Below are 144,179 nucleotides of genomic sequence, written 5' to 3'. Positions count from 1 at the left end.
TCATTTAACAATTGCTGTATTAAGGCTTTGATCAGGTAGTTCAGCGTTGCCGTTGCATGGGAAACATGCTCACTCATTTTACTACCAAGACGTGCCTAGAAAAGAAAACTTTATAAAAATGTAATTAATTACACACTTTAAAGGTCGCCATTAATAAAAATGAACGTGTAGATTATTAAGCCCGTAGAGAAAATCATTAGTGATACATTCAGGTGTTGTTAAAGCGAAATATTCTAAAATGCAAGTATAATGCATTATGTTTGAAGGGTACAGCAGATTCCTTGTCCCTTGTCATATAGGAAAGACCTTCATAACTTATTGTGGCTACATCACTATTTGAGTTATGAGGTCTTTGACAAAAGTTTCTCCATAAATTTTAGTCTTCATAGTTGCTCATAATGTATCCTTCAGTGCTTCATCAGGATAATCCATTTTATCCAGGGTTATTGTGATGCTACTTTTCTTTCTAGATAGAATTATGGGGTTCGGAAAATTCTTCAGTTCTTGCCATTCCTCTTTTTCCTACTAATCACCATAAAGGTGTCATTTGAAGACATTAATATAGCAAGTAATAGTAAAGACATTATTAATAACCCAACTTGTCCATTAGGAAGGAATTCAGAATCACTGATTATTCACAATTAAAAAACTTTGTTCAAAAGGATCCAGGCAGTTTCCCACTGCCAAGACAACTTTAGCAGATCAGAAAAGGAGTACTTGTGGCACCTTAGAGACTAACCAATTTATCTGAGCATAAGCTTTTGTGAGCTACAGCTCACTTCATCGGATGCATACTGTGGAAACTGCAGAAGACATTATATACACAGAGACCATGAAACAATACCTCCTCCCATCCCACTCTCCTGCTAGTAATAGCTTATCTAAAGTGATCACTCTCCTTACAATGTGTATGATAATCAAGTTGGGCCATTTCCAGCACAAATCCAGGTTTTCTCACCCCCACCTCCCCAAACACACACACAAACCCACTATCCTGCTCGTAATAGCTTATCTAAAGTGACCACTCTCCCTACAATGTGCATGATAATCAAGGTGGGCCATTTCCAGCACAAATCCAGATTTTCTCACACACACCCCATGCACACACACAAACTCATGCACATTGTAGGGAGAGTGGTCCCTTTGGATGAGCTATTACCAGCGGGAGAGTGAGTTTGTGTGTGTATGGGGATAGGGAGGTGAGAAAACCTGGATTTGTGCTGGAAATGGCCCACCTTGATTATCATGCACATTGTAGGGAGAGTGGTCACTTTGGATAAGCTATTACCAGCAGGAGAGTGAGTTTGTGTGTGTGGGTTTTGGAGGTGGGGGGTGGGAGGTGAGAAAACCTGGATTTGTGCTGGAAATGGCCCACCTTGATTATTATACACATTGTAAAGAGAGTGGTCACTTTGGATGGGCTATTACCAGCAGGAGAGTGAGTTTGTGTGTGGGGGACGGAGGGTGAGAAAACCTGGATTTGTGCTGGAAATGGCCCAACTTGATTATCATACACATTGTAAGGCGAGTGATCACTTTAGATAAGCTATTACCAGCAGGAGAGTGGGATGGGAGGAGGTATTGTTTCATGGTCTCTGTGTGTATAATGTCTTCTGCAGTTTCCACAGTATGCATCCGATGAAGTGAGCTGTAGCTCACGAAAACTTATGCTCAAATAAATTGGTTAGTCTCTAAGGTGCCACAAGTACTCCTTTTCTTTTTGCGAATACAGACTAACACGGCTGTTACTCTGAAACCTGTCATTTAGCAGATCACTCCACCCAGTTTAGACCACCCATCCAATCTTGACTTTCTTCCCTTATTTGATTCTGTTCTGGAAATAATTTGTTGGATGTCTATTGTTGTTTTCATTTTGGCTGATTCAGGGTCAGATTCTGACATGTTTACCCATATTGGCTGGTTCCTTACTCCATGAGCAGTCCCAGAGAAGTCAAAACGTGAGGCCCGGCATGTGCAGTAAAGATTTCCAAACAAATATAAAATACAGAATTCAGCTATAATAGGTCTGGTTCTCATTTACATAACTCTGGCAGCATACAGGGCCCTAAAATTGGGCAAAAAAATACATTTATATGTGGTCATTAGGGTCCCTTCCCACTGCCAGAGTTGTGTAAAGGGGCCTTTATGTAAGTAAGAATCAACCCCAAAGTATTTTGGGATTATATTTTTTTTTAATCTTTCAACTGTTGCTTTGTACAGATGTAAAAAGAACACTTTGTATCTTCATATTTCTTACACTCATCATTCCAAAAATACTGAGACACTCACAAAGGCCAACAAAATAAATCTGGAGTTTGCAGGCCGAGCCAAAAAAGGAGCCAAAATGAAAACAAAAGTTAGGGTTTTTTAAAAACAAAAAGTCAAAGATAGGGACTTGAAACACCGTTCCTTTCTTATTTTATATCCAGAACTCCAAGAAATTAAGATAGGGAATGTTAAATACCAGGGGAACAGGTTTCACTCAGGGGTGATTTGTAAGTTTACAGACTTGGTGAAAACCCAGCTTGTAATGGGAATGTGTCATCAGTTCTAACTATAGAGTGGCTATGGCCCTGTAATACGAAATGAAAATTATTAAATGAATTTCACAAGTGCAATCCCATGTGATTTATAGAAGTATCTATGTATGAGGACATCTGGTCACCTGTTTTGGATAGGATGTTCTGTGAAGGCAAAATTTTTAAATGCCTTTTTGATTTAGATCTCCTCTAATAGGTCAGGGTTGGAGCTGTGAGACAAGCAGATATGGAGAACCGAACACAATATGGAGTCGCTCTGTTGTGCCTGAAAGGAGAAAATAGCAGAGAAACCATAAAATCTTTACTTGATTAAGGCCCAAAGCCTGGGCAGCAGCACCCAGCCTGAGTTTCACTCTGTGCAGTTTGCTACACTGAGAGAAGGAAATAATTCGCCAAACTTCCTCTTACCAGAAGGTCCTCTGGCCCCATCCTTGTCTCCACATCTTTCTTACATGCCTGTGTGCCAAGGTTCTGAAGGACTCCTGCCCACCCAAAATCATGCTGTTCCTTCTGCCAAATAAGCCTGCAATCATAGAGGTTGGGGCAGGATTTACCCCATAAGGAGAAGTTTCTTTTCTGAATCACGGCTAACTTTGTGACTTTGTCTTTACCCATAACTATTTTACATTTGGGGACAATGTATACCTTCAAATCAGCGGCACTGCTATGGGTACCCGCATGACCCCACAGTATGCCAACATTTTTATGGCTGACTTAGAACAACGCTTCCTCAGCTGTCGTCCCCTAACGCCCCTACTCTACTTGCGCTATATTGATGACATCCTCATCATCTGGACCCATGGAAAAGAAGCCCTTGAGGAATTCCACCATGATTTCAACAATTTCCATCCCACCATCAACCTCAGCCTGGACCAGTCCACACAAGAGATCCACTTCCTGGACACTACAGTGCTAATAAACGATGGTCACATAAACACCACCCTATACCGGAAACCTACTGACCGCTATTCCTACCTACATGCCTCCAGCTTTCATCCAGACCACAACACATGATCCATTGTCTACAGCCAAGCTCTGTGATACAACCGCATTTGCTCCAACCCCTCAGACAGAGACAAACACCTACAAGATCTCTATCAAGCATTCTTACAACTACAATACCCACCTGCAGAAGTGAAGAAACAGATTGATAGGGCCAGAAGAGTTCCCAGAAGTCACCTACTATGGGACAGGCCTAACAAAGAAAATAACAGAACGCCACTAGCCGTCACCTTCAGCCCCCAACCAAAACCCCTCCAATGCATTATTAAGGATCTACAACCTATCCTGAAGGATGACCCAACACTCTCACAAATCTTAGGAGACAGGTCAGTCCTTGCCTACAGACAGCCCCCCAACCTGAAGCAAATACTCACCAACAACCACATACCACACAACAGAACCACTAACCCAGGAACCTATCCTTGCAACAAAGCCCGTTACCAACTGTGCCCACATATCTATTCAGGGGACACCATCACAGGGCCTAATAATATCAGCCACACTATCAGAGGCTCGTTCACCTGCACATCTACCAATGTGATATATGCCATCATGTTCCAGCAATGCCCCTCTGCCATGTACATTGGTCAAACTGGACAGTCTCTACGTAAAAGAATAAATGGACACAAATCCATTTGGACACAAATGGACACAAGAATTATAACATTCATAAACCAGTCGGAGAACACTTCAATCTCTCTTGTCATGCGATTACAGACATGAAAGTTGTGATATTACAACAGAAAAACTTCTAAACCAGACTCCAGGGAGAGACTGTTGAATTGGAATTCATTTGCAAATTGGATACAATTAACTTAGGCTTGAATAGAGACTGGGAGTGGCTAAGTCATTATGCAAGGTAACCTATTTCCCCTTGTTTTTTCCTACCCCTTCCCCGTTCCTTAGACGTTCTTGTTAAACCCTGGATTTGTGCTGTAAATGGCCCACCTTGATTATCATACACATTGTAAGGAGAGTGATCACTTTAGATAAGCTGTTACCAGCAGGAGAGTGGGGTGGGGGGAGAGAAAACCTTTTGTAGTAGTAAACACCCATTTTTTCATGGTTTGTATGTATAAAAGCATCTTCTGTATTTTCCACAGTATGCATCCGATGAAGTGAGCTGTAGCTCACAAAAGCTTATGCTCAATTAAATTGGTTAGTCTCTAAGGTGCCACAAGTACTCCTTTTCTTCTCTTTATGAAGTTAGAGTTCAGGTCTGTGATGTGTCCAAACTCTTCCACTCCTGCTGAATAGCTGAAGCCAGTCAGCATCTCACAGGATTGGGTGCTTACTCCATGCTTCCATGTGACCAGACTTGTCTCTTTTTCGGTGCGGGCAGAGATGCATTGGAAACAAAGATGCACTCTTACTTGCTGCCTCAGTTGCAGTGGCAACTGTGGACTGCTGCCAGGGTGAAAAATTGCTGTGGTGCAGCTCTGCACTGACCAGGCTCCCTCTCTCCCTCATATACCACTTTAGCCCCATCCTTGGCTTATATTAAAATGCTCCATCCCCCGGACCCAGTGCTCCTGCAAAGCTGGTACAGAGCTGATGGAGATGGCTCTGCATCAAGCAAAAAGAGTCCTTGTGCCCTCCCCTTGTGGGAGGTTTACATCTGCTTTCCAGCCCCTTTGCACCAGCCTAGGTTGAATGATATACAGAGCCCATGTTTTCCATTCAGACACTGAAGTAGACTACATAGTTCCCTGGACTTAAGTCATTATAATGGAAGTGAGTAGCTGGGTTGGTTAGCATGATGGTGTTTTGTGTTTGTGTGTGTGATCAGCAAAGCTGAAGGCAAAACTTTGATTCTTATTCCCACTATACAGTGCAAAATTCCTTCTGACATTTTTTCTAAGGGTTTTGAGGAAATGGATTTGCTCTAAAGGTCTCACAGCAGCGAATGAAAAATAGACGCTGCCTCCCACCATGAAAAGAGCATGGAAGTTTGTCTCTTAATACAGATGATTTTGATCCTCATGGACAGATACTCAAGGGGGGAAAAAAAGTTGAAATGTCTTGGAGGAAATCCAAATGGCAGTCTGGTATTGAGGAGAATGACAAATACGCACACCTAGAACAAAATATTCAGACATAGTTATAAAAACCTGATAGCTTTATGTGTGCATGCAAATCAAGAACATCCAAATGGCAGAAGAGACTTATAGTATTGCATGGAGACTTTACTATCCTTTTTTTCATAGGGCCTATTTCTATTTTTCTCTCTCTTTGTTCTTTTACCCATATGATTTTTGTTTTGTTTGCCCAATTCTTATTGTGATTACATTTTAAGTGCTGGGGTTTGAATAGCAAATGGAATGTCATTAATGCTTATTGCCAGTTTTTAGCCTCTGAGACCAGCATGTACACTCTTTCTGGGATAAAGTTCATTATCCACTATGGACCTGATCCTGTACTACTGAAGTGAAGGGAACATTACTATTCACCTCAATGGCAGTAGGATCAAGCTCTATTTGAACAGTTACACATAAAAGATGTTCACTTCCCAAACAGAGTGACAAGTCATTGATTTTTTCTGTATTTAAGACTGTCTCTCTTGTAAAGGATGCATATAAAACATTTATCAGTTAAGTATAAAATGCTACAAATACTCAAATCAAGTTTTAGTTGTGGACTACAGGGATCAGGTATATTTATGATGTGATCAAATCCCATCACATTTTAATCAGAAGTCCAAATCAAGTCCACACTGAAAATTATTACCATCTGGCAGATGCTGGGTGTCCTACATTAAATAAATGAATGGGTCTCAGCCCCATACCTAGTAGACAAGTGTCCATAACCCCAAAGTAACCATTAAAATGCACAACCTTATTGGGAGCGTCTGACTAGAGGCCAAGTACTGAATAGGCTAAGGAGACTTGAACCCTATGGCACCATGAGGTGGTTCTAAAGGCTCAGCACCATTAAGATATAGGCGTATTCGAGGGGAAGCCTGTACTGCTGTGGGACTATTTCTGCCCCTGGGACTTCAATTCTCTGGATGGCCAATTCAACAGATTTCTCAAGAACCAATATAATTTATATATATATATAGCCATTTCACAAATAACTTGGTAAAAGATGTATCTAGCTTATCAAACAAATCTGTAAGGCAGGGATCAGCAACCTTTGCGGCACGCCAGGGTAAGGCCCTTGGTGGGCTGGGTCAGTTTGTTTACCTGACGCGTCTGCAGGTTCGGACAACCGCAGCTCCCACTGGCCATGGAACCTCAGACCGTGGCCAGTGGGAGCTGCGATCAGCTGAACCTGCAGACGTGGCAGGTAAACAAACCGGCCCAGCCTGCCAGGGGGCTTACCCTGGCAGGCCGCAGGCCAAAGGTTGCCAATCCCTGATGTAAGGTCTGCACATAAGGATGCTGTTTAATGTCAATAGCAGATTTTCCATTGATTTCAATCAGTCCAGAATTCGTCTCCCAATAGCACCGAGCTCTTATACTATCAATAGATCTCAAAGTGCTTTATGAAGGAGGAAAGTATCATTATCCTCATTTCACACATGGGAGAATGGTGACACAGAGAGGTTGAAGTGACTTGCCCAGAAACTTCCCCAAAATAGCAGCAGAGCTGGAAATAGGACTTCCTCCACCTTCTTAGATTCCAATCTAGTGTTTTATCCATTAGGTAACACTGTCTCTTTTACTACTGTAACTGTAGAAGGGAAGCAGAGACCATTCTAGCATATTGCCAGGCTTGGATCATAACCCCGACAGGGCGGGGGCAACACTGGGAAGAAGGGTCCTACCACTTAGAGTCTGAGAGCATGTGGCCACCACCAGAGCAAGTGTCCAACCCACAGCATCCCTGCAGCACAGCTAGGGCTGGAGAAGAAGGCCTGGGACTTACAAGGAACAGACTGTGAACTGCCCTGACATTCCGAGACAGTATTTGTGATGATCCCTGCCATAGGGCAGGCTGATGTGTTTCCTTTAACCTTTCTCATTTTCCCTTATTCTTTTTAAATTTAATTGTTGATTAAATAACTTGCATTTGCTTTAACTTGTATGTAATGGTCAGTGGGTCAGAGAAGTGCCCAGTGCTGACAGAGTACCCTGGAGTGGGGACACCCTGGCCCCTGCCCTAGGTGACCACAGCAGGGTTGGGGGTTGAGTCCCCCAGGAATTCTGGGCCCAGCCTTGTTGGGGTTATAAGGACTCTGCCAGACAGGAGAGTGGAAGGGGAGTCCTCAAGGGCAGGGAGGCCACTGGGTAAAGGAAGTGGGAGCGAGGACTCAGATCCTTTTGTTAGCCCACTTCACCGGGGTAGTGCAGAAGCCCGGAAAGTTCCCCACAAGAGCGAGACTATTCCCCCGCTTACATAAGGATCTTATCCAAGGCACACTAAAGTTGATAGGCCCATTTTGACTTCAGTGGTTTCTGAGCTAGCCTCCAAGATAGCAACTGTAGCAGATTCATATATATCCTCCCTGGGTCAAGCACAGAGAGGGATGCTCAGCACACAATGAACAAAGGTTATGTTTGCACTGTGGAACCCCTATCCTTGGAGTTCATGTGGCAGGAGAAGCACTAGTTGCATAGATAGGTGAGCAGCCACTAGAAAGAAAAAAAAAAACACTTGTTTGGGATTCTATGCTTTGTACATGAGGAGGGGGAGAGACTGTTAAGTGAAGGGCCACAATGCTAATCTTTGAACTCAGTCCTCCAAAGTAATGAGTACCTTTTGGTGGCTAGTGAGCACTGTCAATGTTCCGTTTGAAATGGAAGGACTATTAACCCATCTCAGAAGGGTTCATGCAGGACCCAGACCTTTTGTGATCATGAATAGAACTCCAGTATCCCTACTTCTCCTCTGTTTCCTAATATGTTTATCAATTTCCTAAAAGGCCTACTTCCCCTTGTAAAGAGCACATCCCATGCTCCCTGATGAATCACTTCATGTATCCTTGTAAATGTCCCTCTGTCACTGTCTTCCAGGTGTAAGTGTTCACTTGAGTCAATATATCTGACAACATTAATTGAAACAAATCTACAAACATGGAACAGCTGCAGGTTTTTGAAAAATGCTTTATGGACACAGACCCATCATCGCCCCTCTTGCAGTCAAATTTTCACCTGCACACACAAACACACTCATCAAACACAACTCTGTAGCCATTCTCTGCAGCATTTATTCTATGTTAAACCGCCTGTCAAAACAGCCATCTAATTAGTTTAAGCTGTCTGGCTTCGTGAAACCATTTTACTGTTCTCTGTTGTCTTTGCAACAAAATTAATAGTTTGACTAACTTCTAAGGGAGATGGATTTTTGCACGTCTGAAAGTCAAATTAAAGCCAAACAGGATAAAAAAAAAAGAATTCTCCATGTCTGAAATGTTGAAAGCAGCACTTCATTTATTATAAAATATATATATATATATATATTTTAGTGCCAAGGTACAAATTATGTAAAGGAGTAAAACTGCAGCTTTGGGGAAGCCAGGATTTTAATGTGTTGCACATACAACCCCTGCATCTGGTAGAACAGGTGAAAGATAATGAGCTGATCAGAAGGCTTGAACTGCCTACTGCACAGCCTAGTTACTAACCAAGGCTCTGAAAGCTCATAGAATCATAGAAATGTAAGACTGCAAGGGACCATGAGAAATCATCTAGTCTATCCACCTGTGCTGAGGCAAAACCAAATACACCTAGACCATCCCTGACAGGTATTTGTCTAACTTGTTCTTAAAAACCTCCAGTGATGGAGATTCCACAACCTCCCTTCATAACATATTCCAGCACTTAACTATTCTAATTGTTAAAAAAAAAAAATCTTAACATCTAACCTAAATCCCCCTTTCTGCAGATTAAACTGATTACTTCTTGTCCTAACTTCTGTAGACATGGAGAACAATTGATCATAATCCTCTTTATAACAGCCGTTAAAATATTTGAAGACTGTTATCAGGTCCCCCTGTCAGTCTTTTTTCCTCAAGACTAAACATGCCTAGTAGTTTTTAAACTTTTCCTCACAGATCATTTTCCTAAACTTTTTGTTGCTCTCCTCTGAACTCTTTCCAATTCATCTATGTCACTTAAAAATGAAGCATCCCAAACTGGACACAATACTCCAGCTCTGAGCAGAGCAGAACCATTACCTCCCATGTCTTACACATGACATTCCTGTTAATATACCCAAGAATGATATTAGCTCTGTTTTGCAACTGAATAACATTGTTGGGTCATATTCAATTTGTGATCCATTAAAATCTCCAGAACCTTTTCTGAAGAACTACTTCCTAGCCATTTATTCCCCATTTTTTGTTTTTGGATGCGATTTTTCTTTCCCATGTGTAGTACTTGCACCTGTCTTAATTGCATTTTGTTTTGCTGATTTCAGACCAATTATCCAATATATCAAGATCATTTCAAATTCTATTCCTGTCCTCCAAAGCTCTTGTAACCTCTCCCAGCTTGGTGTCATCCATAATTTTTATAAGCATACTCTCCACTCTATTATCCAAGTCATTAATGAAATTATTGAATAGAACCAGACCTAGGAGAGACCTCTGAGGGACCCCACTAGATACATCCTCCTAGTTTAACAGTGAATACCAACTACTCTTTGAATACCATCAGTCTTATAAACTATGCAACCATCTTATAGTAATGTCCTCTAGACCACAAGATGTAGAGTTTTGGCACCTCATTATGATCCCACTTACACCAGGGTAAATCAGAGGTCCAAATCTTGATGCCCTCAAGGTAATTTTGCATTCATCTTTTGGCTTAATATTCCCTTCAGCCAGCTTATCCTGTCACAAAGAATTCTTTGATGGAGTAAGACCACCACAGTGACCTCTCTGCCAACCCTGCAGCCTCCATCATAACGGGGATGTCTGGAGAAAAGGGATCAAGGTCAGAATCGGGCTACATTCTGGCAATTCCTGAGGAACATGTGCAAAGCACTTTGCTAGATAAGCTAATTTTGGTAGCAGTAGAAATTGTAGGGTTCCAAAGATTATTGACTTTATTCTGGTCTGCCTGAAACCTGCACTATGCCAATGAGTTTCTGAACTAGAGTCAGATGAGGGAAGGAAGTTTTCAGTGATTATTATGATGCTTAATATTGATGTTATTATATAACAGTTTTATTACAATAGTGCCTGAGGATTCAGTCAAGATCTAGGCTCCATTGTGCCAGGCTCTATAAAAATATAAACAATGACTTGGTCCTGCTCTGAGCAGCTTTCATCTAACAAGACAAGTGTGTGAATGTGAGGGAGAGAGATTTTATTGATTTATTGTTGTTTTGTAGTAACATACAAATAAGTATTGATTATCCCCAACTGCCGCTCAGGAAGGTCATTAAACATTGACTAATTTGTTTTAAGTGTAATACTACCCTTCTTGCATAATGGTCCATGGGATCTTTAGTGATCATAGGTGGTCAGAAACTTGATTTTGTGTTTCATCTGAATGATGGCACCTCCAATAACAGAGAGGTGGGGCACTGGTTTAGTCCTTCCTCAGGAGAATGGTGCTACCTATTAAATCACCCACCTCATTATTAATAATCACCTTATTATTCCAACATTACACTGAGTTTTCCTTGATGACACTTTGATGGGTTTGGTCACAGAGACCCCCTTGGGCCTATCACCTGACATGCTGGAATTAAATCAAATCCCGTTTTCCACTGCCAGCTTGGGACTCCAGAAACCTGCCTTGTTGAGCCAGACACGCTTGCCTACTGCAACACAGACTCGGGTCTGGTCCATGCCCCCAAAGCTGAAGACTTTAACCAAAAACTGCTCAGCAAGTCACTTATTTCCAGCACCCAGACATCCAGTTCCCAATGGGATCCAAACCCCAAATAAATCAGTTTTACTCTGTATAAAGTTTATACAGGATAAACTCATAAATTGTTCACCCTCTATAACGCGGATACAGAGATATGCACAGCTGTTTGCTGCCCCAGATATTAATCACTTACTCTGGGTTAATTAAGAAACAAAAGTGATTTTATTAGGTGTAAAAAGTAGGATTTAAGTGGTTTCAAGTAATAACAGCAGAACAAAGTAAGTTACCAAGCAAAATAAAAAAAAAACACGCAAGTCTAAGCGTAATACATTTAAGAAGCTGAATACAGGTAACCCTCGCCCGCAGAGATGTTCCAATTCTCTTCTTTCACAGACTAGACTCCTTCTTAGACTGGGCCCAATCCTTTCCCCGGTACTGTTCTTATTAGTTCCAACAAGCATCTTAGGTGAAAAGCAGGGGATTTCACATGACTGGGCCCCCCTTTGTTCTGTTCCACCCCCTTTTATATCTTTGGCATAAGGCGGGAATCTTTTGTCTCTCTGGGTCCCCACTCTCTGGGTGCTAAATGGAAAAGCACCAGATTTAAGATGAATTTCAATACCATGTAACCTGGTCACATGTCCTGTGAGACCTCATTCTTCATTACCCATTACAGAGGAAGGCTTGAAGGTAAACAGAGCCATTTACAGCCAATTGTCCTAGTCAATGGGTGCCATCAAGATTCTAAACCACCATCAATGTCCCACATCTTGCATAATTACAATAGGATCTCAGAGTTAACTTCATATTTCTCGTTTTAGATACAAGAATGATACATACATAGAAATAGGATGAACACATTCAGTAGATTATAAGCTTTGTAATGATACCTTACAGAGACCTTTTGTATAAAGCATATTCCAGTTACATTATATTCACATTCCAAGCATATATTCATAAAGCATATGGAGTGCAATGTCACAGAGATCTCCTCTTCGCTAGGCTTCATCCTGCTTAATTTATGAGAGTTGGTGTGATCCTAGCCCGAGATGGAGTTGCAGACTGTCATTTGATTTCCCCTGCATAGATATGAGTTTTAGAATGCTGTATGCCCTCTCCTGTTGTCCCAAGCAGACACCGGTACGGGCCTTAACCTTACCCCACAGTCAACAAAAAAATCCTACATAAGATGAGATGATGACTCAAGATCTTCTTCTGACTGTTTTCTTACATTTGATGCTGCTAACGTTTTAATTTTCCACTGACTTGTGGTGTGATTTTTCATGCATTTTCATCATCAAAAGTTGAATAGATGTGCTCTGAAACCTGTCAAAAATCCCAAAGATTTAAAAGGAGTTAATTGGATGCAGGGGCTTCTCTCCACTTGTACCTACTTGGCTACAAATCCAGAGATCTCTCTCTCTCTCTCCTTCTCTCACACACATGCACATGCGTGCACACACACAGAGTCTTCCCACTCAAAATACCAAATAATTATATAACACACAAAGCACTCTGACAGATATGATATTAAATGAGCTATTATTATTGCCATGCAGAAGTTTTGACAACAAAATGTATGTTAAACATCTGTACAGTACTTAATTCATTTGCTAATCATCCTTTTTTAAAACATTGCAAGAGAGAAAGAGAGAGGGATAGAGGTTTCAGACATTTATCTGATAATAAACTCTTTGATTCTAAGAGCACATGACATATAGTTCTGTAATTTAGCAAGTGCAACACAGAAAAAAACCCACATCTCTGTGTGTGTGTGTGTATGAGTCTGTGTGTGTGTGTGAGAGAGAGAGTAAGAGAGAGACAGAGTGCTTATGAATTGGTTGGTTGATCTGCAAATCCTTTTCTCTGACTGTCTATCACATTTCATCAATCTCATTTTCACTTTATAGCTTCACAGGAAAAGAATGTTCAGTTCTTGAAAATCACTTGGCACAATGCTGTATTGATGCTGGTAACTGCTGGTAGATGAAAGGTTTGCCTGAGCATTGAGTCCATAAGAAACTTTTGTGAGTGAACATCCTGAGTTGCTCTACTTTAAAATTACTGATGACAAAGGGCCAAATGCTGACATCCCGGCCTTAGAATCATAGAATAACAGGATTGGAAGGGACCTGAGGAGGTCATCTAGTCCAACTCCCTGCTCAAAACAGAACCAATCCCCAGATAAATCATCCCAGTCAGGGCTTTGTCAAGCCTGACCTTAAAAACCTCAAAGGAAGGAGATTCCACCACCTCCCTAGGTAATCCATTCCAGTGCTTCACCACTCTCCTAGAGAAAAAGTTTTTCCTAATATCCGACCTAAACCTTCCCCACTACAACTTGAAACCATTGCTTCTTGTTTTGTCATCTGCCACCACTGAGAACAGTCTAGATCCATCCTCTTTGGAACCCCCTTTCAGGTAGTTGAAAGCAGCTACCAAATCCCCCCTCATTCTTCTCTTCTGCAGACTAAACAATCCCAGTTCCCTCAGCCTCTCTTCATAAGTCATGTGTTACAGTCCCCTAATCATGTTTGTTGCCCTCCGCTGGACGCTTTCCAATTTTTCCACATCCTTCTTATAGTGTGAGGCCCAAACTGGACACAATACTCCAGATGAGGCCTCACCAATGTCAAATAAAGGGGAACAATCACGTCCCTCTATCTGCTGGCAATGCCCCTACTTATACAGCCCAAAATGTCGTTAGCCTTCTTGGCAACAAGGGCACACTGTTGACTCATATCCAGCTTCTCATCCACTATAACCCCTATGTCCTTTTCTGCAGAACTGCTGCCTTGCCATTCAGTCTCTAGTCTGTAGCGGTGCATGGGATTCTTCCGTCCTAAGTGCAGGATTTCATCCGTGCAAACTTCTACTGGTGATGTGCTACTAAGGCTTGGCTATGCTAGCAGATTAAGCTGCTCTGAATGTAAACCCTGCTTTCTGCCAATACATTATGTCCTCATTAGGGATTTGAACCACTGTAACCACATCAACATTGTTACACTGATGCAAATTTCCTTAATTATATAAGGCCTGAAAGTTTAACACATTTAGTCTAGGGGTAAAAGTGACTGGTGTTCTATCCATAAAATAATTTAAAGTATTTTGGAAAGGGAGATAAAAGCATGGCACCTATAAATTGTATAGACCTTGGGCTTGGGTAAGTCAATTGAAACCTTCTGGAGGAAACAAATAATAAAATATATGGGGGAAGCCATTCTCATTTTATTACATATAATTTGCAATTTATGTTAGTAGGAGTTAGTATGTGCATGAATGGAGATGTATAGACCATAATAGCAATAAATAGCACTTATATAGCTTCTCACAGCCAATGCTCTCCAAGCGCTTTACAAATACTTACTAGCTAAAATTTGCAATCCCAATGGGATGCCAGTGCAGTATTGCCTACCTATTTTACAGGAAATGGAGGTGCAAAAAAGTTAGTGACTTGTTCAAGAAAACAGTGGGAGAATGAGGAGTCTGGTCTCTTAGGTCCAGATCCTTAAAGGTACTTAGATGTTGCTCTGCTAAGCATTGGAATGCCTAGCTCCTAAGTGACCTGCCACTTAGTGGTGTCCTCAGCCCCCAAGCTAGGTACCTAAGCTCCCCATACACAGCATAGGGTGACTTAGGCACCTAAGAAAGGGATCCTCACAAGCCAGCAGGCTGAGCAGGAACCTAAGGTACCACATAAACTAGCCAGGAGTGTAATGCAGAGGAGAGGGTCCAGGAGAGGAATGGGGCTTTGTTGCCTAAATGACTAACCAGGTACACCTGACTGACAAGCCAAAGTTAGGAGCCTCCCTCTTTGGGGATCCTCAGCCACAAACCTCCTGCTGGAGTTAGGCACCTGAGTCCAGTCAGCTCCTTAGGGAGCCCATGTGTTGGCATCTGAAACTATCATTCTGTGTGTGTGTGTGTGTCTCCTGCTCACACTTGATACCTCTATCGTGCTCTCGTTGAATGTCTTTTGTGTGAATACTGTTCTGCCCCCTACCAACAGGTGGCCTGGCTCCAGCCATCCTGCTCTAACTGGGTGTAAATGGTATCAGGTCTTAGGCATGCTCAAAGAATGCTAACAGGATTTGGCCTAGGCAGGCCATTTGTCCAAGTTTAAGACCGTCTTGCTTTTCTAAGGTTTTCCCCCGTCCAGTACTGAGACCAAACTGGATTTGGTTTTGTCTAGTATTGAACGGGAGATGCCATTTTGTATTGTGCACTAACTTACCCCCACTGGCGTGATCTCACACAGTGCATGCAAGGTCATGTTGGCTGGGAGGGCCCACGCATTTCAAGAAGTATTGAAAGGTCTGGTATTCTGGGGATTCATGAGTGGCCTCCCTAATCGGGTCCCCAGATGAGATAGGCATTCCCCTCCCTGGTTTGAGAATCCTGCTTTGGGGCCTCTGGGTATTCAGCTTGAGCAAGGGCTCTAAGCTGCTCATTAGCGATGGGGCAGTGTCCGGGCTTAGGTGGCTTTGAGGATGCTGATCAGCAGGATGTGCTTATTGGTTTAGGTAGCAGCAGAGTGGTGGTTTTGAAAATGTCACTGAAGCATAAATGCTGGACTTAGTGCCTAAAGAGGTAGATAGGTGCCTAAATACCTTTGAGGATGTCGGCCTCAGTTCCCTGCTGGCAATAAGGCATGCCACAATATGTTTTGAAGAACAAGGAATGTTTCTGCAATATCAGTGTTGTATATGTTCCTTACACAAGCTGCAGAAGCAGGAGATGATTCCTGCCATCTTCCTCCCACGCTGCATACCCATGCAAGGAATAGATACAAGCTGGATCCAAGTAAATACAGTGTTTGGAGTAATAGACATAGAAGGTCTGACTGCACACTCAAAAGAATAACAATTGTTATATTAAGAAGCTTAGTTCAACTACAAAAAGAAATGTCCTCGCTTATTCCAGAGCTGCACCAACCCAACATTGCCAGTAGGAAACCCTCATCTAAGTAGAGATATACATGATGGAGGTGTTACATCATCTAAAAACTTCTCATAGGTTGAACATACACTGTAGGCATGACACTGCTTCCTCAATCACATGTGAGTGCTGCTCTGTATCTTTTGGGGAGGTGGAGTGGCTGCTCAGTATTTTTGGGGTGGTATAGATGCCACAGTAAAGAAACTTAAGGATACTCTAATAACATATCTTTCCTGTGTAACTGAAAGAACAAATATTATCTCCCACTATTTGTGTAGTAATGACACCAAGGTAGAACATTGTTTATTGAATAATCAGTACCTTGTCCTGAAATATGCTGGGTTTTCCTTGAGGGTCTTTGATTCAAATACCATTGAGGTCTCCCCTGCTTAATTGGGGAGATCTGACAAAATGACAGTCTAAGGTGGCACAGCTAGAAGCCAAAATTAGTTAGTTTTTTTGGGGGTGGGGTTAAGATTATATATTTTGGGGACTGAATTCTTGAGTGATTTTAGTTTTCAAATACTATCTGATTAACCTATAGACTCCCAATGCCCACTTTCAGTTATCCGTGAGGTGTTGTTAACTAGGATTGTTTACAGAGTTCAGTACACTGTGAAGCTTGCATTAAGTACCACCCCATCACGCCGATGTTCTCAGCCACACCAGGATGGACCGAATGGGCATACCACTCCATTGACACAGGTAATGCTCGCTCAATTAGAGCCCAAACTTACCGGGTGTCTCCTCAAACCAAAACTGCTATAGAACGGAAGATCCAGGATATGCTACAGATGGTGTATGGGCATCTCCAGTGGTTCTAGTTCCCAAACCAGATAGGGGAAATACACTTTTGTATGGACTACCATAAGCTAAATGCTGTGACTCCCCCAGCCAACTATCCAATGCCATGCACAGATGAGCTATTGGAGAAACTGGGACGTGCCCAGTTCATCTCTACTTAGACTTAACCAAGGGGTACTGGCAAGTACTGCTGGATGAATCTGCCAAGGAAAGGTCAGCCTTCACCACACGTTGGGCTGTATGAATTTAATGTGCTCCCTTTCAGGCTGCGAAATGCACCTGTCATCTTCCAAAAACTTGTAGATGGTCTCCTAGTGGGATTGGGAGAATCTGCAGTCACCTACCTTGATGTTGTGGCCATCTTTTCTGATTCATGGGCAGAACACCTGGAGCATCTACAAAAAGTCTTTGAGTGCATAAGGGAGGCAGGAGTAACTGTTAAGACTAAAAAGTGTCAAACAGGCCTAAACAGAGTGACTTATCTTGGACACCGGCTGCATCAAGGAACTATCAACCCCCTACAGGCCAAAGTGGATGCTATCCAAAAGTGACCTGTCCCAAAGTCAAAAAAACAGGTCCAATCCTTCTTAGGGTTGGCCAGGTATTACAGGTGATTTGTACCACAATACAGCCAAATCGCCGCCCCACTGACAGAACTAACCAAACAGAAACAGCCAAATGCAGTTCAGTGGACTGAAGAGTGTCAGAAGGCCTTTAACCAGCTTAAAGCGACACTCATGTCTGACCCTGTGCTAAGGGCCCCAGACTTTGACAATCCATTCCTAGTAACCACAGATGCATCCGAGCATGGTGTGGGAGCAGTTTTAATGCAAGAAGGACTGGATCAAGAATTCCATCCTGTTGTGTTTCTCAGCAAGAAACTGTATGAGAGAGAAAACCACTGGTCAACACTGGCTGACACCTGACCAAAAGGACCAATAAGGGGACAAGATACTTTCAAATCTGGAGTGGGGCGAGAGAGGGAAGGTTTTGGTCTGTCTGTTCTGTGTGCTTGCTAGACACAGATCAAGGAAGCAAGCAATCCAACTCCATTAGAAGGGAGAATTTGTGCCTTGGATTAGGTAACACCGCCACCACCAAGTGATTTAGACAAACTCAGGGAAAGGACCACTTGGAGTTCCTACTCCCCAGTAATATCCCCCCAAGCTCCCACACCCCCTTTCTTGGGGAGGCTTGAGAATAAACAAGATGAGCACAGACCAACCTTGGGTTTTTTTAGGACACACACAAAAAACCCCAATCAGATTCTAAAAGAAACAGAACTTTATTAGAAAGAAAAAACGTAAAAGAAGCACCTCTGTAAAATTAAAAGGGAAGATAATCTTACAGGGCAATCAGATTCAAAAACACAGAGGATTTCCTTCTGTGCCAAACTTTAAAGTTACAAAAAAGAAAACCAGGAATACACCTTCCTCTCAGCACAGAGTAAAATCACAAGCCAAAACAAAAATAAGCTAACGCATTCCCTTGCTAGTACTTACTAATTTTAATGGAGTTGGATTGATTGCTTCCTTGATCTGTGTCCAGCAAACACACAGGACAGACAGACCAAAACCTTCCCCACCCCCACCCCCCCACAGATTTGAAAGTATCTTGTCCCCTTATTGGTCCTTTTGGTCAGGTGCCAGCCAGCTTACCTGAGCGTCTTAACCCTTTACAGGTAAAAGGATTTTGTGCCTCTGGCCAGGAGGGATTTTATAGTACTGTATACAGGAAGGTTATAACCCTTCCCTTTATATTTATGACAGCTGTATTTTGTAAAAGTCAGAGTTTATGTGAGGTAGATCTTCAGGAAAGGGGGTCTGTAAAATTTGTCAGCATTGTCACTATGTGTGCACACAGGCACTGATTTTGTAAGTCAGCAGTTCTCAAACTGTGGGTCGGGACCCCAAAGTAGGTCACAACCCCCTTTTAAAGGGGTCAGCAGGGCTAGCTTAGACTTGCTGGGGCTTGGGGCTGAAGCCTGAGCCGCACTTCCTGGGGCCAAAGCCGAAGCCCGAGGGATTCAGTCCTGTGTGACGGGGCTCAGGATACAGGACCCCTGACTGTGGCTGAAGCCCTTGGGCTCCGGCTTTGACCCCTACATTGCCCAGGGCAGTGGGGCTCAGGCTTTGGCTCCCCCACCCAAGGCAGTGGAAATCAGGCAGACTCAGGCTTTGGTCCCCCCACTCCTGTGGTCATGTAGTAATTTTTGTTGTCAGAAGGGGGTCACGGTGCAATGAAGTGTGAGAACCCAGGCTGTAAGTCCTTGTGAGGTGCTCAGCAGGGAGCACAAGGCTATTGCGCTCTGACACAAGTGTGAGTAGGAGCTATGTGCGAGTACAAGTAAGGCTAAGCACTAGGTTTGATCCTCCACAAAGCAGTGGTATGTCTCAAGCCCGCTGTGAACACATTTTCAAGAGACCAGGAGAAAAATGGGGCAGAGTGAATGGTGACTGTGTGTATCTGAAGAGACATGGGCTATAGTCATACTAATAAGGTGCTTTGCTCCTTAAGATGTATTCCTGTTACTGGACAGGAGTAACCTGGCATCAACACAGCAGTGCTTTTACTAATGCATGAGCAGTTTCTGTTTCACTTTGCACCCTGTTCACTACTTTTGACTGCATTTATACAGGTAACACTCTGCACCAGTGCTGGGCAGGACCATTCTCAGAGTGTTCAAATGACCTTGTAGTCCTAGAATGCTGCAGCTGGTGACCCAATAATGTTCCTTGCCTGGAATAAAATGTGAGCATCTCACTTTGTGTCTATGTGAGCCCTACTTCCTGCAACCAATTGAAGAGCCCTTGCAAGCCAGGGATAATAACATGGTGTGACATTTCAGGAAACTTTGCTGTGCTGGCTTGTACCCTGAGTGGTCCGAGACCAGACTTTCTGTCATTTGTGCATTCTGAGTCACTTTTGTCTGCCTTTGAAACCAGTGTCCATAAAATGAAAGATTAATGAGATCATCTGTAGCCATCCTTCATGCGAATAACATTCATCCCCTCATCACTCTGCCTCTGCAGCCATGACATTTAGCCTGCTTCACACAATGCTGTCAGATATTACAAATCGTGCAGGGTCATTTCCTCTAGCATCCCGCTTCTAAAACAAAAAAATAAGAAGAGTGAGATTTTGCATCAACAGGGATTTCTGAAAATTCATTCCCCTGAACAAGGTGCTCAGCCCAAATGCTCACAGGGATGAGTTTTGAAAGACAGACCAATCACTCTGCTATGGCTCTGCCTCTTTGAAAGAGTTATTTTTTCCTTGCCTGGTAACATACCTTTTTAAACTACCTTTGACTAGCCACCTCACTATGACAAAGTAATCAGTTTAAGCAGACTAGTTTTGCAGGATTATTTACTGATTCTTTCTACTCCCCACTCTGTTTTTGCTGGAAATTGATACTCAACATAACTTCTAAAGCTGGCATTAAGCAAGGTTTTGTAGCAAGAAGGAAAGAAAGAAAGAAGAGGAATTGGCTACTGTAAATAAGTGCATACATAGTGCATTCTTTAATGTACAGTAACTGCTGACTCCTACCACCCCATCAAACTCCTGTGCAAAGTGATTTATACCAAAGGTAGAGTTGCATTTGGCTCTGTGTCCACATAGGCCATTTACTTTGGATAAGGAAGAAACTACAGATCAGCAGCTCAACTCCTTTTTTTTTTTTTTTTTTTTTTTGAATTAGCCATTTAACTAAAGACTTGCTGGCAATTGACCATTTTTCAGTTGCTTATTGAAAATCCATTAGTATTTTGATCTTCAAAGAACCCCCCAAAAAAGGTGAAATTAATTAAGTGGTGCAAGGAGGCCACAGTGCAGACAAAAGTCCTCCTTTGGGGAATCTGATGCCAGAGGCTCTGTGTGGTGACTGCAGAGCTGGTTTAATTCCCCTCCCCCCAGTTTCGTTGTGGGAAGCCCCAGGCTAAGGAACATTTGAAGATGTGGCATAGGTGTTCAGCAGGTGAATTAGAGAATGCAGCTGAGGTGTTCTTAGACCCTGGTGATTCTGTGCTCCTACAAATCCCGTAAGGATCCACTGCAACAGAAGCACAATTTAGGGTCACCCTTAGGGCTGCTCTAATCTACACTAGGGCTGAGCTGCCCAAAACAACTCCAGAATAGAGGTGGCACAAGCTGCCTCACCTCAGTCCCTTGATATAGCCCTCATCAATATAGCATCAATTTTCCACCCAGTCCTGCATCAGAGTAACTCATAATTAATGTATTTTGTCCTAACAACAGCCCACTGAGTCAGGGAAATACAACCCCCATTTTACAGATGAGGCACAGAGTAGACTAAATGATTTTCCCAAGATCTCACAAGATGTCTGTTGCTGAGGTGGAAATTAAATGCAGGTGTTTTGAATCTAAGTCCAGTGCCCTAACCACTAGCCTGCCCTTCCTTCTTTACATGAAGATTTTCTAACAGGAAAAAAAGAACTAGACAGTGGAGCATTTGCCCATATTCTTTGCAGAACACAGGGACTAAATATTCAGCCAATTTGGCAGTTCTGTAGCTCGGCCTCTGTTTTCGTTCTTTCTCATTTATGTTCCTTTGCTCCATATTGCTCATTGTGCATTTGTAATAGCATCCGATATAAAACCCTTAAGAGTCTCATTTGAAGGAAGCAGTTTGACATGCTAAATTAAATGAAGCACTGTAGACAGCCATTCTGGGCACAAGAGATAAATAAGCGAAGCAACAAAACAACCCGCCCAAAAACAAACAAAAACCCTAAAGCCAAGTGTATCGGATTTGAAATCTTATTTCTCCCTCTCTGTGTATGTATTTAACGGACAATAAAGCAAATGTAAAGGAGTCACATGGGGAGCAGTGAAAAAATAAGCTGCAAATTTGAAAGTCAGAGGCTGAATGTTGGAGTAGGTGGAATGCAATGATAAATCAATGGGTGGGGACTGTGTCATCATTAGGGATTCTCATATTTCTTTCATTTCAATCCCAGTTATAAAGTCCAGTGAAATGGATCTTGGTAATTGCAACGGTGATTGCTGAGTGGAGTTGGGGAAAATGAATATTGTTATTACTGCTGTGTGAACTGTCGCTTGCTCTCTCTCTTTCTTGCTCACCCATTGAATCCACTGATAGGAGGCAGGGAAAGCTTTTCTCAGCTAGCATGTGATTTATTTATTTATTTTAACTAGCACTGGCATTTCCCTGGCCTTTGAGCACAGGGCATTTTCTCCTTAAAGTGATACCATCCGCGGATGACAAAACTGGAACTGCAAAACTGGCTCCCTGAACAAAACAAAACAAAACAAACACCCTAACCACAAACTTAGAGTGGGAAAGGAAATGTCTTGAGAGGAAAGCGGTAAGACTAGGTGGCTTGGGGAACTGTATATTGGATTGTGTAGGATATGGCTAATATCCCTTTAAATAGCTTGTGAGCTCTTTCGTGGTCCTCACTGCCTTCTATGTTTCAGAAGCCATCAGAATCCCACTAGCACATTGGTGTATTATATGTGCTTATGCCTTAAAAGTTATGAAAGTTATGAAAATAGTTATTTGGGCCCCACTGTGCCCATGGAGGGGTTTTTTTTTTTCATAGTGTTTGTGTGAAGAGCAACAGACATAGCAACAATGCAATACAGAATCTGTTATCTGTAAGTCACTAGTTCAAACCCAGCCCAGGTTGCTAGGAATGGAAAGTCATTTCCATTTGATGTCTCTGTTAGTTTTTGGTTGTTTCAGTATGCTTAATAGACAGGTAATCACACTGGAAACCACCGCACATTTGACACCCTTATTGGCAGGGTCAGAAGAAAGGCCAAATATTAAGGGTTGATTGTGCCACCATTATTCATGCTATGCAGCATATTACTTGGCGAGTAGTCTATGGTACTATATGTACAGTAAGGTATACACTGGAAAAGTAGAAAGATAGAAGTTTGTCCTGCTGCTTCCCATGCTAGAATAATTGTGCTTCCAAAACAATGTATAGCCATTAACAGATTTCGTTTCACAGCCCTTGTAAAGTAGGCATCATCACCCTCATTTTACAGATCAGGAAACTGAAGCAGAGACTGTGGTACAAGTCACTGTAGATCTATCACATAACAGGGGGTCAGTATCCACTAACGCCAGACCTTACTGTTACAGAGAAAGATTAAGGACACCTAGAAAGTCTATAACATAATCAGGACATTATCCCAGTGCTCCTGACTCTGGGACCTGTGTCTTCCCCACAAGTCCTCCCCAAGGTAATGGAAAAATGTAAGACTTAATTCTCAAGGGCTGTCAATATGTCATCTTTATTTTGTTCAACATCTTCATTAATGATCTGGATGATGGGATGGATTGCACCCTCAGCAAGTTTGCAGATGACAATAAACTGGGGGAAGAGGTAGATATGCTGGAGGGTAGGGATGGGGTCCAGAGTGACCTAGATAAATTGGAGGTTTGGGCCAAAATATATCTGATGAGCCTCAACAAGGACAAGTGCAGAGTCCTGCACTTAGAATGGAAGAATCCCATGCAGTGCTATAGGCTGGGAACCGACTTGCTAAGCACTTCTGCAGAAAAGGGCACTGGGGATTACAGTGGACAAGAAGCTGGATATGAGTCAACAGTGTGCCCTTGTTACCAAGAAGGCTAACGGCATATTGGGCTGCATTAGTAGGAGCATTGCCAGCAGATCTAGGGAAGTGATTATTCCCCTCTATTCGGCACTGGTGAGGCCACATCTGGAGTATTGCGTCCAGTTTTGGTCCCCCCACTACAGAAAGGATGTGGACAAATTGGAGAGAGTCCAGAGGAGGGCAACAAAAATTATTAGGGGACTGGAGCACATGACTTATGAGGAAAGGCTGAGGAAACTGGGCTTATTTAGTCTGCAGAAGAGAAGAGTGAGGGGGGATTTGACAGCACCTTCAACTACCTGAAGGGGGTTTCTAAAGAGGATGGAGCTAGTCTATTCTCAGTGGTGGCAGATGACAGAACAAGAAGCAATGGTTTCAAGTTGTAGTGGGGGAGGTCTAGGTTGGATATTAGGAAAAAACTTTTTCACTAGGAGAGTGGTGAAGCACTGGAATGGGTTATCTAGGGAGGTGGTCGAATCTCCAACCTTAGATCTTTTTAAGGCCTGGCTTGACAAAGCCCTGGCTGGGATGATTTAGTTGGGGTTGGTCCTGCTTTGAGCAGGGGATTGACTAGATGACCTCCTGAGGTTGCTTCCAACCCTAATCTTTTATGATTCTGTGAACTTTCACCAACACTGATAGCTTTTAAAAATGGGCAGAGTTTAGTGGGTGAGCACAGGTTTAGATTAGAAAACAATTAGGAAAACCTATGAGAATTAGCTTTTCTGACATTTGTGAACTGGAGTAATTTCTGAACCCAGCAGTATTTATGGAATTAGAAATAACATCTGCTGAAAAACAAACAAACAAACAAAACCAACACTCAACATTCTTCCCAACCATTAAAAAGAGCTTCCAAGCTGTCAGCTGTTGAACTAGACTGGATAGTTTTTAGCCTTGGGGGATGTTAGTTTTGACCTTTCCAACCCTTTGATTTAATAATTTTGCGGTGTAATTGAATTCTGATATTCAGGTACCTAGGGAGGGTAGACTGATTCTGGGTTGGTATTTCTTAGGCTGAGCAGATGGTGAATACTGTGCCTGGGATGAAGTGGTTGATATTTTATGTTAGTTATGTTTTTACTGTGTGTTGCAATTAAATAAATGGAGGAAAAATGCATGCCCTATTTTTTTAAAGAAGAACATTCTTCACCTGTTTGTGAGAGATAAGCTATAATGTATTTTTAATGTATACTTTTTGTCTCTGCTCAGCAATAAAGTTGGTTTACAAATGATATCTCAGCCATAAGGTAAGCAAAGATAATAGATCTGATTTGTAGGTAGACTATGGACCCATGGATTGAATCTATTTCCTTCTTCCTTCTTTTATTTGCCTAAAGCTTCTGTTCTGTGTGTTTGGGGTTTATTCCAGAAATGAGTCTTAAAGACTCCTCTTCATATTGTGCATTTCTCTTATTATTAACAAGGTGTAATTCAGACATCTGTTAAAAAGTCCCTTAATATAGTCTTAACAAGGACAAATCTAATACAGCTCTAGCCAATTATTGCCTTAATTTTACAAGCTGGAATTTGAGCCACCTGTCTTAAATAGAAACATGTTATTAATGGAAATATCAAGCAGTTTAAAACCAGCTCCTGAAATTCAGCCAAGGACCAAGAGAGGAGCACATTTTTGTATATAAATAAATGTCAAGTGTCTCTTTTATATCATCCTTCTTGCATCACTTGCATGGAGAGAAATAGCTCTGTTTCTGTTCAGGTTTCTTTCTAAAGACAGGAGAATAAAATTAAACTGGTGAACATAAAGTCTGATTTGTCTGAACCTAAAATGCCAGGCCTTCCATGATTTTCTTGTTGAAATTCTGGCTCCACTGAAGTCCATAGCAAAACTTTTATTGACTTCAGTTGGTCCAGAATATGACCCCATGTTTCTACAATATCAAACTTTATTACAAGAATACAGAGTTTAGGTTACTTTTATCCCCTCTGTCTTTAATGCAAAATAAAACTGCTCACTCTCTCTACTTCTTGGGCTTGAAATTCTGCCAGCAGTTTATACTGAGGGCACAAGCTATGATTTGTGTTCCTTACCCACATATAAACCAAGGATCCCAAAGGCTGGGATTTATTTTCAGAGCATCAGATCTCGAATGCTGAAATACAAACTACCCCTTTCTCCCAGACCACTATCAGAATCATCAGGCAGTCTTTCTTAATCACATGCAGGAGGGATGGGATCTGGTTTTTATGCCTTGCCCTATAGAAGAAGGTTTAAACTTGCATTTTTATGTTCCAGATGATTGAGTGAAATAAACACCAGAGCTGGTCTCTAAAGGAAACATCATCCATGCTCACAGGCTTTGAAATTTCACTGATTCTGCTGTTGGAAAAGCCGTAACTAAACCACCGGTCTTCACCTTGCATGTCCACTGGTAATGATGCTACGGTGAAGCCAGGTTATGCTAACTCATTAGAGTTAACCCAAAAGGTTTTGGGGGAGATTGTCAAAGGCACAAAGGGTAATTAGGCATCCAATTCTCATTTGTGCCCTTGAAAAACTCTGTCTTAATTCACAATTATACTGACCCTAGTGTAGCTTTTCTGTGGATTTTCTCACAGAAAATGATGCTGAAGAAACTTTGTTGATGACTCAGCAGGTGGTGCTTTCTGGGTCACTTGTAATTAAAACTCCATTATTTGTTAAGGGGCTGTGTGTTGTTAGAAGTCCTATCTTTAGTATGACACATAAAACTGTAGTTCTGGTACTTATGGTAATTACTTATGGTAATTTAAGATTCCATGATGATTTTGTTGTTGCTGTTTGTGATTTTTTGCAAATGTCTAGAGTTTCCTGGCAAAATTTCCATGTTATGAAATTCCATTTTGCTCAGCTAAATTCCCTTTGCAGCTCAGTTCAGCTTTCCTGAAAAGCCCGGTGCTGATTTCATATATACTGATGTTATAATGGTGTGACTAGACCTGGCTGAAAATTTTCTGATGGAGTAGTTTTTCACTGGAAAATGTCAGTTCAGCAAAATCAAAATGTTTTACAGGGGTGTATTGATTCGGTCAAAATTGTCAACAGGAAATTTGGAACATTTTGTTTGGAAAAGGATGGAAAGTTTCATTTTTGACTTTGTCATTTCAATGTTCTATTTTAGTCAAAACAAAACTTTCCCACCATACTGAAACATTTCAATAAGGTCTGATGACATTTTTCAGAATATTTTGTTTCATGAAAAATTCCAAGATTCCTATGTTTTGTTCTGATTCAGAACAAAATAACATTTTGAAATCTCATAATTTCCTGCAGGATGAGAATTTCAGTTTTTGACCAGCTCTAGATGTTACCCTCTTGATTTCAGTGGAGTTATTCCTGATTTATAGTATGCCAGAGAAATCAGTATTAGATCCTGCTCTGGAAGAATGCTGGGATTTCAATGTAGCCAAAATTTATGATTTTATCATGAATCTCATGACACTTGGTATTTTTGTTAAAGCGTCAGCTCTTGGATCAAACAATTGTGTGAGAATCTCAACTTTCATTTAAATGATTTCAGAGAAAAGCACAACATTATGACCTGAGTGTACATAAAATGTTCAAAAACCAAAGGCAAATAAAAAAATACAACATATATATAAAAAAATCTCATGATTTTAATTGATTTAATTGTTATAGGAAGCCTGATTCATGTTTTTTTGAACATCTGGACTGTTGTTTTATTGCAATCTGTTTGCCCAACCACACATCAGGACCTGGCTGTCTCCTGGTCCTCCTCAGAGCTATGCCAAAGAGCAATTATGCTTCCCTGGGGCTTCGGTGCAGTTTTAAAAAATGCTTTGTAATCATTTGCCTGTGAGAGTTTTACTCTAAGTTTCAGGTTTAAATTACCTCAAAGGTTCATAGGAAAACTGAGTTTGAACTATTGAAAATTGCATGAATTTGGGTCAGAAAAAAATGCAAAATTGTTAAGGTTTTTTTGGTTTTTCATTTGAATTCTCCAGTTGTGAGTCCCCTCAAACTATGGGCTAGTTTGGATCCACATTTAAATCTGAATTAGTTTGTGCCCATTTCTTTTGTCTAATTTGTCAAGCATAAACTAGACTGTTTCTTTTAAAAAAAACTTAGTGACATTCACTGCTGTGCATAGGGCTAACACAAGAGCTATATGTCACTTAAATCCCACTTAACCCCCTTAAAACAAGAATGAGTTGAGACTTGAGTGCTGCACAGGCTTTTGCACTGAATGAATTTCACCCTCAGTTACTACTTTCCTGATTTTTTCTTTAATAATCTGTAACAATTCCTGAGTGAACACTTTGACTTGAGAAGTATAAGCACGATCAGTGATAAAGACAACTGGATTAAACTGGCAGGTTTTCCCATTATGCTTAGAAAATTTGGCAAATTGGAGAATTGCTCTGAAATCACCAAGATGAAATTCAGTAAAGACAAGTGAAAAGTACTACACTTAGGAAGAAAAAATCAGCTCCAAAATGGAGAATAACTTGTTAGGCAGTAGTATTGCTGAAAATGGGGGGAGAGGTTATAATGGAGCACAAACTGAATATGAGGCAGCCGTGCAATATATTTGTGGAAAAAGCTCAATATCATCCTGGGGTGTATTAACAAGAGTGTAATAATTAAGATATGGGAGGTAACTGGCACTGGTGAGGCCTCAGCTGGAGTACTGTGTCCAGTTCTGGACAGCACACTTTAGAGAAAGATGTCGACAATTTGGAGCGAGTCTGTTGGACCGCAACAAAAATAATCAAAGGTCTAGAAAACCTGACCTGTGAGGAAAGGTTAAAAAAAACTAGGCATGTTTTGTCTTGAGAAAAGAAGACTGTGGTGTGCGTGGTGGGGGGGGAGGACCTGATCAGAGTCTTTAGATATATTAGGGTCTGTTATAAAGAGGACAATGATCTACTGTTGTCTGTGTCCATTGAAGGTAGGACAAGAAGTCACAGGCTTAATCTGTAGAAAGGGAGATTTAGGTTAGATACTGGGAAAAACTTCTAACAATAAGGATAGTTAAGAACTGGAATACGCTGTCAAGGGAGATTGTGGAATTCCCATCACTGGAGGTTTTGAAGAACAGGCAGAGGTGAAAGTAAGCTGGTCCGGTCCAGTGTACCAGCAAGAGCCAGTACGCCGTGCCAGACCGGACCGGCTTCCCCGGGCTGGTGCTTTAAAGGGCCGCCCGAGCTCAGCTGCCGGAGCCCCTGGGGTAGTGGCGGCAAGGCTCCAGCAGCGCTTTAAACGGCCCAGGGCTCCGCTGCAGTAGCGGCTGCTGGAGTCCGGAGCCCTTTAAATCGCCCCTGAGCCCCGGGGCTCCCAACCGCCTCTGCAGCTGGTAGTTTTGGGGGTGATTTAAAGGCACCAGGGCTCCTAGCCACAGCCAGAGCCCTGGGGCCTTAAATCTTGATTTAAAGGACCCAGCCTCGCCTCTTCTGGTTGAGGCCACACACCCCTGCTCAGGACTCTGGAGTACTGGTAAGTCCTTTAAGTTATTTTCACCCCTGAGAACAGATTAGACAAACACCTGTCAGGGATGGTCTAGGTATATCTGTCTCTGTACAGATGGCTGGACCAGATGTCCTTTTGAGGTTCCTTCCAGATACAAAAATTATGATTCTCTGATTATTTTTTCCTCCTCTGTTTTTTCTCCATCCTTCTGAATTTACCATTTTTTGTTGTTGGAATGGATAGCTGGGAGCTTGCACACTTCAGGGTTTCATCATGCCATGGTGTATTCTGGGATGGAATTCTGGTACTTGGTCAACAAAAGACGTTAAGAAATGTGAAGTCCTTTAGAAGAAAACAGATGATCTAATATGGTAAATGAAGCTGTGTAGTGTATTATTATTGTAACTAGACTGCATTCTTCTGCTAGATAAAAACAGAATATTCCAAGTTTTTTAAAAAAATATTTTTTGGTATCATAAAGTCACATTCAAGGATAAAAGGGGGGAAAAAAGCATAAGGAGGCCACCCAGCTGATCAGTGATCAGAAGCAAAACCCAGAGCATATTAATGAGTTTGTTTTTGCTCTGCTAAATTCTGTTTGGTAAACAAGTTCAAATAATTTCACTTAATGATATAATGAAGGAGAGAAACACCCACTCTTATAGAAAAAGCCCACAAAATTTGACAGACAATCCTTTTAAAATTCAGCTTGTGGAATTTTATAGCAGAGATATAATTATGTAGCACATTCTATCAGTTGGTTTGGAAATTCTACAGGAAGGATCTCATTCTTTATTAAATTCTATAGGCTGCGTAGAGTGATTTCTATAGACGCCTATTTGTTTCATCATTATTAACTTCATTAGGATTTTTTTTTCATTAGGGCAGAAAATCTTTAGTTTTTAATGAGGTTAATAATAGACTTGAGGTTCCTTTATTTTGAATCTGTGGGTTTTTCATCCTTGCACATTACTTTAATATGTGAAATGTGTATTCTTTGTTGTTCATCACCTGATAATACTTAATTAGATCAAAACAAAAGACCTTTAACCTACTGTGAATTTACAAATACACTGTGTGTCTATGAGATAGAAAAAACAAAAGAACAGTTCATTATGATATGCCTATGAAAACTGAAAAAGAGAGAGAGATTTCAAAGCCTCAAACTTACAGTCTTTGAGAATGTCCTTGATTTAAAGACTGGGAACTAGACCTGTTTTATCAAAGAAACTAAGAATTTTGTTTAATTAATAAAATTGGTCAGTGCATCCTATAAAGCTTTTGTGAGAAAGTGAAGATGCACTGATGACCTTATATAAACATAATATAACTTCCTATTATATATATACTTCTTACTGCATTCAGCCTGCAACTGGCCAGATAGTTCCTATGCCTTTGTGAAGGAGTGGGGAGTTGGCATATAAAATGTAACAGTAGGAGGCAACATCTCTGTTAAAATCAGAAAAAGTAAAGAAGGCAGTGGCCTAGAGAGTCTATCTATGTATCTATTCTCTTAGGAATAAGCAATGATTTACCACACTTTTGTTACTTACAGGTGACTATCTCAATATTAATCTTAATCTAAAATACCTACAACCTCAGAATAGCAATGATTTAGTTATTTATTTTTAATTAAGCGAAGAAAATTCCAGCCAAAATGTGCCTGGGAATAACACATCGGCAAAATCTTATGAGAAATTTTTCCTTGATGGAGCAGAAAAGTATCATAGAGCAGAAGACACCACTTCTAAAAGGGAAATTCAACAACTTGTAGCAGCTCAGTGAGAAAAGAGGAGACTAATGGGAAAAAGCTGTTTCCTGCCCCGCCTGAGATAGCAGAATCTCTAACGCCAAGCTTTAATAGTCTGGGATCTAATGACACTAGTACAACAAAGGCTTAGGTCCGCTAGGAACTTTTCTTTTAAAAGGGTTTATATGGAGTTCCTCAATCACATATCTTCACTTGGAGCTAGATACCAGTGCAAAATAGAAATAATCCATTTGACCATTTCTAAAATTGGTAGAAAAGTTTCTTTCACCCTGTTTAGGCCACTTTGTATGTGTTCAACTGTGGTATCATTTGGGGGTTTTTAAGCAGGCCGTCGTTTGTTTGTTTGATTTCTAACAGCAAAATTATTACAGTTGAACTGTATTTGGTGAGCATGCCCAGTGACTTTTTCTTTTGCATAAAATTTTTAATACACATACATGATCTTTACTGATATTGTGACATCATAACTCCATTCCATGAGAGGGAACACTAGGGGTATCATGGCTGAGGTCCTTTTGGAGCCTATCTGTTGGATCAAAGAAATTTACTTTGTTAAATCAGTAGCCAAGTCTTAATTACACCAGCATGTATCTGGGTGAATCCCATGGATTTCAGTTGAGTTCATCTACGTTTATGCTGGTGTAGTAATAATAATAATAATAATGCCTAGTTCTTATATGCCACTTACATATCAGCTCAAAAGTACTTTATACAGGGAAGTCAATACTGTTATCTCCATTTTACAGAGGGGGAAACTGAGGCACAAGAAGGGGAGGTGATTTGCCCTGGTCACTCAGCAGGCTGGTGACATAACCAGGAGCAGAACCCTGGTCTCTTGAGTCCCAGTCCAGTGCTATATTCACTAGGAAACACTGCTCATCAGAACCTACTCCAGCCCCTAAATATGGATTTACAGAAGAGCTCATAACTGATCTAACTGTATAAGTACTGCATCCTTCAAATTACAAGAAAAACATCCAGAGGATCAGAATGTCTCCAAAATGGTGTTGTAATCAGGTGATCAAGATAAGCTTTTGTCTAAAGTTGAATTTCTCAGTTAGGGCTCAATCCGAACCCCATTGAAGTAAATACAAAAACTGCCATTGACCCCAATGTTTTTGGAGCAGGCCCTTACACAATATTCCTTTTGCTCTTTTAAACTCTCATGTGAATTATGTATTTGATGGTACTATTAAAAAATGAAATCTCAAACACCACAGATACATTCCAATAATCTTGAAGGATCTCGATTTGCCTTAAAAAAAAAAAAAAGCAAGAATAGTCAAAGCAAGGTTCAAATCCTCTTGTTTGCTTTAAATGCTGTTGCTTTCGTGAATTTAAGTTAGGCCCTTAACAGAATTTGAACAACACAATTTGTGGTTAATGAATAAAAAGTGGAATATATGGAGCCAGATTCCCAAACCAGTTTATAGAGTTCCCTGTGCACCATTCAGATTGTGCAAACGGGACAACATTTCACTGCAAAGACCCAGCAGAAGATGCTCAAACTGTAGGAGAACTGCCTGCTGGTGCATCAGTGCCATCTCCAAGACTGGGTGTAGGAAGCAGGAAGAAGGGTATCAAATGGGGTGTGTTAGGGCATGTCTGTGGTGGGGAGAGCGTTTGACACAGCTCCACTTCACTACTCTAATCCTCCACAGAACCCTATATCTGTGGTGTAATGTAGGCAAGTTGTGTCGAGCCTGGGAAAGCCCTTAGATTCAGGCAACCAGAACTGGCTTTCACATTCCCCCCGCACCCTTCCTGTCTTGAGCGGAGCTCCGGCATATGGCAAAAAGGGTCCAGTACAGTCTTCCTATATGAGCTGCTTCCACAACAAGAGCAAAACTGAAATAATAATAATAACCCAGCAAGATTAAAGAAAGTTTGGACAAGGACGAAGAGAAAATCAGCATGTTTGATACATTTTACTGAAGTGTATGAATGATAGAACCAAGTATATTGCGCTACTTAAATAATTAGGGTATATATCCCATGAATAAAATTGCAAGGGTCACTATAGTCGTTAGATAATGTAATTGGCTAGCAAAGTAGCAAATTCTGACATAAAGGAAATTCAGTTATTTCTGCTATATAAACCAAATGTAAGAGCAAAGCAATATTATAATGTATATTGCTCATAACTTTTTTATCTCTTATGGTCATTTCAATCACATTCTTGCAGCATTTGTCAAAAGTCAGATCCATCCGTGTGCACTTAAGGACAATGCAGTTAAGGACCACATCTGACAATACATTTCTGTGCAATTTCAAATTAAGTTAGGCCTTTGAAACCCACAGATCCATTGCATCCCCCGATCAAACTCCTTTTTGTGGATTATTGGAGCATGCAACAATTTTTCTCCGAAAGACAAATATCCATCGTAAAGGAAGAACAATTCCTGCTATATGGATTATCTATGTAATTGTTTGTTTATTTTTACCTGCATGAGCCTAGTTTTCCAAATTTGCTATAAACGGATTCAAAATATTACCAGGAAGAGGACACTTATATTGTCTGAAGAAAATGAAAAATGTACTTTCAATGAAGACAAATAAAAACTAGACACTTGTCAAATATAAGTATTAAGTATTAGACCATTTCTTTGATTCCATACAGATACCACAGCAATGGGTTTGATGGAAACATCTAGATAGGGACAGAGGTGGTTATTTGTATTATTTCATTAGTGAACAAGTATATTGCTCTAGTATCTGGAAAACAAGGACAAAGGAGCTCACTAAAGATTTCTGAGGTTAATATGCATGTTGTGTGCTGGAGAGTTTATACTTCTTCAATTAATACATATGGTATATCCAGCAGCATATACACATTACTACATACAGAAAACCTGCATTAAAAAAAACCAGTACTTAGGTTGCAAAGTTAATCACTCAAAAGGGATGAAATGAAATGAAATTTACTCTTGCCTTGCAACTTTAATTATTCCCTGTTGTTCCTCCAACCTGAGCACTGAATGAGGCAAGGCTCCTGTGGAAAAAAAAATAGTAGATGATCATGTAATTAATGGAAGTTTCAGAATGCCTATGCACAAGGGGGATGAACTGAGGTTTCTTGGCAAATAATAAATCCTAACTTTCAAATGCTTGATTTTACAATTTTCATGTTCTTTTAATGCATTTCCTAGTTTTATTTTTAAGGGGAAAATAATTTATATTACATGCAACTGTACCAATCTCTCCATAATGCATCAACAGCAAAATCTGCAGCCTGAACTTTTATCATGGCAACAGACATTATTTTACCCCTTCAACTACAAGGCTAATCTCATTAACTGGCAGCAGGAGAAAGCTGTTCTGCCAGAGGGAGGATGGATTACAGGTCCAAGAGGGTGGTTGGCAGTGCGGGCACAGATTGGCTCTCTTCTTCCCCACCAGGAGTTGGGAGAGCTCCAGCACCATGTGGTACCCAAAGAGGGAAGGGATGGGTTGCTGGAAGGATTTGAAGGGGATGTGTCTAACCTATTTCTTGCCCCAGGCAGTGCCCCCAGAGTGGTGCATAAGTCACTGAAGGTATGTGCTGAGTCAATGAAGCCTGGCTATCACCCTACCCCACTATGACCCTAGTATACCTGTTCTGGCAGCTCCTGTCCCCAGTATAGTGTGTGCTGCTACTTTGGCATCAACATGGGCTTGGCCTTAGATTGTTTGTGTTCAGTTATTATTTTGGCATGCGGACAACATATTCCTGCTGAACAAATGTAAGTGAAGGGAGATGGGCACATCTAACAGCTTATATATCAGCAAAAGGTGAAGGGAATTTCATGGGACAAAGAAAAGCCACTTCTGTAACCTGAGGCTTATCCCCTTGTGGCACATCAGAGCAGTACTGCAAACAAGGGAGAAGTGAAGATGTCTGAAATAAAAGGTTGGGAAAATTCTTCATAAATGGAAATTGTTAGGCAACTTTAAGACATGATCACTACCTGTTCCCCATAGAATAATGCACAGTATGTTTATCCATGTTACTCTATCTCTGTTCAATGTTATTTCAACCATTATGCAAATAAATTGAGGAGGAGATGGGATTCATGAACAGAAGAGGGACTTATTTGGACCAACTGAACTACAGTAGGTAAGTGAGCTGAAGAGCTGGAGCATGAGTGAGAGGTGACTTAATTCAGGTATCACAGTACCATTAATTAACAAGAAGCTCTTTGTAAGCAGTAACATAAGGAGAAGAAAGAGCTGGAAGAAAAGAGAAGGATAAGAGAAAAAATGTGTGAAAAGGAAGGAGGGAAGAGTTATGTGGGAAGGGGAAAATGGGGTTTAAGAGCTACCTTTGATGTCACAATTATCCTCTGAATTTCCCCAGTACAAGCTTTGTGTTTATAGTTGACAGGTTGTGCATTACCACTGCTGAAAACAAACATCTTTCCAAACTTGAAAAAAAAAAGAGTAATTTTTAGAAAACACTGTTATAATGTGCTAAATCTAAATGGTGCATAAATCATGAGCATAGATTCTGTAGAGGGGTAAATCTCACCCTATAGGTATATGTAGTGTGAACTAGCACATATATTTAATATGTGGGCAAAAGACCAATGATGGAGTGGAGGCCATATAGCAAATTACTACTACAGTACAGCCAAACATTTAGTCTGTCAGAACCCAGCTTTCTTTCTTTCTTTCTTTCTTTCTTTCTTTCTTTCTTTCTTTCTTTCTTTCTTTCTTTCTTTCTTTCTTTCTTTCTTTCTTTCTTTCTTTCTTTCTTTTCTTTTTCAATAAATTTGTCTCTTAATAGCTAAATCAATTAGAGATCTGTTTTCTAAGCCTATCATACTGAAGGAGCTTGATAATGAGTGAGAATGCAACTGTCATGCATCCTACTTCACCAATGTCTAACTTATAAAAAGGTTAAATTTACAACATCCATGTGGTATAATAGAAGTAATAAGACTGCAAGAGAAAATAGTGAGATGATCAGTGTCATAGTTTGGATATTAAAAATGCCTTGACTTCACCTCTGAACTGAGGTCACAGTAGCAGACCATTACTCTGTGACAATTGTTTGATTTCATTGAGAGTGTCTAGTTTAGCTTAAGTATCAGAGGAGTAGCCGTGTTAGTCTGTATCCACAAAAACAACGAGGAATCCAGTGGCACCTTAAAGACTAACAGATTTATTTGGGCCTAAGCTTTCGTGGGTAAAAAAACCACAAAAGCTTATGCCCAAATTGTTTTTTTACCCACGAAAGCTTATATTCAAATAAATCTGTTAGTCTTTAAGGTGCCACCAGACTTCTCATTGTTTTTTTTTAGTTTAACTTAGCTGATGCTGGCTCTGGGTGTTGGGCTTTACTTGCTTCCAGGGTGCTTATTCCTTGCCTTGTGACTGTAATGGGTATTAAACGTTTATTTAATAATGTTGCCAAAAACAGCTTTAAAATCAAACCACAGAGCGGTGGAGACAAGAAATCTTAGCAGGTATATATTTAGGGCCTGATCCAAAGCCCATTGAAGTCAATGGGAGTCTTTCTATTACTTCAAGAGGCCTTACAGCAGACCTCTGATTTGTAACATTGTATATGGTATCTACTGTGATTTGCAACTACTTAATTAGATATGGAGAGAGAGAAGGTGGGGGAGGTAATATCGTTTATTGGACTAAATTATGTTGGTGAGAGAGACAAGCTTTCAACCTATACAGAGCTCTTTCTCGGATCTGGGAAAGGAACTCATGTTGTTACAGCTAAATACAAGGTTGAACAGATAGTTTAGCATAAGTAGTTAGCACATATTATAAGGAACCATTCAGGGTGTTATGGCTTATTAACACCTCTGATTACTAAGATTTTATCAATAAAAGTAGACTGGGACACTAAAAATTTCACCTGAATTCTATCAGATTAACAAATCTATTCTTTTCTGCTACCATTTTCCAGGCCTGATTCTAATCTCAGTTACAGTGGTGTAAATCAGGAATAACTGCAGTTAAGTCAATGCAGTTTTATCCCTGAAATCTACTGTAAAATCAGACTGACACCTCCACTCCCTTTGGTATTTTCCTTTTTGTTGCACTGAAATTGTCTTCATTTTTCATGTATTTTCCTTTGTCAAATATTTATTTAAAGGAATATTGTCAAGGCAGAAAATGAATACATGCCCCCCCTTTACTAATGACAGCTGAAATTATTCCAGCTAGAAGAATTGTGCAATCTGGAAGACTTTTCACCATTTATAATGTCCATTTATTATGGCACTTCACTCTTTTTGAATAATTCAGCTTGATTTACAGACACAATTTTTTGTTCTTGAGCAACAATGCAGCATGGCTGTGTCTGGAATTTTTTCACTCCAGGAAAATATTTGAATATTCAAGACACTCCCCTCCACCAAAAAAACCCAACAAAAAACAAAATGAAACAAACAAACCTTTGCCCCACCCCTCCTTGCCCTGCTTCTATAAGGCCGGATTGTCTCTTTGACACATCTCTTGTAAACAGAAGGATTTAGGCATACCACCCCAGTGAGGAGCAGCGGGAAGCATTGTGCCTCAGAGACTGCCAACACAGAGTTCCCATTTTTCACTGAGATGGTAATTTCCTACATCCTTTTACTGTGTGCAGTTTGTTGCTCCTCCCTCCCCCGCCACATACACATCTACGAGCCCCATTGGTTGGCAAATAGGGGCTGGAGATATGGCTCCACCTATTCTCCCTCTCTTTGACACCCCATTTGTTTGAGGGAATGTATGGTGCAGTTGTTGTTCTCCAGTGCTGGAAGCCATGATGTAGGCCATCCTAATACTCCTCAGTAAAGGGAAAGGAATCATTTATCCCCCTCGTTTCCTTGTGCACTTGTGCTAGAACTATTAACATCCTCACCCATAGAAGTACAGGCCATGACTCTGCAAGCCCTCAGTCACCCACAGCAATGATTTACTGTAAACATTTGTACTCTTATGAAGTGTTAACAAATGTAGAACTGAAATTGGGTAGAAAAGGGCTTTCTTGCCATTGTGGTCGTCTTGAATAAATCTTTAATTGGGGAATTCATAGGAAATATATTTCTGACCATTCCTATTTCCTTAACAGGTGCTGGTTTAAATTGGCTCTCCTGACTCCATTTTCTTTATATTGTTTTCAATGCTAATTGATAAAGGATACAGACATAACAAAACAAAAAATAAGAATGAAGTACCAGAAATACAAATCTGTCAAGGAAGCGAGTAGACAAATTATAAAATAACTTCTCCTTCAGAGGGCTCCTGGATGGTCATGTAAAAATGCATGCAGAGTAACTTCCAGATGCACATCATTACCCACCTGGCAGATGATAAGGTACCATGGGTCTGATGCTATCCTCTTTGCTCAGGCATAAATACCATTGCCTTCAGGACTGGGCCTACATATGAAAGGAGGTGAACAGACCCCCCCCCCCACACACACACACAAGTGTGCCTAGATGCAATACTTATAAAATGAAAGTAGTTGGAATGCGTGTTCAGTCACATTCTTTCAATATCCAATGCTTCAGTGCTTCTGTGGGATTTCTTTAAATGCCCAAAGTACTCAGTAGATACTATTAGATTCACTCAGTGTGTCCTCCAGATTTCCATTTCTTTTCTCTTTTCTTGCCAGTCCAGATAAGTGTAAATTGAATATGCATTGTACATCCTAGTCCTATGAGTACCTATGGTGGGAATGGTGAGCTCCTATGAATGGGATAGGTAGGTAATATCTTCTAATGTTTTTAGAGAAGTAATATAAACCTGTCATGAGGAACAGTACAATACAGTCCTATTTACAGTCAAGTGTAATATCAGGTGTGATACTTGTCAGAAAAGTAGCTGTTTTAAAATGGCACATAGTTACTCTACATGGACTTGCTCCTGAAATCCTTACTCTACACAAGCCACTCTTAAATCTAACTAAAATACATGGGACTGCCTATATTAACATATGTTGCAGTATTGGACACTATGTCACCTCATGTTTGTTTTTTCCAATTCTTAACCGCAGTGGCAGTCAAAAACCCTAACCAAATGATAGGAACAATTAGGAAAGGGATAGATAATAAGACAGATAATATATAATGACACTATATAAATCCATGGTACGCCCAACCCTTGAATACTGAGTGCAGTTCTAGACTCCATCTCAAAAAAATATATTAGAATTGGAAAAACTACAGAAAATGGCAAGAAAAATGATCACGGGTATGGAATAGGTTCTGTATGAGGAGAGATTAAGAAGATCAGGACATTTCATCTTGGAAAAGAGAAGACTAAGAGGGGATAAGACAGAGGTCTATAAAATCATGAATTGTGTGGTGAAAGTGAATAAGGAATAAGAAAAGGAGTACTTGTGGCACCTTAGAGACTAACAAATTTAATCTGATGAAGTGAGCAGTAGCTTACAAAAGTTTATGCTCAAATAAATTTGTTAGTCTCTAAGGTGCCACAAGTACTCCTTTTCTTTTTGCAGATACAGACTAACACGGCTGCTATTCTGAAACCTGAATAAGGAATGTTATTTACTCCTTCACATAACACAAGAACCAGGGGTGACCCAATGAAATAAATGGACAGCAGGTTTAAAACAAATGAAAGGAAGTACTTTTTCACACAATGCACAGTCAATCTGTGGAACTCATAGCCAGGGGACGATGTAAAGGCCAAAACTGTAACCAGATTCAAAAAAAGAACTATATAAATTCATGGAGGATACGTCCAGCCATGGCTATTAGCCAAGATGGGCAGGGATGCAACCCCTTGTTCTGAGTGTCTCTAGCCTCTGATCACCAGAAGCTGGGAGTGGATGATAGGGAATGGACCACTCAATGATTGCCTGTTCACTCTGAAGCACCTGTGATTGATCACAGTTGGAAGACAGGATACTGGGCTGGATGGACCATTAATCTGATCCAGTATGTCCATTCTTATGTAACTTTATTTTAATGGAGAAAAAATTCCTCTCGTCAGTATCGCAAAGCAGAGAGAACTGTATGCTATATCATTCCTTGCATCACAAAACATTTGCCAGGTGATTCCAGAGTTTTTATTGTTAACAAATGAAACTGTGGATATATGAATCAGTTTATGATGATGAGACAAGGTCGAGCTTATAGCACTGCCACTGAGAATGGAATCCTGGTTTGACTTAAAAGCAATTTAGATATGTTGAAGGAGCAATAGAAAGAATAATATTGGAATGAAGAGGTTTCATTTTACTGTCTCTTTTTTAACCACACACTTTTTTTTTCTTAATTTTTTTCAAGTGTTTGAGAAAGTACTTTGCATTTTCGGAGACTATTTTATCATTTCATTTCCATGGTTGTAGTCAAGCAAATAATCACTTATATCTTATAGGAACGCAATTCATTTTAATTGTCCCTATGAAAACTTCATGAACCAGAGTTCACAGTTTGGAATGTCCTATATGTACCATAAGTGGATCTGATCTGAACACCGCAGAAACTGGGATGGGGGTGGGGAGGAGGGAGATTTGAATCAAACCAGACCTATCTCTAATATATATATACATTTCCACAGTACGTATCTGTATATTTCATCCATGTGGCATGATTTGTATATTCATTCAATAAAAATGCACTATGAACTCTGCCCATGATAACTGTATTTCATCTTCATAGGAAAATATAACTGTCATTTTTCACTGAGATCTCATCATTCACAGCACACAAATCATAACACTGTTTCTTTGGAGACATTCACCTGGTCCCATTTCACAGTGACACCTCATGTGACCATTGGCTCATTATCTAGTGATGTGGACTTACTTACATTGTACAAGAAATATGCCTTTTTGAGGGAATCATTGTGGCAAATGTCCCCTACCAACCAGATTTGTATCTAATTTAGCACCCGGGCTGGTATCTATCATTGAGAAGTCTAACACAAGCACCGAGATTGTCAGCGTTGTAGACGCATAAGACACTTGGGTTGAAACTTCATCTAGATTCTGTACTGTGTTCATTCTTCAAGACACTCCACACTTATGGAATAGAAAACAGGGTGTTGAGCCCGATTTTTGTTTTCACTGGTTATAGCAAACATTTCAATCACAATGTTCACAACAACTTGTGAAAATAAAATGAGTATATCAGTTCTTTAGTGTATGAATTCTTTCTCTACAGAGTGAGAAAAATAATTTATACCTTGATGCACATTGTCAAATCCTATACTCCTTCTTCAGGGTGAGAAGCCCTAAAGTAATATATAAGACTTGTATAAGTCAAACAGCATGTGGCCTGTATGATATGCACATCAAACGTCTAACATTTATCTGAGTTGTGTTCAGAAAACATGGGTGGATCCGTGCAACTAGGGAATACTTGGGCAAGTTATGAAGATACAAGCATACACTGTGTGCTTGTGTGTGTTCATAAAACTGCATCTTCTGTGCACTCATTGACTGTTTCCACTCACACATGCCCCCATTTTATGTGTGCAGCTTTAAATTTGAAAACGTGGATCAAGCTATTTGTTTTTTTCTGTACAAATTTTTAGTGTTGCATTTAATTCTTCCTGAAACCCAAGGAAGATAACCAAAATTACAAGGCGGCATATTGACAAAGTGTTCTGTCTAGCTCAAAAGCTTGTCTCTTTCACCGACAGATGTTGGTCCAATTAAAAGATATTACATCACCCACATTGTCTCTTTATAATGCAGTATATGGTCATATTGCCTTATTTAGTAATCTTATTTATTTTCATATGGGAATTCACTGTCCTGTGTTATGCAGGTCGTCAGACTAGGTTATTTTAATAATCCCTTCAGACCTCAAAATCTATGAGTGAGATCAATGGGGCCAGGATTATACCTTATGAGTATATATATATATTTCACTAATGGAAACTTTTTTAATGTGTGTGTGTGTGCGAGAGAGAGAGAGAGACTATATATATATATGCGTGTGTACGGTGTATAATGGAGCCATCAACAGTGACTCCATATTTAAGATCTTATTGAGAGTTGCACATCCATCCATGTTTCATACCTGGTTGAACACAGACTCCAAATCTCACAGAATAATTCTTCCTAGGACAACTGAACTTTTATATACTTTTTAAAGGAACACATTCACTAATTTTTGCTGAGGAAACATTGAGAAGTGTTCCCTGTATTAAAATTTGCTCTGTTTTCTTGTTTCTTTGGGTTCCTCTTGTTAGGCAACCACAGTTGTCATAAACTAGAAACACTACACACAGGCAAATATACATATCACATTCTGATAACATGTCAGATACCAGCCACTTTTGAAATATTCAAACTGAACATTTAAAGGATTGTTTCCCTTATTCAGATTAACAGTTTTTGGCTACACAAAGATTAGCTCATGAAAGTAACAGTGCCCATCCATCAACTACTTCCATTCTGACAGACAACAAAAATAAACTTTGAAAATGTTTCTATTTTATTTCTGGGTTTTTTTTCATAAACCTCTATCCTGCTGTCTATCCCATCTCTCTGTATTCTCATCTACCCCTGGTGAGACAGGTTGCTTAGAAAAGAGAATAGGAGTTGCTTCTGTAGGAGACAGACTGGGGAATCCTGGTGGGTGAGCAGCAATGTGTGTGTTAAGTCACACACATCCTTATACCGTGACTTGAACTTTGCAGGGCTTACAGAGAAAAAAAGAACTCATCAGTGAAGTGCAAAACTCTTGAAAAGAAACTTTTTTCTCAACATAAAAAATGACACAATTATAGGTTTGATATCGCAGGCCCTTCCAGGGCCAGAAGTGAGTGCTGTGTATATCATTGGAAGTTGGGAATCTTCTCAAATGTATAAATTTCCTTTCTGCAGTGTAGTTGTAGCTGTGTCAGTCCTAGGACATTAAAGAGACAAGGTGCGAGAAGTAATATATTTTACTGGACCACCTTCGGTTGTGAAAGAGACAAGCTTCTGAGCCACACAGAGCTCTTTTTCAGGTCTGGGAAAGGTAATCCCAGCATGACATGCTAAACAATCTGTTTCACCTTGCATTTTGTTAAGTAGTTAGCACATATTGTAAAGGACCATTCTAAACTCAGGCAGAAAAATGATAAAAAGACAAAAACACCCTATCACCTCTGGGTGAACACTTTTCACAAAGCAATCACTCTACATGTGACAATCTCAGTCCATATCCTCGAAGGAAAGGTATATAACACTTTCAAAAGACGAGGCTGGGCTTCAAAAAACGAGCTTAAATACTTTACTTTGCTAGACATTAAAAATCATGAACTTAACAGAGACACTGGATTTATGGCTTATTACAACAATCTGTAACCCACTAACCCCCTCTTTTTGTCCTATGATTGCACAGGTGTTAATGGGTCACTCCACCTTAAATGGTCCCTTACAATATGTGCTAACCACTCATCCTAAACAAACTATTCCACCTTGCATTTTGCTGTGACACTGGGAGTACATTTCCCAAACCTGAAGAAGAGCTCTGTGTGGCTCGAAAGTTTGTCTCCCTCAACAACAGAAGTTGGTCCAATAAAAGGCATTACCTCACCCACCTTGTCTCTCTAAACCTCCTGTATACACATATACTAGGTACTAGGTGTAGAAAAGCTGCCAACTATCCTATAGCTGAATCCTGTTCTTCTTGGGTCTCAACCAGAACTGAATTTTCTGGGAGAAACTGGAGGAGGAGGAATATTTCATTCCTGGAAAATAGATTAATGGGTAAAAGGGCAGGTTAGGCATTTCTCCTGTGGCTCTACAATTTCTCACATGGATTGGATATTACCTCTGCATACATACTTAGCATTTATGTATATACACATACTCTCTCTCACACACACACTATATGCAAACATTGTTACATTCTTGTCTTCTTGAACAGTGATTTCGTAAATACATATCAAGATGAGAATGTGTCTATAGCTAAAATAATCTTTCAGAAAATGACGCAAACAAGTAGTTCTCATTATAGGGGCAAAACTGCTTTGAATACAAAGAGATAAAACAAACAAGTCAGTTGGTTAGAATTTAAAGAGAGAGCAGAGTACAGCAAAACACTTTTTAAAAAATAAGCAAAAATGAAAATTTGGAATCCTGACCATATTTTTTTTACTCCATTCCCTTTTGGATGAAGTTTTGGACAAGATGAGATGTCTGAATTTTAATGCAGGTACTCATATAAACACAGCAGGGTTTTGTGGTGGTTTTTCTTTCCAATAAGTCTTTACCGATTAAGCCAACAAGATACTATATAATGTAGAATGGAGTTTTGACATGGCAGGTCTCAAAGATGGATAATGCAGGCTTCAAACCACTTGTACTCTCTTGTTATAGATAAAATATACCAAACACAAAGAACGAAATTTGCATATGTCTCAATTAATAACAATGTTTTATGATTATTTTTCAATTAATATATTTGGTGCCACTATATCTGGGACTCAGTATTCATGACAATTTGTTCCATGCCTTGTGTGTATTCAAGAGGATCAGAATTTAACTCTAATGGGTTGTGTTTCTTCAGAGTCCCCAATATAGTCAATGTTTGCTGCATCCCGTTTGTGCTAGACTGCTGGGTGTGCTACTAGAAAGAACTGTCTTATTGAAGAGAAAATACAGTACCATGCTTGTGCAAAAACTTCACAAATAAATCTTTTACAAGCATCCCCTAGTGTCTTCTGTGGTCCAAACTGACCTCTCCTGTAGATCTTAGGGAAGGATGTCAGCTTCAGCTTCCTAGAATTATCCTTTGTGTAAAAAGGAGAGCATCAGACAGGATTTGATGAAGTTTAGAGCTAGCTACTTTTGGTTTTGGCACTAATTTCTGTTTTGTTTTTTCATGCAGCTGGAAAGATAAGTCATGAGTAAAACCATTATTCTTATATTCTAAAGTAAAACTTTAATGTCCCTGTTATAAGTTAGAGCAAAGAAATGCTATAAACTAAGGACTCAATGAAAATTAACCACTTCACTGTCAAAAGCTGAGACTGAAACTGCTATTTAGTGTCACTAAAAAAGTGTCTTACTTAGTTCCCTGAAGACTACACCAATTATACATTAAGAATTGGATTTCTTTGCTTGCAATTTTAGGCAGGATTCTTTCCTCAGACGGAGGATTTTTCTCACTCTGATAAAGATATAAAATGATTGAAAAAAAAAAAGAAAAGAAAAAGTGAGCTGGTCCAGTAGCAAATGGAACTGTAGCATTAGCTACTTCATTGTCATATTTGATATCAGGTTCATTTTATGTATTTATTGTCCCATGAAGAAAACTCCTAATGTATTTTCAGCCAGGGGAAGCGAGGAATACAGAACATAAATATTCTTACAAAGGAGTCCATGGACAGCCTCTTCAATGCAAACCATACAGTTTAAAGATGTGTGACCTCCAGCTGTTTGTTTCTGCTTTTAAACTACATGCTGTGAATGTTTGTCACATTGACAGAGTATATGAAAATTGAGACTAGTCTGTAAAGAAAAAAGTCTTTGGAAAACCAATGCAGTGACTACAAATAACAGCTGTTGTGATGTTTTCATGATATTTAATTTACATCATTTCATTTCAACCCTTTTTTTATTCCCCACAGTGATCTGTTCTATATATTCACATGAGGTGAATGGGTCTATTATAAAAAAATGGATCAGATTTTCATTCATGCGCAAGTCCAACTCCTGAGCACATAGACCCTAATAAATGTGTACAACCCAGATCTATGGAAATCAGGATTAGCAAATGCACATTTCAGAGGTTCTGCTTGGGTTTTGTGTGTACACATTTGAAACTTTTCTCCATGGTGTATGCTAGCTAATGTAAGTATGCAGATCTTACGCTAATTGAGGCAGATCCCATAATCTGCAGCATTAATGAAGCCTGTTTGGAATATACTGTGTACAAGATGAAAGCTTGTGATATTATTTTAATATTAAATGTCCAATCACAAAAAATATCTTTGTCAACATTTATTTTTAGCTGAGAGGTTCCCAATCTTTTCAGGCATTTTACCAGACTCAGACTTCAGCTAGTGCCTATCACCTGCTTAGAATCATAGAATCGAAGGGAACACAAGGGTCATCTAGTCTAACCCCCTGCCAAGATGCAGGATTTGTGGTGTCTAAACCATCCAAGACAGATGGTGATCCAGCCTCTTTTGAAAACCTCCACCAAATGAAGCTTTGTCAACTATGTACTAAAATGGAGTTTGAGCTGTTTGTATAACTGTGGAACCGAATTGGAAACAATCCAAACTTTGTTGTGTGTTGGAGAGTGCTCAAATGGAGGAGAGGTGGGTAACAGTTAGAGGTAACAAAAATACTTCCAAAACATATATCTAAACATTTGTTTAGCTAGTACTCCCAGTTCTTTCAATTTGTTTTTCAGGGAAATCTGGTACAGATTTTTTTTTTCAACATAACGTTCATGTAAAATGAGTCCAATGAACACTCCATGCCAATATGTTTGCACAAGGGTTCACTACCCGAAGCCCAAACTCTGTCATTTTTAAAATTTCTTGGATTTCCCTCCTGCTGTTTATAAAAGTTCCCATCATCAGACAGGGAGCAGAATTAATGACATGTGATTTAGCAGGCCCAGTCACGCACCATGAATAATCCAAGAGGTAGTCAAACTGAACAGTTTGTGAACAACCCCTAGTCTGGATCACATTCACATGAGTATTCATCAAACAATTTTTAAATAGCAAGCACAATCATATCAATCAATCTGTGCATAGATAATTCACAATGGGAAATAAAGGGCTAAACTCACTGAAGAAGTAATTTGGTGTGAATAATTCACCTAGCTCTAGTAACTATGATATACTAAGCTGTATGATATACTACAGTACAGCTGATTATAATTACAGAAGAGAAAAGTATTTACGGCATCAGACATCGAAGCATGAAGTACCAGTACTGGTATACATACCAATGATTGGGAACCATTATTAAATATGTGAGATGGCTTTTTCAAACCAAACATATAACTAGCTAGTTCAGTGAAATTAAAAACTACATCCATGCCCAGAATGAATTCACTAACTCTACTTAATCTAAAATAAACGTTCATGTATACCGCATGCCACAGGTGTGTGCACATGCACATGTCCTACTGCTCGTCGTGTGGGGCCTTGGCAGCTAAAACATATTAAACAAAACAAACAAAAAAATACAGCCTGCTCTCAGTTATCTTGAGTAAATAGGTCACATACTAGGAAAAAACACTTTGCATAGACTTTTCTAGCTAAAATTACACAATTTGAGATCATATGGCAGCCTTTTATTCAGCAAAATTTCAGTGACTTTACTATTACAGTAGCCACACAGGTTGCCTAAAATACCGGTTATAGCCTGACAAAATAGCAAATATACAGAATATAGAATGGAATTCCAAAATGGGATTATAAAAGGTGTCGGCGGGGAGGGCGTAGTTCCTCAGATAATGATTGTACTCTGCCATCTACAACTAAAGATCAGATTAATCTCTTCAGTGCAGAAGAGAAATGTTTTTATGGCATTTTAGAAGTTGCACGCTTAAAGACTGCTGGGATTCAGGGATGGGCATGGTGAAATTCATGGAGGAAGGGACCACAGCTCTCTCTCCCAACATAAGAAGCCACCAATGATCATATAATCCTAAATTTTTCAGAGTGATTTTGTTAAATCTCTAATTAATGAGCCATTTTTAGTGGAATACCAACTTTTGCTGGACCTTTCTGTGCTCTCTGTGGCAAGCATGCATGCATGCATTCCCTTCTCCCTTGGAAAACATTTAGAAAACAAGCCCTGTGAGCTTTTTGTATGAGGGGCTTACGGATATTTGTGTGGCCTTCTTCCTCTTTGTTGTGAACGTGTGTGTGTTCCCTACGCTCAGGAGACAGAGTGAGCCAAAGTGTTAAAAAATAGAATTAAAAAAAAATCAAATCCATCACTGAGCTGGCAAGAGAACCAGAGCTTTTGGCAAGCACAGGAGTCAGGAGTTGCTGGAACGTTATGTAACTTTCAGAGAAACATCATGATTTTAGTAGAAGCACGATGTTCCATATAGCATGTGTCAAGCTCAGGGATGCAGAATTGATTCCAACTGAAGAGCTGAGGGCAAAAGTGAGCAAAATCTAGGCCCAAATGCTACTTTTAAAGCACAGATCATTGTTGAAAAAGTGGCCAACAGACTAAGGATTGAAGAAGGGAGAGTAAAAGGGGTAGCGTGGACTAGTATCCATGCAAATCCCTCAACTCACCAAATGTTTAGTTAGTGCCTATCTTCATTCACTTAAAACAACAGGACTTTGATGTGATTATTTCACTGAAGTTAATTCAGTTCATAGTAGGTCTGAGAGCCTTTCAAAAAACAAACACACAAACAAACAAACAAAAGCTTTCTCGCTTGCCAGGTGGTTTCTTCCTAGTTCTCTGTACTGAACTTTATTCAAGCCACTAAATCACTCAGGGCCTAATCCAAAATCCACAGAAGCCAGTGGAAGACTTTCTATGGATCTCCTTGGATTTTTGCATGAGGTTTTCAGTGATTTGGAAGGGTATATTGCCACTAAGTCATGGCAAATACCATAGGATTTGGACTTTTCATGTCAATAGGAGTTGACGGCACTTAGCAAGTCATAGGTGCAGGCCTTATCTGAACATGCTAGTTCTGCGAAAGTTGCTCTCTCAGAAGGTGATGTGATATGATGAGAGCCACCTGATAGCTAGTGAGCACCCTCATTTCCCATTGAAATTGGTTAGAAAATGTGTAAAACTTCTTAATTTTAATGAAAAATTGGGAAAAAAATTCTCATGAAAATGTATCTGATATTTTGGGACCATTTTCTGACTAGCTCTTATGAATAGAAATACAGGGAACTCTGAATCTTGCAGAAAGTGTTTGATACTTTGTTTCCATCCATATTAAAAAAAAAAATACACCACTGAAACAGCCTCTCTGGTAGCACTTCAGAACTCCCACTTCTAGGTGGAACCAGGAAATACAGAGGCAGGTGAAAGTGACAGATAAGGAACAGAGTTACTCCAACTTGTTTGAACCCCAGAAGAAGTTCATTATGAGTTTGGGTGAGAGGGTTGTACTCATTTTATTAGAACTGGCTTTGCCCATCCCTAGTGACCCTGTTTTAATGAACACTTATGTCCTGTACCAGGGGACTACCTAGGGACCTACATCCTTCAGACAACTTCGACAGCAAAGTGGTTAATGTTTGAAGAATGAGTTTTTCTATCCTTTGCCATGGCATTGGGTTCTTATTGTACAACCCTGTACAGTACTTCAGCAATATTTTTTAAAGATTTAAAAAGCAAAGAGTTACAAAACTATTTGCAATTAACTTGAAATAGAAAAGATAGCACTTTTTTTTAAATCCCATTATATAGTACACCGTATAAATTACAGAGTATTCAAATGCACAAATGCATCTGTGTAACATTTATCAAATGTAATTTGTTGTGTGTGGATTTTTTTTTCTCCAGAGTTTTTGCTCATAGTTCTATGCATCTCGCTTTCCCCTCACTATCACGTATGACAGTGGTCCAGATCTGAGACACTGCTGTTGCAGTACCGCATGCTGTTGGGGATGTGGCAGTCTGTGTAGTTAATTCCCCCGTTTGGGGTATAAATGGGCTGCAGTCTGAAATCTCCTTTAAGGAGCTGATCATTATTTAAGGAGACAATCTGGAAGCTGGTTTCCGTCATCTCCAGGATGGAGTTGTCCTTCTTGGTCCCCGCCTCGCAATAGTCATCTTTCCGCCGGCCCCGGTTGTATTTCCACTTCTGGGAGGTGTAGCGCCCCTTTTTATGCATGTGCCAGCAAAAGATGCTGAGCAGGACCACGAGCACAAATATCACTGCACCCCCAATCAAGCCTGCCAGCAAAAAGGGGGAGCCCATATTCTGAGAAGTCGTCTGCTCATGGCTGGAGGCTGTGTTGCTGCCATTGTTTAAGTGGGAAGCCTTGGTTGTGGCTTCTGAACAGACAGTGTCTTCTCCAGCTCGGTAATTATTAAAAGCATCCAGTGGAACCAAACAAATCCGATAAGTGGATTTGGGTTCGAGATTCACCAAGCTTACATGTTGTTTCTCACCACTTACTATCCGTTCTTGAACAATGCCCCCTACCAGGCTGTGGCCCATTTTAACCCATGTGAGTTTGTACGCCATCACAGTAAAAAGGGACAGCCAGTTGACCTGGATGCAAGTGTCATTCACAAAATGGATGGAGAGTTGGATCCGTTCGGAAATGGGAGGGGTCACCATTTCTCCACCCTCCCTGTCAGGCACAGTGGGGAGTGTGGATGTGGTGGGCGGGAGAGGACTGTATTTATCACTTGGAGTTGGAACTGATGAAGTGGGAACCAGTGTAGTTGGCAAGGTGGCAGCAGGGGCTGGGGTGATAAGTGGCAGACCAGGAGTGGTGGTGGGGCATGACAACATATTCATGTTGAGCTCCCTGACAGCCATACCTCGGACCTGTTCTGGTCCCTGGCACATAAAACCCCGGACATTGATGGATGAGGGAATAAATTTGAGCCATTCAGTGACCCATTTAATACTGCAGTCACATAACCAGGGATTATTCCGCGCAGTGAGCTGCTTCAGGTTGTGGAGGTTATCAAAGACCCCTTTCACCAGCATCCGGAGCTGATTGTTGGAAATATCGAGCCGCTCCAGCTTGTGGAGGTTTGAAAAGGCTGAAAGTGGTATGTGGGTTATCTGGTTGTCCTGCAGATAGAGCCTCAGCAGATGTGTACCTGGAAGATCAGGGGGAGGATAGGATAGTGAATTCCGTACTATTGAGAATTCCTTGAGCTTGGTCAGATGGCTGAAGGTACCCTCAGCTATACCTTTATTTGTAAGGAGATTGCCATCCACAATAAGACGTTCCAAGCTCGTGAGATTCTGGAAGGCCATGTCTGAAATTATGGCAATTCGGTTTTCATCAACTCGTAATTCTTGTAAGTCCACTGGAAGGCCAACAGGTACACTGCTCAAGTGATTCTTAGACAAGAACAGAAGCTTGAGGCTGACAGCTTCCCGAAATGCTCCATCCTCAACCCCTACAGTAGAGATGGAGTTGTCATCTAGGTGCAGCTCTTCCAGCTTCAGTAGCTGGGCCAGGGCAGCCCGAGAAATGGTTTGAATGTTGTTTTCCTGCAGGTGGAGAACCCTGACATTCTTGGGCAGGTTCATGGGAAACTCATCCAATTGGTTACCATACAGGTAGACCGTGTGCACAGACTGGACATTGTGCAGCTCTGCAGGGAAGCCAGCATTATTAATTTGGTTATTGTGGAGGTAGAGTACGGTTACACCCTCCGGTATCCCAAGAGGCACTGAGGTCAAGCTTCGCTCATTACAGTAGACAAAGTTTCGGTCACAGCGGCACACATTTGGACAGGCCAAAGTTTTGGAGACCTGCATGCAGAGCCCCAGGAAAATTATTAGCCAGGATTTCAGGAAAGCAGCCCAATCTTTGGACCACATTCTCGTCCACGGGCCCATTTTGAACTTAAAGAAATGGAATACCAAAGAAAAAGAAATTAAAACAATGATAAAGAACAGGTAGTGAAAACTCAGGTTACTGGAATTGCCTTGTATTTGTGTCCAGTGATCAGGTCAGAGGTAAAGTCTTGGAGGCTAACTGTGAAATAATCCTTTTATGATTGGCCTGCCTTCTGCTCTTCATAGGAAAGCCACAGTCTTATTAGCCAGGGTTACACACTTTGCTGCCTTCCTCCATGTGTACTGAAAGAAGCAGTAGCTGTGTCTTTCAAGGTAGGCAACCGTCAATTTAAAGCTACCAAAAGTCGTCAGGAGAAAGGTTGACTGGACCGTAGTTCCTTTCTCTGAAGCAAGGTAGTGGTGCACTCAGCTTTCTTCAGCCTCCAAGGTCTTCATTTCAGCTTGATGATGGATATGAAAAGCCTGTTAAAGAAAAACAAGAGAGGAAATTAAATAACATGATATGTTTAGTAGAGAAGAACATCAATGGAAGAATATTCTGTTCACACAACATATAACTCTTTGGAGTTTTGGAAATAGCTATGCTATTAAACAGTGAGTTAATATTACTTCAGAAATATTCTAATAATATATTAGATCCAAACTCCTTTGCAGTGATGGAAGCTCAATGAAAATTAACCACTTCACTGTCAAAAGCTGAGATTGAAAGTGCTAGTTAGCGTCACTAATAAAGCACATTATTCAGTCCCCTGAAGGCTACACGAAAAACACATTAAGAATTGGATTTCTTTGCTTGCAATATTAGGAGCGATTCTTTCCCCAGATGGATGAATTTTCTCACTCTGATAAAGACATAAAATGATTGGGGGGAAAAGTGAGCTGATCCAGTAGCAAATGGAACTGTGGCATTAGCTACTTTCTTATCATATTTGATATCGGATTTGTTTTATCCATTTATTGTCCCACAAGGAAAACTCCTAATCTATTTTCAGCCAGGGGGAACAGGGGAGTACAGAACATAAATATTCTTACAAAGGAGTCCATGGATGGCCTTCTAAATACAAGCCATACAGCTTAAAGATGTGTAACCACCAGGTGTTCGTTTTAAGCTACATGCTGCGAATGTTTGTTACGTTGACAGAGTATATGAAAATTGGGACTAGTTTGTAAAGAAAAAAGTCTTTGGAAAACCAATGCAGTGAGTACAAATCATAGATGTTGTGATTTTTCATATTTAATTTACATCATTTCATTTCAACCCTTTTTATTCCCCGCAGTGATCTGTTCTATATATTCACATGAGGTGAATGGGTTTATTGTAAAAAATGGTTCAGACATTCATTTGTGCACAAGTCCAACTCCTGAGCGCACAGACCCTAATGAATATGTACAATCCATGATTTCAGTGAGGTTTGGATCAGTTCCTTATGTTTGCATATAACATTCTCATATTAAAACTCATACATTTTAATTTAAAAAGGCTTAAGTATTTTCTCGTTTTGAAAAAAAAGAAAAAGAAATTGACTCTGCCCCTGTGAGTCAATAAGAGTTATGTCATTGACATCAATGGGAAGAGGATCAAGCCCTAATTAATGAATCACACTGTATACTTTTTCTTTTCATTTAATCTCCTTTTCTGATCTGTTCTGTTCAGATCTCTCCATGTTCCCATGTATTTCCTTCTCTGCCCCAGTACACTCTAAGGGCTTGGCTACACTTGCAAGTTAGAGTGCATTAAATCAGCCCCAGGTGCCCTAACTCTTGAGGTGTCCACACTGGTAAGGCTGGTAGAGCGTTTGAACTCTGCAGCTGGAGCGCTCCTGTTAATCCACCTCCATGAGAAGCATAAAGATTGCTGCACCCCGGCTGAAGCACCTGGGTGTCAGTGTGGTTGACATGTTGCATTACTGCGCTGTGATTGGCCTCTGGAAATGTCCCATAATCCCCTGAAGTCAAGTGGCTACTCTTCTCATTGTTTTGAACTCGGTTGCAGGCATGCACATATCCCCCTTCAAAGCTCCATTTCTGACAGCCGGCATGCTTATCTGCTCCAGGACAAAGCAAACCATTACTGTGGAATGCTGCTGCTGTGAGTGTGTTTGAGAGAGAGAGAGGCAGGGGAGCGGAGGACGGTCTGCTGCTGTCTGAACTTACAAGACAGCATGCTGATACACTCTCTGTCCCCCAAAACACACTGTCTCTCCCCCCACATGCACACAACACGCTCCCTGTCACACTCCCTCCTGCATTTGAACAGCACGCTGCAGCCACTTGTACACTGGGATAGCTACCGCAATGCACTGCTGTTTGTGGCATGTTGCAAGAGCTGCTAACGTGGCCACACCAGTGCACTTGCAGCTGACAGTGTAAACACACGGCAGCGTTTTCCCTGCTGAGGTCTCTGAAGGCTGGTTTAACTCCCAGCGCTCTACATCTGCAAGTGTAGCCAAGCCCTAAGTATCTACCACTTCACCTTAATGGATTATCAGCAGATCATCTGAGTATTTTTACTAAACCTATCAGCAGCGAAATAGTTAATAATGCTGGCACTCACACTGACATCATTAGACTTAAGAACTAATATTCCATTGAGAGGAACAAGGTAGTTTACACAAGTCAAAGTTATTATTTTATGATATCAGCACAGATTCAGAAATGCAACACTGTAGCAGTTCATATTTGGAGGGTTTTCTTTGCAACCATGAAAGTTAGACACTTATTTTATTTAAAATGAAGCTTAGATTCTGCTACATAGGTCTATGACAGTGGGTGGATTCTGCAGAAAATTCCTTTGCACTAGAATACATGAGATTTTGAACATATGTTTTTCTCCCTGGCTTGTGCCTCTTAATTTCTCTCTCCTTATGGTATTATTTATTGTTCAACTTTATAACTGAATTTTTTAACTCTGTAAAGCAATTTGAGCAGGGGATTGGACTAGATGACCTCCTGAGGTCTTTTCCAACCCTAATATCTATGATTCTATGATTTGGAATACAGTAGCTATGAAAGATACTTCATGAGTAGGGTCCTTCATTTTCAGTTTTTATTTTATTTAATTTTTCCTGGGAATTTATCAGTGTTTATTACGACAAAAACAGGTGAAAATCAGTGCAAAAAACTATTAATAATTGTTCTGGGTAAATATCAGGGTTTATTTTGGTGGATGGAAAGACGGGAAAAAGTATTTAGTAGATTAACACTTTGAATTCCGATGATCAATGTAATTTGCTGCAGAACAAAAACAGAACTCAAAACACTAGGCCACCTCTGAGTTTAAGAAAACAATATAGCTCTAATCCCCAAATAAAACTTTTCATTTGAATAAACAGTTTATTGTTGTCGACTTAGAACTATTAGCCTATAAATATTTAATAATTGGTCCACACCATTAGCAGCACATTCACTCAACTTCAGCCTTTTCTCCTGTTTTTGTCTTTTTAAAACTTTCATGTACTTCCTTGTGTTCTGAATCGTATTCTGATACAGACTTTTGTTTTCTTCCCATTTTAGTGTGTCAGATCTTTAAACTGTTATCTGTTAACAGCTTGAAATGTGTATGTGATGGGAGTGAGATTCATCAGTACATTCAGATGCTCACACACTTCGAAGCTTGTGTGCGTGCCTGTTTGTTTATTGTGTGTATCTTCTAAACTAACACATAGCCTTACTTCAACAGGCAGCTTTGCATATACACACAGACTAATGTATTATTGTAATACATATATCTCATGAAAAATGTATTGTATTTTCCTAATAAAACAAGTACATTTTATATATTTGAATTATACAAAAGTAGGGTGAAAATCAGATAAAAATGAATAATACTTTTTGTAAAACCCAGTAATTTTTCAGAAAAAATCTGTGTAAACTGAAAACAAAGGAGCTTATACATAAGGTAGTGTTGCCTTGTTAAAGCTACCCTGTCCCTAATACTTAAGCCTCAGTACAGATGTCTTAAATAATTGCATTACCCTACCACACCTTGCTTAATGCAATCTGAAATTCATGAGCCAAATACTGAGGTGCTGATCATCCATTGATCTCAGCTGAAATTGCGGGTACTCAGTTCTTTTCAGGATTTGGACCAAAAGACAACTGTTGAAAGAATAGGAGTACTTGTGGCACCTTAGAGACTAAGGGCTATCACCAGCAGGAGAGTGAATTTGTGGGGGGGGGTGGAGGGTGAGAAAACCTGGATTTATGCTGGAAATGGCCCAACCTGATGATCACTTTAGATAAGCTATTACCAGCAGGACAGTGGGGTGGGAGGAGGTATTGTTTCATATTCTCTGTGTGTATATAAAGTCTGCTGCAGTTTCCACGGTATGCATCCGATGAAGTGAGCTGTAGCTCACGAAAGCTCATGCTCAAATAAATTGGTTAGTCTCTAAGGTGCCACAAGTACTCCTTTTCTTTTTGCGAATACAGACTAACACGGCTGTTACTCTGAAACCTGTTGAAAGAATGTCTCTTCAAAAAGAAATATGAGTAATTACAACAGGCACTCAGTATGGTATTGAGGGGGACAGGAAAACCTAGCTGAATAAGGATATCCTCTTTAAAAACTCTTGTCTCTTTTCAAATAGCATAGTGGCATTCATCTCTAAATGTAGTGCAAGAACTTTAATTCAGGAGCAAACAGCATCTTAAAGCTTATACCTGTACTACTGCCATAGAATGCACAGTGTGTCCCAAATGCTGCCCTTGGGAACGCTACGGTTTGGGAGTTTAGTAACTGTGTTTCGGAGCCGAGATATTATAGCCTTACAACAGGAAACTTTGTACTTGAAGATTATTGTGGTTATTTGGAAGGCTCATCAGGTGTCAGCCCCTAGGCTAAAACAGTTAGAGCTAAAAAGCAAGCACCAGAATAGTCTCCTAGCTTCTTATTATGCATCCAAATGATAAATTTACCACATACCTTTACTGTATGCCATGCTCCTATAGAAACAGAAAGATTAGCTAACCTGCTGCTCAAGGCTTTGCTTTCTTGCAGGCCTATTTCCGTCAAGAGCGGTTGCTTTTCAATTATGTAAGATGACGTGATGCTGTAGAGAAACTCTAACAGGATTACATTCTAACATGAGTCTGAGTGTGACAGTTTATCCTCCTTTAATATGGCCAGGCTCCCATCTAGATCATGCTGTCCTAATCAGTCAGGACAATTTCTACATAAAATGATGAAGGGCTCACAGAGTCTTTTTCGAGATGCTTGGGACCACACAGCGTGACAGTGGCTCCCACAAGCCTATTCTGTGATTGGAAGTAGCCTGTGTGTGTCAGCAGAGTCTAAAGGAGAAATCACAGGGTACTGTGGTTTTTCCTCCACTTGCTAAAGAAATTGGGTTTAATTCAGCCCTGGAATATGTTGGAGAACCCACCTGTAGAGGGATTGACAGTCAATCGTACTGTCTGCCTTCACAAGAAGCCCACAGGGGGTCACAGTCACACTGAAAGTAAGTGTAACTGGTATATAGGCCTTGTATTGGCCCCAAGCAATGGGATGAATTTCACCCTCACAGAGGAAGCACACAAAAAAAGATATTATAATTCCTACCTATTAAAGAAAAGCAACACACGCAATGCTGCTCATTAGGTAATACACTTAGAAGACCTTCGATTGACCAGTCATTTAAGAATACCAGCACTGGCTGTGCTCACAAGAAGCTGGTGCTTTGGGGTTTATCTCTTGTTGTGGTTATACAGGTTTTGCCTTCATAAATCTTTGAAAAGTTTCCTGCAACATGTTTTCTCCCCTTTTAACTGCTGTGGAAATGACTCTGTTTTATTAAATCCAGGATACTAAACTCCAGCCAGTGGTGGTTAATAAACTGAGACTATAAAACTCATAGTACAGAAAATAGGCATTGTCACTCAGTCAGTAACCACGGCTGATTGTATTAAGCAACAGCACAAGGACAAATCTAATCAGACATTTATGACTTCAGTGTTGACTGTGGTGTGACAGACGAAAAGAATAGGAGAAAAGGTGCAAATGAAAGTGTTTAATGGAATTCTAAGGGAAATAGTTTATCCCATTATCATGCTGCAATTGTTATTATTAGTGTTAGATATGTATTTTACAGTAGAACTCAGAGGCCTCAATCCAAATGGAAGCTCCTTTATGGTAGGAACTGTACTATAGGTCTCTACCCCAAATTGCTGAAAATGTAAGTTGAGGCTTTCAGTTAAAGAATAGGCAGTCTGCTTGGTTAAACAAAATAACACTGCAGGGGTTACAGTCATAGTTCAATCCAGGCCTAAGCAAACTCCAAGGAATTGGAAAAGCTGAAGCAGTTGATCTGTGGCTAATTTTCAACACTGAAGGCAGGTAGAATACTAACAAATACTCACACGTTCTCCCATTGCTGTGCTGTACTCAGGAAGGCAACTATTGTTTCCTCATTCAGATCTGTCCATCCCAAAGACCTTCTTTCATGAGGTGTACAAGAAACTAGCTTACCATCTGCTAGTAAACTTCTCATTTGTGGAGGTCAAATGTTGGGAGGGAGGAAAATCGAGGCACTCTGCATGGCCAAAGCTCAGCACTTTATTTTAGCCAGTTTCATTATTTGGGGGCAAATGATTCATGAATTACAAATGCTTGTGGTTGGAAAAACTCAGACACTGGATCTGAAGCTGAGATTTGCTGCTGGAGGGAACTGTGGAGAAAGGGTAGGGAGAGGGGATCTAGGGTGTTTAGGTTAAAATAGAACCATCAATAACTAAATAAATACATGTGCCTGTCATCATCCTAATCACTGCTGTATACCTCCACAACCTTTATCTTTCACGGCAGGGACTGTTTCTTCTACTCTGGAAAGGGTCCAGCACGTTTCAGACCCTAGTGCAGTAGAAATAATAAACACTCAGAAGATACAAAGGGTCAAATAATAGGGATGAATGAACTGGTTTGGAATAAATAAGAACACACATACACACACTTTATGCACCCATGTTTGAAAATTGCAGCTTAAGGGCCTGATCCTGCAACCACTGAAGTCAATAGCAAAGCTGCCATTCGCTTCTTGGGGGGAGCGCACCTTAAACATCCTCAAAGCTACCTTATTGTCCTCCTTCATTTCCAGACAAGATGGCTACAGGTTAATAGTTAGGCACCTTTTGTGCAGAGATCAAAGCTTGTCATCCTGCCCAATATTATCTTATTGTTTCCTTCTGCTCCCCCATCTATCTGCATCCACCTGTTATCTTATACTTCGCTTGTCTTATACTTCACTTGTAAGCTCTTTGTGGCAAGGACTGTTTCTTTGTTCTGCATTTATACAGTGCCTAGCACAATAGGGTCCAGGTCCATGACTAGGGCTCCTAGGTGCCATCACAGTACTATAACTGCTACTACTCTTTCAGTGGTACAGAATCAGGCCCCCAAATGACTTATCCACTCCCCCCAAAAATCTATATGAGAACTTAGAAATCCTGACTCCTTGTCCAATATTCCAATCACCCAGCACCAATTTGCCTGGAGATGCTTACATTTTTCTAAACCTATCCTGACTGTCTCTGTACCTTGCACATTATAGGTGACAATGCCAGCAGCAACCAAAAAGTTCAATGATAAATCCACCCTCGTTTAGAATTATTACAAGTGAATCAATCCTATTCAGCATAAATCTATTCTGAATACATCTATTGTATCCTAGAGTAGAATAAGGTCATAATCAAGTCATGATCTCACCTCAAACCTTTATCATGTACAGTATGTTCAGACTATTATGTACAGAACTGAATAACAGCAAGAAGAAAAAAACCTAATTACATTCCTTTGGAGCCTAGAATAGTCTCTGTTACAGTAACTTGGACCTGTTTTTATATCATCTGATAACAAAAGATAATTATGGAATAATACATGCTACAGCCCTCTGTCTATATAAATCCTGTATATGCTCATTCTCAATGCACATCTACAAATGAATGGACATTATGTTCTCCTAAATTGATTAAGAGCCTAAGAAGACGATTTATTGCACGTCTTTCCATATGAGTTATTTGGTTTTGAAACTGGAATTGGAAAATTCATGGCATAAGATCTATGCATCAAAGGAGTTGATTAGAATATAAATGGACACATTATCAAAGAACCAGCGTGCCTTTGTAATAAGCCTTATCACATGTATCCATGGATAGTCTCTCTCTCTCTCTCTCTCTCTCTCTCTCTAAATGTAGAGGAGAGGAGGAGAAAGGCAGGAGTGGAAAGATGTTCCATCCTTGATCTCCCCTTATCCTAAAGGAGACAACCCTTGTCATGACCATCTTCTGGGGAAAGGAAAACATAAGGTATCTCCTTGCAGCTGCTGTAGAGCAGACACAGTGAAGTCAATGGAGGCAGATTTTCTGTAAGCAAGGTATCAGTCCCATAGCAATACTGAGGCTGTTATCAAAATGACTCAGCAGAGATAAGTAGATATTTCTACCCCCAAATCTCCGTCTTTTCACACCTGTTTAATTGCTGAGGACATTTCTTATTCAACTTATTCATAAATGATCTGGAGAAAGGGATAAACAGTGAGGTGACAAAGTTTGAAGATGATACTAAACTGCTCAAGATAGTTAAGACCAAAGCAGATTGTGAAGAACTTCAAAAAGATCTCACAAAACTAACTGATGGGCAACAAAATGGCAAATGAAATTTAATGTGGATAAATGTAAAGTAATGCACATTGAAAAAAATATACATTTTTTCTGTACAACTATACATACAAGATGATGGGGGCTAATTTAGCTACAACTTATCAGGAGAAAGATCTTGGAGTCATCGTGGATAGTTCTCTGAAGACGTCCACACAGTGTGCAGCAGCAATCAAAAAAGCAAACAGGATGTTAGGAATCATTAAAAAAGGGATAGAGAATAAGATGAAGAATATCTTATTGCCGTTATATAAATCCATGGTACACCCACATCTTGAATACTGCATACAGATATGGTCCCCTCATCTCAAAAAAGATATACTGGCATTAGAAAAAGATCAGAAAAGGGCAACTAAAATGATTAGGGATTTGGAACGGGTCCCATATGAGGAGAGATTAAAGAGGCTAGGACTTTTCAGCTTGGAAAAGAGGAGACTAAGGGGGGATATGATAGAGGTATATAAAATCATGAGTGGTGTGGAGAAAGTGAATAAGGAAAAGTTATTTACTTGCTCCCATAATAAAACGACTAGGGGCCACGAAATGAAATTAATGAGTAGCAGGTTTAAAACAAATAAAAGGAAGTTCTTCTTCACTCACCGCACAGTCAACCTGTGGAACTCCTTGCCTGAGGAGGTTGTGAAGGCTAGGACTATAACAGGGTTTAAAAGAGAACTGGATAAATTCATGGAGGTTAAGTCCATTAATGGCTATTAGCCAAGATGGGTAAGGAATGGTGTCCCTAGCCTCTGTTTGTCAGAGGGTAGAGATGGATGGCAGGAGAGAGATCACTTTGTCATTACCTGTTAGGTTCACTCCCTCTGGGGCACCTGGCATCGGCCACTGTCGGTAGACAGGATACTGGGCTGGATGGACCCTTGGTCTGACCCAGTATGGCCATTCTTATGTTCTTATGTTTATGTTCTGCTTTTGCTTGCCAACCAGCACTGGCAATTTTTCTCATAAACACTGATGCAGCACCTGGCTGGAGGAAATTTAAATGGATTTGGGCTGGCATTGTTGTGGAAACGTCAGCATATTCTTGGAGACAATTTAAGAAATGGTGCTAATGATAAAATATATTTAAGGAGACTTCAGACAGAGCATCTTTCTACTCCTTTTATCTCTATCAAACTATAGCCATACAATTTTTTTTAAAAGAGAAATTTCTTATAAAGACACAAGCTTCAGGAAATCCCTTCATTAAAAACAAAACAAAGCATGATGTTATCATTGACAAAAGCTTTATCTTTTGAAATTCAGGCCATGTTCAGATTCCCTAAAATTGCCAAACGACAGCAACCCACTATCTTTGTAGCTGCCACTAGGGGGACCTATTACAGCAGCAAACTTTTTTTTACTCCACCAAAACAAAATAAAACAAAACACATCCTAAAATACTTTGGGAAAAGGGGAGGCTATACAGGAAGGATGGGCTCCACCTAAACCAAAATTGAATCAGTTTGCTGGCTCTTAAAATTAAAAAGGTCATAGAACAGTTTTCAAACTAAGGGCTGGGGGAAGCCAACAGGTGCGGAGGAGCAGGTAGAGACATCCCTTATGGGAGGATCTATTAATGGAGATTCTCTATGTTCTAGTAAGGCGGAGAGGAATCATTAAGAAAGAGATAGATAATAAGACAGAAAATATCATGTTGCTGCTATATAAATCCATGGCACGCCCACATCTTTAATAAGGCATGCAGATATGGTCACCCCATCTCAAAAAGTTATATTAGAATTGGAAAAGGTTCAGAAAGGGGCAACAAAAATGATTAGGGATCTGGAAAGGCTTTCCTATGAGGAGAGATTAATAAAACTGCATCTTTTCAGCTTGGAAAAGAGACGATTAAGGGGGGATATGATAGAAGTCTATAAAATCATGACTGGTGTGGAGAAAGTAAATAAGGAATTGTTATTTACTCCTTCTCATAACTCAAAAACTAGGGGTCACTAAATGAAATTAATAGGCAGCAGGTTTAAAACAAACAAAAGTAAGTATTTCTTCACACAATGCACAGTCAACCTGTGGAACTCCTTGCCAGAGGATGTTGGGAAGGCCAAGATTATAACAGGGTTCAAAAAAGAACTAGATAAATTCATGGATGATAAGTCCATCCATGGCTATTAGCCAGGATGGGCAGGGATGGTGTCCCTAGCCTCCGTGTGCCAGAAGTGGGAATGGGCAACAAGGGGTGGATCACTTGATGATTACCTATTCTGTTCATTCCCTCTGGAACATCTGGCATTGGCCACTGTCGGAAGACAGGATACTGGGCTAGATGGACCTTTGGTCTGACCCAGTATGGCCGTTCTTATGCACATCTATGGATATTTTACTTCCCCCTCTCTCTTGTTTCTCCCCTCCAACCGCCTACTTACTGATTGATCGCAAAAAATATCTTGGAATGTTAGCTTTGAGAAATTGCTCTCAACCAAGTTATCTGGTGTAAGCTACATGATGGACTATTAGAGCTACTCAGAAAAAAAATGTTGAAACAGTTTTCCATTGGAAAAAGCTGTTTCAATAAAACCTTTCTTCATAAAATGGTATTGATTTCAATGAACATTAGTTTTGAAAAAAAAACAAAAAATGGAAAACAAGTGCCCAAAATGTCAAAATATCTTGTTTTAATTTTTCATTTTGAAATAACTTTATTTTGAAATGTATTTTATTTGATTTTTTTTTTAAAATAAAGAGATTGCAATTGAAGAATTGTGAGGGGAAAGGGGGCTTGATTTATTTTTTTTACTTCTATTTAGCAAAAAGTTTTGATTGAGGGAGTATTTTTTCTTTGAAATCTCAAAAATTTTCATGAGATAGAAAATCCATTTTCTGACCAGCTCTATAGACAACCCATTTAATCAATAAAAATGAATCTTTCTACTGTTATTATATAATAAATATATTTTGCTTTTATTTATTTATGCTGTCCCATCCTCCATGTCAATGAGGGCATTTTCTGCATAAAAAAAAATTATATTTCCACTGTGTAGTTTGTGTGTCTGTCTCTCTGTGTGTTTGGGGTTGTGTGTATGGGGGAGAGGGGGAAGTAGGAAGATGCTGGATTTGGGGGCCTTGTGCAAGTGGTTTGCATTCCTAATGGAGCCCAGATACATCAGGATTTTCATTTCCCTGGTAGAAAATGATGGCAAGCCAACAGAGAGGAGACCAGTGAATCCATAGCTATGTGGTTCCATTGGTCATTACACCTCACAGAGCAGGATGAAGCAGAAGCAGGAGCAGAAGCTGTGCTATAAAGGGTTAAGATAAAACAGGAAGTTCAAAGTTGACAAAAATACTGTAGACTCTATGCAGTGCCACTCTTTCTATTGACTCTCTCTCTCTCACACACAAACACAAACACACAAACACACACTTTGAATTTCAAAAATAGGAGTCCACTGCACAAGCCTCTGAACACCTTTACATAGTAAAAAAAATCATTAAATATCAAAGACACAACATATGGCCTACCATAAGCACCATTAATGGACATTGACCTATTGTCCATCCCAATTTATCTTTTAAATCTCCTTCAGATCTTACCCACTCTCAGATAAATGACTGGATACACAAACAAACCTTACACCATGCTTTAAAGATTTACAGTTTGAGGCCCTAGAAGAGCCAGAAGGGGAGTGAGTTCTAAATCTGAAAATACTGTACCCAGAAGTTCCTGCCTGTAGTATCCAGAGTTCAAATCTAGGGACCGTCAACAGGAGCTACCTCAGCTGATCTCAATTGTCAGAGCAGAGAGAGATCCAGTGAGGCCACAGATAATAATATATCACGTTTTAAATTAAAACCACTTATAAGCACATATGAAGTCAATGTAGCATACCAAGCACAGGCAGACCAAATAGGCTGCCACGTTTTGCACTAGCAGAAATTTCTGCATGGTATTCAGTGACAGCCCCAAGTCTGTGATGACCCAAGCACCATTGTATAAGGAAATATCTATATTTTCACTATAAAACTGCTGAGTGCTGCGCCCTTTGCCAGTCTTACTCCAGATGGTCACTTCCATGCTATTTTCACTCCAGCATGCAGAGAGGAACTCCATGACTGATATTAAATGGAGATCCACATCTCATAGGATAATGCTACTCAACAGACCAGTTGGTGTCTCTATTAACCTTTCCCCAAGGCCAAGTTTGTCAGACTCTTCATCACTTTAACCCTTTACAGCTTCAAACTTTGTAAATGTGTGTGTGTTGAGCAGATTAAGTTGGTGATTTATTATACAAATCTTTCACTCAGAAGATTTGATTTCTTATCTGGATTCCAAAATAGATTAAATGGGTTTGATAGGTCTCACCTTAGCTTCTTGCCTGATACTTTCCACCCAGTTGAAACTGAAAATTAGACTATCAAGAGGGTATGATGATGGATCTCTGGAATGAGAGTGTGTGGAAGTGGGAGTTGGAGAAAAAATGAAGCTGTCGTGCAGAACTGGTTGAATATTTTCAGTGAAATGTATGTTCATTGAAATATGCTGTTACATCAAACTGAAATGTTTCACAAAGACATATCTACTTTATCAAAATTTTGAGTGGAAAGTTTTCTCAGATCCAAGACTCCCTGGTCACTTCTGACCAGAAAGAGAGAGAAATCAAAAAACCTGTCCTTTTTTATTTGAAAATGGGTATTTTGACACAATTCCATTTCATGGAAACATTCAAAAGGTTTTGTTTACATTCCAATGTGGAACAACAACAATTTAGAAACTCAAAAGTTGTTGCAAAATGTAGTTGTCATCTTCTAGCCAGCTCTATTTGCATGGCAAGAGAGTAAAAGTGAGTCCTTTTGTTTGCTTTCTTGATCCTTCTCCAGAGAGCTTAGATCTTTCTATGACAAAAACTTGGCATGTCTGTTTGGTAAAACGAATAACACCAAATTAATTAAAAGAATCCCCCTCTCTGAACACAAACACTCTGTACTGAATTTAGCATAATGAATTTTGTACTGAGAAAAAAGAAGACAACCTGCTGTTTCTTTGCAAGCAAATTGGTCTCTACCTATAAATTATTCTACACAGTGAAGCAAACAATTTGCTTTTATCTAGAGATATGTGGGAAGCCTGGCAAAAAAAAATCTGTGGATAATTTGAAAAAGCTACTTTTAGTGACCTAAACGACGAAACATTGCTTCTGTGGAGGCAACATCTTGACACATTTTAAAAGTGTTGCATGGTGTGTTACATCATTGATGAGATTCTGCACTGTATCACATTAACCTAGGTGAGGGTATCGTTCAGTCAGGGTCTGTGGAAAATATACCAGAAACCTACTGACCGCTATACTTATCTACGTGCCTCCAGGTTCCATCCAGGACACACCACATGATCCATTGTCTACAGCCAAGCTCTAAGATACAACCTCATTTGCTCCAATCCCTCAGAGACAAACACCTACAAGATTTCTATCAAGCATTCTTAAAACTACGATACCCACCTGCTGAAGTGAGCTAAAAGAGTACCCAGAAGTCACCTACTACAGGACAGGCCCCAAAAAGAAAATAACAGAACGCCACTAGCTGTCACCTTCAGCCCCCAACTAAAACCTCTCCAGTGCATCATCAAAGATCTACAACCTATCCTAAAAAATGATCCCTAACTCTCACAGATCTTGGGAGACAGACCTGTCCTCACTTACAGACAGCCCCCCAACCTGAAGCAAATACTCTCCAGCAACCACACACCACTAAACAAAAACCCTAACCCAGGAACCTATCCTTGCAACAAAGCCCAATGCCAACTCTGTCCACATATCTATTCAAGGGTCACCATCATAGGACCGGTTTCAGAGTAGCAGCTGTGTTAGTCTGTATTCACAAAAAGAAAAGGAGTACTTGTGGCACCTTAGAGACTAACAAATTTATTTGAGCATAAGCTTTTGTGAGCTACAGCTTACTTCATCGGATCCACTGAATTTATCCGATGAAGTGAGCTATAGCTCACGAAAGCTTATGCTCAAATAAATTGGTTAGTCTCTAAGGTGCCACAAATACTCCTTTTCTTTTTGCATCATAGGACCTAATCACATCAGCCACATCATCAGGGGCTCGTTCACCTGCACATCACCAATGTGATATATGCCATCATGTGCCAGCAATGCCCCTCTGTCATGTACATTGGCCAAACCGGACAGTCTCTACGCAAAAGAATAAATGGACACAAATTTGACATCAGGAATCATAACGTTCAAAAACCGGTAGGAGAACACTTCAACCTCTCTGGCCACTCAGTAAAAGACTTAAGGGTGGCAATTTTGCAACAGAAAAGCTTCAGAAACAGACTCCAACGAGAAACTGCTGAGCTTGAATTAAGATGCAAACTAGTTACCATTAACTTGGGTTTGAATAGAGACTGGGAGTGACCGGGTCATTACACATATTGAATCTATTTTCCTATGTTAAGTATCCTCACACCTTCTTGTCAACTGTCTAAATGGGCCATCTTGATTATCACTACAAAAGTTTTTTTTTTCTCCTGATGCTAATAGCTCATCTTAATTAATTAGCCTCTTACAGTTTGTATGGCAACTTTCACCTTCTCTGTATGTATATATATATATCTTCTTACCATATGTTCCATTCTATGCATCCAATCAAGTGGGCTGTAACCCATGAAAGCTTATGCTCTAACAAATTTGGTAGTCTCTAAGGTGCCACAAGTCCTCCTGTTCTTTTTGTGGAAAATGAGTGTGGCTGCCTCTTTCTTATCTTCCTTATGACATGGGGCAAAGGGTGTACTCCAACCACACTCCAACCTGTGGGACAGTGTTTCTCCACTGCCATTATCTGAATTCTCCCTGACACAGTTTAGGAAGGCAGCAAGCCGGTCCCTGGTATCAGAAAGGTTGAGAAACACTGGACTAGGACACCTTGATATAAATAAGCTCCACAGCTACACATATCTCATACCATCCCAGTCAAATGGAGCCCATCACTTCCCCCTTCCATGTTGCTTGGCACACAGCTCCTTCCCAGCTTTCAGCACCACTCCATAAGCACTGCTGAGGAATTATTAAGAAAAAATAATATTTCCTGCACCCTAACGGAGAGGAGCCCATCACTGATGCTCTAAACATTTATGGGCCTACTGAAGAGAAGGTGTTCCCCAGGTAAAGCCTGAATCCTCCTGTACATTACACTGCCTCTGGAACAGGCAAAGGTGACGTTCTTGAAAGAAAGAAATTGAGGGTTTTTTTTAAAATGATTATAATTAGATAATCTGTTTAGCAGAAAAGGGAAAGTATTAAAAAGGTGGATGAAGAATGTACAAAAAGTCTTTGCAACCCCAGCTAGCCTCTGAGTAACTGAATTATTCATGAGCTGTACAGTAGCTCTGCACCAACTGTGGCTAGAAATGGTTTGGTTTTGTAATGTTTTCCTAGAGACTCTACAAAAATTCTTCACACCCACATGGTGAAAAGTGCAATTCTTCCACTGTCCCAATACCAAGCACAATGGAGTCCTGCTCCATGACTGCGGCTTCTAGGTGCTATCACAACACAAGTCAGAAATAACAAACCTCGTTTCCAAGCCCATTTTACAGACTGACTGTTACCTCACACATTCGGTGGCATTCTCATAAAACCTTCTGTTTGTGGACTCTCCTACCAGCGATGACATTCTCTAGAATATTTGTGGTAAGGAAACACCAAAGAGACAGCTGAAGTGAATCACTTTAGAAATTTCGATGAATAGTCACCATTTTAAAGAGGATTCTTGTAGCTCTACTGATAACTTTTTATGTGTTTTTTTTTTAAATGATACAGTTAATTTTGTTGGTATAGTAATTTCCCTCCTTGTTTTTTATCTGTGCTTAAAACACTTGTTGGGTATTCAGATAAGGATCTTTACAAATCTGGCCCCGTTTGACTTGCCCAACATCACAAAGAAAATCTCTGGCAGGACTAGGAACTGAACCAAGTTCTCCTAACTGCCATTGATTTGTATGGATGTTAGGTGCCTAATACCTTCACAGATCTGGTCTTTAATCTTACTGTGCCTCAGTTCTCCATTGGTCAAATTACACTTCATTTCCCCCAACGTTTGCTCTGCATTGTCTATTTTACTGGTAAGGTCTTTGGGCAGAAACTGTCTCGCTTTCTGTGTGCACATACAGTGCTTAGCACCATGGGGCCCTGATCTCAGCTACAAGTACAATTAATAGCAGTACACATAATAAAGTTGAAGAAGAAGAAAGTACAAGAAGGCCAGTACAAGTTTATTCTCTACAGTACATTCTTCATTGCTTTGCCAAATCTAGTTTCTAATTTTGTAAACAGTACAGTAAAATGAGTTTCTGGCCATGAGTAGAGAAGAGAGGATATAGTAACAGCAACAGGTAAATATCTAGCCTGTGGGTATGTCTATGCTGCCATTGGGGTTGTGATTGCAGCACATGTAGACATCCCCAAGCTAGCTCTAATTTAGCTCGCTCAGGTACCATTAGCATTGAAGCTGTGGCAGTAGAGTTTTCAGCATGGGCTAGCTGCCTGAGTACACATCCAGGGTTCTGGGCAGCTGTGTACAGCTGCAGTAGCTTTAGTGCTATTGGTACTCAAGCTATCTAGATTAAATCTAGTGCAGTGTCTGCACATGCTGCGATCCCCACCACACGCCCCAATTGCAGTGTAGACATATTCTGTAAGGCTGCCGGCTGCATTCAGCGATAGAAAGGTCTCTGCTGTCCATGCATGTTTACACATACGCATCTAGCACCAAAATTAGCCCTTGCTATTCAATTCTAGACTTTTAAACTATCCTTATGTTTGCCCAATAACAATTCTGAAACTGCTTGCTAAAAAGCCTTGCTAGGCTCATCTCAACTCACGGTCTTCTCACTGAATGAAGCCTGACAGAGACAGAAGGAAGCAGAAAGGAATTCAGCTTTGTTTTTCAGCTTCTCTCCCCACCCTAGGAAGCTGTGTTTGGTTGCATTAGTGAGATCCAAATTGCCGATGGTCCCACAAATGGCACCGTACAGCAGCAGAGTGGGACTGCTCTGCAGCTAGTCCTGAACAATGGAGGCCTGTATACCATTTACACTCTCTTAGTGGCTTTTATGTGAGAGTTAAATGGTGCCTAGGGCTTATGTTGGCCTTCTGCTCAAGAGTCAATTGCAGTCTGAATATGCCAAAGCATTCCAGGCAAATGGACTGGTTGCAAAAGTTCTGCCCTATGTTATTTAAAATAATGGTGATTATTTTAGGGCATCATAATAATAATTAATATTTTGTGCAGCACTGGACATCCATGGAGCTCCAAGCACTTAATAAAGGTGGGTAGACACCACACCATAAAACCTGATCACGTCAAGTAGGGAGACATTTGTACCGTATAGAAGAAAATGGGAGGTGGTGAGTTTAAAGAGATCCCTCTGGCCTCAGAATAGTATTTGCTGTGAATATCATACATGTCTTCCTGCCTGTCTGCAAAACACCCAGCATCCTGCGGCCATTATATTAATCATTAATAAAAAGGTCACAAGTTCTGGTTGCTCCTGTGGACCTCTTGGATCTGTCAAATGGGGATGGTAATCTCATGAGAAGAAGCTTTAGTGAGAGATTTCTTACACTTCCTTCTTGTGGTTGGACCGGAAAAGAGATATAGTCCCTAGCACTGGGAACCCCACGTTGTTGAAAGTTTGGATCTGGATCCAGTTCTACATCCAAATGGTGTAGCTTACAGTCAGTCATAGGACTTGATTCTGAACTTACACTGGTGTAAATCAGGAACAACTCCATGGTAGCTAGTGGAAGTATCCTGATGTAAAACCAATAGACCAGACTCAGGTCCATGATATTTTACCACTTCTACTTCTGACCCTGCCCAGTTCTGGTCTCTGCCCAGTCTCTATACCCCACTCCAGCAGCATATAGAGGCTTTAAACAAGCCATAGGGGGCGAAGGCAGAATTTCCCCAGCACAGGAACAGCATAGGGCTAATGTAAGCAATCCTATGCTGACCCTCCCCTTGCAAGCCCTGGGGTAGAAGCATGATAAATTGTGCATGGGAGGGAGCGTGCACACTGGAGGTGGAAGGGAGTGGAGATTCTTGGCTGCATTACAATCCATAGGCAGCCTGGGAAAGGCAGCTGTAAGTTAGAACTGCCATTCATGCTGCTGTAGATTATACCAGGGACTGTTTTGTTCCCAACAGCAGCCTGGAATCCCTGCAAAGCTAATGTGGTATAAAGCCACTTTTACTCCTCCCCTCTCTCTGGGCTACTCCTCCTTTGCTGTGTCTCTTAGATCAGTGGTTCTCAAAGCCGGTCTGCTGGTTGTTCAGGGAAAACCCCTGGCGGGCTGGACGGGTTTGTTTACCTGCCGCGTCCGCACGTTCGGCTGATTGCGGCTCCCACTGGCTGCAGTTCGCTGCTCCAGGCCAATGGGGGTTACAGGAAGCGGCGCGGGCCAAGGGACGTGCTGGCTGCCCTTCCTGCAGCCCCCATTGGCCTGGAGTGGCGAACCACAGCCCGTGGGAGCCGCGATCAGCCAAAGGTCGTGGCAGGTAAACAAACCCGTCCGGCCCGCCAGGGGTCGGCAGTCCGGCTTTGAGAACCACTGTCTTAGATGACACAGCCTGGAGGGTGACCTTATCTGGAATATTGTGTGCAGTTCTGGTATCCACGTTTAAAAAAGATGAATTCAAACTGGAACAGGTGCAGAGAAGGGCTACTAGGCTGATTGGAGAATCTACCTTATGTGTGGAGACTTAGGGAGCTTGGCTGGGTTAGCCTAACAAAACAAAGGCTGAGGGGAGGTATGATTGCTCTCTATAAATACATCAGAGGGATAAAATATTTTAAACACCAGGGAGGGGAAGGAGTTATTTAAGTTAAGAGCCAACGTTGGCACAGGAACACATGGATATACACGGGTCATCAATAAGTTTAGGTATGAAATTAGACAAAGCTTTCTAGCCATCAGGGAAGGGAAATTTTGGAACAGCCTGTCAAGGGGAGTAGTGGGGTAAAAAACCTAACTTGTTTCAAGACCAAGCTTGAAAAATTCATGGAGGGGAGATTGAGATTGCCTGCACTGGCACCCATCCATGATGGCTATTAGCAAATATCTCCAATGACTAGAGATGGGACACTAGATGGGGAGGGCTCTTAGTTACTACAGGGAATTCCTTCCGAGGTGTCTCACTGGTGGGTCTCGACACATGCTTAGGGTTTAACTGATTGCCGTGTTTTGGGTTGGGAGGGAATTTCCCCCCAGATCAGATTGACAGAGACTCTGGGAAGGTTTTGCCTTCCTCTGCTGGTGTGGGGCCTGGGTCATGTGCAGGTTTGAACTAAACTAAATGGTGGAGTCTCTGTAGCTTGAAGTCTTTAAATCAAAATTTGAGGACTTCAGTAACTCAGCCAGAGGTTTAGGGTCTATTACTGTAGTGGGAGGGTGAGGTTCTGTGGCCTGTGATGTGCAAGAGATCAGACTAGATGATCATGATTGTCCCTTCTAACCTTAAACCTACGAGTACAGAAACGAAAAATACAAGGCGAAAAGTTATCTGAATGTACATTCTCTCTCTCTCTCTCTCTCTCTCTCTCCCACCTCTCCCCCCCCCCACACTTACTTCAGTTTGGATTTGGTACAAATATGAGTCAGAAGTTCCATTTCCGTTTTATCTGGACTCATTTGTATCTGCATTCAGCTCAGAGGGTAGTAGTAAAATAACAAAGGACAAAAAGTAAATCATTGCAAGCATTCAACACAGTAATAAATTCCCTGGCTCCAAAGAATTTGAATCAGCGCTATCCGGTGCAATTGGGTTTGTTTACTGTATAGTATTATCATAAAAATCCTTTCCTTGCTTGCTGAATCAAAATGAACTGTATTTCCTAATTCTATGCTTCCTGAGAGATACTGCTCTATCCAAACACAAGCTAAAACTAACCCACCCTTGCAGCAATTATCTTCAAGGTTTTCAAGCCTCTGGGGAGATGTTGCCCTCCTATTTGCCATTGAAGCAGAAAAACACCTTGTATCCAAGAGGAAAAAACTCTGTCTTCATATTCAATGCAAATATTTTAAACATTTTTTAAAACAATCCATTTTACTCAAATCCTCTACTGAGAGATTATAGTAGGGAGGAATCAAACAGTTTTTTTCCATAGATGTAGGTGCATACAGAAAAATATTTTCAGTGAATAATCACCGTATTTTAATGAATTCCTTTGGCTGTGCTAATCCCCTTTTTAGAATCCCTTTCCATGAACATTGGAGTGATAGAGTTATGCTGCTATGAGAAAGCTAATTTTAGAGTGGCTTGTGCATGTATCCATAGAAAGTGAATTCTAAATTTGCAAGGCACAAATTTTCTCATGAGATGTTCATGTGTAATGCTGCTATTTTGACTAACACCAAAGACTGAACATGGGGCCCTCCAGAGCTAATATGGTTAAGTTCTATCACTTGAGTTAACGAAGCAGGCTGTGTAGTTAGGGGCTGTAATAGACACACCTCCTCTGTGGATTGGGCACCGTGGTGGAAACATAACACCCATTGACCAGAAGGTTACACTTCTTCCAGTGAAGGACAAGATACAACAGCATGTGGCTTATCTGATGAATCACAGCTAACTGGCACAGCTTGAATTCTGAATATAGAAGGTCTCAGGTAACTGCTAATGAACATAGACACAAAATTAACCCAAACATTATTCAAATGAAGAATAAATCTGAGGTGCGGGTGGGAGGTTACCTTTAGGGGAGAGTTTATTGCTTCTGAGGCCATGTGTTTCTGAAGAAAAAAATAAATAAAATAAAATGGTGAAGCAAAGATCTTACAGATGCTTACTAGTGCTACTTTGAGTTCTGATTCCATAAATAGCTACTTCTCAGTTTAGCTCTGGTGGATTAGAAACCTTGTAGAATGAAGCATTGACCACAGGAGGAACTGAAACTTTATCATCATGGTCTGGAGTCATGTCTTCAATGACCCTTTTAGTATGGGATCTGAACTCTCTTGAAGTTAAGAAGGCTTTCAATTTGGGGGTTGGGTTTGAACACATGTATAATTTTCAGTCTCTCAAATCTTTGCTAAAGCAGTATTAAACTCTTCCTCCACCCCCCAATTCAGTTTCCGATATGGAAGGGAGCCCTTTTCTTTCAGTTTCCTTCTCAAACTTTGGAGAGAGGAATCACTGGCTCCGTCACCAAATGCAGTTTCTGCCTCTGAATGGGTTAACTTATGTGTTTCATTTTTCAACTGGGCTAAAGTTCTTAAAGGATGGAACCTTTTGTAAGAACAACTACTTGCTCATTTTCCCTAAGCTTAGGTTTCTTAAAGAAGCCTCATTTCTTACTAAAGTGTGGAGTCTGCAACTGTTTTCCTGGCACATGGCTTGTTGTGCAGAGAAAGGCTAGAGAAAAGGTTAATTCTCTCTAACTTTGATTATTTTGCCAGACCAACATTCAGAGGAATTGGAATGAGGAGGAACGCCCCCTCCCCCCCCCCCCCCAAAAAAAGAAAAAAACAGACCGGAAGCGGTCCTGCTCCCACTGATCCAATATTCAATTACATGTAATTACGTCTAGTCATACCCTGTGGACCACTCTAATAATTCTTCTCCTTCCTGGGTGACTAAACCCTTCAAATATGAATACACCTCTGTCATTTTTTTATCCAAGCTATACCTACTTCATTCTTTTAAATCTCTCCTCCCAGCTCAATCTCACCACCCCCTTAAATCATTTTTGTTGCTCTTTTTTGAATTACTTCCAATTAATCACTATATTTCTGCTATTGAGGTCTCCAGAATGAATATAGTATTCTAGACATGGTCTCTTGACACCTCTGGCTCTGCCAATCAATAAATGGAGAGCAAAAAGGCTTGTGAGCGACCTCCCTACACACACACACACACACACAAAGTCTGGGCTCAGAAATGTGAATTTCCCTCTCTTCCACTTCAAATTCCTTTCAGTAAGAACAAACCCAGCCTTTGCTTCAATGACTGCAACACACTTCAAAGATGATCTCATTGATAATGGTAACCAAACCACAGTGCCTTATAAACTGCCTTATCACTAAAGAATAAGTGCATTTGGGGACATGATGGTCAAGGGTAATTGGGAATAAGTCATTGTCTTTCCCCTGTAGATCTCCTTTTAAAATCTAGTCTGGGTCAGTAGTGTCCAACCAGAATTCATTAGAAATGGTGATTTGAGGCTAGTGGTTTCAGTGCATTTATTAGTAAAAGTACAGCATGGAGGTAGGATGGTCTAGTGGGTAGGGCACTGGCCTGAAAAAAAAATGGGTTCCATTTTTGCTATTGCCTTGTTGGGTAACCATGGGTGAGTCTCTGTGCCTCAGTTTCCCCACTTGCAAAATAGGGCTAATAATATTGATCTTTCTAAAGACTGCTGAGATCTATTGATAAGGAGCACTATATAAAGGGTAGTGTTGTTATTCACAAGGAGACTGAGAGTCAGAAGATCAGACTTCTCTTGCTGAATCTACCACAGACTGTGTGATACTGAGCAAGTAACTTTGGGGCAGATTGTGGTTGTCCCCCTGTGCAGATACACAAAGGGGGTGGGGAAGGCAGGAGGAGCTCTTCCCCTTAACACTCCTCAGAGATAAAACACAATTTCAGCCTCCACATTCTAATGATTGCAATTATGGCTTTCCTCTTACAGCTCCTGGGATAGAAGTCACCATCTACTGGGCTTAAACAGTGGAAGGAGGTGACTGGATTCAAAGAAAAGCAAATCCTGCTAAGAGGCAGTGCAAGGAGCACATTACCCCTGAACATCAGGGAGCTCCAAGTGGCATTTTGTTAAGTATTCATTTCACTTTCTGAGGGACAGTTAAGTGGATAGAGACCTGAGTTCTGTTTATATTGTAACTGGCTCTTCAGGCAGGGCAGTAAGACAGTCTCTTCCTGTGTTATGCACAGTGTGGTCCAGTCTTAGCTGGAGCCTCTAGCTATTGGGGGAGGAGAGAGAGCTCAGGGGTTTGAGCATTGGCCTGCTAAACCCAGGGTTATGAGTTCAATCCTTGAGGGGGCCATTTAGGGATCTGGGGCAAAAAATGGGGATTGGTCCTGCTTTGAGCAGGGGGTTAGACTAGATGACCTCCTGAGGTCCCTTCCAACCCTGATATTCTATGATTGTAATACAAATAGTAAATAATAGGGTTCACATTTTAAAGCTTTTGTTTGCAACCATATGGGCTAGAAAGTTATATTTTAGTTAAAAACATAGAAAGCTGAAATTCTCCCTGTATCACATGATTCCAGGAACTGGAGCTTTAATAAAAGTGCCAAATATTACAAGATTCACAATAAAATCATGAAGATTGGCAACACTGCAAGGAAGAAATTGTAATCAGCCATAAAACCAGTGACGTTTCTTAAGCTCAATGTGAACATTAAGTAAATGTGACTGATCAATCCAATTATCCCACTTGGCTCCTCACTGGAATATTTATGAAAACTCTATCCCCCCGAGCATAATAGAAGGTAAAATGAAGCCAAGCACCTAAAAACATCCCCTATTAAACTACATGGGCAGCCTGTCCCAGATATTTCACTACAAGGGTGACGAAAACAAACAAGATAAAGTATCCTTTGCTGGCTAGTGTTCAACAAGGCAAAGCCTGCATTGAAAAGGACCATGCTTATGTTAGTATCACCATCCAAATGGAGCTCATGTGTTTTCGGGTGAATTTCTTCATGTTTCTCTCTCTTCTTGGGATTGAATTATAAAAACTGGGAGCCTAAGTTGAACCCTCCCAAAACTGGCATATGCACCCCACTGCACAGGCATTCACAGGAAATGGTTTGAGATTTAACATAAAGTTGTCAGATTTACTTAAGTAAATGCCCAGCTGTATGTACAAATTCAGGATTCATGGGCTCAGTATTTGGAGCTGCAACACTGAGATACTTCTACTGGGTTTATAACTAGATGGCTGTCACCAGAGGACTGACTAATTCCTTTAGTGGTTGGGAGCCATTAAAGGGTGCTACATTAGTTCGTAGATGATGGGTGATAATTTTTTCCTGCAGTGAATGCCAACTGGCCCTTCCATTCTCCTGCTGGGGACAAAGCCCCGTGCTTCAGTGGGATTTTTGTCCTAAGACTTAACTGTTCCTCACAAAACCATGGTGTGATGTTATTAACTTCATTTTGCAGCCAGAGAAGCCGATTGCATGGTTGCAGACAGGGAGTGTGATTGTGGGTCCCACTACAACCGCCACACCTTGCTGTGGCAACATATAGGGGCTGTAAAAACCCCCAGAGCCTACCATGGAGAACAGTCAGACAGTCTTGGCTACACTACAAGCCCTTCTTCTGTAAACCCCGGGATATAGGCTGTACTGCTTGTGGGGCCACGGGTTATAGGGGGTGAGGCAGCAGTGACACATTCTACAGCTGTTCTGAGTAGGGTTGCCCGTAGGCTGCTTAAGTTGGACTGTCTCCGGGTCTCTTTCACTCCTGGAGCGGCCCATAATCAGGAGGGCTCAAAAAGTGGCTTAAAGCCACCTTTCCCCACATAAGGTTTGTGCTGTGCTTCTCAGAGGCACAGCCCAAAATCGACCTGAGATTATTAAAGGGGCTTGCTCAAGGTCACAGAATGAGTCACTAGCAGAACTGGCGGGGGCTGAGGGGGGGAGGATGGCTGGACTAGAGGAGAACTAGGATTAAAAGTCACAAGTTCCCATCTTCTAGCCCCATGTTAAATCAACTAAACCACATTTCCTCTCTACTTAGTCATTACCCTTTGAAAACTTGGTTCTTAATGGACTGAGCTGTGAATGCTCCAGCTTTGCTGCTTTTCTTCCTTCAGTCTCTAGTACCAACCTCAGACAGAGTCATTTAATGCAAGTGTAGGGCAGAGGCTTGGAGTTGCAGTGGGGAATTCAACTTAATGAAAGCACTTGCAGAAATTCTTCTGGTTATAGAAAGCACAAAAATGGACAGTATGACTTACAAGGTTAGAGTGAAACGAGTGCACAACTTCCTCTGAGTTGTGGTTAAGATAGCCTGGAAATTACTGTATGGTGTGATGGAACAATGCATGCACACACACCTCCGAGAGTCAGTGTCTAACTACTTCTTTGTTTTAAGTACCTGTTTTTGGAGTTATCACAATGCTTTCACCTTGTTCTATCTGACAGTGTGAGCCAAAAACACACTGAAATGTTGAAAATTTGCACCTGTCACTTCTCTGACATACAGGAAGAATCTGTATTTGTTGGATTTTGAATGGAATTGTGAAACCAAAGCCAAACAGAGAACTTCCTCATACTATGGTAAAATGGGCAGAGGTTGGAAAGCTTAGCTCTTGGATATTGAGGTCACATGGATTATATCAGAGGTCTAGATGCTCAAAGATATTTATGCACCTCATGCCCATTGAAACCAATGGGAGTTAGGGACCTAAATGTTTGAGGTTCTGAGGCAAAGTTCCTAATCTTCCTACTGCAGTCAGACTTCAGTGCAGCCAGAAACTGAAGATGCTATAACATGTAGCAGTAGATTCAACATGCAGACATTGTATTATAGTAACAACATGCCTTGTGCGCAGAGTAAGTAATGCCAGGATGTCAGAACATGCGTTTAGTTCAGATGTCCAGGTAACTTTCCAAATCTTGCTCCAATCTCTTGAAAAAAAAAATGGCTGGAAACATTGTGTCAAGAACAAATTTTGTTTTAAGATCTCTAGAAATTCCTGATTCTAGTATGGCCAGAAATATCAAAACAAAAGTCTTCCTTACCATCAGACGTGAACAAATAAACTGTAACAGCTTACTGACAAATTGCCCTTCTTTTTCTGTTCATGGAATGCTCATGATTCAACATATGATCTTCTGAAAAGTATTAATCATTTAAAGTTATTCCATTACATCTTCTGTGAATTACTTATTACTAAACATCTGATTGTGCTAAATGGTGTTGCTTAGTTGTGATTGGTCATAGTAGTCATGTGGAAGAGTTCTGTTCACACTCCAACAGCTTTTGCAAAACTCAGTCACACAAATATACGTAGAGATCAAGAAGAAAAGAGGTGTGAGTACATCCAAAGTGACTTTGTGAGAAAATTCATACAAATATTCATAGCAATTTCTTGGCAGTTTACATACACTTATGGCCACAGGGCCAAATACCCAGTTGGCATAGGTGGTACAATTAATTGTGCACTGATTAACACAAGCCTAGAACTTGACCCACAATGTTTTGGGATTTTCATTTATAATTGTGTCCAGACTCAGGAAATAAAGAGGTAGATCAAAATGGAGAACAGACATCCCTATACTTTTTAGAACCTTCCAAAAAGTTCATTTCAGGCTCAATTCTAAAACCGTCTAACATGCATGGTGAAGGATTTGTTATTCTTTCTGAAGCTGTTGGCACAATTCTGGTTGTGAGGTATGAGGCTGAAAACTAAGTAACAAATTCTTATCTCAGTTACAGTGGTATATGGTAACTTTTGAGTAATTTAGATTAGAATCTAGTCCTAAATCCTTCCAGAATCTAAGTGTTGTTATTAGAGCATAAAGCAAATGCCTATTGATTTGTTGTTCATCATAGGTATTTAATTGTTTAGCTTTCAAAAGATATTAGGTTTTCTTACATTATTTATTTCATGTTGTTTTTACTTGTACTGGGCTTTGAAGAAATTTCGGCCACATCCCAAGTGCCTCAGAAGATGAGTGGAGTGGGTTGGAAGAGGAGCTTTACAAATAAAAGTATTATTGTGTGCCGATATAAGTCAGCAGTCATGGATTCCTTCCCCTGTGGCCAGGTTTGAAGCTCCCATAGCTTTGGGTCCTATGCTGCTCCCACTGAATCAATGGAAAAAAATCCAATCAATTTCAGCTGGAGCTGAGTGCCCCCTGTTTTATTTTTGAAATACCTTGTTGAGTGTTTCCCTTACAAATCGGCCTCTGTGTATTGCACAGGCTATCACCTAAGGCCTGTTCTTGAAAGAATCTTTATGCACATAAGTAGACCCACTGAAGACACTGAGACTATTTGTATCAGTAAGGATTGCTCACGTTAGTCAGGACTGCAGCATTGGATCCCAGGTTCCCACTCATCTTGTTACATTCCGTTAACTGCATGGGAGGCCAGTCACATCACTTGATTTCCCCAGTCCACTTTATAATTCAAAGTATATAACCCAGCAGCCTATGCAATAAATATATTGTGAACAGTGGCAGTTCTTGAAAACACAGTTAATAAGTTGTGTCACCCCCATAAAATGACAAGGAAATACAACTATAACAGAGCACTTTTGATACATTAGAAAGCAAACAAAAAGGCAATTTCCTCCAACTTTCTGGGACTGATCTGAATTATGTTAGGCATAATAGGTTTAAGAACAATATTTTGAAGAAAACATCTAAAACTTTGGTTCCATAAAGTCAGTTGATTCTGGCAGGCAATTACTGCTGCATCAAGGGATTCTTAAAGACTTGAATAATAAAACAAAGTAATGGGCTCCGTCAGTTACTCAGAATACTTAAGTGTTTAATTCACTGTTCGAAATGAAAATTTACCCTGAAGTTTCAGCGAGTGATGCAGTACACCATCACACACTGTATAAAATCTAACAGCCATGGTTTGATGTAGTTTGAAGTGAGGATAAAACAGGGCTGCATGTTAAAGTGACTTTCTCAGTGTTCGTGAGCCCAAATTTTAACCTGCTGGTGGCTTTTTATTCTTTCTTTTTTTTTGTCCTTGAATCTTTTTTCAAAGTCAATGTCTTTTTTTTTTTAATGTGCAGTCAGTTCCATTTTCTAAACAAAGAACTTGAATGTTCTTTTCCTCTCTGAAAAATAAATCAATAATAGCAAAGCAGCCAGGAAAACCCCAATCGTCACAGAAATAAATGATTATCTGAATAATCCCTTGTCCCCAACCCATGATCCTGTGTCCCCTAAATGAAGAGGAGCAGTTTTTTCCATGTTCCCATCTGTTCCTTTCCTCACTGTTCTCATCCCCTTTTCCCTCTTCTCTTCCTCAACAAAAAATCCAAATACAGTCCATATAAATACTCTCACTTATTTCAGTGGGAGCTGGTCATTGCTCTCTCCCTCCCTGTGACTGGTACAAATCAAAGTGGTACCCTGTTTCTCAGAGAGAAATAATCACTCTGTGTGGCTGGCAATTAAATATTTCTTTGATGCACAATGTTTCAAAACAGCACTTGTACATCTTTTCCTTCTTTTGAACATTAAAGAGACTGAGAGACTCTATTAGCTTTAACTAAGCTCCCCTTAGTCTTGTGAACTGTTTTCTTTAGCATATAGATATTTCTCCAAGATGGCAGGATAAAGGCATAGAAAATATCCCCCATCTCCCTAAAACTGATCCTCTGTACTAAATAAATGGCTGTAAGGACAACCTGACTCTCCCCCTCTCAGATAATAACAATACTTAGCACTTACAGTAATTGTACAGGGCTTTCTGTCTTTCAAGCACTTTATAACTAATGAAGCTATAGTCCAATAGGAAAACAAGAAAGAGAGAATTAAGACAACAATAAAAATTAGAAAACCTATCCAAACCCAGATGTGCAGGTAAGCCAGTTCATTCAATTCAGACTAACTTCAAACTACTCTGAACCATAATATCCAACAGACACCCACCTGCTGGGAGCTGAATGTGCGTGGAATCTCTTGACCTTCTACTGATTTTAATCAAATGCTTGTTTAAAATGTTACTTTTTAAATGTTCTAATGTCTGTTTCTCAGCATCCCAGACAGTAGAGTAAAATAAGTGGAAGATAGTGATGTTGAGATTTAGGCAACATCAGTCATTGATAATATGTTGGTAAAAGGGTATAAGAGGAGAGTCGTGGAGCTAAGGAATGAAAGATCCTCACAAGACTCAAAACAAAAGGAAAAAATATACTATTAAAACAGCCCATATAGTAAAAGATTAAATGCATTCAAATAGACTTCCCTTCATGACAAAGATTAATAGACCACCACAGAAATATAAAAACCAGAGAAAAGGAAATGTACTTAGAAAAAGAAATGTATCATAGAAAGGAAGAGAGAAGACAAGTGTAGGAAGGCTTCATGGAAGACATGAGTTTCAAAGATGATAGATCAGATTCAGTGCTTAGGCCTGGTCTACATTGGTGGGGAGGGGGGGTGATCGATTTAAGTTACTCAACTTCAGCTACGTGAATAACTTACTGTGATGTCTTCACTGTGGTTAGTCAATGGCTGATGCTCTCCCGTCCACTCCGCCTGTGCCTCTTGCCCTGGTGGAGTATCGGAGTTGACAGGAGAGTGCTCAGCGGTCGATTTATCGCATCCAGACTAGACATGATAAATCGACCCCCGCTGGATTGATCGCTGCCCGTCGATGGAGCAGGTAATGTAGACAAGCCCTTAGTCTCCACTGGGAGTACTAGGAGTGCACAAAGGAGTTGGATGCAGCTTCCTGATTCTCAGGATGGCACTATGGATGCCCCAACACCTTTTCTTTAAGGCAGCAATAGGTCAAGCATAGTTTAGAGGAACCTCAGGGCTGCTGTAAACTCAGCCAGCTGGTAACAGCCTTCAAGTGGCCATCTACCATCTGAGACTAGTTGGAACACTCTGGCCCAGCTGCCCTCAGTGATCCTCAGCATGCCCCACTATTCGGTGGTGGTAGAGAAATTAGTAGTTGGGAAGATCCAACCCTTTTAAACTCATTTGTGCCACCAGAGTAAGGCTGGATTGTAAAAGAGGACCTGACCTTATACCTATATTATACCTAGTATATTACATACAAAAAGCTATGTTAAAATAACTTTATTTAGGTTGTAATGTCAAGCACTCAAAAGTTGGGAAATGAACAATTTATGGTTGGTTGCTCATTCAATCTTGTGTGTCAAACCTGTGCACTGAACAAGGATGGTCAGGAGGATCCCTGACATGGCTTTTTCTCTTCCTCACCCCAGATGGTGGTGAGCTTATGCCCCATGTGGAGCTCCCAGATGGGAGGATGGGCTGCTGGGACCCTGGACTTTATGTGGGGAGCCTAGCTCAGCTCTCTGTCCCCAACTTTGGAGTTGGGAGAGCTCTTGCCCCATTTGGTGTCCCCAGGGAAAAGGAAGGGAAGGATGGGAAGTTGGGGCCATATGCTAGGTCTGGGGAGGGGAAGTTGTGAGCAAGGGAGCCCAACTTGTTTCTTTCTCTTCCCCTTCCCTCAAAGTCAGAGTTCATGCTCCATCTGGTACCTGCTGGGTAGGAGAGGACACTGGGGGTACATGCCACATCTGGAGGAAGGAGGAGGCGAGCTTGTGGGTGCAGGAAGCCTGGCTCTCCCAACTCCTCTTAAAACTGTTGCTCTGGAAGCTCACAGCTGTTCTCAGTGCAGTATCTGCTGCTGCTGCCACCTTGGCTTTGGTGGCACCATTAGCCTGGCCTTGGCCCTGGAGTGTTCACTGATTTGGGTACTCTGTCAATTTTTCCCCTTGGGAACACAAGCGAGAGAAGGGAAATGATCATTTTGAACACTTTATAACTCAACTACACGTGAAAGGAATTTCATGGGACACAGAAAAGGCACTTGGCTACCCCCCTGCAAAATACCAAGTCTTTCTGAAAAAAAATGAAGAGAGAGCTTCCGAAAGAAAAGATCACAAGAATTGTTTATAATGGAAATTGTTCGGCAACTTATATATAGGGCTTAGGACAACCAGCTCCCCATGTAATCACTGTATTGTTACCAAGAGCAGAATTCTGGAGATGGAAAAGCAAATCCTTAGTTCTGTTTAACAATAGAGGCAAGTAATATTGTGCATGTGTCCCAGAGGAAAGTGTCTGAAGATTTTAATAAAGTTCCTAGTTTTCAGTCGTATAATTATAACAATGCTAATGCTTTAGCACTTTCTAAATGCCAAATCATTATTTCTGCCATTTAGAAGTTGTGGCTGTGTTAGGAAAATAAGACGTTTCTGATCTCCAGAATGAAAGTCAAAATTAATGAAAGTTAGAGCTACAGGAATCAGACCTTGAGTGAGGTCATAAGGTTTTTCAGGCTCTGAGCTGTTCAACAAAATATATATTATAACAATACTTAGATTATGTAGCATGTTATATCACAAAGCATGTTATTGTTAACTAGGCATCACAGCTTCTGTAAGATGGGTAAGTGTTATCATTGCCTTTTGGAGATAATTAGGCAAATTGAGACAGAAATTTTCAGAGGTGCTGAGCACTCATAGCTTCCAGTAACTTCTGCTGGAATTCTGGGTGCTTAGTACTACAGCTGGTCAGAAATTTGCCCATTGGAAAATGCTGGTTTGACAAAACTGAAATGTTTGGGGGGAATGTATTGATTTTGTCAGAAAATATAGGAAATTATCATAATGTAGTAATAGCAATAATTGTTTTCCTCTTGATTCATTCTTAGATTCCTTTTATAAATGTCTAGAATGGAGCTTTTGATCTGATAAGAACATAGGATGCAGCTGTGGTATTAGAATAATAAAATTGTGAGGGATTAGCTGACTAAAGGTCTTGAAAATGGTCCCTTTAACATTTGTTTTATTAGTTCCAATCCAGTTCAGATTAACACTAACCATCCTAATGTCATTACAATCTGATGGCAATTCATTGCCCTGTATGAAATGAGTAGGTGAATCTCAGGACAGCTCTTTTTGGATAGGTGCGCAAAGCACAAAATCAGAGTCCCCATTTGCAATAACTGGTTCCTTGTGAGGCCAAAAATTTAATAGGCATGAAGACTGAATTACCCACTCATTCCTAAAAATGGTTGCTCTGGGTCAAGGTTGAGGCACATGGTGGATGTGGATGTGATGGGTTTACACCTCTTCTATGGATAAATAGAGGTTTTCAATTTTTCTGGGCAGTCATTCTGGCTCCTTTTACTAGCACTGGAATCACTAAACATTGCAAAGGAGTAAATAAAATATATCTTTCTTATTCAGGAAAGTGACAAGGGGGTAAATACAAACTACAGTGCAAGCACTTCAATAAACTTTCTTCTTCTGTACTAAAATGTGAATCTATTTACTAGTCTTTATTTTTTTTCTTAATAAGGTTTCCAAAAAATCTGTGTCATGATTCTTCATGAGAAAACCATAAAATCATGGGGTAAGATTTCTTTATGTTGCACAGGGATTTAGCTTCTATTAGAAATAATGGAAGCCATGTGGCTAAAACCTTACTCCCTATATAATTTAGGTAAGAACTGTGAAGATGGTGCCAACCAGTAACAACACACCAGAAGCAATATAGTTACCAGAATTGTGATCAAGAGAGTGCCAGTGAAAATCCACTGGAGCAGTTTGCTGTTTGCAAAGGAAGAACATTCTTCTGAGACTCCAAAGCACATGATTTCCCCCTGCCTCCCACCGATACACACACACACACACACACACACACAAAAAGCAAAGCTTGTATAAAAGAGGGATTCTAGTAGTGACACATACTGGGACCTTAGCAGCTGCAGAAGGCTGGCAGCCTGGCAAGCCCCTCCTCCCCTCCCCACAAAGTAGTTGCAGAGCCCTTCTGTGATAGTCCTCAATGAAAGACCTTCTGGTATTTTCCTGGGCTGAACTGAGGTGATAACCTTACATCTGCACCCTGTGTTACATCAATGCATAACTGCCTAGCTGGAATGCAATGTATCTGTCCCTGTTTGAGCAAATGAAATATTAAATACACACACACACACACACAATTACTCTTGTATCAGGAATCAGGGTTTTTTTCTGGCAAACAACATGAAAAAATATGGTGAAACAGACAAGATCTAATTACTGCTGACTGTACATCAAATACTGTTCTACTCTGCAATAGCCATTTGATATTTTTACATTTCCTTTATTCCTGTTATCACCAGATGAATTCCTTTCTCCACAGTAAATGGGCTTTGAAAGAAAATGAGATAAATTCAGGGAAGTATTTAAGTGAGTCTTAGGTAGTCTAAGCTGATATATTTTACATCAACTTTTACCTCCCCATCTTCAGTCCAATATCTTGAAGGTATGTCAACTTAGACTCCCTACATACCATAAGAATTTTAGGGAGACTAAACCAGGGATCAATTCAGTGGTGCAAGTAGGGTGGTCTGCTCTGGGACATGACAGCAGTAAGCTATTTATAGCTGGTACTGCATACCGGAGAGCCACAGAGGAGCAGACCATGGGGCTGCTGGGCGCCCCACACTGGCAGCTCCTCCAGGGCGGCTGTATGCCCCCCCCCCCGACTTTCCACGCAGCTGCATGCCTGCGTCTCCTGTCCGGGGTCTGTACAGCAGCCACGCCAGAGGACAGGGCAGGGGGCAGGACAGCCAAGCCAGAGGAGCTGCTGGCATGGGGCTGCCCAGCAGCCCCACATTCTGCTCCTTTTGTCGCTGTAGTTCCGGAGAGCCCTGCGGTTGAGAAGTCTTCGGCGCAGTGGGAGGAGGACAGAGGCTCCCCGCCAGGTAATGTGGGATGTATCATGGGGGCGGGAATGGGAGAGTGCAGGGCCCGGGCTGGGGTGGGGTGGGGTCATGTGAGGGGTCACGTGAGGAAGTCTGTTAGCTCCCTCCCTGTTAGCTGCTGCAGCGTGCCGGTAAGAAATGAATTATACTTGCATCACTGGATCAATTTGGCCCAAACTGAGTACAATGGAAATCTATATGGGAAAGGTGGGGTGGATAATCTAATTTATATCAGTTTACACGTAATCACCTTTGAATTTAGCTAAAGCCAAACTAAATCTAAAGGAGTCTAAGATGGCATAATTTACAGGAATACAAGAGGTATAACAGGAAAAACAACTGTGTGGAGGGTATAGGTAGGTGTAGGTTAAAGCAGTCCAACTACACACTTTGTGATGCAGTATTCCCAACCTTTTATATACCTGTGACAGAATGTAAGGGTCCTGCCATGTCCCTGGCAAATGAGGCATGAATAGAACTCAGGTTCAAACAGGTGCTCCAAGGAAGGGGCATCAAAGCAGCTTGTACAGGAGAAGGAAGGGGGAGCCTGTTTGGGAGAATGGTATTCTCTGAGCCTAGAGCTGTGAGCCTATGCTGAAAAATCCAGAGATGGGGAATACTTTTGTGCTGCATTTTGAGATTTGTTATCTGATTTTCTGTGACCAATAGATGAGTTGTCACTGGAAAACAGAGGCCCTGAGTGGCTTATCCTGTTTTGTTTTCTTTTTCTTCTTCTTTTTTTCTTACTTCACTAGCTGGTAGTACCATTCTATATTTATTCAAACTCATCTTCCACTCGTCATTGAGCCATAAGTTTACCCCAACTTCTGTAATCAGGCTCAGTTACCTCCAGCTGGCTCCTCTCATAAACCATCATTCTGGCTCCACTCTAACCCTCTTCACACATATGTACAGGTAGCTATTTTATTTTATGACTCAAGCGTCGGTAGAGTTGTTTGAGCCTGGGTGGTGGTGGATGACATTATAAGAACATTAGATAGGTAGAAAAAACTGGGGTCTGAGGACACCATTGAAAAGAGCATTGCAGTAGTCAAGGTGGGAGAGGTTTGCCCTGGAACAGTTGAACAGTACATTAACTGGTACTCCCTGCTCTGTATCAGTTGGTGCTTGTAAGTTCAGCTGTTTTTGAAGGCAACACTGATCTTCGGCTGTGTAACTGGCAGGTAGTGAAGAAGGAACTGATTTTTAAATACATGGTGTCTGATTCTCCTTTCACTTACCTCAGCGTAGATAAAGCATAATTACACTAATATGCTCAGTGTGAGCGGACAATCAGACAATCTCAGGCATTTCACTGTAGTATTGAAATCTATGCATTTATTCTATTGTTGATTTGAACCAGTCCGCTCCTCCCCTCTTAAAGTCTTTTGCACTCACCTTTAACATAGACACAAACTTAGCCAGGGCTCCAACACAAAATGGGTTAAGGACATAATGCTTATACTACAGCACATCCATCAGCAATCTATGAAGGTATGGTGGGTTTTAGTGCCAGAAGCTATGGTACAGGAGAGGCTGTTGTTACAACAGCATGATTCTGTATGAAAGCCTGTTCTTGAGCCTTTGCTAATGCACAAACACAATGTGCCCAGACAGAAAAGGAGTGCTTTTCAACTGTTATGTGGTGGCTATTAATGTAGATACTGTACTATCATACAATAAATATGCTGCTACTGTTAACCATCACCCTTAATTTCAGTGGAAATAAGAATATTTTGTGATACTATTGTTTCTATGAGGCTAAATCCCGCAATCCTTCCTCAGGCAAAACCCTCCTTGAACTAAATCATTAGGAGTTTCCCTGAGAAAAAGAATAGCAAGCCCTTGTGAATACCCTGGGGCAAAATCTATGTAGCATCATACCTCACACAGTATCATTAGGCTCAGGGAGGTAGCATGGGGTGTGATTTAACACAGACCATTGCTCACTTTTGTGTGATTGTGCTCTCAGACTAGTTTTATGTTCTTGTAACTCCTTTGACATCACTGAAGTTACTACTGATTTACATCATTGTAAGGGAGAGCAGAATCCAGCACACATGTTCGGTAGTGGAAAGATGAAGATGAGCACTTTTACTAGTGGGTTTATCATCACCACTGACAACATAGAGTGGGTGGACATAGGATTTGGCATTTCTCTAGCCCTCCACCCCCAGCACTCTCTTCTCTTCCTCCCACCTAGGTCTGCAATCCACGCATCAGTGTCAATTCTTCGCCCCAAAAGTTCTCTCTATTTCTGCCCAGTTGTTTGCAAATGTGAGAAAGTATCAGGTGAAAAGAAGCTCTTCAAGTGATGAAGAGGGATTTGAGACTGGCTTTTACCAGGTGTGTGCCCTTCTGCACATAGTGCTATTATGTTTGGTGACCTCCGACATAGTCTTTACCAAAGGAATTTCCAGGTTACTCTTGTGCATAAGTCAGTGATACTGAACTTGTTGCTCTACTAAAAGAAACTCCTTAGGGCCCTGTGGATAGCTTTATTATTATTTGAAGTAGTTGAAGTAGGAGTACAATAGCATGTACAATGTTCTGGGGGCTGTCTATACCTTAAGGGAGAGACAGTCTCCAGTCATAAGAGTTTACAATCTAGGTCTCGTGAAACCCAATGCTTTCAGTAGGGCTCCCTTTGTTTTGCCTAAAACACATGAACCAGCTCTGAGTACATGTGATGAACAGGATCATTATCCTCTTTATTCCATACCTTAAAACCAAAAAGGAAGGGTCATGAGAGGAAGAGAGGAAAAACCAACATCGCCTCCCTGCCTGTGTCAGAGCTGGAACCAAGAACTGAGGAAAGAGTAGATAGTGTTGAATGGATTCTCAGCAGAAAATAACCAACTAATCATAGAGACATGTCTTGCTGTGTAGTCATCAGTGTCATCAGTGCCTGAATTTTAATCCTGGGTCTGACACTGAATTATTCAGCCTGGAAATAAGGTGCAATTTTTAACAGTGAGCGTAATTAACCATTGGAACATTTTATCGAGGATTGTGATGGATTCTCCATCACTGGTGATTTTAAAATCAAGATTGAAAGTTTGTCTAAAAAGGTGTTTTTCTAGTTCAAACAGGAATTAATCCAGGGAAATCCTCTGGCCTGTGTTATACAGAAGGCCAGACTAGATTATAACAATGGTTCCTTCTGGCCTTTTAATCTATGAATCTATGCATCTATGAAGTGACTTGGCAGGAGGTCACACAAACCTTTCTGTTCTTTAGTTTCCCCATAGGTAAATCAGGAATAGTGGTAATTACCCACTCACAATGGTATTGTGAGTTTCAATGTGTTCGTGTTTGTCAAGTTTTGAGTATGAAAAACATTAAGAACAGTATCACCTTATAAGTGATGTAGCAGCATCATAATCCTAACATAATCCCACTCTGAGACTGTGTCTGTCAGAGACTCAGTAGGATGTAATGCCTGTCACTTATTTAAATATTTACTAGTTATAAGAATAGCTGGTAACACTACAGTGCCTTTTTGCTACTGCATACCACTATAAAATATCCTGATGTTACCTGTGAACCAGTGACTAATGCCATAGTGTTAAAAATGACTATCATTTTGCTACTATTGATTCATAATTGATTAAAACAGGTGAAAAGGAAGGACCGCTATAATATTGGCTCAAGTTTGGTCAAAATCCAAACATGAAGGAACTAGTTTGTATAGCATTATAGATGTATAAACATCTCTGCAAGAGATAACTGCATGTAATACAAAGCAGCAGCTCAAATAAAGGAGCTTTAATCAATGCTAAACCTGATAAGTAGGCACTGGAAAAGGCTACATGGTATTAGACTGAATGAGAGGATTAGTGCTAAAAATATATGAAAAAGAAGCTAATATAAAGTTTTAAATAATGCAGTTGCCAAGTTTCAGCACCTGGATACAAAAATCTATTCTTTAATATCAGAGATATATGGAGTAATGCTGGAATATAGGAACAAAAATTGTAGCATGTTGGTTCAGAAAAGAGGTCTATCTAGTTCAGTATCCTGTCACTGCATTGTGGAAGGTGCAAGAAACCTCTAATGGAATACCACGTATATAAGCTATCCGTAGGGGAAATTTCATCTTAATTCCTGAGCAGTTAGTTATTCATAAGGCTATATATATACACATACTAAACATATATGTCTTTGTAGTACTGTTTGTTTACCTTAATGAGTTTGGGAGAAATACCTTTGCATTTTTTATCTTACCTACGTAACTGTGGAAAATCTCATTATCCACATAAATGCCTTGTCCTTTTTTTTAATCATAAGCTCTTGGCTTCAATACTATCTTGTGCCAGTAAGTGCCATAGTTTAATTCCCCATTGTGTAAAAGGTATTTTAGGTATTTTCAAAATGTGCTGCCTTTTGGTTTCATTTGATTGTTTTTTTGTTCTTGTATAATGAAAAAGGTAAATTGAAATATTCAGTTTATACTCTCTGGACCATTCATTATATTATATATTTCTGTTATATCTCCTCTCTTTAAACTCCTTTCTAAAACTAAATAGGCCTAACCTTTTAAATTTCTCCTCATATCTAAACTCAATGTGGATGCTTGAAATATAAACCAAGCCTTATTTGATCCATAGGTTTCCTTATAAAAATGAGATTAATAGAAACTTTATCTTTTTGCTACTGAGTTAAATTTTGTGTGAACTTGTAGAAATGTATATCTATAAATGACAATTGATAATACACTTACAGCATCTTTAATACAAGGATCTCAAAGCTTCTTACAAACATGAATCAATTAGGCCCCACAATGCCACTCTGTTGTAGGCTGGTGTTATTAACCATAATTCACAGAAGGGTAAAGAGAGATAGCAAAAGGTTAAATGTCTTGTCCAAGTAAACTCAATGAGTCAGTGCCACAGGGAGGAATAAAAACCAAGGGTGAAATCCTGGCCACTGAAAGTAAATGGCAAAACTCCCATTGACTTCAGCGGAGCCAGGATTTCACCTGAGTAATCCCAATCCTGTCCCTGGTGTAATCACGAGAGCACAATCTGTTTAAGTGAATATAAGTTTAAATGTCTATCCCTTCCACCCTCCCCCATTGTATTTTCAATATGATTTCACAGAAGTGCTCATCACACACTATTACAACTATATGAACTTTAGGCTAGTAGCTTGGTCAAAATATGCCAGCACTATAATCCATTAAATAATTCCATTGTAATATCAGTTTACTAAAGGGAATGAAAATGACAGTATAGAAACAAAATAAAACCAAGTAAACTATAAATAAAATCTGAGGAGAAAGCCAGACCTCATTACAGCTATTTGAACCAAAGAGCATGATGATAGTGTACACAATTGCTGTACCTCACTAAGCAGTGTTTTGACAGGTTTTGTTTGCGTTGTAAAAGATTTAAACTAATATAATCTGTCCTATATTCTGGCAAATTTTAAAATAAACAAACAAACAAATATGGTGTGAAGGTATTTCATTTCTGTTCCATCACCAGAAACTCAAATCTACCAGGAGATCTATATCTTCCTTCTTCAAGTAGCAACAAAGTTATCTAGGTTCTCCTTTATCATAACTTTTTCACTTGAGTTTTTCTTCTTTTTTTAAAAACTTACTCATTTTAGAACAAATACCATTCACAAGCTCCAAACGTCTCAGCCCTCCCCCCCCCCCCCAATGTTTTAGAACATATATAAATCACTGACTGCTCCACCTGGATGCTGGCTCCTTGATGCCCTTAAGACTTTTATGATAGTACTAATGATATTCTTCTAATCATATGCCTTTGCTTTTATAGCATTTCCACTGAGTTGCTTTTCTTTCCTCCAAATACCCTACAAGTATTTCAAACAACAATAGTGATTTTTTTTATTTAACACATATATTTTTAAACCAAAAATGCAAGAGTTGGTAACACTGACAGGTATATTTCCGCGGTACATTTTTGATACTGCCACTGACATTAAATCTAACTAAGGTGCTTACATTACTAAGATAATGTTATTGCTATTAATAGTCTTGAAGAACTGCTGCATTTGGAGCCACTGCATAAAGTCATGGATGGCTGTAGAACATTAAAAAGAACAGGAAACTCCACACATGACTTTGTACTACTGTACATTTACCTTCAAAGGGCCAGAAATGAATTTGACAGGAAGAGTACTTGTGAGAAATATAATACTATATAAATGACACTACGGAGCAAGCTAAGTTTATGACTATATAAATATTGATGTTATTAATGCCATCTAGAGTATGCAAGTACAAAATATACCACCACATATTGTATGTAGTGTAGCAGTTTATGTCAGTGAGGCATTACTTCTGTTGCAATAAGATCTGTTTTAAAATGATTTATTGCATTTAAACTCCATGAGAGAAAAAGAGAGGGAGAGAGGTGTATATGGGGGTATGTGTGCAGAACTTGATAACAAAAAAGACCATCACATTTCCCCTTAAGTTTATTGCTACACAATTCTGCATGGCAATCTAATAATGGTGGATTTGGCATATCTACAACAGAAGCACAATCATCTCTTTACTTACATATACCTGGCCTCATTAAAGTGAATGGGAGCTTGGGTGCTCATAAATGGTGGGTTGTTTGGACCCCATGGATATTGGATCTGGAATATATACATAACAGATCATATCAGCTGGAGTTTGGAGAAGAACTCTGTCAAAGGACAATGATCTCCTTGGCTCCATTATTCTCTCAATTACTCATACATAGCTCTCATTGGAGACAAAGACACTGAAGGTCGGGCATGGCTTTTTGAAGCAGGAGATCTGAATCCTGTGAAAACCATCTATCCTACAGACTTCATTACCGCTACGCCAAATGACCAACATAGATTTAATCATTTTTATCATAAAATCATAGAAATTAGACTTTGTATGCCAACTACATCAACCTCTGCCATTCCAGGCTTGTTTCCAACACTGTTTGCCAGTGCTTTGCCATGTCTAAATCTAATTGTGTCCAGCAATAGGGCTTTCACAAGTTCCCTTTAGAGACTGTTCCACAGATCTCACCATTAAGAAAATTATCCTGATATTCAGCTTAGTTGAAAACAGTTACAAAGGAAGGAAATCAGAGATACTGTAGTGAAAAAAAGTCCAGATTTTCAAAGCTGCTGAATACTCAGCAGCTCCCTTTCATTTCAATGTGATCTTCTGGAGACCTAACGCTTTTGAAAATTAGGTTATATAGGGTCCCAATTATTTCAAGGGGATGACTTACATGCTTAATCAGGGCTTATCTATGGTGAAACATGTGCTTAGGAGCCTACTTTTAGGCACCCATTTGTGAAACTCTTGGCCAACATCTGTTAAGTTCCAAATTATTGTTACTTATGGTATGTTGACGGTTGCTGAGAAAAACCCGGCATTGACACTCTGAAAAATGTACAATAACGTTGTACACCAGTCAAGATTACATCTACCTTTTATACCTTTTTTTCATTCTGACTTTGGGGTATCTTCTCGTCTCAGCATGTATATATGTGCCATTAATGTAATGGTTATCAAGGAGTGAATAACGTATACCTTGTTAGATGGCTGGTGGAACTTTGCAGTGGACTTACAATCTTACTGATACAAAGCAGCCAGATGAATACTCTTTTGCATATGAGAAAAAAAATGTAAAGAACTCAATGTCTTAACCTTTATAATAAATTACTAATAAAAGAAAGAGTTCAAATATTTCTGCTGCTTGGATTTTATACTTTTAGTGCATTTCATGAATGATGTGGAAGGTGACAAGGTTACAATTAAAACTGGGAGAATAATATAGTAATAGGGGTTTTACAATTTTCACAGTGGAGAAGCCAAAGTAAAAGTGCCTCTCATTTTATAATTCCCTATAGAAGTCATAGTCAGCCATCCCACACACAGGATAAGAACTCAAGGTGTGAAATCCTGGCCCCATTGCACCATTGAAGTCCATGTGAGTTGGTCCATTGACCTTATTGGATATGTTTACACAGCCCACAGCAGTGAGCCTCCCAATCAGAGCCAATAAATTCGGGCTTTGCAGAGCTCACTCTAGCACACTAAAAATAGTTGTGTAGATAGTCCTTTGAAGTAGCAGCTTGGGCTAGAGCTGGGCTCTGAAGCCTAGGAAGGGAAATTGGTTTCAGAGCCTGAGCTGGAACTTAAAGCACTGTCTACACTACTTTTAGAATATTATCATGAGCCCTGCTAGCTCAAGCCTGTTGACCTGGGCTAGGAGGCTTACTTTTGTGGGCTGTGTAGACATACCCATTGGGGCCATTATTTCACTCAGGGCCTTTGACTCCAGAAACACAGATTATTGTCACTTGTGTTAAATAATGAATTTAAAGTTCACACTTAGATATTATAGTTCTGGTGGTCAGATATGTGCCCAGACAGACAGACACTAATTATTGAAAAAGATTGAATGTTATATATGATTATAATGCATAATTAGTGCGGTGCAGGAACTGGAAATTCCATTTCACAGAAAATTCCCCAATTTCAGAAAAAAAATTCATTCCAAATCAGAAGAAAAATAAATAATTTTGAAATCAAAATATTTCAATTGTCTTTTGACTTAAAAAGAAAAAGGAAAGAAATATTAAATGAAAAGTAATTTCACAATGAAAAATCAAAATGTTCCATTCTGAAATTGTCCTTATTGAAGCACTTTTAAAAAAAATTGTTTCAAAATAAAATTTCAACAAAAGTGATACATTCCTATGGGAAGTTTTGATTTTGACAAAATGGCATTTTCCCACAGAAAAATGTTCTTTCACAAAATTTTCAGCCAGCTGTACTCATTATGCTAAAACCATAGGTCAAATTGATGACCTTATGGTAAATCTAAAGGTTTGTCTACACTGGCACGCTAAATCAGTGCCACTGCAATCGGTCGTATCAGTGTTGATTTAGCGAGTGTGGTGAAGACACAATAAGTCGATGGCAGAGCACTCTCCTGTCAACTTCAGTACTCCACCTTTCCAAGAGGCGGAAGCTAAATCAGCAGGAGAGTATTTCCTTAAGCAGCAGCGTAGACCAGGCCTAAAAGAATTACCTAACTAGTGTTATATGCTTTTTTCTTCTACCCCGAATAATCTAGGAGGATTTTGCAGCTGACTAGTCATACATTCATAGTGCCAGATTCTGCACTGGTGTGAATCAACATAGCTCCAGAAAGCCAACAGACGTATGCCAATATACACCAGCTAAGAATCTGACTTAACATGTGTAAATTACACAGTCCATATGCTAATATCAGATTAGTTGGAAATGGGTATTGGAACATCCACTTCTCCTGAGTGTACTCAGGCATACTCTAATTATTTGATTTACCAAGAGATAAATCAGTAGCTGGCTGCTATATTTTTATGCCACTCATGAAATTACTGACTCAGTAAGGCAATGGCAGATACTGCAGTGCAATCTCTCAGGTCTTACTTTTAGAGATAGAATATCCAGCACTGATATAACTACTCAACAGGATGCACCAGGGCATTGGGTCTGAGGTGCATCAGCTGGCAAAAGCCCTCAGAGAAATACTTCAATATTCATTTGGGAAATTATCTGTGGCCCTTCTCTTGTCCGGTGACCTGGTTTCATGCTGAAAGCTTTAGGCTAGGGAAAGAGTAACAATGTAATTTTGCTTCAAACGAACAAAAAACAAAGCTCTTGTAGGAACATAGAAAGGCTTATCCTTTGAAAATATATTGCAATGCCTCCCATGTTTCTGGAAGGAAAACATTTTGGTAGTCTATATTTTACCACTGTTTCATTTAATAATGCAGATCAACATTCATCCAGGGAGATCTTTCTGTGCTTTAATTCACATTGTATGTCTGCCAACTTACTTTCTCTTCTTATGACTCCTATTGTTTGCCAGTTATTTTGTGGTCCATGCCAGTAATGCCACTACAATTAAAGAGCGAACTGGCATTTTCATGAGAAACCTGGATTTTTAGCAGGGGGGATGAAGTGGTTTCTCCCCATTTCAAACAGGCTTAGATTTAAAATTTAGCATATCTGAATGAATGCTTTTCAGTGAGATCTAAGAGAGAACCTGGCATCATTATGTGTAATGTTACCTTTTGTACATGATAAAGACAATTGCAAATAATGTGCGGTGGCTGCAATTTAAAATACATCAAAAAGGCCAGATCCTGTGAGCTGCTTAACATGTTCAAAACCGATTGACTTTAACTGGAGTTAAAGGTGCTCAGCATCCTGCATGACTGGGGCTCAGTTGTGGACAAAGGATTGTTTCTTCTGGTGGCTCTGAAAAATGAGTGTAGGTGCACCATTCTCAAGGCTTATGGGAAATAAATTCAGTCTCTGGTGTAAGCAAAATCAGCTCAGGCTTATGGACAATAAATTCAGTCCCTGGCATAAGCAAACTAAGTTTGGATTAAATTCTCACATACAGTATTCTACGTACACTGCAATCAATGGAATTACTCTAATATAACTGCGAACAGAATCTGGCCTTGAGAAAACAGCAGTGACAACTTTAGGTACACTGAAACTCATTCTAGCTCCACTAATTATTTTATGCTGATAAAGTGCTCTCACAATGCAAAATGCTACGTAAGTGTTAAGGTTTATTATTATTATTCCTCTTTTAAGGTCTCCCCAGGTCTTTGCTGTGGCTGCTGGTCCGTTACACAAAGTCCTGCTCCCATATGCCACCAGCCCTCTTTTTGCTTGTGCACTGCAAACTCCAGGGCAGTGAAGCAGCAGTTTCCCAGACATAGACCCTTCCCGAGGAAGAGTAATTCTGTTAAGTTACCAGCTGTGAATGGTGCCTGGAAGACATCTATGTATAACACTTCCCTGGATTTCAATGAGAATTCTGTACAGAGAGGGCATGCAGTATCTGCTTTCATTGTATAATAGGAACGACACCCATTCATATTTTCTGAGTCTTTACAATTTTCATCCTCTATCTCAAACCACAGAGGGCCCATAGTCTATGTGCTGAGATATTTAGGTCCTGTACACAGTTTAATGTGTTTGTGAAGGCCTTTCTTGGCCTCGTTTGTGTCTCAGCTTTAGCATGATTTTAAATTAGTTTTGTTGAACTGAATATTCTGGGCTAGATCGTTTCTTTAAGGCGCAGCCTTGTGCTCGCTACTGGTGATGCTGAACGACTTTGCCCCAAGGGAAGCTCCTGAAAGTATTATGTGACAGGGCAGAACTGAGCACCCTGGTTAACTCAGGTTTGTTCATCTTGCTCCTTTGTTTTCCTGGCCTGCTCTGTGACCCACTGCAGCAGAGGGGAAGGGGATGGGACACAGGGATATATCCTTGCTTCCTCTCAGCCCCCATTGCAGTGCATGGAGGGAGCAGTTCATCTTTTCTTCCCAGAGCACAGAGACTCCTGTTGCTCAGGCAAGGGATGGACCCATGTGCACCCATGTAAGATCCCAATTATAATATTGTCCATTGTTAGCAAATGTGCCTTTGGCTACACCCCTTCATTTTAAAATACTGGTCACTCTGCCACTGAATTTTAAAAGTTACCACTGAATAAGCAAATAGAAAGAAAATTATGTGTAGGTCCTATATATAAATAAAGCTTGCAAATGACTGATGCATTGCATGATCACACGGCATCTGCAAGCCCATTGATTAGTTTAATATATGGAGCATATAAGCATCTCTCCTGTCACCTCTCTTTATGCCCCACAGTATTTCCATTGGCACCTGCTATTCCAGTTCAGGGCTTTCCCATAGCTCTGCTACTGCACTGCAGTCCTAGTCTCCAGTAGTGCTGAATCTTTCCTGGAGTCAGACTGCTAATTTTTCTGTATTATACAATATTTTTCTGATATAGATACATATCCACCATCAACACGGATGAGATCCCTAAGCTCCTTTTTATCTATTCTTTAAGCAAAGATTTGAAACTAGGGGCCAGAGTCTTCCCTCAATTATAGCTGTGTAAATTTTGAAGTAATTGCACAGGCTTTGATGAAGTTAATCTAGATTTGCATCATTGTAAATAAGAGAAGATTTTAAGTATTGTTAGCAAAACTCTGGTTTTCACTCCTCTACCTTCATGTCTGCACTTATTGGCCTTTTGCCTTTATCAGGACCTGAAGTCTCATAGGATTTAAATTATATTGAGAGAATAATTTTCAGCTGTGTCAGGTAAGTATTACGAGATAATGAGAAAAGTGATTAATACGCACCATTGCATTCTCTGTGTTGCAGCAAATATAAATATAAAAAAAAAATTTAAAAAATGCACTTGTACACACATACTCGCAAAAACTCACACTCTGAGGCAAAGCATGTTGGTGGAAATAGCCTGCAAAGCAAGGAATTAACTGCATGCAAAACAATTAATTAGATTTTTAGAGATAAGAAAAAAAGATTTTCCTCTTGCCAGATCAACCCAGAGCTTTTCTTAACAGCGTACATTAAACCAGTTTTGTCCATATATCTATAAGTGATCCTGGATATTCTTTCCTGGTTCAGTTCTCACACATGAGAAATGGTGGGATAGACAAAATCACAAGTCCATGTAAGCAGATCTCTTGTATGTTGTCAAGAAGACCAGTATATTTATGGCTATGAATGCAATGATTTTGATAGTCAGGAGGTGCTGTGAATTTGGGAGGGTGGGGGAAGATAAAAATACTGTTCATTCTAGTTTTAAAAGATTAACAGTAGGAATTTGGAGCACTAATAATTACAGCTGTAATTTGATGTCTAACTAATCAGTCTATTATTAGGTCACTAGGTGTCTGAATATTATCCATTGCTCCCACAAATAATTGTCGGCAATAAAAATACTAATAGATTTATTTCGGCACAAGGTTTCATGGGTAAAAAGCCCGCACTTCCTCAGATGCCACAAAAGCTTATGCCCCAATAAATCTGTTAGTCTTTAAGGTGCCACTGGACTCCTCGTTATTTTTGTGGATACAGACTAACACGGCTACCCGTCTTATACTTGTCAGTACTAACTTGCAAGTGCAGGGAAGGGATTCTTGACCTTAAAACTCTGCCTATGTCCATAGGTTTCCCATTGCATATATAGATGACACTCGGGATGAAAAAAATATTCTTTCAGCACATAAAAAATACTCCAGTATTCTACTCTTTTGGTCCATGCACTTCAATTTTACAAAGTGGCATCAGGATACTACAGTAATGAGTATGATATAAGAAGCTAATAGAATAGAATAGAATAGAGCAGGATTTGCCTAATTTAGCTACAATGATTTTAGCCCTGACTAAGAAAATAGTAGTTTTTATACAATCAATATTGAATCAAAATGTCCTAATCTTCACTCTCCTAGGTTATCTACACCTTGGATATCATTTGAGTCTGTGATGGCAATGGCCAACCAGTTTTTACCTACTAAGCCCTCTCCCCAGTTACCAGTTAGCAAACCACCCATGCTTTGCTTCCCACTGCTGTTTCACAGCTATGATACAAAGTCTTGCCCTAAATTCTAAAGTTAAACATTCTCTCACAAAGTAGCAGAGTTGCTTTTGTGTGTTATTGACAGATGGATTATCTTTAGCATCATAACAGCAAGTTGCTCACATGATTAATATCTCACTTAGACAACTCTATATCAGAATACAGACACTTCCAGTTTTAATTGAACTAAAAGGAAGTAGCAAATGAGTAGAGGACATCTGCTATCTTCCTCTCCCCGCCGCTCCCAATAGTGTTCCTATGGCAAGACAAAGTATTTAATTCACTAAAACCGATCAGTTACAATTTAATACAAGTGCCAAATGTCTAGAGCTGCATCGATAAAATCATTATGTCTGCAGTCTTCTGACACAAGGAGATGAAGGTTAGGCCAGTAAATTTTTCAAAGGCTTATTATATGCCCATGCTGATCAAACACACATGAGAAGCAAGACTCAATAGATGTAGCAACTAAAGGAGAGCCTAAAAATGTCACAGAAAATCCATGAATTGCAAAGGATCTAGCAATTGTTATACAACTGATATAAGAAACATGAATTAAAAGATACAAAGATTCCTCAGTAAATTAAATTACTAAATTTCTACATTTCTTTCTGAAGTCTGCAAGCTACCCAGAGAAAACTATTAGGACAATGTTAAAATTGATCTTAAATGATCTCCAGGTGAAAAGTCCCAGCATCTACTTGAGTCCATGGCCTTTAAAAGAGGAAAAGGGTTTGTCTTCACAAAACAGACAAATAACCACTGTGTTTAGAGTGAAAGAATGATGCTATATTCACAGCCCTGAAGCCTAAAGTCCTCTGTTTATTTAAAGGACAAAAAGGGCAGAAATACTTGCAGTGGAAGCTTCCAGAATACATCTCCTCTCCAATGCAAATACACCTCACTAAGGACGAAGGAAGGATGGTCTTGTGGATGAAACATTGGAACTGAACACAAAGTTCAGTTATGATACTTTTCTTGAACTAAAGAAAAACATACTGACAGAAAATATATAGAAAATTTATATTGTTCTATTTTTTATTCATGCCTGGTTTTATGGAACACAGAAGAGAAGACTTCTGAAAATCTGCCAGAATGCAGGTTTCTTACAAACACATGAAAAGATTTAAAAAAAAAAACTATTCTAGGTGCATTTTAGTGTTTTGAAAATGGGAGACACATAATAATGAATCAGGCATAGTATGGCCAGGTACACAAGTTTCCTGAGGCACTGCCAATGCAGCTCAGTCACACACCTGTCTTGAAACCGTTCAATGGTTCTAATTTGTGAAGTGCTTTTCCCATGTAGGAAAATATCCACTACAGGCTTAGCTGAGATGAGCCAAACTCTTTTCATTTGTAATTTAAATCATCCTGGAACATGGATCTCATAGTATGAAGGGCTAGTGTATTAACCCACACAGTGACACCTTTCCATTGGCCTTTTCCCCCTACCTCTTTTAGGGCTGTAGTAACTGGATCCTGGTCACACTCTACAAGATTGCCTGGCACCAAGTACACATGCATATTGTCCCAGATACTACTGACAGTCCCTGGAGAACACACAAATCGTATAAGTGACAAAGCCTCATACGCACAACAGGTACATCCATCAATAGGATATCCTTACTCCTGAAGGGTCGGTTCCCTTCTCCTTATGAACCCATAACTGGCATTGACATAAGAGGGAATTTGTACTGCATAAAGAAAGAGATCCCTACACACAATGTAGATTTAATCCATTGTATGCACTACTTTTCATCACTTCACTGTGTTCAGAATGCAATGTCAGGTTCTACCTCACCTTCAACTGAGAGGGCGGAAAGAGAGATCTCATAACATCCTTATAGATTTTGATCAACATTTGACCTACCAGGGGTTTAATCAACAGGACAGCACGAAACAGGAAATAACATGACAATGCTATATGTTTAAGTGCATGATGATAACTTCTTTTAGCAATTTACTTATAAAGAAGAAGCAGTAACTACAAATTTTAGCATTGTTTTCATCCTTTGCGGCCCCAGTGTATTATCTCCAGCTTTCTTCTGATTTAAATGGAATTCTTTTCAATGTCAAATGAGAGGCTTAATGACACTAGAAATCTACCTGGCTCCAGGAAAGTAGGTGACATATATCAAAATCATCAAAAGTCTGAAATCAATTGACAAGAAATGTTGTTAGGTTATAAATTATGTATTTTAAATAACATATTTATTTAATTAGTATGAGTCATATCATGCCCCTTTGATCCACATATGTGGGGTGGACTTTCTGTACACAGATCTCCCATGTTTTCAAGAAAAGGTAGGGATCAGCTATATCTCTGCCATTATCCCCCCTACGTCCCAGATACTACAGAGACCTTTCAAGGAAGTATGCCTAGGAAGGGAGAATGAGGAGGTAGAATAGGGTTAGGGATGGGGACACAGAATAACCCACCAACCTGGTAAGGAGTCACATCTGAAGTTAATAGAACCTGATACTATGTGCTCATTCCTCAAGAGAATGATTTGGGGGAATCTCACAGACTTTTCCTCCTCTCTTGACTCCAACCTTTTTTCTTTTACTTTTTTTTTTGGGGAGGGGTGGGGCGAATGGATTATTAGTAACAGCTTACATTATTAAAACTGTGGACATTATGAAACTCAGATGTACTTGTTGCTTTGAACGCTGATTGTTTACCTCTTCATTTCACTGGGCTTGGCCAGTCATTACAGATTACTCACTTTCATCCTGTTTTCCCTGGTCATTTTCTAGCCACTTTCCCCTGCTGGCTCTCATCCTATACAGGTACAATGCTGCAGTGTTTGAGTTACAAACACAACATGGGCAATATTTAAATCCAAATAAAAAGATTGTTTAATTGGAATTTAAAATAAAAAATGAAATATTTATTTTTATCTTAGCTTTTGTAAAAAACTTGGCTTTACAAAACCTAATTGAGGGTTCTAATTTGCCTAAAGAACTGGCAGCTTTATTCACCAGATCCTTTCTGGCTGGATGTCTATACACAACTAACTAAATACTTCCAAAGTCCTGTCTCAGACTGTGTTGTGTAGAATAAGAGAGAGTCATACTATCTAAATATGAACATGCAACAATAAATTAACCCCAGTTAGTGCAAAGGAACATAAATTCCACCCCTTTAATGGTAAGGGCTGCTAAGCCTATCATTTGTTTCCTTCCATGGCACAATAGCTCTTCTTTCTGCCTGCCATGAGATGGGTTCACAAAGGTAATCTCTTGCCAATCATGGTCATCATTCAACCCAAACCAATACATAGATTATACTTACACAACTCCTTAAAATCCCTGACTGTTTTCTCACCAGATATAACACAAAGCAGCCTATGAACTCAGACCGATATTTTTGAAATTCGGTTATGTTTGTTTTCTTACTAATATTCAGGGAGTAGGTTAGGGTGTGGGACATCTTCTCTTGGTCGGTACATGTATAACCAAATCATCATCCTGCAACTTGTAAAATATGATTGCATAGGAGATATTGGTAGTCTGCCCTAAGGGAAGTTCTGGATAATAGAGACTCATAATTAGAATTCCCATGTATTTGATTTAATACAGTTTCCATCAGTGTCACAGAAATATGAGTGGCTGTGAAATTCAGAGTCATCATTGCCCCTAGAAACTTATTTATACACTTCCAACTTTGAAAAGGGCAAAGAACTCATACCAAAAAATTCCAATCCGACTACTCCTTATCCTTAGGGTGGCTGCTGAAACTTATAGTAGTTCAAGATCTAGAGGTTTCAGCTGGTAGCGCATGATCTACTTATGCTGATGCCCAATCCATCTACTTTTAATCAAACAGCCCCTTTATCTGTAAATCCCCAATCACAGCATGAAGGATGTGTGGATCTGCTGATAAGAAATTTTTGCAGGAAAAGAGCATCTGGACAGATAACAGTTTTATTTCCAGGGCTGCTGGCAGGAACTCTAACACCTCATTTATTCCAGATGTATAAAGGTCCACTGTGTAGATCTGAGAGTAGAGCTGAGCATTTAACAGCTATGGTAACAGAATGTATACCCACACACCATATGTGATGGTAAATATCAAGTTAAAAGGATATTGATCATACTATCCCAATTTGGAATTAAAGCTTGTTAGCATTTAGTTTTCCATGGGGCCCGATTCTCTACTCTGTTACACTGGTTTTACATCTATGTAATGTGATATGATTTCAGTGGAAATATACCAATCTGACATTGGTATATCAGGGAGGCGACTCAGATCCATAGTCTTCCAAAGGAAATGATAATAACCCAGCTGCATAAGTCATTTAAAACTGTACTGGACTAAGTACTACTTTTGGGAGCACTCCTGTATTGGCTATCACAGCAAAGTAGAGCAAAAAGGAGAATAGACAAAACTGAAGGCATCTTTTCCATCTCTAAATTCTGTGATAATACCTATGTAACCTAGTCCAATAAACAGTTATGTGGAAGGTCTGAACTAATTAGTCTCCAAAATCAGAAGGAAATGAACTTGCCAAATGAGCCTCTGTAATTCAAATTTGCTTAAAGGGTATTCTTTCTGCCCTAAATATAATTCTGTACACACAATATCATATACATGGAAGATTTTGTTAAAACAGTTCATGGATAAAGCAATTAAAGCAATAGTACGTTAGCTGGTCTGCTACAGAGATTATGAAAAGTGTGTGTATATGGTGATGGGAGATCCAACACTGTTCACGGCCTTCAGAGTACAAATTTGACAAAGAGAGATATACCTTATATTCTTTTATTGCCTATTTTCAAAGCTATAATAGTAGACACTTTTCTCTGAGTAAAGACTGTTATTGTGTTATACCCCACTGCTAAAGCTAGTGGTTCTGAAATTAATTTTGTCAAAAGGTGAAAGTAATTTCTCAGACAAAAAGTGTGTGCTACTGGCAGGATGCATTTTACAGTTTTCCGCTGAACTGCAGATCAACTAAAAAACAATAACAAAACAAAACAAAAGTGTCCTCCCTAAGCACTGTGGTGTAGAGCCAGAGCCAGATATTTCAAAGGTCACTGTTGGGCATATACCAATTTGATACAAAGAGTTAAATGACACAGTTTGAAAGGGCTTTTATTTATTCATTTATTCATGTAAGTGTGCTGCTACATTCATGCAGTGTTACATGTATACACATCTGCAGCATTAGACAACTTTGTTTTTAGACTGGCTTTGTTAATTTCATTTTAAAGCTACTGAAATGTATGCTGGACAATAACCCTTTTCAAATACATAATTGTACATAAATTTAAAAAGTGCAATTCATTTTCTGTGGGAACTTGAGAGGGGAAAGTGTCTCAAGTGACATTTGAGACATTTAAAACAAGACTGGATGATTTACAGAGGACAATCCTAAGCTAGACAAGATGACCTAATAGGTCTTCTCCATCTCTCTCTTTTATGATTCAGTGAATAATATGGGGCTAACAGTAGTAAATCAGTAAAGAGAGATGCAATATGCAACTGGAACATTACTATATTTGGTTGGAGTCTTCTAACTGTGATCCAGAGCAAACATTGGAAGTACTGATTTCACACCGCCTTAAGCATTTTTTCTATGCTTATTATTTGTAATAAAGCAATCATTAACTTTCTCAACTGATAGGACTTAAGAAAGAAAATTCAGCCTGATGGAGCTTGTAAATAGCCCTGAAGGGATAAGGGATAAGACCAAAAGCTATCACAGGCCAAATCCAGCTTGGCCATTGTTTTCTAGGGGATTGCTCATGAAAATGAGGCAAACTAGATTTGGCCCAGGAAGCTAGTCACATAGACTGGCATAACTTAGCCCTGCAGAAACCTTTCAGTGCTGGTGCAACTATCGCTCACACTCAGGGACGCCTTCACTCCCAAAAACAAAATTACGATGAGATGCTAAAATACTGCTGACAAATATTCCCACTTTTACAGATACTCCAGCTCTTTAACTAACATAATTTCATATACAAAATAGTTCACTACATCCAGCTTGCCAATAAAAAAATAACCCAAAGAGAGCTTTGCAAACCTAAAGCCTGGCCTACACACAGCTTGTGTACAGGTATAACTCTGTTAGTTAGGGGGTGTGGGATTTCACTGAAATACTTGTATAACCCCAAGTGTGGACACAGTTATATCAGTATAAATGTGCCGTGAGCCAGTGTAGATTACTCCCCTGTCGGTGTGGGCACGTTTATATTGGTATTACTGTAACCACACTAGGGGAATTGTATTGCTTTAGCTATCCCAGTATAAAATCAACTTGCATATATCAGGGTAGCAGGATGGGGCCCACAGTCAAAAAAAATTACGACATCGTTTTTCATCCATAGAGTTTTGTTTAGCAGTTGTATGTATCATTTTCTAGAGAGTCTACCAAATAAATCACCAAAAGCAAGGCACATAAATCCAGATGGAATGTTCATAGTGCTGACCTGACTCCCAATTCGACTGATATTAATGAGAGCTGAGAGCGTTCAGCACCTAGAAGACTCAACACCATGTTCTAGAAACTTACAGTAAAGAAAAAAAAATGTTTCTAAATTATCTTTTTCTTGGGGTTGCGTTTGTACTGACAAAATCAATTTAATATTTTTTTTTTAACTGACAGTAACTTTACTCAATCATGAGAGGTTTTGTAGAACAGTTCAGAGGAGACATTCTTGAAAAAAAAAACATATCTTCACTGTAGGGTTGCACTTTCATTGTTACTGCAGTTGCTTTTCTTCTATGTGAAGAAAGTACAGGAGAGTAAAAGTGAGGGAAATGTTTGTAATTTTTAACCGAGGGGGCATTTTACCTTATGATTGCTAAGTTGTGATCAAGTTGCAATCTATGACCCTGAGGATTGGTGTCTGTGTATCTACATCTTGAATATCTATATAAAATACTAGAACACATGCAATCAATTCTACATCTCACACAAGTAACCCTTATGCATTAGAGAAGTCTCATTTACTTCTATGGAACTACCCAAACAGCTAAGAACTATTTGTGTCACTAAATGGTGTAAGACTGTGCCTTTGGTTAAGAAGTGAAAAATTCTCTTTGCTCTAATTTAAACTTTCCCTGTTGTTTTTTGATTAAGCAGTGATATGAGCTGCCAACTTCAGTAGGGAAAGACACAATCTTACAGTATGAGCCTATTTCAGTCCTGATAAGGTGCTGTTAATGCTTTCCATGCAGGGATCTGACCTTTTCTGGCTTTAATGGATCATGTAATATTTGTGTACAGTTTTTAATAGCTGCTGTGGGAGAAGTGCCTAACACCAGCTTGCACAAGTATTACTCTAGGCAGAAATCATTGCGAGTAGAGGCCCAATAGCTTTACCTGGAATTTTTTGATGGGAGGGGGTGATATTTTAAAATCATGTGGCCTAATCCTGCACTTCTCACTCAAATTCATTGATATTAACAGGAATATTGCCTGAGCAAAAAGTGCAGAACAGGGCCATTGGCTTATTTCATTATTTCAAAAAGCAACTGATTGGATGTCTGCCAGTCTGGGAGCTGTTTTATTTTTAGAGAATCCCAATTAAATTATACATAAAACAGCCTTTTGAACAGAGGAGAAATCATCCCTCTCCCCGCCCCCCGGCCCGCCACACACCTTCTGGCCCCCTCAATCCAAGTAGTTCTAATATGGTACCATTTGAGAAGAAGAGTGATAAAAGGAACAAAGGGTCCTCTCCTGCTTAACTCTTAGTCAGGATCTGGCCCCACATGAGTAAGGACTTGCAGGATCAGATTATCATGGGTATTTAAAGGTTATAGCTCCAAATATATTTCAGAATTATTCTTTTTGTTTTAATTTCTGTGACTGTGGTCTTTAACCCATAACTGTCACAGAGAATTACAATATTAATCAGTTGAATAGCTGGCCCATGATTAATAATTACGAAGGTGACCTTTTGACTTGAAAGCCATGTCAGAAAATTTTCTTTGACCTTTCGGTACTCATGCTCTGTAAGGGCCAGATCCTCCAATGTGCCAATCAGCTCCTGTGACATGCAGCATACCCTTTGCCTTGCATGAACTTCAATGGGGGCTGAAGAGCACTCAGCACCTTCCAGGATTGAGCAGGATGGACCTGATCCTGCATTATTGGAAGTTTCTGGGAGTTTTACCTGAACAAGGTCTGCGAGGTCAATTTCAATGACATTGGTCTCTTGAATGAACCACAAGGTCTGCACACTTATATAAATACATCCTCATGTTAAACTAAGTCAAAGAAAGTTTCTTTTAAAATACATTAATAACATTTGAGGTAAAACATACCGAAGACTTTTAAGCAATAGAACTACGAGCACAAGATTTCTTTTTCTTTTTTAAAAATGATGTTTGCAGAACTCTTTATGCATCATTAAGGTTTCTGGAATCCTAACCACAGCATGATGGATTTGTTTTAAAAGGTTCTAGTATTTAGTTTAGATTCACTTCAAAGTGCCATGTCAGAAAGAAGAAAATAAAGGCAGTTAGTTGCGTAAATCACAAGTAAAAATGAGAGGGAACATGAAGGTTCCAACAACTTTGCCATCAACTGAAAATAAAAAAGTTTATTGTACTAAAACAAGATTTTACTGTTTGATGCAACTAGAATATATTTGTTGAAGGGAGAATAGTTTTTATTTAAAATATTTTTCATAGGGTTAGTGGTGGCGGTTCTGCTGGGTTTTTTAAATCAGTTTGTTTTAATAAAACAGCTCAAAAAAGGAATAGGGTTTAATAATGATGCTTAATGGTCATTTTTCTTTGTCAGTTAATTGAAAGGACAAAGTAAAACATTGCTCGAGGAGAAATAAACCTAGTGTCTTCAATATAAGCTAATTTAGCCTTCTTTAAAATAGTAACTTTACTGTTGTATCTTTCTGCTCCATTTAAATAAAGAACAGAAATATTTTCCACAAGTAAATGCAGATCTGTATATTTCTACTGCAAATATAAGCTCTTTTAATTTCTTTAGCAAATAAATAAATTAAAAAAAAAACATAAAAGCTCCTGAGTAAAGACTGCCCAAGGGGAGGGAGGAAAAAAAAAAACTCCTAAAACCACCATATTACCAAGCATTAATGCACCAAATACAATCTGGAACATGTCAAACAATGGTATCCACCCACCTAAGAAATGTGCTAATCTAAATCCTCAGTTGCTGTTAACAATAATTAACTAAAACATGAAATATGAATATGGATCCAAGCAAGAGACAAATTAGTATTGAGAAACTGTGTTTAACAATCACCTAAAAGAGACCATCTGTTTATAAAGACCCTTTTTTCCTTGATCTCTGACATGTATTCATAATATAGACACAGCTGGATTTTTTTTTCCTTTTATAAATACCCTGATACTATAAAGTCCTACCTACAGTATATCTGGTATGAATGTTTGTCTCAAGTTTCAGTTGTTATGTCAGCACTCTGGGGCAATAAAATTTCACTTACAATCATCAGGCTTTGGAGTAAGTATTAAAACATCAGATGGACGGCACTGCTTTCTTTATTCACATAGGGCAGTACTTGATTAATTTTTTTAACGCTGATCGTATTCTCAGTGCTCTCTGGAATAGGTGTCTAGATGTCTCCTGTTCTTTAAATTACTAGTACAGTCCTGACTGGGACTTGGGTTTGTTTTGTTTGCTTAAATAGTTGTTATATTACATTACCAACAGAGGACACTACTTTGGGAAGATTGAAGGAAAGTTAGATGACTTCTAGGTATCAAAAAGCAAAGCAATTCATATACCATGTTTTCAATCTACTTTAGAGAAGAAAAGAGAGGGAAAAAACACACACCATTGATCCTACACTTCTCACAGATAGAGGTCACTAATGGACTGAATTTGAATCAATGTGGTAGAAACCGCAAAGTTATATGGAAGTAATCTAGGGGAAAATGAACTCATTTTGAGATTAAAGAAGAGGTAGCAGAGATGATTAAGAAAAGCCCTCACCTTCACAGAAACAATGTTATCCTAAAGCCACCCTCTTTCCAGTCTGTTAAACAGACAGTGCCATAATGGGAAAGCCTGATAGAGGTGGACATTTGAACCCCTGCTTGTTTTTGAGTTTGTAAACCTCAGTTTACCTTTTTCTTCTGTTAAAAAGTATGGAAAAATCAAACCTGATAAGATGCTACACTTTGGAGATCTGCTATTTTAAGCAATTCAAGACTAGCACATTCTTGATTCTGGATTGAAACCATACCCCATGTAATGCAGATTCCAACTGGGAGGGTGTAGAGTTGCTATAGGGTGATATGCCTAAATCCTAAATCAAGCTATCCAACAGGCCAGGATATAAATGTGACCTGTAACAGTGACTCAGATTAGATCCAGACAGAGGCAAACCAGGATAAAATATCAACATAAGAAATATAGGGTGTATGTGTGTGTGTCAGGAGGGAATCTTTTTAGAATACCATGTGCATTCCAACACAATTCCTCTTTGTTACAGCCTTGGACTTTGAAAAGTGTGAGGAGTGTTCTAATCACAGATAATTTTACAAGCACTGCATTAGCACGGGGATTAGAATTGCTTCATTTACACAGTTTCTGGCCTGCATGATCATTCTTTTAACTGCCTGGTTACCCAGTCAGGAGGGAGAACAGCAATTTAGACAGAAATTCCTCTACAAATAGAGAAGTTCAAGGTGCATATGCAATGCCCCATCATAGCCCACATATATATTTTGCAATGTTTCATTCTGGATTCATTTTCAAGAGCAACATCAACCTGGAATAAATCAGTATTGTATTTATTTTTTTTTTCTACAAGTCACTTTTTAAATTTAGTAATCCTGGCTTTTAGACGCATCTGTTGTATCAGGGTGCTGCAGAGCCATGCCTCAATGACAGCCATGCACATTACGACTCTTTATTTCAAAGAGAGAGAGAAAAGATTTATTGGTGCGGTACCTTTAAATTAATTTGGAAAAATGACAGAAGGCTAGTGCTGTTCCCCCCCCCCCCCCGGCCGCCATGCACACTTTCATTTCCATATAGATATAAAGACTTCTCAGTGACTTTTCTCTGAATTCATGATTGAATAAAAGGTGCCTTTGGGTAAAAATCACATTATTCAATGAAGCCATGAATGAGGTGCATGGGAGGTTTAGGGGTTGTTGGGGTTTTTTTCTGAGTAAAGACTGCAGGATTCGGCTCCACACGTTAACTCAAGCTTGAGATCTATTAGATTCTATTAGTTTGCAAGCTTTGAGAAGTTAGATGCAGTAGATAAAAGTGTGTGTGTGAGAGAGAGAAAGAGAGAGAGAGAGAGAGAGAGCGCTCTGACTGGGTTTAGTATCTCTCCCGCTTCCCAGAAAATGCAACCAGACTCTTCTTTGCTGTTTAGCAGTGGCTTTGCATGACCAAAAAGCAGCATCTGCTTTACAGCCGGTGTTTTGTTTTTGTTTTTATCCTCACACGATGGAGAGGTGGGTTTTTTTTTTTGTTTTTTGTTTTGTTTTTGTTTTTTTAAATCATCATGATTTGACTATTTACATTCGAGGCTGCTGTCTATTTGGAAGACTTGATGCATTTTTTTTTCTTTCTTGCTCTTACTCATGCACCCACCCCTGGTCAAGTCGCCTTAGGGATCTGATGAATTCTGATGCTTGTACAGTTAGTTCCCTTTTCTCCCCTTGGCTGTTCATTTGGATTTCTTAATGCTTGTCAGCAGTGAGCAATCTGCTATCTCCTCCGAACCTAGCTCATCTGTTAAAATTCCAGTTGCCAAAAAGATCCCCCCCCGCTGCCCCCCAAAATAATCAAACACCACTCCCACCCCTCGAGATTATAACTCAGAGGTTCGTTTCTACTGATCTTCTAGGTGTTTCCGTTGAAAGCTGGAGCCTTGTTTCTCGATCATGGAGAGGTTGGGGTGCACATACGTGCCCGGGGAGGGGGGTTGTTTTTTGTATGGATTCTAAAATGGTAGCGGACAATCTATGGTCATCAAAAGGATTTGCGATGATGGGGATGAAAGCTTTGAGATCTACTCAAAATACACTCTGATTGAAACAAACCAAGGCCAGGAAACTTACACTGCAATTCACTAACAGGCGTAAAATAACCGAGCATCCCTCCTGACACTTGTCACATACCATTCATAAATGTGTGTGTGTGTGTGTGTCACACACACACACACACACGGTCTCTAATGAGATGGAGGGTGATATTTCTAGTATAGAACCCGATCCTGGATCATTAACTTCTTACCTCCTTCTATTGAGGTGGGGGGTAGCTGCAAACTACTGGGGAACTGGAATTAGCAGGGAGGAAAAGGGGAGAAATGAAATCTCATCCGTACCTGGCAGGGCTGGGAGTCCTTCTCCGGCACCGATCATAATCCCCCTCTGCGCCTTTTGCCCCCCACACCAAAACTTTTGCAGCAGCTGACGGCGCTTCTCCGTGGTGGTGGCCGGGCCGGTCGCCTCTGGCAGTATCCAATGCAGTGCGGGCGAAAAGCTGCCGGAGCCCGAGCCCGCCCTGCAGGCTCCGCTTCCCCGCAGGCTGGCGCTTGCCTGTGCCTCCTCCCCGGAGCGCTCCGTTCCCCTTCTCTCTCCTTCCTCCCTTAGGAGGCAGCGGCATCATCCTCCCCCTTTCTCCTCCACCTCCTCCTCCAACGCGCAGCCCAGGGCGCGGGCATCCCCAGCAGGCTTGCTCTCCGCGCTTCTCTCCCTGCCCTCCCGCTGCCCCCTAATAAATAAATGAAGGGAGGAAGGAAGGGAAGGAGAAGCCGAAGGAACCGGATCAAGCCTGGTCTTTTCTCCGCTGGAGACGCGTGGATCGCATGAGGAGGAGCCACAGAGACCCAGGACCCCGTGCAGCCTCCGGAGGGACCGGACACCTATGTATGAATATACGCGGGTCCGTCTGTCTCCTTCTCGCTCCTCGTCCTGGGCTTGCTTTCAGCCGGGCTTGCAGGCTGACCTTAGCCGTTATGATGCCCCAGATCTGACTATTCCCTGCTAATGTAAGTCGTGCTTTTTCCTCTCTCTTTCCCTCCCCCCCCCCCCGCCTGACACCCCAGGGAGATGTTTACAGTAATGAATTCAGTTGATAGCCATCTCTCTCTCCCCCTCTCCTGGAGTCCCTCCCACATTGCTAGTTTAAAGAATGCTTGGAAGGCAGCGCAGGGCTGCAACTTAGAGCTTTCCAAGAGGCAAAGTCAGGCTCTGAGGGTTGGGTGTTTTTTTTGTTTTGTTTTGTTTTGTTTTTTAACCCACCCCTTGCCGAAAGCGGTGTCTGCCCCATCAGATTAGTGCCTACGCGCAGCTCACTATATGGAGCGTTGGCATTGCGAAGCGCGCTAGAAGGGTTACAGTCTAGATCCGGGCCGATGTGCGTGCTTTAGTTGTTTTAATGGCAAAGAGGGGCTCTCCTTGCAGCCCTCTCGCCAAATAGCTGTGCCAAAGAAGGTAACACTGGCAACATAGCGCTATTCTTGCATAATGAATCCCCCTCCTCCCCCCGTTAGGAATAAGGCCACCGTGTGATCTGCGACTGTTCCTGTCTCCTGTCTGAGGGCTATTGGATCCTATCAATGGGGATTGGTTTAAATAAAAGAAACTCCCGGGGCCAGTGATCCAAAAGGAGAGGTTCCCCCCAAATTATAATAATCCTCTCCGCCAACATGGCGTTATTTCACTTGCAGGCAACCTCTGACGATTTCTTTCTCTCTCTTTCTCTTTTCCCCTCTCTAAGAACTTTTATCTGGGAAATAACAACGAAACAATACAATCATATCCTTGGGGAAAGAGACGGATCTTTTTAAATACTCTGTCTGATTGCCCTGATCAGCCAGCCAGACTTTAAAACTGCTGGAGAAACCTGGGGATGTATTTTATGGCCAACTATGTCTTGTCATGCATATCAAATAAACCCCATACTGATGTCTTGGACGGAGCCAAGAACCCCTTTAGTTTTGGGTTTGTTTTTTTTTGCACACGTTCCAGATTGTCTGCATTTCTTTCAGTGGGAAAGAAGAAAAAAAAAAAAAACCAAACCCTTCCTAGTTCACTAGTAAGTGCCTGCCATGTTCTAACAAGTAAAGATAAAAGCTGTGTTATTTAATTTTGAAGAGCAAGTTACAATATAGACTTTCGGGGGCGGGCAGCGGGGGGACGGCTACCTGGAAAGTGCAGGACACAGATTGTGTTTTAAGTTATTACAGGGGAGGGTAGAGAGGAAAAGAGAGGGGAGAATAGGCGAATTCGATCCATTCCATGTGTCTATTAGCCGGGAAAGGCAATTGAAGTGTCTCGGGATGTATTTATTCGTTGCTTTTGACTGCATGATGAACTTGAAATGTCTGTTCATCTGTAGTTTAAAAGTGGAGCCATTTGACATCGGTTTCTGAATCTTATTCTAAATTCATTTGGGGGTCTAAATTATTCCCCCCCTTTTCAAGGGCATACCTCATCCTGAGGCCCCTTGATGGGGGAAACTCTATTTGATGCACTAAACAGAGATGGCCAATGTTTAGAGAATGGACTTGTGCGCCTTACTCTGTGCCCCTCTCTCCTTTATAAACCCTGTCACACACCACCACCACTTGGACCTTCCCTTCCACCCGCCAACCTTTCCCCACAGTGTAGGGCCCTTAAAGGTGGGTAGAGAAAGGTTACAATTATAGCGCCCTGGAGTAGACCGCAGCCCAGACAGATTGTATTGCAGAAGTGCGCTCTAAAGAATGCCAAGGGGCAAATCAGGGGCGAAGGGCAGCCTGCCTGCCTGTGCCATCTTGCCAGGAACTTCCCTCCGCGGATGCCACATCAAAGCTTTGCTGCTCACTGCACTGCCCAGTGCCGGAGCTTTGTTTTCCGGAGCACAGCAGAAGCCGCCTGTTACCGCCACCCTCCTCCCCCCGACCTTGATCTTGCTTCCAGATGACACATTTCTCTACACCGGTGCAGTGCCGCGACCGGGGAGGGGGGAGACGAGAATATCCTGCCCTTCTGTAGGGGCTTGGGGGTGACAAGAGTTGTCTGCATGATGGCAAACGCCTAGCGGCTTTATTACCTTTGCAGCACAGGGGTGGCAGCAGGTGTCTTCTCCAGAGTCCCACAGGGATCAGTAGGATTCTGGTCACAAACCATGGCCAAGGCGCTTGTGCCGCGAGTTCGCCCGGGCTCAGACAGGAGTACTGTGCAAGCCAGGGAAAGCTGAAGCGCAGAGCTGGCCCCGTTCAAGGCAGGGTGGAAATAATCACTAATGAGGAGAAGGGCTGCCGCCATCAAACCTACTCTCTGCGTGCAGCTTCATGCTGGCCCCGAGGAATGAAAGTAGCGCCAGCCCTAAGGGGTTAAATGGGACCTAAACATTCCAGAGAATGGACAGAGTCTTTCAAAGCTCGATTCGGAGTCTTTTTTAAAGGACCAGGAGCCCTGTTAGGGCGATGGGGGGCTTTTAAAGGTAATTATTTTAAAGTTAGTTTTACTGAAGCTGAGTGACTGATACAAGGTGAGAGACATTTTCTCCTTGCCAGCCCTTACAAATAGCCTCTTTTAAAAAGCTATCAGTGGGACTAATTGCAAGGGAGGTTTGCTGCACTATCTCCACCCCCGCGCCCCCCACCCCAGGATAGAGCCGCTCTTCACAAATGCCTGGCTGTAGGTGCTGGAACTATAGATGCTGAAGCACCTCCAGGCTTGAAGCGGTTTCCTTTCTAGACAGGGTTTGCAGTTTGGTTCAATGGCTCTCAGCCACCCCCACTACACAAATTGTTCCAACACCCCCGCCTGACTTGGTGAGATCTGCTTTGCGTAGCAATGTTGGAGCTTGCTGCTCTGACTTGTAGGCACAGAGAGTAGCCATAGAGTTATGTCTGGTTCCCCCATCTCAAGTTAAGGTCAAAGAGAGAGAGAGAGAGAGAAGTATATAGACCAACACAGTCGTCAATTCTAGCTCATCCCATCCCAGAAGGAAAGATGCAACTGACCCAGCTGTTACCTGCTGTAGCGGAGGTTCCTCCTAGGGAATCTCCCCCAAACCCCACTGGGTCAGGAAGGTTGAAAAGAGAGAAACTTACAGAAGAGAGGGACTCCTGCATGGTATTGTTTTAAGGATCACCACCAAGGTCTCCTTTTTTTCATAGCTGGCAATGGTCACCATCACCCTAGCTTCCTCTTAAGGAAAGGGAGGACGGAAAGGAGCTTCCGGAGCTGCTGTCCAGCCGGTCACTGAACCCTGACACCCCACTGGCTGGGCACGGACGAGCTCACGGCTGAAGTGGTTAAAACGCCCTTTTTAATTTTTTTATTTATTTATTTTCTTCCCCCTTCCCCCAGCGCTTCCAGCTCAACAAGGCTGAGCGATCTTATCGATGTGTGATCATTACTCACTGGTGACAAGCAGAGCCGCAGAACTCCTAAGTGAGTGTGACAGCGTTCCAACGTATGGCTGCGGCGCACCCAGCCTTAGACATAGTCTTCCTCAAACTGTGTCTAGCGGTTTAACCCTTTGCAGCCTCACAGAAGAGCAGTCGCACAGGTCACTGGGAAACCCCAACCCAGCTGGGATTGCCTATTGAAGGTCAACAGCAAAGATGCTTGGCTTATGTCTTTTTATAGCGTGTCCGTTTCTACTCTTAGTTTGCTTTAAACAGACAGTGTAACTCCGTTCTAGCTTGGGAGACAAATATTTCTTCTCTGTGTTTAGGGACTTACTGGATCCTCTAGTTAAAAACAGACCCCTGTGGGGACCACATCTTTTGTCCCTGGCTTGGGAGAGGTCTCGAATCTAGCATGCAAAACTTCAGACAAGTCCTCCCTCTTTGCTATTTCTCCCTCTGTCCCACCTCTGGCACTTTCCCCATCGAGGAGGGTGATGGAGCCGAAAGTACGTATTTGGAAATAGTACTCCATTCAAGCTCCATTCAAGGTTATTTATAGTAGCTTCAACTGGGACAAGTAAAAGTACCCAGAAGAAAAAAGTGAGAGTCCCACGTAGGCAATTCGCCAGTGTTCAAAGGAAAGCTTTACCACCACCATTAAACTTGAACATGTGGGGACACGTTGCCTTCGGGGGGGGGAAGGGTATTTTGAAATGGGAGAGCTAAGTCTTGTGTAAGTCACAAAGACAATCGCGGGGGCAGGCGAATCTTTCAAAACTAGATCCCACCGGGCTCGATTCTGCTCCGGGACACTTCCACTGCTTTGTAAAGCTTTAAACACGGAGGAAAAAGAGAGAGAAAGAAACCGACAGGCAGAGGCATTATCAACGCTCCACCGATTTTTAATGTGCATTTTAAAAACAACTTCCCAATAACGGATCGTGTCCCCCTTTAAAGAGCTAACATCAGTTGAACGAAACCCATCGATTAAAAGGAGTAAAGATTCTGTTAGAAAGTCTTTTCCAGAACTCCAAACTGATAGTCAGGTCAATACATCTAATCTGCTTTTTCTTTTCATTAAGACTTTAAAACAAGACTGGACAAAACACAGAAGGGAATCATGCTGTACTTGCCAAGGGATAGATCAAGTTTATCCCCCCATCTCTTTAATGTCTTTGATGTATACACAAAATCAAACAAGCCTCCTTGAAAGACTTTATAAAACGCATGAAATATTCCGGAGACAGTTATAAAAAAAAAAAGCGGATGGCATAAATACTGTGATTATGCCAGAATGAGTCAAGTCTCACAAATATGATTATCATTTCTATCATCCCACTTATGTACAAACAGGAAGCTTTCTAAAAGAGAAAAATTACACATCAATGCCCAGAGAAGCATTAAACAGCAAGACAAGCACTATGCTGTTGTGGAATTGCTTGTAAGTCTCTTTGCTTTGCCAAGGTGGCAGCATAGCACAGGGTTAGGCTCCTTGGAGGAACACAAGAAACATCAACATTCAAGAACACATTGTGGGATAGCTGAGGAGTGCTTTAACCTACCAGCTTTTAAAACCTCCCCCCACCTATTTTAGGCTGATTTATTTATTTAATTTATTTATTTATTTCCCTCCTTTGAATGATTAATCTTGGTTATAGCCTGATTGCTTAGACCTTAAACAGTGTCTTTTTCTAAAATTGTTTTTCTTTTCTTTATATGGTTGTAAAGGAAATCACCTGAAAGGAGAACACAGAAATATATACTTCTTAAATGATCTGTGATTATAAGTGGGGCTAGCCTAGAGTGATGTGCCAGTGATCCATACTAAAGGCCCGCTGATGCAATTACTTTTAAGAGTGACAGAAACGATATAACATAAAAAAACAAAACAAAAGAGCTTATTTTGAAGAGGTGGCATTAGAGTGATATTTGTACATTATAAGTGGAAGAAAGGGTAAAGGGAGCTCCAGATATTTCTCTTGATTCAAATAAATGAATCTGTCACAGAATGCCTTCCCTCACCCTGGATTTCTCTTTGCAAACATTCTTCACACACTCTTTGTAAGTTCACCGCAGTGTACTTCATTTATAATACCTCATTCAACTTCATGTCCCAGCCCCACAAGGCTTTTCCCAAGCACAGGCTGAAAGAGTGGGAAGAAAAGTCTCACTACTGAGATCCTGGGCTTCTTTACCCTTCCTTACAGCTTCCCTTCCTGTCTACCCTTTAACAGTGCCCACTGGATATATTGAATCCCCTTGTTAACTAGTTAAGAACCCCACCCTTACTCAAGTATCTCCCCAATTTGGCTCCTGCAGAGTGGAAGCTTGCAGAGTGTGAGTCACCCTTAGGCTTACTCCATTCTGTCACAGAATCTGATAAAAAATCCACTGAAGTGTACTCATTTACTTCAATGGGCTTTGGATCCTGAATTCACAGGAGACAGAAGGGGAAATTGGGACTGTAGTCAGTTTCTGGCAAATAAAATATGTGCTTTTTACTTAGGAACATTTTTTACTTTTATCACTGTGGTTTGAAAAGAAAGAAAGAAAGAAAGAAAGAAAGAAAGAAAGAAAGAAAGAAAGAAAGAAAGAAAGAAAGAAAGAAAGAAAGAAAGAAAGAAAGAAAAAGAATTCAGTAATTTCCCCAGATACCTAAAAGAAGAAAAATCTGTGCAGTGACAGGCCATTATGTTTTTTAATCATTACTATATTGTATTTTGAATTCTGGGAAAGAATGACAGTATAAAACTGTTTGTCTGCAAATTAATAAAACAATTAAGAACATAACGGTGGCCATATTGGGACAGATCAATGGTCCACCGAGCCCAGTATCTTTCTTCCAGCAGTGGCCAGTGCCACATGCTTCAGAAGGAATGAACAGAATAGGGCAATTATTGAATGATCGTTCCCCTGTTGTCCAGTCCCATATCTACCAGTTGAGGCTTAGGGACACACAGAGCATAGGGTTGCATCCCTGATCATGTTGGCTAATAGCCATTGATGGACCTATCCTCCATTAAAACAGTTTGGTTAGAGTTATATAAACTTGGAAGGCTGCATTGGATTACCAGGTTTTCTCTGAGCTCTTAATTTTAGAGTGAATTAATGTAATGTAAAAGTACCATTTGTGTTCTGAACTTGGGTCATTTATGTGAACAAGGACAGGATCTGATACTGAACCTGTAAACTATTACTGACCTGCAGGATAAGGTCCTGCAATTTCCAAATATAAAATTTATCTATTTTGGAGGCTTTTATTTCTTTCTTTTCTTAATTGCCTTCCCAATTCATAGTTATCTGCTATATATTGACTGGAAGGGTCACTTTGGTATCACCAAGTAATAGTGTGCACACTGCATTAGGGTGCTGCACTTCACTTCACGGGTTTGCCCTAGCAGAGATCCTCCGTTCTTTCCTCTTGGAGGTTTCTGCAATTAGCTTTTGACAAAATCATGACAACCTGTTTCTGAGAATTGCCTTCAGGCCATTCCTCACCATCTATTTCCAATAGACACAGGCATCTGGGGAGTTCCGTGGATGTCCTCTTGTCTAAGCATGACAATGTTTCAATGTTTCAATGTTTTCGGTTTGCAATGTCTTTGTTAGTCTTGTTCTTCCAATAAAACCAGGAAATAAGCTGGGCAAAGTCATTCTAAGATCAAAGTCTCCTGAAAATATTTGCTTTTATTTATATATGTATTTAATTGTATTTATTTAGTGATAGTTGTTGTGGACACCTTAGAGACACCTTGTCAAAGACTGTTAAAGCCTGAAGAGATGTAGCTAGATAGTATGTGAAGAGAGATACACTAGAAATTAGACAGATACCCAGACAGATAAAACTAGACTACAATGCAAAATGTTATTATGTTCAAAAGGAGGCTGGATAGCCATCTGTCTTGGATGGTTTAGACACAACAAATCCTACATCTTGGCAGGTGGTTAGACTCGATGACCCTTGCGGTTACCCTATGATTCTATGTTTGAGGAGAGGCCCTTTACCCATTATTAGCTGGCATGATTTGTGCCCAGTGTAACTCAGGACAAATTGTAGTCAGAGAATCACTGATGTCTACTTTTGTGCAACAAATAGTGTATTCAAATAATCACAGGTTCAGTTTTGGCCAATAATTTGCACCTGAAATTCAGGTCACTTAGTTATCTAAATAACTGGCTTGTGAGGACAAGAAGCTGGCTAAGAATCAACAGGCATATGAATTGCTCCTGCGTGTTATTTGTGTGCCCAAAATCTCAAGTGAAAATGGAAGACTGATAAACAAGATGGCCCCTACCTGAGATGAGAGAGAAAGAGAGCTTATTTGTTACTTCACTACCTAGCATGGTAGAAGCTGGAAGTGTAAGAAAAGCCCTTTCTCCATGATGAAAAATGGCCCTTGTGGGTTGTTCCTGAAACAGCATAGAAACTCTTATATCTATTAAAACAAGCCATTGAATTAAGTAGGGAAGTTGTCCATCTCTGGCTCTGTGAGGGAATCTTTATCCATTCACCAAGCCACCCAGCACATGCCTATCAGAGAGACACTCTGCTGGCCATGTACAGAACTGAAAAAGTGAACTACAATAAAAGTCACTCCATCAAATTCATTATGTTGTCTCCTGTGCCTTCATCTCTCCTCTTTCACTTTAAGGGGAGAAGGGCTAGAAGACAGACAATCAGTACAGATCTAGAAACAACACCAGCTTTTGATCAACAAGGCCATCTGCCCTACTTCCCAAATAATCTCAAAAGCCTATTGATTCTAATTTTCTACTGATTAAAAAGTCATGTTCATTTTTATTTGCATATTCATAGATTAAAGAGGCAGAAATCCTTCCTTCTTTTCTGTATCATTCAGTCTGTTTTCAGCTGATCTCAATGAACTTTAGTATTTCCAAGGGGCCATTGTTATGAAAGGGACATTTCAAATGATTTAACAGGATCCACTATGCTTACAGCTCAGTAAACAAAGCAAAAGAGAGAAGTTCAATCCCCTTTTGAAAGTATATATATCTCTGCTTATGAGTCAAATATTGTAACTGTGCTACAAGCATTGATAAAAGCTGTACTACTAGATTTGAGGAATAATGATTTTGATTCCTCTATGAGGTTGGAAAAGTCACATGACACACTGAAGTCTTAATGGTCTGGGGTATTTTGAATGTTCATTGTACTTTTGAAATATTTTGAACCAGTGTGACTCAGATATCACTTTCTGAAGACTCAGATAATACAATGAAGGTAATGGTTGGGATTGTCAGTGGAGCTAAGCACGCAAATCCCATTTAAATTCAGTGGAAATTGAGCACTTAACTCCCATAGGCTTCTCTGAAAACTCCATCTGATAATTCCAGAGGAGTACCATACTGAATCACATTGAAATCCTGAAATAAAGAAGAAACAAAACTATCCCTTAGCATCAGAACATCTTAGGAGCAATGGATAGTTTGAAGGGAAATGACTGTTGACCAAACACCAGGTATTCTAATAAAAACTCTTACTTACACCCATTTTACACTCCATTGACATCGCGGAATAATGTATGATTTATATCAGTGTAAGCAAAAGGAAATGGCCTTATATGTACACAAAAGGATTAATTCCCATCTTCTCCCTGGGAAGCTGAGGGGGAGATTCCTTTATGTGAGCTGGGAGATTGAGACAGGAAGACCGTCTCAGAGTCAAGAGAATGTCTTGAGAACATCAGAAAGAGACTCCATTTTGAGGGCAGAACATAGACTGCAGAAGATCACAGTAGGCAGGGGACTATGGGTTCCACAAGAATAATTCATAGTTTAAATCTTTAAATGCCTTAAATAATAGGTCTTGTCCATTTTGAAACTAGAATAGTTTCCCGAAACCTATCAGATGCTTAGAGTTGTTAAAAGTTTAACTTTACAAAAACCAACAACCCTAAACTGGACCTTTAATAGCAAGTAGGTTACAGAAGAGAATTTTTTAAAGTGTTTGCTGTAGTTAATTTAGTTGGGGCAAGGTATTGATATGTCTAAGACTATATCACTCCTCTCTCTTGGCCAGAGGTAGGTAAAATTGGTCAGTACTCATCGTTATTGGTTAAGGGTAAAGAAGGAGTGAGGTCTCTACTTATTAAAAGACCAGTTAGGAAGTGTGAGGATTCAGAGAGGACACAGAAGAACAACAACTGACCTCAAAATACCAGTATGGCCAAAGTCCCCCTTGGAATGTTAAAGGTCTTCTTCAAAGTGGTACCGTCAACAGAAATGTGTTATAGATACAGTATAGAGCCCTGTCCTGCTAGCATTACTCATGTGAATAATCCTAATTTCCATGGACCTACTGACATAAGACAAGCAGGGTTTTCCCATAGCTTTGAGAGATTTCTGAAATATTGAGCTCTTTCCACTAGCTGGTGGCAAACCAGTATTCAGTGCCAGAGATAGTTAATCTTATGTAGCAGTGTCTGCAGGGGAAAAAATATAGCTTTCATGTTGAAATCCATTCTGAAGGAGTCTTTTCTGGAACACTGCCTATTTATGACAGAACACAGATGACATTTTGTGAAGATGGTGGACATTTTATATTTGGTTTTGTTTTTTAAAGAAAAATGTTACTGCAAAACAGGTGAAAAAGAAAATCAGACACAATGTCAGCTTCCTTAAGAAGAAAACATAAAGAAAATAACTTGAGCATCAGAGAGCACATACCAAGAATCTTTCCCTTCTGAGGGTATGTCTATACAGCCGATGTTTTAATGTGGCTGTGTAGTCACGGTTCCAGTGCTGGGAGAGAGTTCTCCCCACACTGTAATAAAACCACCTCCATGGGGGGGATAGCTACCAGTGCTGGGATCGCGGATCCCAGCACTGTAGCACTGTCTAAACTGCCTCTTTACAGCATTGAAACTTGCATCGCTCAGGAGGTATTTGATGCCAGTACAGAGCAGAGCACAGAGATAAATAAACAAGAATCACATTATGCTGCTTCTCCAGAAGGTCCCTGTTCCAATGTCTATTACTTGAGGGCAGAAAAGTATGTCATTCTGCTGCAGACTGATCACCTGAAAGAAAAGCTAAAAAGCAAGCAAAATTACCTAGCAGATGGTATCTATTTGGCATCCTGATAAATTGACACTAAATTTTCAGATCTTTGAGAGGATTCTGAGGTAATGAAAACGTCTTGTGAAACAATTTGTTTAGCTTTTCAGCAGTACAAAGCACCCATGTTACAAATTTGTAGATAATGAGAGATAGAAAGGTAGTCAGAGTAGTCAGCACCTTTTCAATCTGCATTAAAACAAATGACCTGGCTGATGCACTGGTTTCATTTCTCTCAATCCCAAACTTGTTTTCAAGATCTGGTAAAAGAACGTTTATGCCACTTTAATAGTCTCTTTATAGCCAGGAAAATTTTGCATTTTAGACTTAGGGAACTGTTGATAGAATGAAGGAGGTTAGAACTCTGACTAGTTCTACTTAACCAGTGAAACATTCATCATGCATTCAGGAAAATGTTCCTTTATGGCTGAAAGATGGAAGGGATGTAGTTTAATGAGGTATGAGTACTATATGGAAGTGGAAATACACTGCTGAAACGTATGAGGCTACTTGTGTTGATATTATGAAGAATATTTTTGTCATTGATATGAATCACATTTCTCATAATGTCATTCCCATTCTTTAGAAGGGACTGGGAAAGATGCTGTATTTTATTTGGCCTTTGGGATACTGAGAGAATCTGTCTGGTGAGCAAACTCATTTACAAAAGCTTACCGGGACTGCAAGCTTAGAGTGAGCTTAATTAAGCTTCGGGAAGGCATCAAATGATAATTTTGTCTCTCTTGTTTCTTCTTCTCTCAGCCTCTGCAGTTCCCAAACCCACAAGTCTCTGGGGAACAGCCTATTCCCACTGTACATTTTATACATTGGTGCAATATGTGATAGAGAGAGGATCATTATATTCAAAGAAACCAGTTCTATGTGTAGTGTTCACATGGATCACAAACCATTATTTTTTCCCCATCACCTTGACCAGTGAAACACTGTACTTATTTCAATCTGATTTCTTGCGTTTAACTCAAAAGGCATCTTCCTCAAATCACAGTAAGTTTTTTTTTTTTTTGTCTTCAGTTAGTGCTGCTTCTTTGGTAGCTATTAATGTTACCAGGAGTGAATTACAGTGGGCTCATTTAGTCAAACACTACATAGACACTGTGTCACAAGCCGAGTAGTTATTAGGAACAGTCATGAGAATATCCTCAGGATAAGTTGAGCTTCTCATTTGAATCATAAAATCTTCTTCCTTTCTTTGTCTCAGGCAGAAAGAATACTAAGAACTTAATATTTTTTTTTTTTTTTGTGGGTCAGGAGGAGGCAATAAAGTCCTTTCTGAAGAAAACTGAGCGGCTTGAGTATTTAATAGTTTATTGGAACTTTGCGTGAGGCAAAATGATGGGAGGGAGGGAGGGAGAGAGGGAAAGGTTTCATTTATTTTATTACTATACTTTACACTCAGAGTTCTAAGAGGCACTGGTGCCAACTTTCACAATTTTATCATGAATTTCATGATATTTAATGTTTATTTTAAAGCCCTAGTTTCTGGAGTCAGCTGATTATATGAGAATCACAGCTCTTGTTTTTAAAGAATAAGTTTCTGTTGCTCAGAAAAGCTTGAAAATGTGAACCCTAGAGGCTCAAAACCCAGATGGCAAGTAAAAAGAACTCAGACAATGTTATTTTTAATATCTCATTATTTTAAATCCAGTCTCATGATTTATGGAGATGTGAGTTGTAAATGCTTGGATTTGGCAGTTCTGCTGTTATCTCTATCCCAGGTATTTCTCAGTTATCCATCACCATGGTACATAATCTGTCCCTGATTCTCAATTATTTTTCAGTAGCCAGTGTGCAAATCCATGCACGCTGCTTCACTACTATCTTTAGCATTTTCTATCACTTCACCCACAAGGAACAGGGCCACCTTGACATTTTAATCCAGATGCCCCAAGATGAAAATCTTCTCATTATAAATCAACTATATCCACAAATATTTCATCATTAGACAGTTCAGTATAATGATAATTACCTGAAGATGCTGTTATGTTTCAAGGAACAGGGGAACTTCTTAGTTCAAGGCACTGAGGATAAAAAATGAGATACGTGAACCATAGACTGCTTAAATCATGCCTTCGCTATATGAGTTTTCACATAGCACTGCCTAAACTCTCATGGTCTGGTTTTTGCTCTTCCTTACACAGCTTTTACATTGATGGAACTCAACTGACTTGACTTGACTTATTCTTGATGAGGGTAGATGATTACTGAATCTGGGCCTCAAAATCTTGTCCCAGACACTGGGATGGATTCTCTGGGAAAGTTTCTTCTTTAATTGTTCCAAAGTCCTAATCAGGAATCTGGGGGGGTGGGGGGGGATGTCCTTACAGTTATTCCCTGTCAACTTAGTAATGACCATCTATATGGACTTATACATATGTGAGTGCAGATAAATGGGGAAAATTTCTCTACTGGGGTAAGTAGGTGAAACTCTATTGAAGTCAGTGGAGCTGTGCCCATTTATACCAGCAGAGAACGTAGCTTTTGCTGTGATGGATCAGGCCTCTAGTACACCTAGGACAGCATCCTGCTACTTCTGAAAATGGCCAGTATCTGAAGTTTAAGAGCAATGTGCACTAATCTGTAAAGAACCTGGCTAATTGTACAAGCTACAGTTCTGGATTAAACAATAAAATAATAATAAAAAGCTAAGAGTGAAGAAACAGAAGTCAAAGATATTGATGATCTTATTCCGGTTGAGTAGCCAGCAAGGCACATTGTATTAATTGGACATGGAGGAGTTCTCTTTTGTTTTGAACTGTTTTTTTAAATGCTCATATTTTGTGAAGCATGTGCGTGCACACACATGAACACACACAATTGGGCTATTAAGACTCAATAGATGCATTGTTTTGTCTTTCTTCTTTCTTTTTCTCATCATTCATTAAAGGATACACAATGACTTGCCTCCCCACATTATTTAAAAATCTATTTCTTTACTCCTCATGTTTCATTGTGAACAAAAAGTAGTCTTGTGCGGCAAAGGCTCATCAAAGTCATAATTATATTTCTTTTGTCTGCATTGAACTGTCTGTCATATGTTAGCATTTGAATGTGCTATATGTCTTTCTGCATTTGTCTGCATTCTTCCTCATTATTTACTGCTCCTCCATCATCCACTACCGATTGTTAACTTCTTTCTGCTCTCTCTGCCTTTAATTTTTTTGACCTGTTATTAACACTGTGTTTAACCTTCTAGCTGTTCCAAACCAGAAACATGGTGATGCTTTTTTGTATTTTAATTTTGCAAATGTACTAAAATATATTGTTTATACTAATAGCACTGATGTTTATCTACATGACCAGTCTGCTAACATAATCTGCCAAAAGAAGGGAGGAAGTTTTGTTAAGCAACACAAGTAGGAATCATGCGATCCCAGACCAAACAAACACCTTCCCATTTTTTCCCCCAAGCTTCCCTTTACGCATGGAGCACCCTCTCTGAAGTAACTGGTGAAGTCAAAACCTCTTCCAAATCCTTCCTCAAAACTCTCTTCTACTGTGATGCCTATGATAAATTATCAACTAACAATGGTTAGAGAGGTGGCCAGTAAGGATTAAGGACTGCTGATATAATTTCTGATTTGGGTTTATTTTTAGAATTCGTAATTCTGGTTTATAATATAGTTAATTATAAATATGTCATCTGCTAATTGTCCCATAGCTGATAAAAGGTGTTCATAGTAATGTTACAGTTGTCCTCCCTCCCTCTGATGCCCCTCCCTCCAAGTGTTGGTTACAGCATTTGCTATGTCTTGACTTAATTCAGATGGCAAATGTTGTGTGACAGTGGGTCATTGAACATGTGTTTGTACAGCACCTAGCACAATGGAGCCTTTGAAGGCTACTGTAAAGCAAATAGTAGATACGTACCTCCTGCCCCCACTGAAGTCAATGTGGGTTTTCCCATTTACTTCTCTGAGAGCAGGCCCTTAATCTTTGGGGTCATCATCTGTAAAATGAAAATAATGATGCTCACTTATTTCCCAGGAGTATTCTGAGACTTTTTGGAAAGAAGCTTGAGATAATCAGATAAAACACACAAAAGGGGGGCAAAATATTCTAAATTGTGGTCCAGAAACTTAGATGATGTAAATTGGAATTAGTAGAGCTACGCTGATTTACACATACTGAGGATATGGTCTTGAATGTCTTATTTTAACATAGATTTAAGCAAATTTGTCACAAGTAATAAGGCTGACTTCAAAAACCTTGGAATTTCACTTTAATTGATAATAACAATACCTAGTTCTTATATAGCATTTTACATCAGTAGATCCCAAAGTGTTTTAAAAAGCAGGAGAGCGTCATTGTTTGGGTTCAGAGGAACACCACAATATTCTCATGTTTCTCCAGCTAGAAGGTTACTAACCCCTTGGGACTGAAATATTCAGCTAGAAATCTGACTAGGACAAGTTTTCTTTCACATTCAATTGCTATTTATTTTTTCTTCTGTTGTTATATGGAGTTGACCTTTCTCATAGTATTCGGGGCACTTCTACCTGGCATCAAGGAGAGCAGAGGCGATCACAAAAGTGAAGTAAAACTTAACTGGACATTTTTCCTACTTTGCAAAAGCTTTGGTTTCCGTCTATTTTGACTTATGGGCAAATGTTTGTATTGGTTCTTATTTTATCCAAACAAGATTCCTAGATTTTATTGCCAGAAAGGGACTATTATTATAATCTAATTTGTTCTTCAGCATAACCCAGGCAATAAAATTTCAACCAGCAATACTTTAATTATCTCAATAAAATGTGGTTGACCTACAGAATATCTTTCAAAAAGACATCTGCTCCTTTGATAAGCTGTTCCAATGATTAATTTTCCTCAGGGTTAAAAAATATGTGCCTTATTTCCAGTTTATGTTTGTCTAGCTTCAAATTCCAGCCATTAAAACCTGTCATGTCTTTTTTATTTGCTAGAATAAAGAGTCTTCTCGCATCTTTCCCCTATGTAGTTACTTATAGACTGTGATCAAGTGATCTTCCAACCTTCTCTTCAATAAGTAAAGGAGATGGAACTCTACAAGTCTTTCAAGGTTTTACCCATCCCTAGAATGCAATTTAATAAAACATCACACATTCGTTTCTTTCTCTCTCTTTGTTCTTTCCTTTTTCAAATTTTGTTGGCCACCAGTTCCCTGTCAACTAGCACTTCACCCACCCACGCTCCCCAGCTGCCACTGGTTTTCATTTTACATTCAAACGAACAGAATGCATCACCTGCTATCAACACTGCCATTCTTCCCTCTGTGCTGGGAGGTGATGAGTCATCCTCGAACTAGAGTCTAGTCAATCCACAAACCAGGAGCTGGTCTGGTGACTCTGAGAGCAGGTTTATAAGCCTCAGAAGATAGACAGCAGTTGCTTTGTGGCCTGGAACTCTCTGCTGCTTAAGAGTGGTGATGGACTCTTTATCCTACTCCAGTCTTGTTCCTAATCCTGCGGCAGCCCTGCTCTCGCAGCAGCCTAATTCCAGCCTCTACTTTTACTTTGTTCCAATCTTGATTTTTATGCCTGATTCTGTCTCTGACCCTCGGCCTGACTGCCACTGGTCCAACTACCAGGTGTGACTATCTTCAATTCAGTTTTATACATGCAAAGTATCAAGAAAAGGTACTTGTACAGATCTTCATTGGCCTAGGATGGGATACTTCTGAATCTTAGAGATCAGTACAGAATTCTGCTACCCAAACTAATCTTTTGTTTCACTTATTTCACAGCCAATTTGTATGTCTCCTGTAGCAGGAAGAGTCCTGAGGGTATGGATACCTGGGGGGATTGGGGGGGGGGGGGTCCTGTCAGGTGTCACGTTTTCCTGCAGGAAGGAAATTTGGAAAATCCCTAGAAATGGAAAGCAGTACTTCGACTATGTCCACGCCACCTAGCCTTCACCATAGGAAGCCAAGGTTGCCTCTGTATATGTTGGTGATTTAGATAATGGAAAGGTTCAATGCTTCAAAACCACACCCTGAGATCCTTTGCACTGGCTGAAATACTACTTCAGAGGAGGTGCTGCAGGAGCCAGTGCAGAAGATTTCATGGCTCTGGGCTGTACAGGAGGCGGAGGGTATCTCACAGTTGGGTACAAATTAGGTACCCTTAAATAGCCTAATATTGGTTCAAACAGTTTTCTAATTGGAAGAATTAGCCATGTGTCCCCTTAGATATAGCATCTTGGACAGGCCTCTCTATTGTTTATGCCTAATGCCAGAGACGGGAGAAGGTGGAGAGCAAGGATATTCTTCCACCACCTACCCTCTACTTCTTCTCCCACCTCAGTGGAGGGTGGGGAATGAATATGCATTGACAGCCTTGTTATTTTTTTAGGTGCAATTTTTATCTTGAGATGTCTTGTGGAGGCATGGTGATTCACAGGGGTGTTGTGAGGAATCCTTAGTTAATGCTTGTACAGTACTTTGGGGATGGAACATGCTAGCTAAGTACTATGCGTTTAGTCTTTTCCCATCAAGCCTATGCTCCCTCGTGTAGAATTTGGTGCCATTCTTCTTCAAATATGAAGGGATCTCACCACAGAATTTCAGCCCATCTTGTTGCAGAGTTCACAAAGCCAATAAGAAGGTATCACTGTGTTATACTAGCATATAAGAGTAACGAGCTACTGCTTTCCAGCTCTGCATGACTGGGTGAGTGAATTAGATCCACTGATCACTCCCCTACCCTCCCACCAGGAAGAGGGTATGGGGATGGGAACATGGGGATGGGAACAGCCCCGCGAGCACTGCTGGGCAGGCTATAAGAACCCCCAGTTTCAACTGCACCAGATGGAAGGATCTTCATTGCCTCCTGCCCGTGTCACAGCTGGCACTTTGGCCTCAGCCATCTTCACACACAGCACTGATGCTGCCATGGCTTGAACGTTACCCGTTTTTTTCATCCAGTCCTTTCATTCCCTGCTTGTTGCTGCCATTTAATTACCCTTATAAGCTTTTGCCTCCTTCCTGCCAATGGCTCAACTGCTCCATTGCTACTGCTTGGGTAACTAAGCCTGGCAATTGTGTCATCTCTATCGTTGAATTAACTCTCTGCCTTATTATTAGTTTTAACTTTGCCCTTTGACTTACTCATTGCTCCAAATGATCGTATTCTGCCCCCGGGGTCTCATCATGCCACCTTCTTCTCTCTCCTCACCCGTTCTCCTCTATTATCCTCCTTTCTACTGCCCTTTTCTCCACTCCTAATCCCATACCCAGCTCTTTTCATATAACCAGTGCAATAGAACAGGGTGCCCTGTTTAAACACCACGCAGATATATGCTACAAAGTAAACAACAGAGGGAGAGGGCACCCAGTTCTCCTCTTCTCTACCTTGGGACATTATTGATACCTGTGCAAAGTGAATGTAAAATGTTGCCAGATCAGCTTGTATATCCATGTTGCTCTCACCTTGCTGGGGTGTGGATGATAGCCCAAGGTGCAACAGAACGAAGAGTCAGGCCGAGCACATGCACATGTCCAAGAAATCACATTTTCTTCTTTTATCTGTGTCCTCCCCTCCCTTTAAACTTCCCCTTTGTGCATTATCACCTGTGCTGTTGGTTCTAAACATAGAACATAAGATCATGGGGCCCTCAGGCTTAACCCTCAGCTATGCCCAGTAACTGCTAGGTTTAGGAGAAGGAGGAAATCCTAATCCAGCTGCTAGCATAGTTCAGAGCAGCTCTGTCTGTCTGGCTGTTGCTGCAAGACTTGATCCGCCCAAAAGGAATTACTGGAGTGCAGTGCATTCTTGGCATGTCCCCTCCCATCCCTGGCACACCATGTACACTGAACGTTTGCAAGGGGTATATCATCGGAACTGGCTATACAAGTTCCCCACTATAATGAAGTAATACCCAGCAAGGAGAATCTGGTGGCTTTCTGGCCCCTGTGTGCCACGAGAGACGTATAAAAGGGCTGAGAGGGGCTGAACTCCACCTCTTTCACAAGTCTGTGAAGCACCATGCAAAGGTTTGGTGCTACTCTGTAAATAATATGAATAAGGTAAATATTCCCAAGGAAAAGAAAAGGCGCAAGGTGTAAATGACAATGATTCACATATCCTTAAGAGCAGTGTTTCTCAAATTTTTGTATTGGTGACCCCTTTCACACAGCAAACCTATGAGTGTGACCCCCCCTTATACACTTTTTTTTATATTTAACACTATTATAAATGCTGGAGGCAAAGCGGGGTTTGCAGGTGGAGGCTGACAGCTCGCGACCCCCCATGTAATAACCTTGTGACCCCCCCCAAGGGGTCACTACCCCCAGTTTGAGAACCCCTGCTTAAGAGGAAATATGAGGAAGGAAACATGAAAGGAAACTCAAAGGTATGAAAAGCAGAATGTATGGGGGAGGAAGGGGAACTGTTTCATGTTCATTTTGTACCTGAAAAGAAAAGGAGTACTTGTGGCACCTTAGAGACTAACCAATTTATTTGAGCATAAGCTTTCGTGAGCTACAGCTCACTTCATCGGATGCATTCAGTGGAAAATACAGTGAGGAGATTTATATACACACAGAACATGAAAAAATGGGTGTTATCAAACACACTGTAAGGAGAGTCATGATAACACACATTTTTTCATGTTCTGTGTGTATATGAATCTCCTCACTGTATTTTCCACGGTATGCATCCGATGAAGTGAGCTGTAGCTCACGAAAGCTTATGCTCAAATAAATTGGTTAGTCTCTAAGGTGCCACAAGTCCTCCTTTTCTTTTTGCGGATACAGACTAACACGGCTGCTACTCTGAAACCTGCCATTTTGTACCTGGACATTGTTTTACCAGTGGCCTGTCATTGTTGTTCTTCAAAAAGCACAATGGGACAAACAAACCCTTTACTTTTCAGAGTTATGCAAGCCTAGGTTGTTACAGCTCCTCCTTTTGTAAAGCAGGAGTTCATGAAAATAATCTTTTATTCCTCTGTGCCAGCAAAGACACTCACCAGCATGCACACCCAGACCTGCACATATACAAGCGCATTGAATACACTCATGAGAGCTTAATACACACGGCCAGCTTCAACCCATAACTAATACTGTCCCTTTGCCATTCTAATGCAACCGGAGTGAGCTAGACCTGTAAAATCAGGAGCTGGTTTATGAAAGGTCAGACAGTCTTCTGCACTCCAAAGCCCAGTGGAGAGTGAAAAAATCCCCAGAACAGTGGATCTGGGCAGACAAGGTTAGGATCACAAAAGGAAAGGGTGCTGGCTCCTTGGCATGTTCCCCCCACCCCCACACTGTCCCAGCAGAAGGCAATCCATGAGTGCTCATGGAGGAGGTCCAGTGGCTACAGCATTGTCTCCCATTCAATCTATGTTAGCACTTACCATTGCAGTATTAACTTACTGTGTTTCCTCTGCTACCAAGTAAACTGCCTTCTCCTAACTTCTGAGAGTGAGTCTGGCAGTGCTGGAAGGTGGGATAGCACTGGTGCTCTCATGGAGGCCAGCAGGAGCTTGGAGATGGCGTATAGACACAGAATCCACGCAGAGTCCAGTCTTAGGAGATCTACATGCTCAGTGGAGAGAAGCCCCTGTCATTCTCAGAAGGGAAATACCCTCTCTCCCTAACCTGCCCACATGGAAATGATTAGTTGGAAACTCTGAAAGTAAATAATCAGGGATTTTTTTAGTCCTCCTGTGTGGGAATAACCCACATTGATCTGGTATCTCACAAGCCACTGGGCCTAGCAGTAAATTCCCCTCTGTATTGAAACATTGAAAACCCTAGGCTTCCTGGCAAGGTCTGAGCTATCAGGTCATAAAATTACATCACTCTCATGACCAGCTCAGCTTTTCCCCTGTGTTTGGTTTCTGATACTATTGTAATGGCCAGTTTCTTAACAATTAATGATGTCAGCCACTTGAAAGCTGGAGTTTACAAATGGTGTAATAAAACTGGTTTCTCAGTAGAGCTGGTCAAAGTGTTGTGGTTTTTTTTTAAATTCTACAGACCATGCTGCATGAATTATAAGATCCTCTTCACCCAAAGTCCCAGCAATACCTGATACAGAAGGTGGGTGTGGGTACCCCCATCCTCCCAGGAAAAAGTTTTTATACTTCATGGTGACATTGTTTTTCAGATCCTCATATGAAGTGAGCTTAGTATGGCAAAGCTGTTGGTACTGGAAAGCATAAAGTTATGTTTTGAATAAGTCACTGGTGTGTAAATACTGTATCCGCAGCTGACCTAACTGAGGTCTGTTTAATTGTGTCAGTACTGAATGGTGTATATACCTTTCATGGGGATTGAAGTAATATTCATTGTAAACATTACTTGTTGTAGATATAGTCAATTGCATCTGGTGAATATATAAAATTTAAAACTATAGGGGTATAAAATGTATAGTATATAGAAAGACTAATGGTACTATGTGACCAGATATATATATATACACAATGAAGAATAATGGCCATTGGGTAAATAAGATAAAATTTCTAAATTGCATAAACAACTCCTTGCTGTGTTAGCAGGGAAAATGGGTTAATTATCAGTAAGGTTGCTTAAATGAGTTTCCTGTGCATATTTACCTGAGACACTCATACAGCTTCACAGGAGATTACAGCAATTACTGTTTGACCTCTTAAAACAATGCCCCCTTTAATTTCTAACAAGAAGAAAGAGAAGAATTGAAAAACCATAAACAAGGTTTTACCTTCATTTCATTTGTGTGTTTAATTAAAGAGAAACTAGCACTCAGTGCAGTTCACAGTTACAAGACAATGCAGCAAGCCCAAAGAGTAAGAGATCCTGTTAACTGAAATCCACTCAGATTGAATGAAACTCCATGTATGGAGAAGCAGAATGTCAGCTTTCAATCTTCAATGCACAACACAATTCTGCTTCAAGTGAACATCTGCTTCTCCTGAGGCTGCTGGAGCAGTGGGGGAACTTCCCTGTGAGATGGCTCCACTTCATGTTATGACCTCAAGGGATTGATGCTTGTTGGGCTGAGGCAGGAAAGGAAATTCTGCAGGGGACTGTGTCTTCTCCTGCTCTGGAGCACACAGTCAAAGTCTGGATTTTGCACCATCCCTTTCCATGTCATAACTGTGGGTTCCCCATGTGTAACTCTTATTAACTGGCTCTATGAGCCAGTGGAAGAGCCTAGCCCTGCTTCCTCACCCAGAATCTCAGCCTCCTATGGGTTAATTCGCATGCTGGGATGGTAGCAAAGAGCATTCTTTCTCCAGGTGCAAGTAGTATAATTGTGCGGTGCCTTTGCTCAGGAAGCACAAATAGCAGAGGGGTTGCTTGCTCCCTCATCCACTTCCTGTGTGAGCCTGCAGTAGAACCCTGCACATTTTATTCTCTGGCCTGTTATGCAGGAGGTCAGACTAGACTATCATCATGGTCTTCAAAATCTATTAATCTATCTGGCCCTATATATATATATATATATATATATTAAACAAGACAGGTGGATCTTCTGTGGTGTTAATATCACTATCGTCCCCACAGCCACATTGATGTCAGTGGGTGTTCTTTCTGCACAAGGATCAAAGGTAGTATGTAGCTTTTATAGATCAAATAAGTATGGAACACCCATGTTTCAAAGATAGCACGGGTAGCTTATTCCATCTCTTCGGGGCTGAAATCCCCAAAGCCTGCCTCTCATAGCTACATTTAGCTCTGAGCCCTTTAATATTACTGGACTGGTTTGAATTAAGGACATATTTACAGAGTGCATTGGAAAAAGAATTGATTGTACTTGATTGGGAGTTTTGCCTGATTAAGGACTGGAGATTCTGTCTCAGTATATGGTTCATAACATCAGGCAGGGTTTCAATAAAAGGATTTCAAGACAACCTTGGTTCAGCAAATGCACAAAAGTAAAGATTTTGATTTTCCAAGGCATGCACTGAAGTGCTGCCAGGGTGAATTTGGTGCATAATTGTAATGTCTAAGAATGAATTCAATTAAAACAGAAACAAAATCTTTGCAAGGAATATGGACTTTAAAATGTAAATTTCACATGCTAAGGATTATTTTAAGCCCTTTTTAGAAACATGAAATAAATGTTTTTTGAGACATGAACACAGTCCATTCAGATGACAAACTCCTTTGTTTCATTAAGTGTCCCTTTGAATGCTTTGGATGCAGTATTTATCACTTGGCACCTAATTAAGTAATTATCCAGGATGGAGTCACAGAGTGATGCCTGTCCCCTTTCTCCAGAGAATTAGAATCTGATGCTAAATCTGATTGTGGGGCACATCCCTGTTAAATGGCAGATCTGTATGATTAAAAACTTGGGACCCTATTTCCCTCCCAAACCCACATCATTCCTTAAAAAAAAAGCTAAATATCACTGTGAATCAAAATACAGGCCTCACTTTTCCATGCTTAAAAATAACCCCCTCCCCATTTTATCCCACTCTGATAAATCTATTTCTCAGTCTGTTTTAAAATTAATGGAGATAATATTCTGGGGGAAGATGGACAAGGGAGTTTGTGTATCTTCTAAAAACAAGACTTTCAAAGGACCAATTAAATTTCAGCTAGAATGACAGCAAAGCAGTTCTGTGGTGTTCACCTTCTCGGTGTATGGAGCAGGGCCTTTGCCCTCCCACTCAGTGGGTTCATGAAATTTACATCCCCATTTAATTAAATGTTTGCAACAATAATTGACCTTAGGAGTAAGTCATCTGGTAATAAATAGATTCCATTGTTTCTAAATAGTTGTTTACTGGCTCTGAGGAGCTATTTATAATCTGGTAGGTTTGCTACTACTCATCAACAATTTGCTTAAATACATATCCCATTGTATAATTGACAGTGAATCAGAGAACAGATTAGCCAAAGTTTCAACGTGTGCCACATCAGAAGATAATGTAGGGTTATTTTTTTAAGTCCTTTTGTTTTGATTCTCAGGTGACAATTAGACAGATGGGATAGAGACAGATTTTTAAATCACATTGAATTTCTCTGGCTTTTTGAGCTGTCCCACGTCCAAAAACATTACATGTACATCTCCATTTTAGTTCACTATTTCAAGTCAACAAGCAAGAGAGTTTTGGTTGGTTGGTTTGATGGAGTACAGCAATAATGGCACTTGGTGATGCAAAACCAATATGGATATACAAACTGGTACATACAGTTCATATCCTCCTCCCCAACAAAAGATCATTTTTATATTCTGCTTTTGTTTAAAACCTAACAGCCAAATTCAGAGGTGATGTGTAAAGCTGTGTAATTTAGATTCCTTTATGCTCAGCTAAATACTCTTAGACCTATTTACTCACTTGGTGTAATTTATATGATGTGGAGCGAGAAGAAAGTGTAAGAAATATACTAGGTAAAGTAGGGGGTGGCCTCCTTTAATGTCTACTTCCTAACATGTAGTTGCTTTTCTTGCTCTGCTTCTAGCCCTCAGAGTAAATTACGTCGGTGTACACCTCTCTAGACTCCCTTACACTTAGCTAGACTCACAGTGCCAAATGCACAGTGATATGTAAGAAGGGGCCCAGAAGTTGCATGTTGATAAGTAGGTGTGAGTCTAAGAAATAAGGAGATCAGTCTAAGAGCGTCTAAGTAAGGCCTAATCTACATACAAAAATTCATCATAATCTTTTGTTTTCAATTCCAGGTAGTGTCAATTTCTGCTAGTTTCGTTATCTAGACTGCCACCAACCTCACCTCTAGGCCAGTTGTACAGATGGGTAACGGAGGCACAAAGATGCTAAGTGACTTGCCCAAGATTACACAGAAAGTCCATGGCAGAGTTGTAACTTGAACCCAAGTCTCCTATGTGCTAAGTCAGTGCCTTAACTATCAAACCATCCCTCTTTACAGAGAAGCATTGTACTGCTTTAATTTTATTGGTATAATTAAAGCAGTACAGCTCCTCCTCCCAAGCATGGACATTGGTATATCACTTTCTTTCTTTCTTTCTTTCTTTCTTTCTTTCTTTCTTTCTTTCTTTCTTTCTTTCTTTCTTTCTTTCTTTCTTTCTTTCTTTCTTTCTTTCTTTCTTTCTTTCTCCTCCCACACCCTCAGGTGCATAGGGTGTCCACCAGTTTCTGTAATTTACTTCAGTCTTGTGGGGGTCTGTTCAGGCTTCTGATGGATATGGCTTCTTTTGCTGTTGTTCTGTGTAACGTTTCTCTAGGTCATCCTACTTTTCTTTTTCCCAAGGGATGTCCATATTATCAGTTTACATAGAAGTCATGTTGGTGGCATCTTTAAAGCATGTCTTACATATGTCCTTTGCTGTTTCTTTCCATATTTGATGCTTTATAACTATATCAGTTTAATTCACACTTTAGGTTATACCAACACTCCCCTCCCCCTAAAAAAATACTTTTCTGTGTATAGAAGGCCAAAGGCTTTGACTAAGATTTAAGGGTGTGTTGTTGGACCATGTTGTTATCTAGCTCAATCCAGTTAACACTTTCTAAAACTTTAGTCAAGACAAAGCAGGTTGTACTTTAGCACATGGTCCAATAAAGACTATACCCCCACATAGGCTTTGATTCAACCATCTTAGCATGTCTAAAGTACAATTTTCTTTGGCTAGGTCTACACTAGAGACTTTTAATGGTTTAGTAATGTCACTAGGTGGTGTATTTATTTATTATTATTATTTATTATTTACCACATATAGACAGTTATACGGCACAACACTGCTTTTGCTGCTACAGCTTATTTCATTCAGCTATATGGGGAAAATAACTCTTTTGCCAGTATAAGCTGCTCCTACACTAGGAGGACTTGCTATAGCTAGATCCTTTCTAGTATAGACAAGTCTTTTGTCTTGACTAGAATTTTAGAAGGTATTAATAAGATTGTGATAGATAAAATCAGCTAACATGATGAAAGAATATACTTTTAACCTTAGTCTAAGATAAAGCCTTAGAATCCCCTCTGTATTTGGCCTTATGCATTTCCCAGGAACCTAACAATAATAGTATCTCTATTTATTTATTTTGGTTTTAAAAATACATATTACGATTGCCCATCCCATGTACTGAGTCACCCTTCGAATAATAAAAACATAGTAATCAACAATTACACCAAATGGATGGCCACAATCATAATCCATTCACACCCCATTGATCCCATTATATTATAACTCCGAAATAACTAAATACCCATCCTACTCCCATTGCCATTTTCTGTTGTCCCCACACATTACCAAAAACCATTGCAGCAAAGCAAGAAATTCTTTTGTTTTGAAGGTGGTTCCTAAAAAGAAAGCAAACAAAACCACTACTGAGACTTTAAAATGAGACATTAATGGGAGGGAGGAGGAGTTGGGAGAACTTGACCTAAAGTGACAATGGGTGTTTATCATACTGGTCACATTTGGTTTGAAAATAGAAGAAAAGAGATTCCCCATATTGTGCTATCTCCCTTGTTCCCAAAACCAACTCAAGCCTAAAAGGATAAATTGCTGAGTTCATGTGAGTGAAGGTTCCTTTATTTGAAATGAGACTGACTCAGCAAAATGCTGAGTTCTAGCATAGGCCAGTGAGGTAGTGTTCTGTGAAGCAGCCAGGCATCAGAAAAGCCTGGACCCAGTGAAGCTGAGGATCCAGAGAGCAATCCCCATAGAAGGTCCTTTCCTCCGCTGTGGTCAGAAAGACATTGGCTGTTGCGACACTGGGGAGATCATCAGTTCCACAGCAGTGGCACCCCTAGATGCTCCCTGCTGGAACCAATAACACAGAACTTTTGCCCCAAAAGTGTTGATTTATTGTCATCGTGTTGAAAAAAGAAAGTCCAAGGCAAACATCATTACCTATGTATGTATTCATACAACACCAGTTACTGTAGTATCTTGATGTCAGTATTAAAGCTAGTATAACATGGTTGTCCGAAGGAGACCCTGCTCTTGCCATGCTAAGGTTTATCTGCAGAGGTTCATTTTCCTTTCTTCTTCCTCCTCCTTTCATTTCTCCCATCTTTTCGTTTTACAGGATGTGTAAGGGCAGTAGCTTCTTATGAATTAGAATTAGCATAATAAATGCTGCAAAGAATCACTGTGTGGTGCTGGGTTTACTCCATACACACCGTGGAGTCTATTCATCTCTCCAGTTTCCCAAATAAAGTATAAGAGCAAGCGAGTTTGAATGGTATTCTCTTTCAGGAGACAGCCCAGTGAATCCTGAGCTCGGAACAGCTTCCTCAGCCCACATCTTCACTCCATTCTGCTTTCTCATTCACTGTCCTTTCACACTTGATCACTTTTCTTTGGATACCATGGGATAAATTCTCAAAAACGACTTCTAATTTTGTATGCTTCCATTTCTGCATGTCCAGTTTTGAATAGCTGGGAAATGAGGTCTGGATGCCCAAAAGCTGAGGCAACCAAGAGTAGAGCTCACTTATGAAGATTTAGGCCTGTATCCCTCAGTTACCTCCTGCATTTTGGCCAAAATTTATAAATATTGGTGTGCTGGTAGAGGTGGATCTGGGGGAAGGGCAGACTTGTACAACTGTCTTTAATTGTTACCACTACCATGGACATTAAAGACTGTTTTAGAGTGTACTAATTTGTTTTCTCCTTTGTAGAAGCATTAAAAGCCTCTGCATGGCTAAACCAGGTGTGTGCTTCTTCCATTTCCCCTATATCCATGGCATTCCCGTACACTAATCACTGGTGAAGATTTCCCCTTTGTGGAAGTATACTATGTGAAGTGCGCAACATTAGTCAAATCCTCATTGCAAGGATTTATTTGGTTATGTATGTCAAATCTGCATGTTTTGCTTATAGTATATGATCCTGTAAAGACTTCACCTGTGATCAGATTGTTAAAGGTATTAAGGTGGCTAAAGATTCATATAAGCACCTAATGGGATTTTCAAAGCAGCTAAACTCTTTAAGCACTTCTGCAACTTTAAGCACCTACGTATTTTTTGAAAATCTGGCCTGTGATGTTTATAGATTGACTTAATCTAACCCCTTTATCTGGCAGAATACAGAGCAAAGTGTATGCCTGTCTTCTTATGGAAAGGATTCATGAGTTTGGGGTGAAGAAAAATATATACAGCATAAGTCCACAGAGCCAAACTCTTTCATACAGTTGTAAATCTAGAAATATCTCTGCTGAAGTCAGTGGAGTTACGCCAGATTTGGAACAGTTTAAAATGAGAACAGAATTTGTTCCTAGCATGTATTGCTTTAAATTTTAACACCATACATTTGTCCAAAATCTAAATGGATCCATGTCTATATTTGACTTTGGAAGCATATGACATTTGAGAGAGTGGTTCTCTCTGCCAAAAAGAATTAAAAATAGCACATAAAGGTATTTAATGAAGAGTAAAATCAGATATAAATGGTGTATGAGTGCATCACTGAACAACTCAGGCTGCAACCTCTTCGACAGATTCATGAATAGCTTGTCCTCTCCTAATTTCTGCATTAAGCAAAGTTATTCTTAATTTTATGATGCTAATTAGATCTTTGGTCATTGACAGATCTTGGATGAGTCAGATTCGTTTGATTGTGTTTTTACTTTTCAAGGAAACAAATCTTCTCTGAATGTTATAAAATGTGAATAAATAATCAGCAAGAATAATACTATTTTGCACTTTTGTGGCACTTGTCATCCACAAATCTCAGGGAACTCTAGAAAACTGGCTATTTAATATTCCCATATTTATAAATATATTCCCAATATTTATAAATAGGTAAACTGAAACAGAGAGATAAGTGACTTGCTCAAGATCAAAGCAATTCAGTGATAGAGTCAGGAATTGAGTCCATGTTTCCTGATTCCCAGCCCACAGATCTAGTCACAAAGGGGTGGATTGTCTCCTCTCTTGAGAAAACCCATGGACGTTGCTCAGGGGAGGAAATCTCCATGAGGTTCCCGTCACAGAAATTCCCTCACATTGTTCTTTTCGGTTCACAGGGTTTTCCCTCAATGCAACTGAAATCTTCTAGAGATCTGTATCTATGGGTACTATTTACCCCTGCATGCTCCTTCCATCTGTAAGGTTCTGAGGATATAATGGGGGACTGGCCCATATTACTCCCAAACTATCTGAATCTCAAGGAGGCTGTCCCAATGGAACTTTGTGCCCCAGATGCACTCCACTCCCCTGTCTTTAAATCCCTGGCAGCATGACTTCATCTGAGGGCATTTGTAAAACTCAAGAGGGGTAGCTGGTGGTAAGAGCAAGGCTCTGTCCCTTCCGCAATAGTCAGCAATGCTGAACCAGAATGGGGAAAACTCTACATCTGGTAAATAATGCCATCAGTGTCAGCTGCTGTGTGCATTCCCAGCATGCTGTGTACCCTCTCCTCCACCCGCATCTAACAGTCTATATGGGCTTATAAGTCAGAATGTGGTCCTTAGGAAAGACACATACCACACATGTTACTGAGCCTGCTCAGATCCTTAGGGAAGACTCATCTCTTGTACAGTAGCAATTTTTCATAGCTTAATACCTCATCTGTGCCTCTTTAAATGCAAAATGCCAAAGACAATCAGACCCTACTGCAGTGTTTTTGGCAGTAGACCACAGACATAAATAGAGGCATCAACAATTTCTCTTTCCAGATCAGTTACTTGTTTCTAATAGGATCCAACACACTGGGTTAATGACAAACAGAGTATGCTGCTGGATTACAATTCTCCCAGGATCAGGAAACCGCCTTTAGCTAAAGCAGCATTTCCCAGAGATCAGCCTTAACTTAGGCCCAGATTATGCCCTTGAAACCAATGGTTTCAAACCAATGCCCTTGAAACTCATCCTGCTCCTGGAAAAGTGTGTCAGCCACTTCCCCAGCAACATCCTTCAGCTGACCCCACAAAGGGCACTCCATAGATCTGGAAATCCGTCTGAGGTTCCTGCATGAGACAGGGGAGGAGTAGGCGGGGCTGCAAGAGGAAACACATAGAAGCTATAATAGATTTCCATTGGAATTCAGCCCCTGTGGTGGGGCTTAGAGGGGATCTTCAGGGTAGCCACAGCTATTGGAGTTTCTGGTATTGGTGAACAGCCACAGAAAATCCAGAGCACAGGGTAAGCGTGGAGATTCTGTGCACATGGTCCTGTAAAGCCCCAATATCCACGTGGGAGCTATATATTTTGCGGGCCAGGGACTACCTTTTTTCACAGTAGATGGACGCTTTGTCCTGATAGAAGCATTCAGAAGAAATACTGCCCTATTGTATAGTTTGCCAGTGTGCCAGGACAGTATATCCCTGGTATGCTGTTTAGGGAGTACTGCATGTTGTCTGCCGAGCGGCTGGTCTTCTAAGCATCCTTCCTTGCTCCCTTGGTGGTGCTTGTATTCTGGAGGGAGGAAGGGAGGGGGACCTTACCAGGAAGTGCATAGGCTGAAATGGGCTGGGCGGTGTGCAGAGTCATGAGGTGGGGGGAAGATCCTTGTACGCTCCCCCTCCTTTGCCCATCCAGTTGGGGCCCAGTCATGATGTGGCCTGAAATGAAAGTGGAGGGAGGGAATTCAGCTTTTGCACAATGCCCCCTGTTGTGCTGACTCAAAAGGACCATGGAGCAGGTGGAAGCTTCCCCTCCCAGGGACTGCCCTGGCACAAGGAGCCCCAGGAGAGGAGGCGCTGGCTATTCTGGGGCAGAATGGAAGAGGGACTGTGGAAAGAGGAGTGGCAAGAGAGGTTCCATTCTCCTGCAATGGACTACGGTAGTGATGCAAGTTACATATGCCACCTGCATCCAACATGGAACAGAAAGACAAGGCATGCATTGCAGGGAACAGTTGCAGATTTGTCCATAATTAAGTTGCCCTGTTTCCTCTATGGTTTTTTACAAATCTGTTATTCAGAATGTTTTGAAGAATAATATTCACATACAGAGGTGAGCCTTGGGCTGTTTACAAACTCTGTGTAGGAGCATTTGATTGACTATATACAATATTCAGAAATCATGGTTTGAGATTTGTGTCTGTTTTTCTATGTCAGATGGTGGTGTTTTGGTTTCCTCACTGGAGATGACCTAGCCTTCTTTATAAATCACTGTATTTCAGGGTGAAGTTAATGTTGTTTCTTTATTTAAATCAATCATGGTTACAAACTTGAAATTTGCTGTTCCCCAGCATGTGTGTGTTCAGTGCCAAGCAAACCAGGGTCCCAGGCCATGACATGACCAGGGCTCCTAGGCTCTATAATAATAATTAATAAATATTAATTATTATTACTAATATAGATCATGTATAATGACTAATGAAGGGGTTAGAGTTACAAGATACACATCTCTCTGCACTGTTACAACTGGTATGAGGATTAACATAGAAGATGACTGGCATGGCAAAAATCTGCCAGTGCACAGACAGGTTACTGATCAATGAGCTGCGTTCATTGAATCTTCCGAACTGTGATAACCCACCCCATTGAATGCTCCAGATGACCAAGCTAATTTCTAATATGGCCAGGGTGAAAAATTGCTTCGTACCCCAACATCCGGAGATTGTTTAACGATTTAATCAAACACATGTCACTGTAACTGTAGTAGGTTCTTTGTCTCAAAGCTGAGCTCTTAGGAATGTTCCCTTCCCAGCTTATGAACCTCCTTACTTGTCAAGCTCTTAAAAATGAAGAGTGAGCATTAAGAGGAAGAAATCAGTTGGAACTTTCACTGTGGGAAAAGCAATATCTAGAAAATTGCTCTGTTCTCTTGGGCAAGTAGAAGAGCTGATGGTGCTACTGTCTGTTGCCAAACTCAGAAAGTAACATCAGAGAGTGATCTCTAAAATCCCTTCTTTGGAAGAGGACGATTTTCATGGTGTGAGTGTGTGAGAACAGCTGGAGTTTGAACATCACTTTTAAACAAAGACAGTCTAGGAATCAAATATCTTACTTGTCCAGATACCCCTGGGTACAGAACAGAAACTGCCTTTATTTTGTTCTTATTCTGCAAAAGTACCACCACTGAAGTCCTCAGATACTATAGTGCTGGGTTTTCTATAAAGGTCAGATAGACTGGGTTTGATATAAAGGTTAGGTAGGAAGTACAAATCTATTTAGGAACCCTATTGGAAAGAGAGATTTATCCAAGAATGGACAGAGAGGACATCAGTGTTCCAATCCATCTCTGACACTAGCCCCTTTTTATAGCATGGGCAGATCACTTCACCTCTGCTTCAGTTTCCCCATCTCTAAAATGGGTGCAATTATTTTTACCTACTTCAAAGGGGTATTGTAAAGGTTAGGACTATATGCATCATGAAGATTAAAAAAAACTAAACTGTATTATAATTTGAGTCTCATCCAGGTGGTTAGTAATTGGAAGTCATTGCCATTCACAGATGGGTCAAGTTCCAATAGAGTTTTCTTGAATGTTTTTCCCGTGTGTCTTCCAACACAGATTTCTTCTTTTTTTATTGCTGCTGAATCAACCCATATTTTATCTGCCAAATGCCTGATTCTGATCTCAAAATAGGTGTAAAACCAGATTAACTCCATATATGGAGTTACAATTTGTGTAAAACTGGTGTGAGATCAGGCCCAAAGCATTTTTCCACATGATTCTGCACCACTACAGAAAGAACTGTCCTGTGAGCAAGAAGTGTCTGTGTGATCAGAAAGCCACTGATGATGAGAAATTGTAAAACAGTAGTTATTGACTAATGTTCACTAAGAGACCTCCTCCCATCTTCTGAGGATTCAGGTAGCCTGACCTTCATCCTAGGGTGTGTCTATTAATTGATTGTATTAGGTTGACTGCATTGGGTTTAGCTGATATAATTTTGTTTCTTTGGTTGTTTTAAATAAAGAGGGAAAAGGAAAATTTTGGAGACAGGGGCTACTGTCACCTGCTGTGTGACCATGGTATTAATCTTCTGTCATGTTGACCCATGTATGGTGACTGGAGCCAGGAAATAAAAAACAGTCTCTTATCACCACTTCTCCATTTCACATCTTTCTTCCCTTGCTCTTGTAATAGCTGGGCACACAGATTATCTACCTTCACTTACATGTCTCAGTCACACTCCTGTCCCTGCAGAGAAGCATGTTACTATCCCTTTACCC

The 144,179-nt window shown here is 40.4% G+C and overlaps 1 protein-coding gene and 1 long non-coding RNA gene across 3 annotated transcripts; one reads left to right on the top strand and one right to left on the bottom strand.

Moving 5' to 3' along the window:
• Nucleotides 1-47,072: 47,072 nt before the first annotated feature.
• On the bottom strand, nt 47,073-111,764 carry FLRT2 (fibronectin leucine rich transmembrane protein 2). Of its 2 annotated transcripts, XM_073349359.1 has the most exons (3): nt 111,090-111,109; nt 72,647-72,685; nt 47,073-51,737 (listed from the first exon to the last, which is right to left on the bottom strand). In XM_073349359.1, exon 3 carries the CDS (start codon nt 51,312-51,314, stop codon nt 49,329-49,331), a length of 1,986 nt encoding a protein of 661 aa, XP_073205460.1. In that variant the 5' UTR covers nt 51,315-51,737; nt 72,647-72,685; nt 111,090-111,109; the 3' UTR covers nt 47,073-49,328. The 2 variants fall into 2 exon arrangements, with proteins under 2 accessions (XP_073205460.1, XP_073205459.1); XM_073349358.1 differs by lacking the exon at nt 72,647-72,685 and having other exon boundaries at nt 111,090-111,764.
• LOC140913274 (uncharacterized) lies at nt 111,164-118,365 on the top strand. Its single transcript, XR_012159512.1, has 2 exons — nt 111,164-111,755; nt 117,622-118,365. It is a non-coding gene; the product is annotated as an uncharacterized lncRNA (long non-coding RNA).
• The last annotated feature ends 25,814 nt before the right edge of the window (nt 118,366-144,179 follow it).

Source organism: Lepidochelys kempii, chromosome 6 (assembly GCF_965140265.1).
Source record: "Lepidochelys kempii isolate rLepKem1 chromosome 6, rLepKem1.hap2, whole genome shotgun sequence".
Lineage (NCBI taxonomy): Eukaryota > Metazoa > Chordata > Testudines > Cheloniidae > Lepidochelys > Lepidochelys kempii.
The sequence above is the reverse complement of the archived record's forward strand: the minus strand, read 5'-3'. Positions and strand labels throughout refer to the sequence as shown.

Coding starts and splice junctions, on each gene's coding strand:
- FLRT2 (XM_073349358.1), bottom strand. CDS start 51,314: ATGGGCCCGTGGACGAGAATGTGGTCCAAAGATTGGGCTGCTTTCCTG.